Genomic DNA, 109,666 nt, shown 5'->3' with positions numbered 1-109,666 from the left:
AAAAAAAGACCTAAAACTGCACAGTAAATTCAAAATGGCCGACTTCCTGTTGGATTCAGGTTATGCCTTCAACAGGCTTTTATGTGAGTCTGGACATGATACATATTTTGTGATGGATTTTTATACTTATTATTATTTTTCTGATTCTGTGCACTGCCTCGTTTCTCTCATTGTTGGTGCTGACTGTCCTTTGGCTGAGCACACATTGTGATACTTTGCGTCTTGTGTGTTCATCAGCAGGCAAATGTGACCTCGACTCTCAGTTCTTACTGTGGAATCAGAATGTAACAAAATGGGATCGTGCGCAGTTATAACAATGGAAGGTCTGTCTCTAGTCAGATATGGCATGGACAGATGTTAGCAAATGTGTATCAGCTAAAGGTCAGGTGTTGGTCTCTGACGGAGAGCCGTTCAGCAAAAACTCAAGCTTTTGATAACAGTTTTATCATTAAATGAGTGGATCAGATTAATTCTCAAGGAGGAGCTTGTTAAAGTACAATGCCTAAAAGTTTCCAGGGTGTTAGGGGATTAGGGTTGGGGTAGAGGGTTAGGGTTTGGGTAACAAAATCGCTGACTTCCTGTTGTGTTTGGGCTATGGCTCCAATAGGCTTTTTTGTACATCTGGACATAATTCATGTGCCTGCCAATTTTTGTGCATGCAAGTGAGACATGCTGTGGGGGCTGCCATTTAAGTAGCATGGTTGAGCCATTTTGCCATTTTCACCAATTTTCATGGGTTTGCGAGCATGAAAATTGGCCTCTTAGCCCCTCAAAAATGTGATTCAGAATCCCTTGTATTTCAGTAGGGCCCAATAATGTAATAATGACAGGGACAGGGATCATTCTGCATGAGGAATACATTTGCTTTTGGTACTTACAGGAACAGCAGGATTTGTCCGAGCTGTTTGTATATGCACCAGACAGATAGTTGATTGCTGAGTCTCATTGCCAGATTGTTAGGGTTAGGGTTGGGTAAAGTGTCCTTAGCACAGCAAAATAAAGAGGAAACAAGGAAATACAGGCAGAAGGCTGCAGGGTCTCTCACACACTTCTGGGTTGTGAGTGATGATTGAAATGGATTATGTGTATGAGTCTATACATTGTTTTCGGGAAAATGTTTAAGTAGATTTTGCTGGCAATATCTGTTTTTTTTTTTTTGTTTTTACTAAGTTAATGTTTCAATGCACCTTTTACTGGTAGATGACTTTTAATTTGCACTTTCCAGCCCTTGTGCGCACATTTAAGTCCAACCAAGTCACATTGCTGTTAGGTTTCTCAGCCCAGTAGGATGGTTACAGTAAGTAGAAGTCAGGCAGGAAATGATGTTGGAACAGCTATTTAAAAATCTCTACAGATCCAAACAGTTTATTCAACAGCAGAATCGTGCATGTTTCTGTCCAGTGCTGGCCGTTTCCAGAGAGTGAACCCACCCACCTCTAACTCCACTGTACTGCACAATGTGCTGCATTTAACAAGAAGTGACAAGGAATTTTTAGGCCTCTGCTAAAACTGGGTCCTTCGGGTGACTGACTTCGAAACATGAAAAGTTTTCTAAACGGTGCCGAAGTTAACCTCTAACTTCCTGATGAGATGTCTGCCTAATGCTGGGAGCCCCTGTCCCAAAACATGAACACACAACCCCCACCCTCCTCTCTTTCACCCCTTTATGAAGCGCTGATTGAAGAGATAGGTCCCGCTGCAGAGGTAGAAACTCCTGCTGTACGTATTGGTAAAGAGATCATGAATAGAAACCAGAGTGCAGGTGAGGTTAAGGTGAACACACCCCTCTACTACAACTGATCTCTCAACGTGGACAATCGCAACCTCCTCACCTCAGCTTCTGTAAACAGTTTCTGGTTCTTCCAGTATGCTTTCACTCCACCTCCTACAACCCCTTTTCACGTTCGGCGCTTCTCCTAACAAAACAAACAGTGAGTTGGCTGCAAACGATTTTCCATCTCTCTCTCTCTCTCTCTCTCTCTCTCTCTTCCCTTAAAGTTCAGATCAGGTTCTTCCAGATGTGGTTACACGTTTCTGGCTTCTGCTCCAGAGCAGCCAGGAAGGAATAAACGAGGCTGAGTTTTGTTTGTACAGTAGAATAAGACAAATTTCTGGCTCAACGTCAAAATTAAAAATTCCAGACTTAAAGGCATAGTATGCAACACTTTCCCAACCGAAAAACCAATGTGTAGATTCATAAACATAATTATCTTTCAATTATCACTTACTAGAAGTGTGTGGTGGTGTCTGTGTCTGGCTCAGAAATGGAAATAGTTATCTCAAGAAATTCAGATGGCATCCTAAATAAACAGTCTGAGTATGATCTACAAAATGCTTGTGTAATTATTTAAGAAAATAGTCAAAACTGTCTAATTTTAGCTTCTAAAATGTGAATACTGACTGGTTTCTTCAACCCTGTATGACTGCACACTGAATATCTTTGGGTGGTGGGTGAAACAAAACATTTGAGGACCTCGCCTTTCACCATTTTCTCACAGTTTATGGACCAAACCACTAATTGATCAATTAATCAAGAAAATTATCAACAGTGTAATCGGCAATGAAAGTAATCAACCGAAAAAAGACAGTGGTCATGAAAAGTTCAGCTTTATTTTCAACTGTTGCAGCCTACTTACAGCTGATAAATCTTACAGATATTTGATATTTTGTGGCAATTAATGTAAATTTTATTATTTTTGAAATAGCTCCCTCCGTGATAGTTGCCTCATGCTTTGGCCTCTGCTTGTCTGCCAAGAAAAATGCAAATATTTAATTTTAAGTCATTTGAGTCATTTGTCTCTAGTCTAAGTCTCAAGCCATGAATACCAGGTCAAAGTGAAGTTGAGTCTTTAATCAGTTTTAGCCAAGCAGGTCTTAAATCCTCAAATTTGGGATTTAAGCCAGACTTAAGTCATGTGACTCAAGTACCCCACCTCTGGTCATTGGAGACCCTGTCCCTCTGCCTGTAATGTCTTATTTGACCATTATTCTGCTGTGCTTGAGGCGCTTTACCAACCCAAAACATTGGTATTTGATAACTTGAGAATGAGACTCAACAATCTGTTATTCCTCTGGCGCGTTTACGAACTGCTCAGACAAATCCTGCCGATTCGGTCTTTGATTTCAGCAATCAATCACCCACTGAAAATGCAGCCTGACATTTCTGGATTACTCTGCTGTCATTGTGGCTCGTGGATATGGGAGTGGCCGCGTGGATGGGGAGCGGTGCTCGGAAAATGACCTGTTTCTTGGAAGAAGTTGGCCCTGAAAAAGAAGATAAGAGTGACGGTGTGAATGACAGGGTATGAAGCAATAAAAGGTGATGGGGAGAAATCATTTAAAAGCCCTCTGTCCTGTCCTAGTTCAAGTCACTTTGAGAAAAAGTCAGATTTGTTCCAGATTTAGCTATAATCAACACCTGTTTGAAGATACTACAAGAACTTTTTAAGTAGTTATTAAAAAGTCTAAATTTAATACTGATGCTGTTATATGACCTACATAAGCAAACAAAACCATCAACAAGAAGACTGGCGTCTTAGTTATTCTTAATGCCTGCCTCTGTCAGATTGTCTGTGAAATCAGAAGAAATAAGTGTGTGTTTACATTTTCCCAGGCAAAGTTACAGTGAGTCATACATTAGCCAGCTAAAAGAAAGTGGGGGGATTTTTATTTGGATAATTTTATTTTTTACATTAAATTTAGTGGTTATGACAGGGGAGACACAAAATCAACACAGTATGAAAGTTCCTTATAGTAGCTTTAACCTTTTAGGTGAGTAACACAAATGGAAACAGATAGGGGAAACAACAAATGAATCCTGGAATAATGACAGATACAACACAGGAAAATGAGTCTGCGGGGAGAATCATGCTGGGATGTCTGTTTCTAAAACTCAACCGAGGCATGTGAAGTCAACCCCGCTGCAGATTCATAGCAGATATGACCCACATGTTTGTTCAGGTGTTGGGGCATGTGCCCCCAGATACTAGCAAATCACGTGTGGGAGAAGAGGATGTATGTGTGTGTTAGGGTCAGAGTAACCTGGACGAGTGAGGATAGTGCTGGAAAACTATGATGTAGGGTCAGTACAGTATTTCAAAACCTTTAAACTCGATCAGAATTATTCAGACATGACTGAAAATGTGTGAAAACTAGTTTCAAGCTCACAGAGATATCAGAATCTAAGAATAGTTAAATGGGTGGTTAAAAAGGTCAAAACTACTACAAGGAGTTCATAATTGGTTCATGAAACAGCCTCAGTTTATTACTGATGCCTCTATATGACCTACATATATTAACCAGACCATCAGTGAGAGGATTAACTTTTTCTTTATGGTTTTTCTTAATGTCTGCCACCGGACAGGAGTGTCTGTGAAATCAGCCTGTGTTTAATTTTTTTCCAGACAGAGTTACAGTGAGTAGTACATTAGCCACTTAAAAAGAAGCAGTAGATTTTTACTTAGATAATTTTATTTTTGACATCATATTTTGAAGTTAATATGGCAGAAATACTACCACTTCTGTCCACATCGGCCTCCAAAATCATCAATATATGAAATTTCATTGTAGTAGCTTTTGAAAGAAGTTGGTCTGAAAGTGTTATACAAAAATAAGGATAGACAAAAGTGAAAAATGACTGTGACTTGACAGAAAGAGTTATACCTGAAACACTATAGAGGAGGTGGATGTAAACAATCCCTCAGCCTGCAGCTTCCTGTTCTCAGGGGGGGCCATCTAGTGTACAGATGTGATTAGTGCAGTTAATAACCACTTGGAATATCTGAAAACTTTTTAATGCTTTTAAAAGCCTTTTTAAGACCTCAACAAAGAAAATGGAATACCATTTCCACAGCAGAATAAATAAATAAATAAATAAATAAATAAATAAATAAATAAATAAAACTAACATTAATTAGGACACTCTCCCAATATTGATATGTAGGGGAGACCAGGAGCAATCGTAACATTTTTTCTTCATAACTCACATATTACTTGAAATAAACATCTTTTGATATAAAAACATAGATATACGCATTAACTAATAATACAATTAATATATTTTAACTACAAAGGACAAAAATATAATCAATTTGATGCAATGAGCAAGAGACTCACCATTGCCCACAGTGATTGGGAGCAATTGTAACACTGATTTAAAAAAAATCATATTAACCAACTATATCTCAAATAAAAGCACATCTCAGACTAATCATATTACTGCTAAAGTATGATTATTATAAGTCCTATGTATCTCAAGTTAATTGAGTAATTTTGCCTTTGAGTTTCATTCATTTTCTTACAGAAGTCACAGAATAATGTGGTGTATTCACCAAAGTGTCCACTAGATGACAGTATAAGAACACACATGGAAAACCTAATGACTTTCAAGTAGACTAGAGAGAAAAAGAAAGTGTTCTGAAATACAGGCCATTGATTCTGATAATTGGTTAAAGATCCTTTCTGATTAATGGCAACATTTTAATGTTACTCATGAATATTTTTTTTTAATACAATGACATTGCAACTAATATGTTACAAAAAGTTGTTCAAGTTCTTCAACTGAATGTTCATTAGGAATCATTCTGTTTGTACAAAATTAATTTAGCAAAAGAGGCTAAATAAATATTTGCCGCTTTAAAAGCATGCAAGTATTATCAGCAATATATCTATATATAAGCATCAAAAGTAAAAGTATTCATAGAGCAGTAAAATTGTCTGTGTATTACTATATCATATGTTTTTGGATTATTATTACAGCTGCATTAATGTGTAAGTTGCATTTAATTTTTACATGCTCTTACATATGGAGTCAAAGAAGTGCCATAAAAAAAGAATAAAATTAAAAGAACAAGAGAATAAATGTGGAAATACAAAAACAAATTGAATGTAAAAGAATAACTATTGTATTTTCACTATTTTTCACATTTCCTGCTGTATATATTTATCTTAAAAATATACAAATCATTTTTCCATATTGCTCTATTTTGTCTGTGCATTTTATTTACTTCTCTGTGATTTATTTGTTACATTACTTTTCCATTAGTTCAAAATGTAATGAAACTGTGAAACTAATCTGAAAAGTAACTAGTAACTATATCTTAAACCTGCTATATAGGACACTGTGGAAATTCAGACTGCTGAAGGATCTGTGGAGACCCTGGTTTGGGTGCATTATAGACAGAGAAGAGTGAAGCCAGCAGATTAATTATGAGATGCCTTTATTGTACTTTTTGGAATCCAGTGACACCGACACGAGAAAATGGTCCTATCCCTCCCTCCCCCGTACATACACAACCTGAGAGGGAGGGGCTGCAGGGTGGGATGTACCGTGATCCCGCTTGTAGTCTTAAATTAAACACAGAGATAATAGTGAAGACACATCCAGGTGCATTTCCACAGACACGCACGACATGCATTCAAAAAGGGGACTCGGGGGGGGGGGAACGCAGTGACTCCTGGTTCACATGTATGTGTTGTCTCAAAGTAAAAGACGACAAAATTAATACCACTTAAAAAACAGTTAGCTGTCTTTATGGCCCACGATCAGTCTATAATTCAGGCTCTGTCAATTGTCCACTTACAGGAGAAAACAAAAAGGCAAAGAGACACACTACTATTCATACTGGGAAAATGGTTTAAATATGGAAGTGGATGGTTCATATCTTTCATATTTTAGTTTTTTTTTTAATTGATTTTTAATTTATGGTATACTTTAATGAGAATACAATTGTCTCACTAAAAATCAGCTCATCTAGGTAAAACTAGGCCTTTTCCACTGACTGTCTCCCTGCTGTATCTAAGTAAAATATATAAAGTCCAGTCGAGGGGCTCAGTGGGCCGTTGGTCCAATCACAGGTGGTTCACTTCAGTCCTCCTCGCTGCCACTGCCCGAACGTTCCTGAAACAAAGATTTATTTTAGTTTCTCACAGAGGGAGTATCCACAAACAACATTACACATTTAAATGTTCAATAATATCTAAGTAATAAATGAATTCTTAAGTGTTAAACAATCTTGAAGCTGCATTTGGTTTCTCAGGTCTGATCCTGTATACAGAAGGTGAAGAGGAAGCATAATTTTTAGGGGCATTTTTTGCTGTTTTAGTGGTATTTTACGTAATTTCATTCAGGCTTGTGCCTACCTTTTGAAATTAGAGATCCATTTTTTTCAGTATTATTATTACTGCCATTAGTGAGATTATATGAGGCTAAAACTAAACTAAACAGTAAAGTAGAGAAAAGTTCTGTGTCAGTTGATGGTGATGCACATCCAGAGTTTTCATCATCTGGAAAGTTTATGTAGTTTGTGTAATGCAACTTGTGTAACAGTGTTCTTTCAACCATTGGGGAATACTGCAGGATTGGGGCTTGTGGCAGTCACATGTACAGCTCATAGGTTGAAAGACAGCCCTCATTTGCATCATTTCATTTCCCATGATGTATGACTTTAAGTTCAGGTTTGCCATGTTATGTTTCAGAATGCAAATACCAAGTTTTATTAATATTTGTAATGTGTTTGTTCAGAACATGGTGGTTTACTTTGGTTTATATCGCCAATTGTCGTTTTTGTGCTGGTTTATTTTTACACCACAAGTACTGTGTGTAGTCCATTTTTTCCATCAAACTGTATATCCACTCCACAACTTGTCCCATATATAATATGCATATATATAGCATAGGCAAGTATGAAAAGCACTACACAACTCTCAATTTATGCTGCCTAACAGTGATAACATGTAGCATTGAGGAACCTAAACTGACACACACCACTTTGAGACATCATATCATATCATCATATGATCAGAACAAACTTCATAAGGTCTGACTCAGAGCTGTAGAAATGTAAAGCTGTAAAGCCACAAACCCTCAGTAATTTTTCTATTTGGCTCATGTGCTGTTGAAGTCAAATAGCCCTGGTCTATAATATATCTCAGCCTAGTGAACCTTTGTCTGACTAAACGTCAAGGACATGCAATATGACGAATGTTGATGCTTTAAGATGGCCTTTAAGCCTCTCAGTGGGATGCTGCTCTTGGGTGTGAACTTGTTATCTCACCTCCTCCTGTTCCTCCTCGCTGTCATCATCGCTCACCACAGGTTTAGCCCGGGCGCCGCGGCCCCTCCGTCGCTGTCCTTTTGCCCCACGCTCTCCTTTTTCTTTCCGGCTCAGCTTAATCTTCACCTTCACAGAGCGAGCTGACAGAAATCACAACATCGTGTTTATAGCACCTTCGGTGTCAGATCATGTGAAAGCTTTGGTGTCAAGTCTAAAATACTACACTCACATTCAGACTCTGAGCCTTCGTCTGCCTCCTCCTCTTCCTCCTCGCTTTCCTCTCCTTCACTCTCGTCCTCCTTCTCGATCTTCTGTCTCACGCTGGTGAAGACCGACTGCAGCACGATGGAGTCCTCATAGATCTGAAAGGTTTACAAAGAGAGCACGTTACCCTGCCGTACAGACATCATTAGAACAGCTCAGGAGCCATTATCCTTACTGACGATTTTCAGATTATTTTACTGTTTCAGGGTTCGTACAGCTTTTTAAGAGTACAATGAAGTACTTAAATGAAACATGCTCTTGGCTTATTTTGACTGAAAAGCTGAACTCACCAGAGACCCCTCCAGGTTGAAAGTCTGGGCGTTCTGACACAGCAGCATCACATCCTTTTCCAGGTCGTTCAGGCTGCGATACTTATGGCTCCGGATCCTCTCCTGATGGAAGGGTGACATGATGAAACACAAAGTAAATATTCAGATAAAAAAAACACAAAGAACCTGAAATTTCTTTTGTTAGTTCAACATGAAGGGTAGGCAGGTGTTACTTTTTATCCTCACCTTGATCTTTCTGAAGTCTACTGGTTTGCGGATGAGCTCATAATACTCGGGCAGCTCCTTGCGGGACGGCAGCTGGATGAAGACTTCACTCAGCTGTCGGCCATTGCTACTGAGACAAGGAAAGTGTATTCTTAGTATCCCCCCTGTGAGTCAATGCTCCATCTACCACTTAATAAATCAATATTGAACACACAGTGATCAACATGATCATAAAGCTCTATTATTAGCCATAGAAGTTCTCACCCATCCTTATATTTGATGACGGCATCAACAATCTTCTTCATCTTCTTGGTGAGGGAAAGAGGATTGGGCGAGAGCTTCTCAGCAGGTGGACGACCACGTTTCTTTGCCTTCTTCACCTCCTCGTCCTTCTCCCGCCCCCGGCCGCTGCTGGAGCTGGGTGTGGCCGGCCCGTCGTGGTCGCGGTCTCTCTTGCGCTTTCTGGTCGTCTTCTTGTGACGCACTTCCTCTTCGATGTCCTCTAGATTTCCCTCCTCTATGGCCTGTCGTGAGGAGAAATGGTCATTGAGCTTATTTCATATCGATTCGCCTTCGCCTTCTCAGATGCACTGTATTTTCTAACATCCCACCTTGAGCCACTGTTTCTCAGTCAGCGAGTCGCTGTAATCGACTTCCTTGCGTTGACGGGATCCTCTGCCAAACATCTTCTCCTCCTCCTCTTCGCAAGTTAGCCTCTCAACCTCAGCGTCGTCTTTCAGAATCCAGCTGGGCAAGTCATCCTCCTCCATCAGACGAGGTTTCCTCTTAGGGTTGCGGGCCTCCTCACGGCGTCTGTCGAGATCCATGCGCTGGAATAGAAGAAAAAAAGAATGCAGCAGGGAGTTCAGTGGAGTCAGATTAGAAATTGACAAAGCATCTAATAATTGATATGGATCTGGGACTTACCATGAACTGTTCAAACTCCTCTTCGCTTCTGGCAATCATCTGATTGACAGTCTCGTCATCAGGCACTTCGTCTTCCTCCTGCAGACAAATGAGACGAAGTGAGTGACAAGAGACTAATGACAGATTCATGTGGAGCCTCAGAGCTGAGTCTCTGAACTAATGACTCTCACTTGCACAAAAAAAGTAATTCAATGCATGTTACTGTTCACCTTGCGTAGGCATTGTACATATTTAGCTCGCAAAAATAGTGATACTTCAATACTTCTTTGATATCACGTTTAAAACAATACAATCTCTGTTAATTTGAGACTGACACTGTAAAAAAAAACCCCAACTCTTTAAAGGACCAGTGTGTAGGATTTAGTGACATCTAGTAATGAGCCTGCTGATTGCAAACACCTCGTCTTACCCTCTCCTTCAAAGTAAGTGGCCACAATCTTGTGACAGGCCGTATCTACAGCCAGTGTTGGTTTGTCTGTTCTGGGCTACTGTAGAAACATGGCAGTGCAACATGGTGGCCTCCATGTAAGAGGACCAGCGCCCTCTGCAGGTATAAATGGCTCATTGTATGGTAGTGAAAACACAACAATTCTCATTTCCAGTGATTATACATGAATGAAACATTCTTATGAATTCATAGTAGGGGAGAAGGAGGAGCTGCATGACTCGGATGGCTGGTCTGATGCGCTCTTTAGTGAGCAACTAAAACAGCTATTCATATAAAAACATCCAACTTATCCTCTGGCCATTCATTACAATCAAGTGGGAAATGGGAGCCCCTCTTTAAAAGCTGTTGTCCTTGAAGTCATACCTAACCACAAAAGAGGGAGAGACACACAGCTAAAAAACTCCTCCAATGCGAAACATTTTCGATCGTTACACTAAAGGCCACTAAGCCTCAAAGACAGAACAATGAGGTGGACTTTGTGCCGTTCCTCTAATATCCTTTGGCTTTCTAAATACTTGTATTATCCACAGCAGTTATACGCTACAGTGCAAATTTCAACATTCTCTTATTTTAACATTATGTGATTATGACTTAAAGTGTGTTTATGTATTTCCTGTCACTCAATTGAATTAATATTCTTCAATCTTGACAAGATTGGATGTGACTATTTACTAACGCCCTCTATGGGTAATGCACTACAAAGCCACCCACAGCTGGCATTTAATTCAAAGTGATCATGTGTTACATAGGTCTGTTTGCCTTGAGGAATAAATTTATAGTATAATTTCACCAGAAGATGGAGTGCCATTGTTTTTTTTTCCAATGGTAGTCTGCATAAGGTTATATCAAGCAAGACATCCTGAATTTTGTTGTCTTTTCATACTTATGAATTATTATATTCCATTTCTGCCATATTCTGACAATAAATTCTCATAAATCCTACATACTGGACCTTTAAGTGCTCATTCAAGACTTCAGTTCAGTCTTTATTGTCCTGCCAGAAGTTTAGCTTGCAACACAGCAAAACCAGGCAGACGTTTTCTGCAGCTGCAAAAAACTAAAAACAACTTGTTCTGTTGTGTATGCCAAAGACATTTCTTCTCTTTTGGTACAGTATCGAAAGAGGTACAGAGTATTGTTTTTCATACTAAAATCATATCAAAGTCAAAGTGGTGTTTTTTCTGGTATTGTGACATCTCTAGAAAATATCACTTTTAAGTCTGTATCACATGACTAAAGTTTAGCATATTCAGCTGCTTGATATATCACTAGAACTATGCTTTAAAAAGTGAAAAAGCAAAACAAGATGCAAGATTTTTGCAAGAAAAAAGTCAACAGCAGAAAGAGAAAAAAGAGGAATAAAAGGGGGGAAGTATTAACATTAAGTATGAAAGATAAAGTATCATATTAACCATCAAAGGTTTGTGCAGAAGCAGAGATACATAAAGGAGAAAAGGAGAGTCTGGATTGATGAAAGCTCACAAATCCTGAGAAAAGAGGGAGTAAGGAAAAGAGACAGAGGAGGAGAAAAAAGAGAGAATGAAGAGGTGGGGCAGCGCACAGGCGGATGTGGGTGGGTGGGCGATGTGGGAACAGGTTCAGATCACACCCACCCACGCCCCCCTAGTGCGGCAGCCTCCTCGAGCCCCGACCTCGTCCTGCTCCTCGTGCTCCAGAATGGCCTGTAAGAAGGCCCGACGTTCATAGCCTGAAGACTTCTGGTCGAACATTCCAGCCTGGATGACCTTCTGGTCCACGTTCAGTTTGTACTTGGCTGCCGCCAGGATCTTTTCCTCCACGCTGTTGACGGTGCAGAGGCGGAGTACGCGCACCTCGTTCTGCTGACCAATACGATGTGCTCTGTCCTGGGCCTGCAAGTCCTGTAGGAGAACACATATATGATCGGTTAAGGTGGAACGATAGTGTGTGGTGACTGTGGAAACAATGGCAACTTTGGCAATTTTCCTCAAGGTTTGCAGGCGTACATCAACAAATAATAATCAGTAACATAACACATATATAACAAGGCATTGGTAAACAGGTAGATAACAAACCAGAAAATAAAGTACATTTTCCCCTTTCTAGACAATAGATTAATTAATGATAAGATCTTTTAATTGACTAAATTCTTAATGGTGATTAATGATTAATTATTAACATCCCTATTATATCTACTGCAATAACTGATAACTGTGTTGATGCCAACATATATCTGCGTTTGAGTACCTGATGTGGGTTCCAGTCACTGTCAAAGATGATGACTGTGTCAGCAGACTGCAAGTTGAGGCCCAGACCTCCAGCCCTGGTGCTGAGCAGGAACACAAAGTACTCAGAGGCCGGGTCATTGAACGTCTTCAGCAGCATGCCACGGTCCTCTGCCTTTGTGGTTCCTAAGGTTGGGAGAAAGATTAACGTATTAAAAAAGTGAAACTCAGTTGTTCCTAATGATTACATGACATTACAAAAAGCTACTTGGTATACGTAAGAGAATAGGCAATACACATTCATTAACAAGCCAGCTCTGAGCATGCAAGAGTCGGGGTTACTGAACAGCTAATAGTCCAATTGTTGGTCAGAGGTGTCTCACCATCCAGACGCAGGTACTTGAAGTTTCGGTAGGCAAAGTAGTCCTCCATGATGGTCATGAGTGATGTCATTTGACAGAAGAGCAGCACTTTGTGGTTGGTGGCCCTCAGCTTGGGCAGGATACGATCCAGCAGCTCAAACTTCCCAGAGGAGCGGAACAGGTCAGGGCTGGACAGGCAGAAGGAGCGATATGAGGAAGAATGAGTCAGCGTGCAGCATACATACACGTCTACACAAGACACACGTGTGGTACAAACGCACACACAATTTCAAGCTTTACATACCCAGACACGATTCCACCAGAATAACCAAGATGCTCAGAGAAAGACTCCTGGAAATCAAACAAGCATTCAGTTGATCTGCATTCTACAAACTTTTATTCTTAAACATGTACTGATGGCCTGATCACAGAGGAGCCTCCGATTGTTACCTCAATGTGCTGGAACATGTAGGGATGGTTGCAAATCTTTCTCAGTTGCATGATAGTGTTCATCAGAGTCTTCGTACCACCTTTACCCTAAAACGGTAAAGCACACCTTTTATTTTCCAATAATACTGAAATAACATTTTGTACTACATTAAATAAGATTTCAATAAAATTTCAAAACATCACCCTAATCTCATTACCTTCTTGTCTTTTTCGGACCCATCTGTGAGCAAGACTCCCTTGGCCTGCATGTGTCTGTACAAAACCCTCTGTAGGGCTGACATGTCGCACTTTATCACATACTCCACCTGTAAACCAACAATAAGGGAGAAACTAAATTATAGCAACTATTGGACTGGATAAGTATCCACATTTGTGTAAAGGAATCAGTGGTCGTCACCATAGGTTGCAATTAGTTAGAGCACGAGCAGAGAAGATAAAATGGTTAATCTAAAAGAAATAGAAAAAAACTGTTGAAATATTTAGCTAAAAGTAATGAAAAACTTATGAAATAATTAGCTTATATTATTGATAAACAGTTCAAAGACTTAGCTAAAGGTAATGACAGTTTAAAAAAAACAACAGTTAAAATAGTTATCCTAATCAAGGGGACAAGGGGTTGGGGACAACTGATCTAGAGCATTAAAAAAAAATCAGGCAGGAATGACATCATGAAGAGACATTTTATCGCAATAAAAACAGATAGCAAGCAACTGAAGTAAATGTTTATGCAAGCTGACCTTCTCAGGCAGCTGGGCCTCGACTTCTTTCTTGAGTCGACGCAGCAAGAAAGGCCTGAGCACCTTGTGTAAACGTCGAATGATCAGGATGGTCTCTTCTTCATTCAGGTCAACCTTTAGGGAAAAAGAAGGGAGGATGAGAAGGGTACATCAGAGTACAAAATATTTTGTGTAACTTGTGTTATGTGGATTGTTTGGTATGTAAAAGTGCTTATTTCTAATTTTTATGATCTCACCTCCACAACCACATACAATAAACCCAACCACCAGACCGTAACTGACCTTTTCTCCGGTCATGGCGAAGGGGGCGTTGAACCACTGCTCGAACGTACTGCAGCTCTTGAAAATGGTGGGCAGGAGGAAGTTGAGCAGGGCCCAGAGCTCAGGCAGCTTGTTCTGCAGCGGAGTGCCAGTAAGCAGCAGACGTCGCGGTGCCAAGTAGTGCGTGTTCAAGACCTGGGTCAGCTTACAGTGATGGTTCTTCATTCGATGGCCCTCGTCCACAATCATGTACTTCCAACGAAGCTTTTGAAGGAAACACAGAAGTTAGGAAGAGGAACAAAAGACTGAGAAAGTGATGGATGAATAAATACGTTTTGTATGCACGCTTCCTTACCTTTGCCAGCACTTGTTTATCTTTAATGATGTACTCATACGTGGTGAGCAACACATTGAACTTGCCACTGCGCAAGATGGGAACGAATGCACGACGAGCAGCTGGGGACCCCTGAAAATGAATAGAACTGCTTTCATTTACGCTCAACAACAGAGTTGCATAAATTAGACAAATCCTTCAAATGTATATTGGACCTTGGGTTTTAAACTATTTTCATTGTGACAAAAACTGACTGAATATCTGTGGAGATGCCACTGACCTTGTAGGAGACTTTCACAACAGATGGCGCCCACTTATCAAACTCATACACCCAGTTTGATAGAGTTCTGAAAACACACAACACGACACATGAACATAAAAACACAACTTGTACAGTTATTGTTACAGATAAAGCTTTGGGGAACTGAGGAAGACGTGTTGGGACTTACGAGAGAGGTACAATGATGAGGAAGGGCCCGTTGAGGCGTTTGTACTCCATGAGGTAAGTGATTAGGGCGATGGTCTGGATCGTTTTTCCCAGACCCATCTCATCAGCCAGGATGCCATTCAAGTTGTTGTTGTAAAGCGACACCAGCCACTCCAAACCTTTGATCTGAGCAGAAACGGGTCAAAGTTTGCTTCAGTTTACTCAACTCATTGAATCATCTGGTCAGATTTCACTTGTAAAAACTCACAACACTCTGATTTCCCTCATAAATTATGTGATTCTACTCTTTACGGCACATTGCGGTTGCGTACCTGGTATTGCTTGAGCTGCCCATTGACCAGCAGTGTGGACTGTTTGTCCACTTTCTCAGTGACAGCGTGAGCCACAGCGTAGTAGGACTGCAGGCCTCGGTTGAAACTTGCATTACCGTACTCGTCATCCACATCCTGTTTGGCATGTCTGGTGGAAGAAGAGAGGCAGGATACAGTGAGACTTTTTCGAGCAGGAAAGAACAAAAAACGGAACATAGCGATGCCTTTAAAGTTTCCTTGTGTAACTTAAAGGGATAGTTTGGATTATTTGAAACACCCCCAGTTTGGAGAAGCAGCAGGACTACAGGAGTAGTTAAGGGGGTCAGTAGCAAAACCGAAACACAGGTCCACCTAGAAAGCTGACATCAGTTTAAGTGTTCCCTATATTTGTACCAACTATGGATAAGTACCTCCTACAACTCCACTTCAAACAATCAAAACTATCCCTTTAATCATGACCTCTAATTTTTAGAGTTATTATAGACTCTTATTGGCAATAAAGACTGTCAAAATCACAGTGATTCCATCTTACTCAATGATGTGCCGGACATCCACTTCAGACACGTCTTCACTGTCAGGATCAGGGATCTTCTTCTTCTCCTCTGATGGAGCTGCAGAGGGCTGAGGCTGCTCCTCTTCCTCCTCCTGACAAAAAAAAAGAAGAGGTCAGAAAACTGTTTGGAAGAATTTACAAGTGGCCATTTGCTTTGATGTAGAGATGACTGTGTTCCATACCTCCTCTTCCTCCTCTTCTTCTGAACCACTGTCTTCACTGTCTGAACGTGGCGCTACTTCATATCTGTAGAGGAGCAAAGTGTTTTGGACAAGATTAAAAACGCGTGCAACGTTTAAGCTTTACTCTGCTGTGATTATTTCCTTTGCCAAAGTTATTATCAGGCAGCCATTACACTGACCCTGGGTTCATTTCAAGCCAGGCCTCCAGCTGGCCAGCCTTAGGAGCCTCGACACCAGTCAGGATCTTTCCACTGTCCACATGGATGACCTTTACTGGCAGGTCACTCATTTGACTGGTCTCATCTAAAGGCTGGGAGAGGAGAGACAATGACAGAAACATTAATACTGTGAAGAGGCTGTTATATCAGATAAGTAACAAACAAACCACACATAAAGATCAATAATGACATCTTACTCAAGTACAAGTGATCCTGTCATAAACTCACCTCTCCATCAGGTCCCAGACCAGCAGCACCACCTTCCACAGGCTCAGGCTTCTGAAAATATACAAGAAAAATAAAAGGTACATATAAAAATGCAACTTAAAAGCAAAGAGACTCATCACAAATGCCCTTTCTAAACATTTACCTTCTTTTTCTTCTTCTTTTTCTTCTCTTTGAGAGCTTGCACAGCTTTGTGTGCTCGCACCAGCTCAGTGAGGTTGGCCACGTACTCATCCGTCTGCTGCAGCAGGTAAGCCAGGCGCTTGTCTTTCTTTTGGTCGATGAGTTTACGATAGCCTTCTTCATCTTCAGCCTGGGACAAGATTCACAGAGATTGTTAAATGCTTATGTGACCAATAAATATTATCAATAACCAACATGTCATCCATATGTTTCTGAAACTGTCCACCTCATACAAATACAGACTAATACTGTATTTAGGTTTCTCTTTAACAGCTTTGAGTCTCACCATAAGCCTCCGCATTCTCTCCTTTTCAATGCGCTCATTCTCCTTCTTCTGCTCGCGTTCAGTGTTGGCATGATAGGTGGCGACAGCTTTGGTGGCCTTCTGGATCTTCGCTGTGATGGAGCGGTGATACTCTTTGAAGTCCTTGGCGTGCTGCAGGATGCTGTTGAGGTATTCCTGTTGACAGAAGAACACAAAGACACCACTACTATTGAATACCTGAAATAATATTGATACAAATTCAGTTCTTTCTTTATTTTCTCCTATTTAATAGTACTGGTGCAATACATTTATTTCCAGATTTGATATTATCATGACACTTGGGTGCTGAATCAATATGTATTGTGATTGGATATAACAATTTAATGTCATTTTGTTCACATGTTGTTTTATGTTAAGCATTTAAAAAAAATGGATTTGCCTGTTAAGATAAAATGACCCCACTTGTGATGCTAATGACCGTGACTGTTAATGAAACCTCCCATAATGTATTAGCATTGAGTTAATGGACTAAGCATTAGTTAGTTATATATCTAAAAAATATCTTCCTGTTTTTTCTGCTGTCTTGAGACGATCTTCATTGTTTTTGGGACTAATCAATGAATGTCACAACAAAATTAAAATACTGCACAAAAAACTGGACACAGGTTTCATTAAATACAATAAGAAAAATTATACGAACAGCCAACTGAATCCCTTTACGCTGCTCTAAACCACTCTGCTTTACTTCCACCCACATATGACTTCACACAGCGTACCTGGTGTTTCTGACGACGTTTGCGCTCCTGTTCGATCTTCTGCTGTTTCTCAAGCTTCTCGGTGATACGGGCCTCACGTAGAGACTGACGTTTGCTGCGCTTGTAGGCCTTAGCGTTGAGGGCAGTTTCCAAAGCAGTGTCACGACGCATGCACACCACTACCTCCTGACGCAGCTGTGGGCACAGAACACAAGACATATTAAAACAATTTATCTAGAGACAGAATAAAAGAGCAGAGGTTAAATATGTACCACAACTGTTTTTCCTTTAAACATTTCTTGCCGATAACTTCATGGTTACCTGTCTCTGGAAGTTGAGCAGCCTCAGGGCCTTCAGCTCGATGGTGGCCTTGGTGCGCAGGTCACCGGCTAGAGAGCCAGGCAGGTTCTCAAGCTCCTGGATGCGATGAGCGATACGAGCTTGTAACCTGAAGAATATATATTTTAAAAAGTATGATTAATGAAGACCAAAGACTCAAACCATTATTGTTCTCCCCCTATATCACTAACAATGTTACAAACTCACAATAGTAAAAGAAATAAAAGCATTTTTAGATTTTTCTGCACTGCTGAATCATAGTGTCCTCATTTATAAACTATTTATAAACCAAAAATGAAGCACGCAGTATATTCATTCATCCTGCATTTACCAATTCACTACTTTGGTCCACTTCTCTTTGGTTTATATAGAAAACACAAACATAACAGAGGTGCAGCTATAGTTAGCTAAATCTAAACAACAGAACAGAGCAGTGTGTACAAGCAAACACTGATTCACTGTGTTTTTCCACATTAATCCCCAGCCTGTCAGACTCACCGGTACTCCCTCTCCTGGAGGATCTCCACTGGGTCCAGCCCGCGAGGTTTTTGGATGGGGGTTATACGGTTCTGCTTTTGGTGGAGCATCATGGGAGGAGGCTGGGCCGGCTGTCCTGGGGACTGTGTCTGAGGGGGCATTACTGGGGAAGCAGCAGGGGGCACAGATGGGGGAGCGGGAGAGGGTCTGCCAGTGGGTTGAGGTGGAATGAGCTTCTGCGGAGGGTTGGATGGGGCAGCAGCATTGACCATTGGTCCTGGAAGAGGAATCAGAAGAAATTAATTTTACTGTGTGCGCACAACAAACATACACAGTGTGAGATGAACCTCAACATTAATACCATTTACAACAAAATTCCTACTTATATTTAAGTTTTTTAAACATGCTTAAACATGCTACAAACAGACAATCGATTCTTTACCAGCAATAGTTTAGCTTGCTTTTCTTTTTTTTCTGATGTGTGCTGACCAGTTGAGACTATTTGTGCTTTCAGGTATCCATTTTATTTTACTGTTTCATGTTCACTTTCATGATAGGAGTTGTGTTTGAAAACCAGTGAAATGAAAACCAAACATTTCCTGATTTTGAAGCTTCATACTAAACAAAATAACAGGGAGCTTATAGGAAGTATAGGAAGTAAAATGCTTATCCATCGTTCAGCTGCTTTCCCAAAATGTGGTGAAAATTAGGGTTCATGTTTCCACCACTGCCAATTGGCACTGATAAATACCTGTGGCCTACTGAAGAGTAATTTGACCTGGGAATTAATGCTGTTTGTACTTTTTCCCATTGAAGACAAAAGCCAGATGTTAGTGGGTGTTAGTGGGTTTTTGTACAGTGCAAAAGGGGCCAAAGTTTACCTTCAGGCCATGATTTCGGGGGTCCGTTGGTAGGCTGGCCTTGCATACCTGGGGGAACTCCTGCAGGTCCAGGAGGAGCCATATTTGGACCTACCATGCCTAAAACAAGAAGAGCAATTTGATTCATCAGATAATCAGAAAATACTGGGACATCTAAAAATCAAATTCAGTTCAGCCACCAGGTGTCTCTGTTGAGCCATCACATTTCTTTGTTTAAAGCTTAAGTTAGAAATATATTTGGATATTATTTTTCTTCCATGCAATATTGCTAAAATTCACTAAACAGGACTCAACTCACCGTGTGGTCTGTTGTAGTTGGCCTGAGCTGGTCCCGGACCAGCCCCAGGCACACCACCAGGTCCTGTAGTCGGGGGCATGTTGGGCATCGGCTGCTGCTGCATTCCGGGCATGGGCCTCTTCCCCTGCACGGCCATCTGCAGGTGCTCAGGTAAGGGCTGACTGCGGGCCAGCATCTTGTAGGCCATAATCTGAGCCCTGAGCTGGTGCAGCTGGTTCTGGTTGAAAGGAGTGGGTCCACCTGCACCACCCGGTCCTCCTCCTGCACCACCAGGTCCGCCTGGACCCTGGGGACCCCCGCGGTTAGGTTGACCCATCCCCTGGCTAGGGTCCCCGCTGCCCTCCATAGGGCCAGCCCCAGGGCCAGAGGGACCTCCGGGCATCATAGGGCCAGATGGAGGGCCGTTGGCTGGGACGGGGCTAGGTGCGTGTTCTGAGCCTCCCAATGGAGAGGGGTAACCTGGGAAACACAAAACAGATGCATTATGGGTTTGCCCCACAACAGGGCTCCTACATCTTTTCTCAAGTGAATTTCAAGTACTGCAAGAATTTTCAAGGTGCATTTTCAAGCTTTTCCAGCATCTTACAGCTGTGGTAATTTATTTTATTATAGTTTTATTTAACTTTCTCATCTGACAAGAATAACACACAGGTCCTTAGCTGTACCAGAGTTAGCTGTAAGCTAATTTTCATCCCTGGATAGGAAACTGAGAATAACATCTCTGCTAAAAAAAAAAGAAAGAGAAAAAGAAAACTACATCTAAATATTAGTTCACTTCCTCAACACATTAAATCAGATAAATTATATTTTCAATGCTCATTCATGTTTTAGGATAGCATCCTACAGAAGGCTGACAAATTGAAGGAAACACAACATAGTATCTCACCTTTTTGTAAGCAGACTTCACATCCTATACAGAGTTTCTGCAGAATTTTTACAAGACCTTTTTTAACACCATCATCAAGCAATTTAAGACCTATTTTATGTCCACATGGGCATAAACACACATGCAGTTTGCATAGTGTATTAGTTCAAAGATGGTTTTGATCTGTAGTTGTTATATTGTGGTCAATATATTTTTTTCCAACTTTCATTTTTAAATTCAATTTTTAAATCCTATTTAAGAAACTAATGCCTAAAATTCAAGTTATTGGATTTTGAACTAACATCCTTTTTTCTGCAGAATTCTGCTGTTCTACCTGACTGAGCCAAGACAACATATTAAATTTGTTTATCCAAAAAGCAACCTATTCAGTCACAAAGAGATTTATTAAAGTAATGTAATTACAACTTCAAGCAGAGTCAATCCAAAATTCAAACCTTGAAAACACTGTTTAAGGGTTTTCAGCACCCGTACCTTACCATGAGTACGGGTTCATATTTTAACAGCTAAGCCAGATGTGGCCCTAATGACAAATAAAATACCGTCTATAAGCTAAGCAACATTTAGTTTTACAATCTTAATTTTAGGCCAAAAGTTGAAAATGGGGACTGAACAAGTCACTCTTTATATCACTGAAATATAGAACTGTCTCTGTAACACACACACACACTGCTGTTATGTCAATTTAGTGCTCCTGTGTGTGTGTGTGTCTATGCTCGTTTGCTTACTGACTGTGTGGTTTTGTAGCTGCAGCTGCCTTTGTTGCTGTCTCAAAGGGGAAGCCCCTCAACCCCGCCCCATACCGCTGTCCTGCCTACTGCTGTCTGCTCAGGCTGCCAAACCAGCAGCAACACAAGAAGAGAAACCGGCTGGATGGGTTCACACACACACGCACACGCGCACACAGTGTACTGTATGTCTGCCTGACACAATTATCTGTTCTTCTTTTGTGGAGCTTTTCAGAGGCAAAGAGGAAAACCTCAATTTTATTCTGTCTTCACCCACTGTATGTTGAGACTCAAATTATGAGGATTCAACCTTCAGAATTTATTGTTTGTTTACTCATGTTTATCTCTCTAGAAGTTGGCACGTAGGCTACATAAAACACAACACTGTGTTTTGTGTTACCTTGGGAATGTTGGTCCATTGGGCTTGGAGGCGGTCCCATCCCACTGTGTCCCCCTGGTCTCATGCCCATGCCCTTCATCTGGCTGTAGCGGGGGTCATCAGGCATTCCCTTCTCATGCATGGCTTCCATGGGCTGATAAAACAGAAAGAATAATGATACATGAGACTCATTTTGGCATGAGGTTGGAACTTTTAACACAATTATATCCAAAGTTAATGTATATATTGTTACAGTCTTAGTTTGTAAACTGTATGTAAGATGAAAAAATCTCTTTTTTTTAGAAGTGCCTGATTTGAAAAAAGTTAAGTGCCCCGGGGCCACATGCTTACATTTCTTATGTCTGACCTGTCAAGTTGGGAGTGTAAAATACTGCACCTTTTTACTTTTTTTCCCTCCACGTTATTAGTTTTCACAATTGGAGAGAAAGATTATGTTCAAAAGTACAGGAAAATACAAAGCACCCTTGTAATCCAAGATTAGAAATAGCTTGTAGTTTTAATACACACAATGTTGCTGTTTTCATTCAGGTTGATGCCCGTAAATTCTCTCTGCTTAAACAGCCTAAGTTCACATTTTTTACAGTTTAAAGTATCTCTGTACTTAATAGCAGATATAACCAATGAACTGGCTGGTTAGCCTAGTAATTAAATGTTGATTCTCTAATAAACAATGTAAACACCCCTGAACTTGTTAGCAGGTTATATAAATAAAATCACAATTATATACTTTGTCATTTTTATAAGTGCTCAAAGGGCCAAATTCAGCCTACGGACCATCAATTTAATAAAAGCTAATACCAAGATTAAGTCAATACCAGTTGCCATCTGTGAGTAGAGAATAGGGCAACACTACATAATCACAAAACATTAACTCAAAAGATGAAACTACAAAGCATTACTAAAATACTTGTGTATTTTTACCATAAGAGTTAAATATCTTTATGAAAGTAGAATAAACAAAGATATTAAAAATGGTTTAGTACTTTGTGCATCTGGTGCATGTTGTCCTGAGGATATCCTGAGGGTCCCTGTGGAGGGTGGGGGTGTCCAGATCCAGGTGGTCCCGGGCTTGGCCCCATCATGCTGTGGGCTGAGCCTGGAGAGGGGCCTGGGCTCGGACCCATCATGCCTCCTGGAGATGGCCCCGGGCCTGGGGAGGGTCCCGGCCGAGGTGTCCCTCCCATTGGGGGGTCTGGGGTGGACATCTCTCAGGGGAGACTGGGAATGTGTGGTGGCAGAAAGTACCCCTGCAGAGGGAGATAGCAACAGGAATTAAAACAGTGATCAGATTTTTTTTTTTTAATTATTTTTTGTTTTTTTAATTACACTGCAGATAAAATAAATTGACTGAAAAATGTGCTACTTCGATTCTAATGCACCACCTCTGTCTGTCTGTAGCCTGACTCTGCGCAGCATTATCTGATTGGTTAGGTATCAGAAGAAACTGCCTATCAACAGTGAGGGCTACTATGCAACAGATGAAGAGAAACCTCATGCACAAGCTGGAACTGCTTGTATAAGTGAGCAGAGCTGTGTGTCAAAGGTAAGTGTGTCAAAGATGTGACCAAGGTTGACATAAATATCACAATCTTTTGATATATTTCTATGATGACAGGCATGCCTAGTTTCCTAATTACACTGAAAATACCTGAAGTCACAGTGTACAGGATTTCACTCAATGGAGGCAAAAGCGACGGCTTTTAAAGATTGACTACAATAACATTTGATTAAACAGATTATGTCAAAGCATTCAATTTTAATTCAGAGGCAACATGATCCAGAAAAGCCAAAGTTTATTTGTAAAGTTTTTGATGAACTTTGCTAAACTCAACTGTGCTTTGTTTTTGTTGTAATGGTGATGTCAGAGCTGCGAAATATTAAATCATCTATCTTTGGTCACTACATCTTAGCCTTTCTAACCATCAGGCGTGCACAAACTACAGGTTACGTGAACTTCTTTTTAAAAAACAAAAAGTGAAATTAACAGTTGTCTCATCAGTATCGACCATGGGAAGAGGGTAATTACTGGTATCATGTCAACTGAAAAAAGATCCATATTGTGCATTCTTAATTTATAATTTTATTATTAATGGAATCTGCAAAGTAACTGGTAATTTATATCATCAAATAAATATAGCAGAGTGAAAAGTGCAATATTTGCCTCCAATGTAGTGGGATTAAAGTATAAAATAGCAGAAAATGGAAATAGTAGACCTGCAACTGAGGATTATTTTCATTATCAAAAAAATCTGTTGGTTTTTTCCATTAATCCATTAATTTTTTTAGGCTATAAAAAGGTGAAAATATAGATCAGCATTTCCCAAAGTCCAAGGTGACTCCCTCAAATATCTTGTTTCATCCACAATCCAAAGATATTCCATTTTACTGTCACAGAAGAGCAAAGAAATCAAAATGCTGTATCTGTCTTGGCTAGGTCTCCCTTGAAAAAAAAGACTCTTAATCCCAATGGGATTCTCCTGGTTAAATAAATAAAAAATAAATAAATACAGTGAAGGCTGCAAACTCAGGATGTAATCTGCTGAGACCTGGAGATGATCATGCAGAGCTAACCACAATATAACAAGCTCAATGCACTGCATTATGACATATGAAAAAGTATTTACTGTGTCTCTTTGAAACGACAGTTAGCATGTTAATCACAATCTTACATAAAGTGTGCAGTCAACAGTTGGTGGTGTACTGAGAGAGCAGCTCTCAAACTGATGCTGCTGTTCTTCTTTTTCCAAATGAATTGTTTGGTGCTTTACAGAGCACAAACCACAAACTAAATGACTCTGGTGTTATGTGAACTAAAACCAAACCCTATAAACCACAACAGATCAGAGGAAATTAAGTTTTTATGATTTTGTGGGAAGAAATGTCCTGAACCCTTGTGAGCTGAAATTGTGACAGATGGTCAGCTGCTGAATGGAACAAGATTATTCACAACACTGGTACCACATATGTGCCTCATAACCATGTGTAAGTGTGTCTGCAAAATACCAGCTTTATACACATAGTGGGTCGCAAAGAGGTCATTTAAACTGTCACTTCATGGGTCAAAAAACATGCAGACGAGGCTGTATTTAACAAAATACAACCTGCTGATACAATCACATGCGTCAGTTGATTAAGAGGACATTTATACAAAGTAAAAACTTTGAATTGGTCCACTTGATATAATGTTTACATTTACAAGGAAACAACGGTTTGTTAGCTATTATTAGCATTCCTAGCTTTGCTAGCGTTAGCCGGGCCTAGCCGGATTTAATAGTTAACGTTACATTGTGTCTGCTAGCGAACTCTAAACCCTGTTTTACATCATGTGACTCAGCATGAGTTTACTTGAATCCACTGGACAACTAGCTCAGCCATAAATGACACTAAACTAATGATAAATCTACAAAGAGCCTAAGCCTGCTAGCTTAAAGCCGCACACAACAACATAAGCTGGCTGCTGACGACTGCTACGTTAGCATGCTAGCGAGCTATTGGAGTTAGCCTAGCCGGCCATGCTCTCCCAGGCCAATTAGGCAGAAAAAATATCTTGTTTTCGAGCTGTTTGTCCAGATGCGGCGACATGTGAAAGGTAGGAGCATCCCTCATCGCCGGGGCTGATTGATCCATCGCGCCTCCCGTACCTTTGGCTCGGTGCTCCGCTCTGAGCACGTTTACAAAAACACTTTTCATTCATTGCACACTGTCGCGCCACAGCAGCGCTACTGTAATGTCGTCTTTTTCCTCAATAAAAAACACCTCACAAAAGCACATACATCCTCCCACGGAAGCGTAAAACACAGACCAAACTCTCCGGACATGATAACAGAATTATAGCGGACTTACACAAGTGGTGAAAGGTGATGTTTGAGTCCTCACCGGCAGCAGCGTCTCTTGGTTTTTCCTCCTCGCCAGAAACAAAGACCGACCTACCCAATTGGTTTTTTTCCTTTACACCCCCCCTCTCGGCAGATTGTATCGCAGGGACCGGCCTGCACGGCTCTGTAGCGCCCCCCTCCGCCGGCTCACGCGCTTTCCGCATGCCCAGGGAAGGCTGCGTTACAGTGGGGGGATGAAAGAACGAGAGGCCGGCGTGGGGGAGGGGATAGCTCAGCCAGTATTGTGGAGGAGAGACGGCGAGAAAGATCATACAGCTCTGGGTTTATTTCAGCGTGGAAATATTCCAACGTGTGCAAGAAATCAAACTTAACAAGGCCGAGTCGTATTTGGAGAGGTGGAGAGAAAACACTGTAGTTCTCTGTATCTCATTATTGCCTGTGGTTGTGCTTGAACCACATTGTTCAATACCAGGGCTGCAATTTAGAATTATTTTCATTATTGATCAATCTGATAAACACTTTACATATTTAAATATTGTCAGAATATGTTGTTATTATTAGAAAACGGCAGAAATGTAGTGAATAATGACCATAAAGTTCTTAAAATCCAAGATGACTTATTTAAAATCCTTGTTTTATTCAACAACGGGTCCATACCCCCGTTATGTTCAGTCTACATGTCCTTTAAAAATACTTAATAAAACAAAAATAGTCGGTGATTAATTTTCTGTCAATCAAATAATTGGTTAATTGACTACCAAACTGTTTTTATCAGTGGTTCTCAATTTTTTTCCTCAGCCAAGGCACCATTCTAAGATTGAAAATATACTATAATATGAATAGATTTAAAAATGAAAATGTTTAAAATTAAAATATTATTAATTGAATCATACAGCCTTTTGGAAATCATATAAGTTATTCATCTCAATGATAGAGTCGAATGCTTTTTTTGGTAATCTGCATAATCACTGACTATGTGTAGGTCTACAGTATGTGCACAATGCACAAAGACAAAGATCTTCACATATTTTGATCATCATTAGGTGTCTGAAAAAACATGAAACCTATTATTATTATTATTATTATTATTTTTTTTTGCATGACGTTCAGTTATTTACTGCTGCATGTTGTTGGCCCTTTGACATGTGAGTCTTTGGCTTAAGGACAGTGAGGTCAGAGCTCTATCACTGTCTTTAATCTGTCTACAGACTCCCATACAGAGGAGCTCAAGTGTGCTAGTAGGAAGGAAACCACCAGAAGACAAAGACTTTGGTCAGGTTGGACTGGTGAGAGAGGAGTCCTGATTGGCCACCCAGCTTTAGAGAAACGATATGGCAGTTCTAATGGTGACCTGGAAGGTTACCTTTCTGCTTATAGCTGCAGGCACTAATTAACTGCTGCATTCAAGGTAAACAAGATGTAACTTCCTTCTGTACACCCATTGGTTGTTATGCTCCAACACCCTTTTTTGTGACTGTATAGTATTTATAATACTGAGCAGTGTGTTATGTAAAATCAAGTTACAGCAGTCTGAAAGCTACACTATGTCAACAAGGCCAAAACATCCTTCTTTGTTGAATCCTTCACTTGTATATTACATTAATTTCTTTTCTTAAATTTTTAATTTTGCTTGAACATACAAGCACCGGTAATGGGCATGTTTACTTCTGACTTTTTCACAGCAAAAAATACCCAACATCATTACAATAAAAAAAAAATGCAATAAAGAAACCAAAACATAACAGCCATAGTTATAAGTGTCTGTTGTCTAAGAAGTGCATATACAAGTCCATTATCTTATAAATCTCTCTCTTAATTCCTAACAAGCGCTCTATGGTAGTATTCTTGCTTGTTATCAATACTATTTTGGTTAAATATCTATTATTATCGATGAGATAATCATTTATATTACCAAGGTGCATAACTTTAATATAATAATGTAACATAAAACTGTGTGGTTTGCCTCTCTATTCCTGAATAACCTCCAGTGTATTTGCTCTTTATTTTGTGTAATGAGATAGCATGTTAAGTTTTTCCACCCAAACTCCCTCCATGTCTCTGAACTTGTACTGGTGTTTTGTGCTTCACATATGTTGAGTAGTTCTTTTATTGTCAACATTAAACATTTAGTTCCCTCTCCTATTTAGCCTCAATGCACATAGTTGAAGAAGGTTTGCAGTATTTTAAATTTTTGTTAAATGCTGCTATGATGCCAATAATAGAACAACCAATGTGACACTTCACCTCACAATTCATCCTGAGGTAGACACGCATGTCTGTTCCGAATTTCACCGCATTTTCATAACAGTGAAAAGGATTAAAAATGCATTTGTTCATAAACTGTTTATTTGGATAAAAGACAACAAAAATGATACAGCTGATGAGAAAATATTTTCAGAAAACCTTGTGCTTTTCCAACAATATTTGACTTCTTCTCCAGTAAAGTCGGGTCCTTTCTGTGTTTCTCATGTGTGAGTCACATGTTCAGAAGAATCCAATTTTCTAATCCATTCAAAAGCAGCACATCCTGTCACATGACATCAAACAGTTAGAGACTTTGTGTATCTCATGGAAACGCTTGCCTTGACATTGTCACTGGGGAAAATTTATTTATTCTATTGAATAGATTAGAAAGAACACAATTTCATGGATAAATGCAAAAAATTGGGAAGATAGAAAACATCCTTCATCCTTTAAAGTCCTTCAGTTATATAACATTAAATGAAATGTTCTCCTTTTAAAACAATAAATAAAAATAAAAAATGAGCACAAAACAACAATAAAAATACCACAGCGTCAATGATTTTACCTTTTAGGAGTCTTTTGAGGTCATTGCTTGAGGATGTGGTTTGTCCTTGTGCTCAGTAGTTGCTACACAGTGTAAAAGTGTCATATTTATATGTGATCGTCATCACTGACCAGCGTACGCCCCTCAGGGCAGATTTGACGTTCTTCTGTTCATAATAGAACAAACTCATCCAAGCTGTTGCTGGTGTCGACTCTCCTCCGTTCATTCTTCCTCTGGATGTAGGTGATGTTGTTTGTGGGTGTATTGCTTCGCCCCTCCTCCTGACTTTTTCCTTCTACAAATATAAACATGGGGTACGTCTCTGCAGATGTGGAGACGGCCTTTGGAGAAAGAGACAGAACAACAGCTCTGAACTTTATGTCACTCTGTTAAATGATGTCAGGCTCTTTTTTGCATGCAATTCACAACCTGTAAGAGACATATTCATGCCATACTCTCCAAAAGCTACACTAGCAGCATATTATCAAGCCAAGAATAACCCAGCGTCATACCTCATTAACAACTGAACACAGTGATTCAAAGTCCTTTTGGTCTTTAGCATAGAATCCTATGGTACAGCTGGGGTCCATGCGAGAGAAAGACATTTTTCTGGGATATTTACAGTGAAACGACTGCAAGTGGTGCGGAGAGAGAACAAAAGAAGAAAAGTCTCATTAGATTCAGAGAAAACATCTCTAGAACATCTGATGTAGTTGTTATTGATTCAGCACTTATACTCGAGTCAGTTTATACGAGTGATTCCAAGCCAAATACTTGTACCCCAGCTGTGCTTCTGCAGTCATCAGTGGATACACGGAAAGATTATGGAATGCATGAGAACTAGTTAGCAGGTGAACAGAGCAGGGTCTAAATATTAACTAAAAATATTGGACAAACTGTTGAAATAATTAGCAACAAAACTGATAAATGGCTTTTAATAATGGAAACATGATTGAAATAGCTAAATGTAATGGATAAATGGTTGAAACAATAAGCTAAGGAAAAACTGAAATATTTAAAAATTGATAAACAGTCAAAACAGCTAGCTAGTAAGACAGAAATGGTTAAAAAATAGTTGAAACGACTAATTGAAATAGCTGAAAATAATGAATCAGGGGTCTCAAATTGAAACTGGCTTGGGGCAACTACAACCAGAGTTCGATGTTAATGTTTTTTTGTTTGTTTGTTTGTTTGTTTTTTTCAGGAATCTACTTGCCCAAAGTCATTTTACTTGCCTCTGTGCAAACTTTCTATTCATTGTTAGTGGGTATGAAATAAAAACAAAGATTGAAGTTAATTGCCATGATTAATCTAGAGCTGCAGCAAATGATCATTTTCACTATCAAATGACCTGCCCATTATTTTCCACATTAATCAATAATCAGTCATTTGGTCTAGAAAATATCAGAAGATAAACATCCATGTTGATGACTTTAAATGTCTTGTTTTGTCTGTTGAAAAAGATATTCAATTAACTACGATCATAAAACCTCCATATATCTGAGAGGCTGAAAACAGCAATTTCTGCCTTTTTTGCATGAAAAATTTGTCTAATCATCTCATTGATCATCAAAATATTATGAATGTTCAAAGTATCAATAGAAAGTTAAACAAACCAAAACACTGACAGTTCAACTATATGAAAAAATATTCTAATATCCACTTATATATGTAACAGTGTTAAGTAACATCCAGTTTAAACCCAGTTCAAATGAACACGTCATGAACAGGTGACATCTGACAGGACAAATGAAATTACAGATTTGGAACCACTGATTTACATGACTGAGCACAGCTGTCACACAAGGAAACACAATAGAAAGCGAAAAGGAGAAGAAGAAGAGTAATGGTACTTCCTCATACCGCCAAGGGAAAGTTCTTCTTAGTTGTATCCACTGTGGGCTGACAGTAGTGAGGATCCAAGTACAGCAGATGGTCATCTTTTGCACAGCAGGGACAGAGGGGGAAAAAAATAAGTGAAATGGCCGACATCAAACAGCCGAGCGCAATAATTATAATGTACACCGTGCTGCACATACCCTGGAAGCCAACGAAGAACAGAGAGTGCTTTGGTTTTCCCCCGATGATTCCAATGCAGCATTTTAATGTCAAGAGTTTCTGTGGAGAAGAATGATGAATGAGTTGTTGTTGTTCTTTGAACTTGCAAGACTTATTTCTTGCTTGCATTGGACTGGGGATTTCTGTTTGGAAACTGCACAGAAGCCCATGCACGGAGATGTTGGTTTACTAAACTGTATGACAATACTGCACGCAGGAAGAAAGAAACCTATAGTTTATAGTAAATTATAGTGTAGCTGTACTACTTCTTCTGTTAACTCCCTGTAATATCCACAAGTGCCCCACAGTGACCCCAGAGAGTACTCAGTTTACACAGGAGTGAATGCATAAAATACTGTTTGGATACTTTGACACAAGTGATGTAGGAGGGGTTGAGATCTTGTCCGCCAAGTCGCACAGGAACCAGGATGATGACAGACTTCCAGGACTGAGGCTGAGGCCGCTCACACAACTTCTTCACATCTTCTAAGTAGACTGAACACGCAGGAAGAAAGAGACACAGAAACACATACATATGTCCACATAGTTTAACAAGTCATCTTAGCGTTCATTTCTGTCACACCACTACGGAGTCCTAGAACCTCGGTCAACGTTCTCCTTTCCCTCTTTCCTGTACTTACATATGCTATATGCTAGTATCACCTTTGTTGAAAAGAAAACCAAATTCTGAAGATGTCGTTGGGGGACCTGTCAATGCCACATATATAGTTACATTACACATTATATTACATACTTAAGCTAGCTAATGTTAGCAAAATGCTAGCTAACTAGCTAGCTAACAATTGATGTTTGTTTGGCTTAAGAAAAAAGTATTATGTATCAATACAAAGCACCAAAATGAAAATACATAAACAAAACAGGTGATTGAAATCTACTTCTCTTTTCAATAATAGAGAATAAGGTCTAAATAAGCACTGAACGCACTGATGCATTTGTCTGTTTGGACAGCTGTGGAGAAACAGCTGCATTTGCTATACCATTCAGAGGATGAAAGAAATGACTCACTGGTGCAATCTTGTGCAACATACACGACTAGATTGGGAAGGTCCGTCGATGCTGCCACAGCTTTCCTGAAACAAAATGAGATTTACTGTAGGATCGTAGGATCATCAGTCATGATAATGGGATTCTGGTTCGTCATGAGTTTAGGTCTCACCGGAGGATATGTGCCACAATAGAAGGTCCGTACCAGTCCCCTGCCTTCTTCCCCGAGCTTTTACCCAACTCCACCAGCTTGTGTATCCCAAACGGGGCTGCCTGATGGTCTGCGAACCATGACACCAGCCTCCTGTGCGAAGCCTCCATGGGTCTGTGCACGCTGAAATCCAAGCTCAGTGTTCGTCCTCTTTTAATAGGCCCTTCCATTAGATTCTGTCCTCGCTCTGCACTGTCTGCGGTGCGAGTCACTAGCAGGTCCATGTCATCTCTGACCGCATGGTGGGTCACAGACCAAGTCCAACCTCAAAATGATGCAAAGATGAAGTAATGTGAATATTTCACAGTGTAACTTAAATAGACACCACATATCTATTTGATATGAGTTTATCATGTGACCTGGACAGACTGTTTTGTTTTCCCATTGTTCTTAACAGACAGAAAACTCTGCTATCACTCACTCATGTCAAGCAGTGGTGGGTAGAACAAAACGTACAGTAATCAAGTATAGCGTTTGATATTTTGGTTTCATATTAGCTTAAAATGAAGAAAGATTAAACTTCTATTGAAGTGATATAGTATTGACTTTAAACTGACAGTTGAAGAGGTTTAACTTTTAAAATAGCTGCCTTTTTGAGATGGATTGAGCAAAGTAATTGAGGACCTCAAAGACATTTTGGGAACAGACTGAACCAATGATACGCCTCTTCTTTCTTTCACACCAGTTGATAAATTGGCCAACAAGTTTTTCTCAACAAAGAAAAAAATAGTGCAAATCAACTGAGCCATCATAATCAGACTAACTAGGCCAACTAACCTTTTAGCTAGCCAGCAAACAAAAGAACTATTTGTTTGATTTTTTTTTTTACCCTTTTACAATGCAACATTTTGATAACTTCTGCAATGTTTTCTTAAGGAATAAAGTGGAGCATAAAGATAACCCCCCCGGCATCATGTGGTTATCCACTTGAAGATCACACAGCTCCTATGTCTGTGGACGTGTCCAGCTGCAGGTGACACTGCAGGGTGCCTGTGTGTGTCACAACATGTCACCTGGAGGCATCAGGTGGAGGAGCAGTCCTTGTGCCAGCAGCATCTGCCCAGTGCGCAGAACACAACCCCAGCCACTGTCGGTGGTCAGGGAGCCGCCTGCCAGCGGAGGGAAACCCCGTCTGTACGTCAACCACAGGAGAGATGTAAAGGATCGACGGAACTGCTCTCTCTCCACTGAAACAGTCACAGAGGATAAATTAAAAGTTTCCCCTGACAGAAGGAGATGATTACAGGAAACATGGGCCCACTGCTCGGCGCCTCACCTTGATCCTTGAGCTCATAGGAGTGTCCAAGCATGATCACTGGAGAGCTTTTGCTGAATTTGGACTTCTGTTTCAAAGAAAAGCCTGAAGCATAAAAGGGAGCACAGCATTTCATTTTCACAAAATAAAAGAGAACAATCAGGTCTGCTCTTATTACAGAGTAACAATGTAAAACAGTTGCTATGTCAAAGTGGTGAAACGGACCGTATTTGACACTGTTCCACGCTGAAACCAACTTGGATTTGAGTTTGCCTCTGTCCTCTGTCTCCTGCTCTTCCCTGCTCACTTCCAGGTGCTGAGGCCCGGCAGATTCAGAGGAGAGGAAGAGCCAATCATCCATCAGGTCATCTGCAGGGAACTGGGCCGCACAGCCAGCAGGGGAAGAGCTGCTGGGATTCATAACTGGAGCGGACCAAGACTGAGCGTTAAGAAATGCTCCTTACCTCCATAGCAGCCTACGAAGAAACATGAGACAATATTATACATTTGACACAAGACACTCATGCAGTGTTGAGCATGAACGTACTAATAGAGCAAAACAAATCAGTTTGTAATTAATGAACCTGAACGTGAGCGTTGTTCAAGCCTGGGAGAGATAACAGCACTCACTTTAACAGCTGATTGTGTGATCCCAGCAGAGAGAGAGACAGTGTGTGTGTAAATAAAGACAGAAATGTTGAGGTGATATAAAAACTGCCCTTGATCATGAACCCTGATATTTGTCTATAATTCTGTGGTGTTTCAGTGAAATGTTTGAACTTCACTGCAGGCTGGAGTCTCTTCACAGTGAGAAACAGATAAAAAAGAACTTACGTACTATAGAAATTATTTTGAGATATTACATCATTATTTTGAGATGATAAGTTAGTATTTTTTATTGCTTTATTTTTCACCAATGAGGACAAGACTGTAATATTAAATTTCATGCAAGAAGTCAGAGTGTTACCATTGCCCCCATGGTGGGGGCAATTGTTACTGTCATTGGGGGCAGTTGAAACACTGATAACCCACTGTAACTCAAAAAAAGCACACCTCAAATTAATCACATTATTGCTGTAGTATCTAATAATATTACTTAAGTTTTCTTCTTTTTTGTATGTGGTTCAAATTCTGCTATTATTCTAAGATTTTAATTATTTGAAGGGTTAAAAGTAAATTTACATTTACAAATAAAATAAAAACTGCACACCATTTAGTATAACATCATTATATAGACCCCAGTGTCCCTGGCAGGGGGAGGTTCTATTTCAAATTCAATACAAAAAAAGAAGAAAAAAAATAAATAAATGTGAATTAGCTTATTTTTGGGACTGTGAAATTGGTTCAAAATTAAGAAATGATGAATGTGAAGTAGTTAATTTTAACCTCTATGAACAGAACTGCCTTCATGTACTGCAACTCTTTTGTCTAGAAACAAACAAGCTCCGACTGTGGAGCCGATGGGTTAATGTTAACCACAGCAAAGTGAATAATTCTCCGTGACAGTAAGTAAAGGAGGAAACCATGTGACTGCACCCTGTGACTCAAAGAATTTCAGATATGTCAATTTAGCTGAAGCAGCAGAGGTGCTAGAAGCCTGTTTTCACCGCTGACTGTGTGATTCTCACCCACATTTGGCCTCCTTCCTCGAACATGTCACATTAGCAGATACAGGATGACTGCAACCTTTTCACTGACGTAAGGTTACAGGATGTCAAGGTTCATTTAAGGATCATATTACAACACAGGGTTGTATAATGAGATGCTCGTTAAGTTATAAGTTGCAAGATGTAACCTTGACAAAATATGTGCAATTACTTGGTATATAGGACATTAGGGCTGGACATTATATCAAACTTATGTTTATACTGTGACATGAGACTAGATATCGTCTTAGATTTTGGATATTGCTATACTGATATGGCATGAGTGGTGTCTTTTTTGGTTTTACAGGCTGCGTTGTGTGACAACGAGAAGCATCCATGGAAGTGACTCGTCTCAAACAAACAATGTCGGCTCCTAAAGAGGTTATACTCGATACTGTGATAGCATCATTTATATCAGAGCTGGAGAATATTTCTTCATTGAAAGAAGAGCAAAGAATGGAACTGAAGGCTTTACTCCATGGAAAAGATGCTTTCACTCTTCAGCATGAGTTTGATCTGACTGGTTGAAGATAGATGGTTCGTCCATCCAAGTGTTTTTTCGAAACAGTTTCTAAGGACGACTTCCGAGAAGGCTCTGTTTAACAAACCGACTGGCAGGTTAGTTCTGTCAGCTCCCACCTCACTTCCGACCAGGCATCTCATACCATTTAATACCTTCTTACACTTGTCAGTTACTTGCATTTCTTAAGCGTATCATGTGGTTTTTATATCCAAGCTTAATCTGAAGAGTTGCTCGTAACTAGGGCTGGTATTAAAAATTATGATATCAGTACCAATACTGGTATCCTTAAAGTGATGGCACTAAAAGCACAGTAGGTATTTAGTACAGATACTCAGCCCTTCTAGTACCTAAAGCTACCAGATACATGTAGTGGAGTAAAAAGTACAATATTTCTGTCTGAAATTTTGTGGATTAGAAGTATAAAGTAGCATAAAATGGAAATACACAAGTAAAATACATATACCTCATAACTGAGCTGAAGCACAGTTGTTGAATAAATGCAATTACCTTCCACCACTTGTAAATGAAGGCAATAATAATGAGTTTCATTTCTTTTCCATGTCATACATAACCCAGAATTCAAAAACTTGCATGAGAAATAATAGCAGAAATCTATAACTAACATATATATGCTAATTTAAGTACCTCTTTTGTAATTAAACATGTTTCTGTATTTTATGCCACACAACTTTTAAATGTCTAGTATTTATTTTCAGAACACTTGGCTCAAACAGGAGCAGCTGAAGCATAAGTTATATGTGTGAAATCTAAGAAAATATGAAAAGAAATCAAATTTGTTTGAAATGTTCATCAGTGTGACTGTGGAGTTGTTCTTTCGGCTTAATATCTTAAGCTTATTCAACATGTTTCCTCAAGTACGACTGAATTAATATCAAGTTGAGTATACTACGCTATGTATTAGGGCTCCAACTAATGATTACTGTCACAGTTGATTAATCTGTCAATTACTTTCTTGATTAATCAATTAATTAATCCTGTCAGAATCTTGTCAGTGTGCTCCATAGGTTTGGACCCATTTGTCTTTCCTGTAACGATTATTTTCATTATCAATCAATCTGTTGATCATTTTCTCCACAAATCTATTAGTTGTGTGGTCTATAAACTACCAGGAAATGTTGGTCAGTGTTTTTAAAGTCCAAAACGAAGTCCTCAAACGTCTCGGTTTGTCCACAACCCAAACATCTGCTGCATGTATTGCAGTGTTAATCATCTCTACATTTTCACCTACTTGTCAAACAGGCTGAAAATGATGACATGCAACTTTTTAAGAACATTAAGAACATTTTTAACTGCTGGTTAGACAATCTGAGACATAATGGTGATCAAAGCCCTTTTTAAAGTAAAAAAAAACAGAATAACAAATAACATGCCGCCCTGCACATTAATATATAAGCACATACTACATGTAGACTAGTAGCTATATGTACAAGCACTTGCTGAGTCACAATACAAAAATATATTCATTAGTAACGTCACGTCGCAATTACATGGCCAGTGACGTCATGCCAGCATATTAACTGTGCATTTTACGACCGCAGTATGATAACCTACACTACAAATAAAACCAAACTCCCGGTCTACAAACGCTTTGAGCAAATTCTCCGTTTCTTATTTCCAGCCACTAACTTCGGGTCATGATAATTTCGCAGCTCATCGACTCACAGCCAAACTCAACAAAGCCTGGCATTCATGTCTTACCTTCACCCGGGCGTCGTCATCGTGTATCCTTTAATGCGAGCATCACTGAGTGAATTTCACGGAACGAGCCCGTCTCTTTTCGTTGTTTTCTATGTCTCTAGTCCTCGAAAAAGCAGCAGCGTAATAAATTTACACTCACTTCCTGTTTATACTGGTTACGTATTGGCGGTGCTGTAATTGGTCAACAGAGGACCAATGGGAGTGCGCCTTTGATTATCCTCCTAAAAAGACCATCATGATAGGATAGGTTGTTTATTTCAACAAAGTCGGACAAAATGTGGGGTTTCTCTGCATTTTATTACATTTCTGCACTATAGGCTTTTTTGCATTGTTTTTTTTCACAACAGTGGCTTGTAAATATGTAGCAATGCAATGGACAACAACAGTCAGGAGATAGTTGTTGCTGTAAAAAAGTCAAACACTTGGACAAAGATGGACGTGACGGCAATATTACAGCTTCAGACTTACGGAGGGACAGCATCAAAACTGCACACACTGGGGTAGACACACAGATTTGGTAGATTCCTCTGTCTAAATGTAAAATTTATAAATGACTAATTTCAGTAGTAAAGCCGAAATCCACTAACTCGTGACATGTAAAAACACTTGAATAAATAAAAAATTTAAATAAATAGAACAAATAGAAAAATATTAAAATAAATACATAAGAAAAGTAAATAAAAAATATTTGACACAAAATAAAGTGCAATTTTCTCACGTCACACAAAAACACACAGCTGTTTAATGTCCAAACATTGGGTTTATGCCTGATGACCACTACATCCTAACGTATAAAATGAAGACTTTGAACTCAGACTGTATCTGATCTAAATGTGTTGATCGACAAAGGAATGACGCGTCCGAATAATGATGTTTGAAATGGAAAGATCGCCAAGCAAAATGCACACCTGTCTGTCTTTGAACCTCTGAACGCTGGGTGCCGTGATGTTGTCCACGAGGTGGCAGTCTAAGACAGGTGTGAGCCTGATGTCCCAAAACTATCGAGATCATTTCGATGTAATACACAAGAACAAACAAGACCTCACCACTAAGATGCTCTCAGTATATCTACTCCTGGCTTTGTGTATAGTCTACTACTGTATCACTGACAAGGGTGCTCAGTTTTATGGAACTGGGCACTGTTGGATTGCATATTATTATACATTTAAGTGTAAACAAACAAACAAACAAACAAAAAAATCACATTATCCTTAAATAAAAAGACTGGCACTTTCCCTCACAGGTAACATTACACAATATACCGTACATCTGCATAAATAGAAAAAAATGAGTGAAAGAGCATTTCTAGCCTACTCTCCTATAAGTGCTACTTTCATTATGGTTCTTTCTGTACTTTGTCTCCTTAGCACACTCCCAACACACTAGCATATTCACTCAATAGTCTAAAATATATCATTGCACATTTCACTACGATCAGTGGAGACAACATTTAAAACAAAATGTGTTTGCTCGGCTTATTGCAACCCTTTCCTCTGTCTTCTCTTCTTGTCTGGAGCACAATGTAAACTTAGTAACTGGGGACACCAAAAGAAAAAAACTGCTGTTATTAGCACATTGCATAGTGTCCCTGTGCAAGTTCATCTAATCGACCTCTTTCAATTCCTCTGAAATTCAGCCCTTAAACAGATCTGAACTGCAGGCATTTTGCTAACTCACTCCAGTTTCCAGTATGTTTGTTATATTCCACATTATATGATACAAACCTGAACTCTTTTAGCAACTGAATTTAAAAGTGATAGTTCGGATTATTTGAAGTGGGGTTGTAGTAGGTATGCATCCATTGTCAGTATATTACCTACAGTAGATAGCGGTCGACACACCCCAGGTGTGGAGAAATAGCAGGAGTGCTGGAATAGGAAGCTTAGCAATATCAGTTAAGGTGTACACTATATTTAGAATATTTTCCTTTATTTTCCTTTACCTTGCTCAGCTTCCTACACCAGTGCTACTGCTGCTTTTCCAAACTGGAGACATAGCTATGAATAAGTACCCCATGCAACCCCACTTCGAATAAAACGGATTATCCCTTTAAGGAAATACATTTTCCGTTGCTTTTTATAATTTCAACCGAACTAAACGATGGCACTGGAGCTGATCTGAAAACTGAGTAATGCCCATTTATGTCAGAATCCTGCATGTTTACACGTAGTTAAACAGTTTGCCTGTTGTGGTCAGTTGAAATGTTTTTCACAGTGTTCACCACCTTAAGGTCTGCTTTATATTTTTCATCTTTTTAAATATTCTCTCATTTACCATGTACAGTGTCAGACATGCATTAAGACATATGCATATTTTCTTCTATATACAACACATTGTGATGAACACAGTACATACACAGGCCTACATTATGATACCATGAGCACACATTTTCCAACATGGCTGATGCATCTTTATGTGTCTACATGTCACGTCATCTATTTGGTGTTAAGTCTTCAGGCATTCACGTCTCCCCTCCATTCACAGTCATGTTAATTCATGATATGTCAGTGTGATGCTACAGTAAAAGGCATTACATGGGAGAGTCTGATTCTTTCTCAACCCCTCTTATCACGAATGATGCTTGGAGCTGCGACTGTTTCCTTTGTCAGACTGGACTGTGCCAGCGCTCGCCGAGGTTGCTGTCTGCACCCCCCGACGGCTGCCCCCGGACGAAGCCTCTGGTTTTCCTGCTGCGCTTCCTCGTTTCTCCTCGCTCGACTTGGAGGAGGTGTCTTTCATCTTTGCCCCCTCTTGCGACCCCACTTTCATCGGCCCAAGCACTGTTTTGGCCACGCTCGTGAGCTGGGTGACAAAGCTGGCTTTGTCTCCCGGAGACATCGGGCGAGACTTGCTCAAGCAGGGTGAAGATGCGTTGGAGGAGGGCGACATGGGATTCTCTTCCAGGACCTCCAGGTGGGCCCTCTCCTCCTTGGCCCCGCGGTAACTGTTCGACACCTTCTCCACTTTGGATCTCCCGGCAGCTGGTGTGTGAGCTGCAGCGTGGCTTTGAGCCTGGGTGGGGACTGGGGGTGCAGGTCCTTTGACTTTGGGTGTCTCAGCTGCTTTGTCCCTGCCACCGACGCCTCCTTTCTCGCCTGTCTCGGTGCCTCTCCATGGCTTTGTTTGCTCTGCAGATGATACTTTCTGCATGTTACTTTTGTCGGTACCTGCAGTGGCTTTCACTTTCTCCTCAGGCTTCTCCTGAGCTTTAGGCACAGCTCCACTGCCTGCCTGTACACTCTCCTGTTTGCTGTCTTGTTGCTGGATGCTCTTTGACATGCTGGCTGTGGAGCTTTTCTCACTGACTTTACTCTTGGAGGCTGTTGCATCAAAGCTTGAGCTGCTTGCATGCTGAGATTTGTCCCCTGGTCCAGGCTTGGCCTCTGTAGAGGATGAAGCCGATGCTGAACTGGCCTTGGTCTCAACTGCAGTTCCGCTTACGTTCTTCTTCAGGACCTCAGTACTGGTTTTGCTCGTGTCAACGGCATCGGTCTTAGACTCAGCTTTAACAGATGTGCTCCCAGTTTGCAAGCTGGCGAGCTCAGACACTGTGGTTTGGGTATCCTTCTCTCTTGCTGTGACCAGTGTGTCACGGCTGAGCGGTGACTCCTGTCTTCCTAGCCTCCTGACAGGCTTCAGGCCACCGATTTCCCCTCCCATGGGAGGAGAGGGGGAGGAAGATGATGAAGGAGACGGGGGAACAGGGCCGTTTTCTCCTTCCATCTCCAGCAGACTTTGCAGACTGTGCTCACAGTGGAAGGATTCTCTCCTGTAGTCCCCGTGGGCCACTTCCAGGCTATGCTTACGTAACGACACCCCACCTGTCAGAGGAGAAGGCGATGATGATGATGATGAGGAAGAAGGCAGCATTGGCGCTCCTAGCTTTTCTGCCGACTGCACCCGCTGTAGCAGGGGGGACCTGGGTGGCTCTGCACTTTTGGGACGGGGGCGGGCGACAGGAGGCGAGGAGTGCAGCTTGGCAGGAAACATCTGTGTGGTGTTGGAGCTCCCGACCGTGTGGCCGGTGAGAGGTGGAGGAGAGGAGGTGGTGGGAGAGGGGGTGTGAGCCAGGGGGGACAGAGGGATGTTGCCGGCAGATTTGCAGCGTGCAGAACGGTACTGACGGTGAAGTTTGGGAGACAGGCCGTGCAGGGAGCTCGGCCTCATGTGGTGAGAGGCTGCTGGGGAGTTGGGAGTGCTGGACGCTGGGGAGCTGCTCTGAGAGGAGGTGCCTGATGAGAGGAGAGGAAATAAACTTTAGGTCAAAATACGTCAACTTTGTATTTCTGTTCTGCCAGGAATTCTGCCAGTGTCAGTGCACTCTGCAAAGCCAATGTTTAAGTTTTTTTTAATATCCTGAATTATTTACATCCGTGTTTATTTACTAGCAGTCTTCAGACTTAACTGCCTTTGTTGGTGCATTAGAATCCATCAGAATAGTGGAAAACCAACAGCAGAGATGTGAAGTGTACAGCTCACAGGCTCATGGGCTAACAAACAAACAAAATCAATCTAAGATATCAGAGCCTTTAATACATTCCCTGTCAAACCAGATAAGACAGACAGATGTGTTCTCGGCTTTCCATACTAACCCAGGTAAGGGGATTCAAGAGTGGAGCGGTAACTCTGGGTGGGTGAGCGGGCAGTGAGGCTGTGGGTGGGGGAGCCTGGGAGACTGTCTCCAGATGAAAGAGAGCGATTTAAAGAGGACAAGCTCCGACTGGTGTGGAGCAGGTTGGACTGCTTGGTTATTTTCCTGAACAGAGAGCTGCGCTTCTTACTGAAAAGACAAAACATTGTATAGTGAGCACAATAAAAACATGAAAGATTATGTAATTCTGTAATAAAATGCATTCATTTTGCAGTAACGCACTCTTGCCCCTCTTTGGCTCCAGTCCTCTTGCTGCGTCGTGCCATCTTGGATTTATAACTGGACTTGCGAGCTGGACCCACTTTTATAGAAGTATTCTCAAACGGAGTAGTTGTAACTGTCACCTTGTTTCCACTCTGCAGATTACATTAATGTATTTTTGTGAATCACACTATTTTATGAGATCATTTTAACTGAATCATCTTATAAAAACATGTCAAAATGTATAGAAATGAAGTAGGTAGTCCTCACCTTCAGGATGAGCTCCACCACCTCTGTATGCACCAGACCGTGGACCGACTCCCCGTTCACATGAGTGATGAGGTCACCGGCATTAAGTCCAGCATCATGCGCGGGACCTCCATCTTCCACATGCTGTGATTAAAATGAATGAAACAGGTTTAGGCATTTACACAGAGAGGCTTTTTATCTTCATGTCCAAACTCTAATGGGAGTCTATCGAACAAAAGCAAACATATAGATAACTCTGCTGCATTTGATACCGTGGATCGCACTGTGCTGATAGGTTAAAACATAGGTGAGGAAAGGTTGGTGAGCATGTTTCTGACATCTATAATAGGATTTCATACGTGGTCCACGTGGTAGTAGCAGTAATAGTAGTTGTGGTAGTTGACATTTTTCCTTCATTGGCTTGGCTTGCTAATTAAGAAGTCTGCATTCTGTTCACTCTGCTCTCTCACCCAGACCATGTGATGCACGCTGTACACATCACTGTCTCCCATGTAGACTCTAATGGCTCGCAGAGTGAAGCCATACTTCTTCCCAGAGCGATGGATGGTGATTGGAGAACGCAGGACGTTTACCATGGGAGAGTAATCTCTGCTGGGAGAAGAGTCACGGGAGGAGGGGTTGGACGAGAGGGAGCGAGGAGACATAGGGCTCGCCAGAGGGGAGGCACCATGTTGCTCCACTGAGGAGAGAAGGATGGAGATAAAGTTATATTAAAGGATTTATTCCTAAATATATTTTTACAGTTAATTTGCTGATGTCATGTAACCGATGTGTTTACCTGCAGGAATGATGACAGACAAAGCAGTGGCAGAGGCAGACTTGATAACTTTGGTTCCTGGTCGTGAGCTACGTTTCTCCCCTTCAGCGGAGAGCTGCTGGTGGCGAACCCTCCGCAGCACCAGGTCCGTGGTGGCTCCACGGGGCCCCTGTGTGTCTGGAAGCCCCAGAGCAGAAGCACTGCCTGGTAGAGGCGACGATGCATCTGCAGGTCTCAAATGCTTCTCTGTGACATCAAACCAATTTCAAACAAAAAGAGTAAATTCCTGAACATACTTCTCACCTCTGCATTGATTAATCATCATAAAAAATCATAATAAATAAGAACAAAATGAATAAAATGAAAAATGATCAAATTTGGAGTAGATTAAAATAAACAGTAAATGCATACTCTTGTTATAAATTGTGATCAAATACAGGTTTAGGGTCAAACGTGATAAAGTCCTGCTGCCTCATCTCTTCTTACCTCCGGCTGTGAGCCCGTTGCTTTCTTTAAGGAATGGTCTTAGATCACCTTGAGATGCGCTGGCCCCCATGGCTCCTTCCAGGGAAGCTCCCCTGGCCTTCACTGCAGGCTGCCTGGTCGGGACAGGCAGCTCAGAGTCGACTTCCAGAGGGAAGGCCAGGCGGTGTGTGTCCATGAGGGCAGAGAAGCGTCTTCGGGCCCCAGAGGGTGGGCTGGAGTCGCTCTCCGTGAAGGAGGACTCAGAGCAGGACAAGCGCTTCCTGAAACAGCAAGGCAGTCATACTTTGGTATGAAGTTATTCTAAATTGATCCATTCACCGGTGTTTATATTCATCAGACTGAAACTATCTTGCTAAATAGTGTGGAAGCCCTTTAAACATTATGATGGTAAGTCATAATTATGACATAAAAAGTGAAAATATGAAATATAAAGTCATAATTATGAGAAAGGACAGTTCACCCTGATATCAAAGATTAATATTTTTCCCCTTACCTGTAGTGCTATTTATCCATCTAGATTGTTTTGGTGTGAGTTGTCGAATTTTGGAGATATCGGCTGCAAAGATGTCTGCCTTCTCTCAGAAATAATGGAACTAGATGGAATTCAGCCGCTGGTGCTCAAAGAGCCAAAACATTCATCTGAAAAACTCAACAGCAATGTCACTTTCCAGAAATCATGACCCGGTTACTCAACATAATCCACAACTTGCTGTTACCAGTTTCATGTAGGAACTACTTCCTTTCTACTACAAAAAATATTTTTAAAAAAAGAGGTTTTGGTGGAAAGGAAGTAGTTCCTACATGCAACTGCTCATAACAAGGTCTGTGGATTATCTGAACCACATCGTAAAGAGATATTGCTGTAAAGTTTTTCAAATGATTTTTTTTTAACTTTGAGCTCTATTATATTGAAGAGAAGGCAGACATCTCTATTATTGATATTGCCAAAACTTTGCAACTCACATCAAAATTATCTAGATGGATAAATAGCACTTCAGGTAAGAGGAAAGATATGTATTTTTGATATGCACTGTCCAACAAACAAATCACACCTATTTGCACCTTAATCTGCAAGTTAACATTACAAAAGAGTTTCTGCACTACTTTTTGTACACTGCACTCACATCTCAGGTGATCCAGTCCTCCAGCTCTTGTCCCTGAGGGTGAGGCTACCCAGGCTTTCTCTCTTGGCCACTCGATCCTCCCTGGGGACCTTGTGCTCCCGTAGAGTCACGCCAGGGGGTTTATGCTCCAGCTGGGACAGATGCTCCATACTGCTGTACACCTGCAGGTCCACACAACAAGACAAGCAACATTTAGCATCAGTGCGTGTAATGATGACCATTTCATGATTCAGACATTCTCGATGTAGCTATAAAAAGAAGTCGGAGCCAGACAAGTTTTAAAGTGACCTTGCTGAAGCGAGGGGAGCAGGAGGAGAAGCGATGTATCTCCACAGGTTCATCGTCGTTAGTGTCGTCCTCATCGTAGGACTGCACATGATGGTAGCGCTCAGATCGGGCTGGTGAGGGAAGATAACAAGATATTGAGGCTATCCATAAACAGTGGCATTACCTTTCTCTCCGTGCTCGTTCCTACTGTCCTCACTTATTGTAACCTACTAACACACATTATTAGCTAATGACATTGGACCATATGAGACATAGGTAGCCACTGTGTAACAAGAGGTTAACCTACATGAAATTGCCTGAAATTGACAGAATTTTCAACTTGTTATACTCCATTGCCATATTCAATCTGACATTGCTTCTCCTTTTACTGATTTCTGTTGGGGAGGGGGATCAGTTTTTCTCTCACCAATCACTAGCCACCATCATTTCCACCTAAATCTATCTGAAACATCATTTTCAGACAACACTGATGCAATGCCATAAGGGCAGGCCAGGAATCATTTCATTTTATGCATTAAAGCAAAATAGAAGAAGGCAAACCTAACCTTCACAGAGAGAGAGTGGTTAAACATATGTAAAATACAATCCATCCATTCAAGTTCTAACCGATGAAGAGAATTTTAATGGAAGAACATTATCAGGTTCTTTATTACATCAAAGAAGAAAGTATTTACAGACTGTAGATCAAAATCTGGACACTGGACAACAACTCAATGGGACATCATTTTCATATATTTTGGAATTGTCCAGCAATCCATATTGGCTACATAGAGACAGAAATCAATTCAGTAATGGGTTTTGAGATGGATTATAGTATTGCCACTGTATATTAACCTAATATTCCAACTGATGATGATCAGGATCAGTACCTTTTTAAATTATTCCTTGGACCTAGCAAAAAAGCAATAACTAAGAAATGGCTGGACAAGAAACCACCAACAAACCACCGTTCAAGAACATTATTCAGCAGCCAAAACACAAAAGAGGTCATTAAATAAAAGTTTCCATGGTGTCAGGGTAACACTTGCGTCATCTTGATGGAGTGGGCAGACGCGAAGGTCTGGACCCAGGCAATACATGATAATCTGCAAACTCCTGCTAATGCTAAATGACACATTCAAGTCTAAAAATGCACATTGCACAATGACTGCCTATGGTGATGATTCAGAAGACCCTGAGCTGTTATGACGAATGAGATTTTCCTAAGCTCAAAGGGATCAGTGGTCTGTGCCTGCCTGGAATCCCCAACAGCGGACTTACTGTCAAAGTAACTGGTGTCTTCCTCAGACTCAAGGTGAGGGATGAACTCAGCCTTCTGTCTCAGCAGGCTGTTCCAGTTCACCTCTGTGAAGAATGAGTGCTGCTTCACTTCAAAAGCACCACCTAGAGAGCAGAGGAGGAAAGGGGGGGAGAGTAAGAGGGGGAGACGTTGACGGACAGGTAATATCTGCAGCCCTAAAGCAGGCAGAGGCACTTTGACCCAAACAGAAGTTGATTTATTTGGGTAACCTGAATCTGTGAGCCTCGAGGCGGGATGAGAGTGTTCTAGGTTAGTGATTCCCAACCAGGGGTGAATGCACCTCTGGGGGTACTTATGCAGTTGCTGGGGGGTATATGGAAAGATTGTGGAGTAGCTAAGCCAATTTAACAAAATAGAAATTATGATATAATTGAAAAACAAACACAGCCACAGTAACACTTTTTGAGAGTGCATGAAAACTGATCAGCAACAGAGCAAAGAGTCCCAACTAAATCAAAACCTAAATCTGTTGCGCTATGGACATTTTTGCCAATTTTGCAAATAAACAGCAGCTTTGACTCCTAGCATCTAATATTCATGAATGTAACTGTAATATTAAGTTATTTTTTAAATGTAGTTCAAAATAGTCAACTAATAAGCAGTTTGTTAAAATGCTGACTGATCCATTGTAAGATAAAAAGTTCCTATCTGTAGTGTCCACATGAATAATTGACAATTAATCAAAATGAAAACATCTGGGACATGGCGTTAATGAAGGGGTGAGTTCATTTGACTAGGCTGTGGGGGTATGTGTAAAAAGAAAACATGGAACCACTTGTCTAAGCCAAAATTAATACAACAGGGACCAGAAGAAAAATGAAGAATGACTGTGATGTAAAGCTGGGAACCACTGATTGAGGTGACTGACCTGTGCCCAGTCGAACCAGTGGATTTGTCTGCAGAAGAGAGGAGATCAGGTGCTGGGCGTCAACAGGGAGAGCCTCCTCTCCCTCTGGCCACACAATGTCATCTGCCAGATGCAGCAGAGATAGACATAGACATTTTGGTTCATCTATTAGCAGTGTATAGTGTGTATAATCTAAAAATACTCATCCAGCTCAGATCTTTGATCCCTCACCTGTGATGACCTGTCCGAACAGCTCCTCAGGAGTATCTCCAAAGAAAGGCACACAGCCAACCAGGAACTCATACAGGATGATGCCCATAGCCCACCAGTCCACTGGCTTCCCATAACCCTGACGAAGAATAACCTCCGGGGCAATGTACTCTGGAGTTCCACACACCTGAAGGAAAAAACAGCAACACTTCAGTCTTCATTTGTCGTTAGATTTTTATCACCCCAGTAACCGCTGACATTTATTGCAACATTTAATTGAACTTGACATCATTTTGCTTTAATGCCTCTGAAACAGATGCAGAGTTCAGATTATTCGTGACCAGCCAGTCATATCAGTTCATTTTCTACCCGTTTTAAAACTGCATGTACAGTATATCGTTACTAAGTGGGAGACAGTTGACCCTGAGAGGGAGGCAAATGTGTATGGAGCATGCGTATTTCTGCCTAGCTAAGCAGATCACTTCAGAGATGCCAAGACAAGATGAAAGCCACCGGTGAGGGTTTTCATGTGCAGATGGATATGGACTGAATGCTAACAGATTTCTGGCTGCCAAAATGCATACACAAAAAATAATGAGGTTCAGATTCAAAGCACGAGCGCTACTTGAAAGGCTTGAGAAAATAAACCTTACCTAAAAGAGAAATGATTATAATAACTGAGGAAATACTGGCCTATTGTTGTGCCAACTGTTAACGGTCTCATTTTTTTTTCATGCTTCAGAAATCCCTGGCACACAATGACATGGAATATCTTTGCATAGAAATTAAGACATCAAAGGACATTCAGATTTAAACTTTACTTGGATCACGCAGTAGTAAACAGTCTGCACTGCAATATGGCCAAAAGGACATAATTTACAGTTAACATGGCATATGTGTTTGTTGTAATAATTATAAATTATTACATTGGATTAAATTGGGCTTACACTCAGTAAGCATTTAGGAAATGAGGACACTAACTTTGAAGTTTTGAAAGTGAAATTCTTTTCAGGTCCGGGGTCTCTGTTGTTATGTCTTGTGCTTCATAATGCACCAAACATTTTCAATGGGAGACAGGTCTGGACTGTAGCAGGTCAGTCTAGTAGCCAAACCCTTTTACAATGAAGCCCCACTGTCGCAAAGCATGCAGAATGTGTCTTGGCATTGTCTTGTTAAAATAAACAGGGACGTCCCTGAAAAAGACGTCATCTGGATAGCATCATATGTTGCTCCAGAACCTGTCTGACAGTTACCCATGATGCTATGTACACTGCCATACCATTAGAGATGTTGGCTTCTGAACTTGCGCTGGTAAGAATTTGGACGGTTGTTTTCCTCTTTAGCCCAGAGGACCCAACATCCATAACTTCCAAAAACAATCTGAAATGTGGATTCGTCAGGCCACAGCATTTTCTTTCTACTTTTCGTCAGTCCATCCTTTATACCATGATGTTGACTTTCACTGCAGTGCTGCCTGAGGGGTCACGGGCATTCAATGTCGATTTCTTCGCCTTGCCCCTTACGTGCAGAGATTTCTTCAGATTCTCTGAGTCCTTTAACGATATTATGGATTGTAGACGGGGAAATCCATAAACTCATTGCAGTTGTGTGTTGAGACACGTTGTTCTCAGACCACTGGACTATTCACCCACACAGTTATTCACAAAGTGGTGAACCTCATCCCATTCATGCTTGTGAATATCTGAGCCTTTCAAGGATACCCCAATCATGATGCTATCACGTCACTAATTAACCTGTTTACCTGTGGAATGTTCCAAACTTTCCCACTTTTCTTTTGTTGTAAACGAAAAGTTTATCAGTTTGAACGTTAAATATCTTGTCTTTATACTGTATTTGATTGAATACAAGTAAAAAAAAAAAAAATTCTACTCTCATCTGAATGTTGTCTTTCATACCTGTTTATCCAAGAACTCCCGAGTATCCTTCTCTATGTGTCCCTCATACAAGTTGGTGGTCAGACTCATCAGACCCATCTTAGAAAGGCCAAAGTCTGTGAGCTTGATGTGGCCCATTGAGGTAATCAGGAGGCTGAGAATGTAAACAGAACAGAGTTTATATTCCTTTGTAATAGCAGTGTAATAGCATGTACTGCATTGTATTATTGAAAGCTAACTCTGTCTTACTTGTCAGGCTTGAGGTCACGATGCACGATGCCATAGTTGTGTAAGTACTCTAGCGCCAAAACAGTCTCTGCAAAGTACATGCGCGCCATCTCCACAGGAAGAGCGCCGATGTTCTTCAGCAGAGTGGCACAGTCTCCACCTGGCAGTATAATTCATGATTTGATTACGCCTGCTGTTGACATTAGTAATTACCATGAACGTCTCCTGGTACCTCTTGTCCAAGACCATTTTAGTTTCCACTTAAGTCAATGAGCAACACACACGCACACACACTAGAACGCAATTACGCAATCAAACATGATGACTGTGCTTTGAGTCATTCTGCATAGTACGATCAGGGATATTCACTTTCACTGGGCATCCAGAGTACATTCATGCATCTGACCAGTAAGACTTTAAATACATTTATGATCTGCTGGTACATTATGAACCGTCCAGACCCCTTGGTCTACTTCCTGTACCTTGAATTCAAAAGGAAACATGGAGAGTCAGCTTTTGTTTTTATCTACCACACATCTGGAACAAACTCCCACAAAAAACTGCAGATCTACTCCATCTGTTAGTTCTTTAAAATCAAGACTGAGGATTTTTTCTGTGTGCCTCTGCCTTTCATTAAACCAAATCTCTAAACTAAAACTGTTTTTTCCTGTTTTATCCTATTTATTTATTATTTAGGTTCCTTTTACTTTGTCTTGATGTTTTTTATGTTTTATGTAAAGCACTTTAAATGCCCTTGTTGTTGAAATGTGCAATACAAATAACCCTGCCTTGCCTTTAATAAGACAGCAGTGATGTTAGATTTATAGCCATGCTAGTGTTGTGGCTCTAAGAATGGCACTTTTGATCTGCTGCACCACCACTCTACAAGAATTGGATTAATTGTGATTTAATTTGGCACAGACAGTCCTGTTCCCCTTCAGGATGAATTGTAATAACTTAGGTGATCCCTTAACTTGTTCTCTAGCAACATCATCAGGTTGAGATTTCTATTTGTTCAATTAAATTAAGGTGACCTCCAGTCTGGCAGCCAATATATTACAAAAATATCTGATGTTATTATCTAAACAGTAATAATACTAATAAAACAGGGGGACAATTCTGGTTTCATGTATTTTTGTACTGTAATGAACTATGGTGCAGGCTGACTGATAAAACTGGGCTGAAGCTACAGTAAACTATGAAACACTGATTTGAGGTATTGTGAAGAATTTTGACCACAGAAAGTGTAACTTTCATGGTAGAAAGGTCATTTTGGGATCAAACTGAAGCAAATGTAAAAAGGAGTTTGGGGGCCCCTGAGACCAAATGGTCTTTTAATGCACAGTTAGAAATGGGGACATTTCTGAGGACAGCTTCAGCTGGGGACAGGCAATCAAAAACATGGACTGTCCCCTGAAATCAACGACATCTGATCACCTTAAGTTAAACTGCTGCCAACAGCATCATGTCTGCCTTCAAATTTATTGTTTTATTCCCCAGAACTTTCTCGAGCTGTTTCACCACCACCCACAAATTATTAGAATTTTTTTTTCAGTTGTGAGTGACTCCTCCATTTGTTTTGTTCTTTGCACTGTGGGAGGACAGTGTCCATCGACAGCACACTAAAAAAAACAATGTTAGTACCAACACTGTCTGCAGTATTTGTCATTTTTCCAGTGCAAATAAATTACATACTCAAAGCCTGTTTAGTTTTTTGGTATGTTGAGTGGATTTTGCATACAACATTAGTCTTATTGACTTGAACTCACTCAAAATCAAGGCTAAATGCACAAAGGTTGAGAAGTTAATATCTTGACAAGGAGTGTATCTTTACATAGAATAACTGGAGGTGTAGACGTGGGCAGAGTTTCTACCCAATAAACATATTTTTTTTCTCAACAGTTGGTACACCTCCTCCACTGCAGCCTACATGCACCTACGCACACACACACACACACACACACACACACACACACACACACACACACACACACACACACACACACACACACACACACACACACACACACACACACACACATATTCTTACCTTCTACATACTCCATGACCATGCAGAGGTGCCGACGGGTTTCAAAGGAGCAGAACATGGAGACGACAAATGGATTCTCTGCAAAGGTGAGGATGTCTCTCTCCACAAAGGCCTGCTGGATTTGGTTCCTCAAGATCAGGTTTTGCTTATTAATCTTCTTCATGGCAAACCGCTGGCGAGTCTCCAGATGACGCACCAGGTACACAGCACTGGTACAAACACAGACACACACACATATGGACACATTCATTTTTTGCTTTATGGCCTCTGTGTTGCTTCTAAAAATGCCCGTGCCGGACTTACAGATGTAAAAAATGAATCACTTCCATGTCAACACATCCTCATCAGGACGTCCTGATTCTCTACTCACCCGTACGCTCCATTACTGATCAGCTTGATGGTCTGGAAGTCAGCTTCTCCTGGTGGTTTCATTGCTCTGATTTTACCCTGTGGACGAAAGATCACCAAAATGTGAAACTGTCAGACCAATATGATCAAAATATCTGGTTCTCCACATTAAAGGAGAAATCTGTAATATCTATACAGTAATAAATCATAAAATGATCAAGATATGTCATCAGATATTAAGTAAACATGTTATGTTGAAATACTTGTTACTCTGACAGCAACACGAGCCACGTTTCAGGCCAGAATGACTGTTTCCAAATGGTCACCAAATGACCCCATTAACAGATTGTTCAGTTTAATTGTTATAAACATCTATTCCTTCTATGAGATTTTTGATGATTTCTTACAACTTATAAACAGACACTAACTCATTCAGATCAAGATGTTGGCTTAAGTGCTTAAACTTAGCATGTTTCCCTAATCTCTGATGACATTACAGTCATTTTAAGGTTTAGTACAGTAAATATATTACAGATTTCTATTTTAAAATCGTCTCCTAACAAGTGTCAAGAAAATCAGTCCTTTTGCTGCTGTAACTTTAGTGATGAACATTCAAGGACTCTACCGCCCCCATTTCATCTATTTTTTTTAGTTTTTTGTCTATGTAGCGTAACTTTGGCAGCTGGAGGCGTGCCTAATGCTCAAGGCACGGCCCTGAGATTGAAGGGGGCAGGTATCCTGTTTTTTTGCACTTCAGCATAAATTACCTAAATTAGATAGATAAAAGGATGTGTGCCAAGTCATTAGCAGATGAAACAGACATTCTCAGTGAGAGCAACAAGAACGCTGGCAGAGACCTTAAAGGGACAGTTCACCCAACATCAAAAACACATATTTTTCTGCCTACCTGAAGTGCTATTCATCCATCTAGATATTGTTTTGGTGTGAGTTGCAGAGTTTTGGAGATATCAGCTGTAGAGATGCATGCCTTCTCTTGAATGTAAGGGAACTTGATGTCACTTGGCTTGTGATGCGCCACAAAAATACATTTGATAAATCATGACCTGGTTACTCAAGATAATCCACAGACCTGAGCAATTTTATGTTGGAACTACTTCCTTTCTACTGAACCATATCACTGAGTGAAAGCAAGCATCCTCGATAGCGAGACCAAAACTATCTAGATAAATAAATAGCACAACAGTTATTAGGAAAAATACGTATTTTTGATTTTGAAGTGAATTGTCCCTTCAAATGTCAGAATAAGTAAGAAAAGTGTGGATAAAATGGGGATGGACTGAGCGTTGGAGAAATGAGCAGACTGAGGATGATCTCAGATCTCACCTCTGTCGAGTCATCAGTTTCAGGTGTCAGCGGCCCCTCGCTGTCGTAACTGTCGAGGTTTACCATCTCTGTGATGACACAAACATGTCGGTGTAAATCGGCTCATTTATTTCCTTGCAAGCTAAATCTGCATGTTGTACAGCGTCTCTCTCACCTTCAATAGGGTCTCTGGTCAGTCCCAGTTGGCTGATGATGTAACGAGGAATGTCTGTTTTCATCAGGTGGCCCTCCTTGGCGTGGTCCTCTGCTGCCTCCAGCAGATGGTAGAACTCTTCGGGATTAAACTCCTAAAAAAGCACAGCACTGAGACTTCAACATGACGTCATCAGGTGGAACGATTTGGAGCTGGTCCATTAAATTACATGGAATTAATGATATTAGATCAGACTCTGTGGGATGATAGGATTTTGGTTTGAGAAATTGCTTCCAGGTGAGTGGATCTGAATGTGAATCAGAAAATGTTTCCCTATCTAAGTAAAGCCATAGTGGCTGCATGATTCAGTGCCTCTGGAGCAGCTCCAGGATTTGTCTCTGGACGACACCATCATCGCAGTCTGTGCTGTTCAGCCTGAGGAGAGACTTGGCAAATTCTGAATTCTCCTTTAGGGCCGATGTCTCATTGAAAGATAAGCTTTACAAGGTTCATGTTCTGTTTAAACATACACCATTCATTCACGTCAGCACAAATCGTTAGGTCAGAGCTCAGTGTCAGCAACAGACCAGCAGCAAGTAGCAGAAATACAGCAACCTCCTCAGGACACCTTGAGTGGGGCCAGGACAAGAGTCATGTGGTTATATTTGTGCCATAATTCTGAGCCTGTGACAGGACATTTTGGTTATGTCCTGTAGGGAATTTATTATAACACAACCAATAATTTCACCTCAGCAAAAACTAAACATGTGTGCAACTGTTTTGCATACCTGCTTCCAAGACACAGTTAAATAAAACTCTAATCCTGTGTCCCTGAGTGCAAAGAGCAATATGTAACAATTGCAAGTCCAAAAATAAGGACTGCAGCTGGACTGGAGTTGGAGTTGCAGTCTATAGTTGAAGCTCATAGAAGGAGGACCCCATGGCTGTAGTGTTGTTGTCAAAGAAGTGAGTATTTCAACTTAACATGTCTCCTTAATTTCTGCTGACATATCATAGTCATTTTCATGGCAAAACTTTTCTTCCTGTAAAACATTTCATATGAGCTCAAAAGTTGTAGTACATTTTAAATCACTGCAGTTGCAGAGGTCTAACATATTCCTTGTAATATTCGTTAAGCTCAACTTAGCACACTTTCAAGTGATCCAATCAAACCTGATGGATCAGATTTAAATCCCAACTATATCATGCCCACATATTCAGTTTCACTCGAAAATAAGTCACAGTGTAGAAAACAAAGACGCTCTAACTTCCATTTCACAGTGACACTAAATCTGCTTACACACTTGCTGACAGAGTGTGACACTGTGCTGCAGTTTCAGCCAGCTGGAGAGTTGGAGAAGGAAATATCTGATTGTTCTTCTTGTTGTCTTGTCTCAAGTCCACTGGCTAGTAGTGAAAAAAGTAAAAATGGTATTTTTTTCTCTACAAAATCTAATTTATATGCTTGCCAGAAAATCTTTCTGCACTCAGAAAGTCGATATTTTTGCTAAGAAATGAGGCACAACAGTTCCTGAGCCCATATCCCCCATCAAACTTTAAACTGAACATGTTGCAATGCAGAGGACGGTTTCCGGTGACTAATGACGCCACAAACATGTAACGGATCACAAACACCACAGTCCAAATTCAGTGATACGCAGAAAATGAGGGTGGAATTACATCGATGAATCAATTCTCCATGTCTCAGGTGTCACTTATAATCAAAAAGCACGTCAGTGTGGCGTGACTCATTGAGAGTGACACAAGACTTATGAAACACATGAAAATGACCAGCTAGAGAACATAAACACACACAGATGCATCCTCCAACTTGAAATGACACCATGGTCACGGTCTGTCTGAGTCAGGCTGGAAGGCGGCCCAGCAGCAGGGGGCCGCTGCCTGGTATTAGTCGTACTGTGGCAGGGCAAATTTTAATCTAAATGCAAATGTCGTCGCCATCCAGACAGACTGGACCTTTACTTCAGTGTTTGCTTGTCTTTTTTTTTCTTCCCCTGCGGTGTAATACATCCAAGTGCTTAAATGCTTATAATGGGCTAACAAATGAGTATCTGTGCTCATGTTTATTTAAGGAAAATCAATTTGTCTTAAGGCTCGAGAGGGACATGAACTGAAATGTTCTGCGATGAAGGGTGGTGAACATTGCAGTATGATTTTGACAATGACGGGTAAATACGGAAAAGTGTGTTTGTGCTGTCAAAAGTTAACTGTATTTCATTACAGGAAAAAAGACGGAATCAGGTTTCAGATACATTTAATAAAAATGGGGATTATTTTACATTATTTTGTCTCAAAGTCAGAAAAGAGGACCAACATCACAGTACAGTGCAAGCTCTGCCTTCCAGCTGTGAGAATGCTGTCATCATCCAAGAACTCAACATCTGAATTAAATTTACTGGTAAGACCAATCACTTACATTAGCTACACAGACCAACACCTAGAGACCTGCATCAGGTACCCGCTACTACAGTAATATCAAGCCTAATCAGCTGGCAGGCTTTTATTATGAAAGCCTACAGCACAATCTTTGACCCCGCATCCTGCCAAACGGGACATCACATGACTGTAGACTAGCTGCTGGCTACAATTAATGACTTATAAGCAAAATAGCCAGTGGAGGAGGAAACCAAATTGTGGATAATTCATTGTGAAAGGCCCAGTTGGATGGATCTCAAAAACTGAGAATAACGCTGTCAGCCGCTTTACTGCTCGTAAATAGCTGCAGGCTAGGCTCGTCGTCACTGTAGGAACACATCTACAGCTGCAGGAGCACATCTGCTGTGCCACGTGAGAGGACAAAGGAGTGACAAGTGAGTGGCTGTTTATGTGTGCTTAATCACAGGTGCGCGTCGAGTCGTGGGGTTAAGGGGCAGGTGTGGATTTGATGACTGTGGGTCTGGTTCTCGGCTTTGCAGGTGCCGGTGTGCAAAACTGAACTGGATTTGGGGCATGTGGGTAAAACACAAGCCCCAGACCTGAATACATTTATGGCAGTGTACTTTTAGTTTCAGTGTGTATGACATGAGAAATCCACACTTTACCACACAGCCTATTTAAATGTACATAAGATAACAACTATTAATCTAAACATGCATTTATGCATAATAATGTAAGATGGACAAATAATTAATAAACCAAACAATGAAAATAAAACATTATTTTAGGCTGAACGATTTCACCATATTGGTTAAAGGTAAAGTCAATCAAGTTACATTACTTTAATATTGTGATACTTGGATTAGGTCACTGGCCACATTTTTTAACACGTATTGGAGTATGTTTGGTGTAATCTTACCAGACACTCCAGAAGCCTGGCAGGTCGGGAGATGATGATGAGAAGCTTCTTTGCCAACTCTGTGACGAAGGCTACTTCAGAGCTCTCTGAACGCTCAAAGGCCTGACGGAGAGAGACACGCAAACAGACAGACAGACAGATAGACAGGGGGAAGGTTAATATTAACATTTATAAAAGCCATCTGACACAGTAAAATCCCCAATACAGCACTATTAAACAGACACAGCACTGCAGACAGTTGAAAGGGAGACAAAAAGACAAAGAGACAAAGGCAGAACAAGTGTTCAAAAAGCTGTGAGAATATCTGATCATGACAAACACAGCAGATACAATCAAATCAAAACCAGGCAACCTGGAGTAATCACAGCGATCTAATTAAGCCGCCAAAATGAGGTTGGTGATGAGATTCCCTGATACCTGTTATCTTCTCTGGCAAGTCTCGTGCGCAATTAGCCTCCGTTTAGCGCAGTCATTTCAATCACGTCTCTCACCTAAGGCATCCAGTATTTGAATGAAATTAGAAGACTTGAGCTGAATCTATCCGGCAGTAACCTTCCACAGCGTCCCAATCATTGAGAGGAAAGATGTGTTTGTTTCTGTGTCTTGTTATGTCTCATTTCATAGATGATGCTTTATGAACACTCTACAATAAATTATAAGCAAAGTAGCTGACAAATAGTTGCCTATTTAAAGTTTAAAAGTTGCCATCAGTATTATTTTGAATCCTAAAGTAAAAGTTGCATTATGCTACTGCATGTTCTCTTACTGAGGTATCCAATTATTCATGAGTTTTGCTGACATTATATCTTTAACTCACATCATGAAGCAGTTTCTCCAGGTTCTCCTGCAGCTCAAAGAAGTAGACAGAAGTGATGAGGCCCTCACGGGCTTTGGCCAGGCAGTCTCTGGACAGCTCAGCTATCTGGTGGTGAATGAAGCTGAGGACTCCGTCGGCCAGCGGAAGAACGTTTTCTGGAGAGAAAGCCTGGATGAACTCGGCCAGCCTCCCCTCCATCTGCGCTGTGGCCTTATGGAGAACAAAAGGTGGGAAGCGTGAGAGAACGGGAGCGATAAAAGAGTGAGAATGAAGAGTGGAAAAGGAAAATTAAGTTTAGAAGAAGACCGATTTTCTTTAGAAGAGCCAGAGGTATGTGACAGAAAGTTCAGAAAGCAATTTCCTTTGTGGCTCCGACAGTGTGGCTGCGCTGTTACGCTGGATTCAATATAATGTCATTTTTTTTCATTTGACTTGTGTGAGAACAAGCCCAAAGAGCTTTTACCTCAGATGAACTCCAAACTATAATGCCCAATTTCCTAAGGCTCGATTTTTATCACTGTGGAAGCTTTCAGCCCATTTCCTTTTGATACCAACCACAGTCCACCAAGAGAGTGAGACGGGAAAAGGGGGCAAATGAGGCTTTTGTTTAACTGCTCTTAGCCGTGGCAGCATTTATAAGTGCAGTGAATAAACTTAATATTCACTCTGACAGAGTGAACTTATCACGACTCGGCAGCGTCACATAATCTTGTTTACTATGGTTTAGCAGCCTCCACGGCTCCTTTTTTGTTTCAGTGTTTGGTTGTTTGATATGAAATATCTCTCTGAACATGTTCAATCATAAATTATATCCCTTTTTTATTTCTCTGATATTTGAGTTTGGGCTGATAGGATTAAATAGTTATGTGGCTTGAAAGACCGGCTGCATGCTCTGTTGGCTTAAGGACTGGCTCGGTTATGTGTATTTTTATGGAATATGATGCCTTGTATGTGCGTGTCTCACCTTTGGAAAGCGCTCTTTGTACACATGGTTCATCATGACTATCTCATTATCATAGCAGGAGGAGGAACGTCCAGGGCTGCAGGGATAAAACAGAAGAACATGGGAATACAGTCAATCCAAAATGAATTCACTTAGATATGATTCAGCTAGCTAAGATATGATTAGCACTTAAAGTGATCCAATAAAAAGAGAAAGTTAGCGCTTTATGTATAGACCCCTTTTCTGTTGGTAAACATAAGTGGAGGCTGAAAAATTCCCCAAACATGCACACTAGCTAGTAGGAATGTGATGATACATCGATCTGGATCAATTTATCCATTCAGTGTTTAACGATCCAATATGATCAATACAAAGGCAAAATACATATATTGTCATCTTTAAGATACATCTTTATTTTGAAATTCCCATGTCACAAATGCCTGGAAGAGTTCAGTCATAAAACTGCTGAACCATAATTTAGCTGCTTTTTATGAGTTGAAATAAATTTAACTGAATGTGTTAAATGGACTTATGATGTCATCTGATACAGTATTTCTCAATCCTGGTCCTCAGGGCCCACTGCCCTGCATGTTCCAGATGTTTCCCTGCTCCCACACATCTGATTCACTTGATCAGATCGGCATCAGGCCTCTGCAGAAGCCTGATAAATAAACTGTTCATTTCAATCAGGTGCATTGGAGCAGGGAAAAACATAAACCACTGACGGGACATCCACGTAAAAGTCATGAAATTTTCATTAAGGTAACAGACATGTTTATATATTATTTAAAATAAGCCTTTATAACTTTTGCTTAGCAGATAATTCTAATAGTAATGCATGGTATAATAGTAGCACAAGTAGAAAAAAAATGCAATAAAGGCAGCTAAATGTTCATTATAATGCAATATCTAATTTTCCATTCGCCAACATAAGATAGTGGTTTTATCAATGAATTCAACTTTGTATTAGTAAGAGCAATGTGTTATTAAAAAACTTAAAAAGTTACATAGTGTCAGTTTAATGGTGAGTTTGTCTTGATACATCTGCAGCATTGATTTTCTCTATTTATTTGATCATTCTAGATACTAATCAGAATTTAAGCATAGTTCAGACATGTTAGCTTTAAAACAGAAAAAATCGAGAGGTTATATAAAAGGACTAACAAGATCAAGCAGGGGTAACCCTTGTAAATCTGCTTTAAAAGCGTCCTTTTAAAAAGAGGATAGTACTTTTGGGCAGCTGAAGCCGCCGTTTAATCTCATGGGTGCTACTGCTGCTGACCTGAGACTGCGGGAGCGTGGGCGCATGTGGGGTGAGCAGCGGCCCCCGTCATCATCTGTGATGCTCTCGGTGCTGCCAAAGTGCTTGGATAAGAAGTGGAGCTCGTCCATGGTGGGCTGGAAGGGCAGCTGGTGCAACCGTTCCTGAGAGGAGCTGGAGGACTGCAGCGAGAGAAGAGGAGGAAGAGGAAGAGGAGGGGAGGCAAGAGCAAAGGGTGGAGGAGGAAGAGGAAGCGGACGAGGGTGGGGGGAGGATTAGGATTAAGTTGGCAAATGAGGAAGGGAAACAAGAATAATAGAGTGGGTGAAGTTGGATGGATCAAAAAGAAAAAGTGGCAGAAAATGTATGTCAACAAACTAAACTGAAGATGTCCACCAACTGTAACCCTTATTCATCTGAGTCTACCTGTTGGCTAATGAGTAAAGTAACTAATACATCAATTATTACAGTATTTGCAAAGTTATCATTCCTCATAAAATCACTCATAACAAACTGAAAATTCACCAAATTAACCCAGTGACAATTTTCCTTTTCTTACATCACGCTGTGGGTGGGAAGGTCAAATGCTTAAAAAAAAAAAAAAAGATAATGTTGTACTGCTGTGTTTCAGGTTGTAAGTTGTATAAACACAAAGAACCTGACAAACTTATCATGTTTCTGCTTCCTGGCATATCAGCAACTGGAAAGACAATGGATAGTGACAATGGACATGCTTGGAGACTGAATTTTTCCTTGTCCGTTTCATGTACGTCAACTGGCTACAGTCTACTGGCTGTATTGAGATTTTGTATTGAGAGTTTTTGTAGTTGGCGCTCACTTGTCCATTCAGCCACAGTAGTTAGCATACGCTTAGTGGTTCACATGAATGTCATTTTGCAGTCAAATATTCAACGTATCAGTGAGTTATAAACAGGTACATTTGTTGGGTCTTGTGGTTTCATTTTTGTTTATTTGCACCCAGGTGAGAATAGGCACACGTCAGCTACAAATTTTCTGTTGTGGCAGGTAAATGGGTTAAGCACCGGACACTGGGATTTGAGTCCCATATAAGAAATCTGAAGCTGGTGTTAACTAAACTGCTTTTTTACAGTTTGGTTAAGTTCAGGAAAAGATCACTGTCTATTTCTGCCGTGTGTGTGTGCAAATAACATTGCTGATTACGGACACCCGGGTGCTTGTCACACCCAGGCCACATTGGCTATTCCACCCCAGGTGCAAAAAGCTCCTGCCTTTAATAAACTGTCACCGAGTCTTTAATGAGATGTTGTGGCTTCATGTTGGGTTATGTTCCAGGCTAGCTGTTTCTCCGTGTTTCCACTCTTTGTGCTAAGCTAACTGGTTGCTGGCAGTCACCTCATGTTTACTGGACATAATGTTTACCGTATTTCCCAAAATGCAAAACTATTCCTACAAGAAAACAATCTATCAGCATTGATAGAGTCTTCACCATTCATGAACTCACAGTATCATTCAGTGATAGAAAATGTTTTAGATAATTACTTTGAATGCAGCAGTGAACTGTGGAGCAGACAGTTTTCTGTTCAGAGAGAGAGAGGAGCTGAACGCAGCACTGGGCACCACAGCTCAGACTGATTTATAAATGTCAGATAATTGATTTCAGTGAAATATCTTTTTGTTTCTAATGATAGTATATAGCTAAACTTAGCCTGAGATAAAATTACAGTGGAACAGAATCTGCTCTATTTCATGCCAACCTCTCCTCTACACGCCACATTTCTCATGTCCCTCTCATCCCACCGGCCTGGCACTCGTCATCACTTTCCCTTCCTGTCCTCCTCTTTCCAGCCATCTAACCCTCCATCCACAGCCAGATGGAAAGTAAGAACCAGGCCTCTGACGCTGCTGTTACACAACATACAGAAAGACCCGCAGTAAAGAAATAGAAGTGACAACATGGAGACGTCTGAAGTTTAAATATATGTTGTTTGTGTGTGTGTGTTTTTGTGTGTGTGTTTTAAGTGACAGTGGAGTCAAATTAATTGTTGGCATGCTGTGAATCTGTCAATGAAAAATCAGGCTCTATAGGTTAAATACCTGCCAATTACAATCATTTATGTCATTTATTCCAAATATTTTATGTGGGTCATACCCCTGCCGTCAGATGAGATCAAGCAGCATCATCAACACCACTGTCATGTTCCAAATATGTTCTTATAAATGGACTGAAAACCGGATCTTATTTAACACTGATGAGTAGGCTATATTAAATGGATATTTTTACAACAACTTTTTCATACAACTTTATATTCAAGGCTTGCAACTGTTTATCAGTTACTTTAAGCTAACCATTTCAACAGTTTATCCATTACCTTTAGCTAATTATTTTTATCCATTGTTTTTAACAAACGATTTCAACTGTTTATCCATTAGTCTTAGCTGATTATTTCACCTGATCATCAGTTACTTTTAGCAAAAATTTTCAACCGTTTAGCTGACTATTTCAACTGTTATTCAATTATTTTTTTTTACTAATTTAAACAGGGTATCAATTGCTTTAAGCCAACAATTTCAATGGTTAACTATTTCAACTGTTCATACATTACTTCTAGCTGACAATATCAACTGTCTTTCTATATGCTGATTATTTGAGCCGTTGAGTTTAGTCGTTGGTTGAGCTATGTGCCCCCAAAAAATAGCAGAAGTACCCCTGGGGTACAAGTAGCCCTGGCTGAGAAACACTGATGTATGTGATGGGAAGGGGATGAATTTATTTACCGTTGAGCTGGGAGTGTTAGTGCCATATCCAGAAGAGGGCAAAGAAGCTAAAGACCATCGTCGTCCATCCGCTCTGCAGGGAACACAAATGTCACTTGAATGCCCAAAGTCATGCATACATTTGATCATAAAATCCAGAACACATTCGCTCATATTGTGTTAATGGTCATTGATATTCCACAGCCTGAAGAAAAACAGTTAAACTGAAACACCTAATAGTGCTATTACAATAAATTTGACTGTATGGCAAACCCTGACAAGCTATTTTCACAAACTACATGGACATATCTCAATTTCAGCAGCACTAAAAACAGGTCATTCAGCAGACCAATGACTTATTACACATCTAGTTTGTCCCAGGGGGCTTCTTCAGAGAGGAGAGCACAGAAGACTCATTCATTGTGTGTCTGTATGCCTCGATCGCACTAGTGACAGGCAGGCAGACGGATTTGATAAATGAGGACAAAGGATTTACCGGAGCACCAGGCTCCCTGAGCCATCTGACTGAGGAGAGACAGAGGTATAAAACAGCCTAATTGGCCTTTTTCACATACATCTCTGCCTATAGAACACGAGAGTCTTGTCATTGTTGCCGCATCCTACAAGCCTGTCCATTGTTTTATACCAGAAAAGTCACAAGAGCATCAGTGAACTACAGACCAACTCATAAGGAAATACTTAAGTAGCTGAGGGCAGAGTTTTTTTCCTTACAGCATCCTATGGAAATCCATATGGGGGTTTTCTGAGACTCATTTTTTCCTAAGGCTCCCTGAGATGAGCCCAAGTGGTTTTATGTAACGTGGCTTTGTGCACGAGGGAACTCTCATGTTGAAACAGGTAAGGGTCTTTCACAAATCCGACAAAGTTCAAATAACACTGTTGTCTGAAATATCATTGTATGCTATAACATTAATATTTTGTTTAATTGGAATTAAGGGGGCCTCGCTCAAATAACGAAACAGCCCCAGACCACAAGGTTATGGGTATATTGGTAATTATTAAGTAACCTGATGTAGAAAAAAGTAAGAACAAACAGATGCACACAGTCTCTGTGAATGTAATGGCTTGGCCCTGTCACACTTGAGTCAGCCTGTTACACTGCGAGAACCTGCGAGTGCTGCGGGAGACTCCCTGCTCCCCAGGATGTGCGAGACCTCGCACAACAACAGATCCACACCTAGTCCGCTCTCTGATTCTCGCTTGTTCTCTCCCCTCCCCTCCCTTTGTCTCATGCTGACTTGACTCCTGTCTGTCTGTCCCCTCGTCTGTCTCACTTTCTGTCCCTCTCACATGTCTGGCACAAAAAAGAAGCGACAATAAACGTGTAATCACAGTATATGTAGAGATGTAAAGCAGTGACCTTCTGGAGGAGGCAAACGAGAAGTGTGCAGGGTTGCTGGGAGAGAAGTTTCGTGGGCTGTCCAGAGGGCTGCTTCCTGCTGGAACACAAAGACATGCACAGATGGTGAGACTCAGGAGAGGGAGACACAAAGGTGGGGAAAGAAGATGTGATCAAATGACCACACGAGTACAAGGCACACTTTAAACCGTCTAACTATGGTTTCCTCCTCTTCCATGTGAAGTGTAGCCCTAAAGCTGACTTGATTGTCTGATTATGTGGTTCAAAATGACAATGTGGCTATTCATAATCATTGTTCGGGGTCTGGGGGGATAAAATGGTTTGAAATTGATTCAGATATTTTTTCCAAAACATAAAGGCCTATCATTGATTTTTAGACTGATGAATGCTTTGTAGCTTTTTATTTATCCAGCCCTGTTCTGTGGACAGTAATGTGGATGTTTTGATTAATGGACTGCGAGGTTTGGATGGGGGCTTTTTCATACGTAAATAAATCAGGCCAGCTAATTTAAGGGAGCAAACCAAGCCAAGAGTATGTGCAATATACACAACCCCTTTGCATCCACAGTCTTGGGGCTCAAGGAGTATGTGGCACCCAACATCAGAGCGCAAAGGTCCTGGTAATTTCCAAAACCAGGCCAAATGAATACTTTAAACCAACAAACGAGAAGCGGCTTCTTAAAGGTCAACACAGATGTAAATCTGTCTGCATGGAGCTGTTTTTTATCTAGCAACATTCAGTTAAAGCTACTACAAAGAGTTTTTAACTGGTCATGAAAATGTCTTTATTATTAATGCCTCTGCATGAACAACATAAGCAAACAAGACTATTAGAAAGAAGATTGGCTACCAGGTCAGGTTCAGAGTGAGTAATATCTTAGACAGTTAAAAGGAAGAAGGAGGAGATTGTTATTTAGAAAATCTTTTCTTTAAACGTCATATTTTGTAGTTATGGCGGAGAAAACACTACCGCTTTTGGCCACAGGGGCCTCCAGAATCAACAGAATATGAAAGTTCCTTTTAGCAGCTTTAACTAATGATACCACTCTCCTGTCTGTACGCTAAATATGATGCTACACCAGCAGCTGATTAGCTTAGCTTACCACAAATAAAATGGGGAAACAGTTGGATAAAAACTGAAGTGCAAAAGTGACAATTTAGCATTTTACAGAGACTGTGCTGTACTATTTCTTGGCCAGCTGCTGACTGTAGCTTAACTGTTAGTGTACAGACATAAGAGTATCATATCTGAATTTCAGCAAAAAAGTGAGCAGCTAATTCCCCAAAAGTCCTCCAATCTTCACATCACATGTCATAAGAACAAACAACAGTAATGTAGCAGAAGGTAGTGTTTTTGGCAAGTTATATGAGAACAATTTGTGGAAAAGTCTCGACTCGGTCAGTCCTCCCTACTGACACTTTGTCACACTTCTCCCCAGAAAACAGCACCCATCTCTGGCAGTAGGAGCCACAGAGACTCCAATCCAATATGTTGCATTCTAAGTGAATAATAAAGTTAGTCCCTCTGCCACCAACAAATAAACAAGACAAGGTCACAGCTGAGGTGTAATGTGCAACTATACATACCAAGGTGTCCAGGGAGGGGAAGAGGGGAGTGTGGGCGAGGCAGCGTGGGAGACGTGGTGGTCAGGATCAGACTTTTCCTGTTGCTTGTACGACAACTACAGAGAGAAAAGAGAGAGATACACGTGAACATAAGAGGATTACTTATTTTTGCAATTACAGCGTCGACAGTTGCGTACTGTGTCTCTGTTGTTGCTATGGATGAACGTGTGCATACTGTGGCTACATGTATAGGTGCAGAAGCGGCAGACACGTGCAGATGCGTGGATCACTGCAGGAGCACAACAGCGATAAGGAGAATTCAATTTCCTCAGTCATCCATCCCTGTCTGCCTCCTTTCAGCCAAGATAAGAAATGAGGAGGGAGAGAGAGTGGAACAAGATGAGACAGTGGCTAAGTTAGAGAGAATAGTATCAACAAGAAGGGGAGAAAATAATGGATGGAGATTGTGAAAATGTTCCCAGAAAAGAAATATGGCATCCACTTTTCCTCTTGAGGCCTCAGTTCATTATGTTTTGGGTGCTTAAAAGCAGTCATTAGCACACTAAGTCACCTTAAATCTGCCTATGGACTCCACACACATTCCTATACCACATAATATTGTTGTATCTAAATCACACACCATCAGGTAGTAAACTGAGCAAGCTTTTGTATTTAAAGGAGCAATATGTAACAATTGCACATCCCAAAATTACTCCTGCAGTCCAAATAGTGAGTTGGAGCGAGTTGTTTCTCTCCAACCTCTCCTCCCCAGACTTGAGAAAGCTCAGGCAGGTTCACTGCAAGAGTGCAAGACGAGCACAACATCGTAATTTGACAATAAAAAGTGCTGATGAATCCTATACTGTAAGCTGATCAGCTGTTAATAACTGTCTGTCAATGTAAAGTTAAGCCCGTTATCCTGAAAACAAAAGCACTGCTCTGAAAATACACATGCTGGAGTTGCAGTTCAGGGACTTATTATCTGCTAGACTCCATTAACATAATGCTTTGGTTTCCAAGGTAGTGAGGGGAATAAATAAATGCAAATTTAAAAAAAAAACAACTGGGAACAAAGACAAGAGAACAAACAAAATGCAAACAGCGTCTCATCTTCACTGTCAGATGAAGTGAATGGTTGGTTCCCCCTCTCTCTACTTTCAGCCCCCATCACATGGGTTCACATGTGAGCGGGATGCGCCTCCTCTGTGCACACAAACACACACACACACACACACACACACACACACACACACACACACACACACACACACACACAATCACACGTTCATTGACACTTGCAGCGTAGAGACGTGAGCTGACTGAGATGGGATCAACACAGCAAGCTGAGGATGCAAAGAGGCAAAGACACTGTGAGACAGGTGCAGAGGGAGACTGTTTTATAGAAATACCTCCAACACTACAGCGTGTTCTACTTCACATCTGGATGTGAATAATTTATTCACTGATTGATTTCCTGTCTGATCCCACAAGGAATGTTGCTCATGCTGGTTTAAGTCTGAACTGAAAAAACATTACAAACTGAGGACACTGCAGCTTCACTTGTACAAATCTCTCTTCGTCAATCCCACGCTGTTCCCTTGGATGTGGATGGACTCACACTGTTTGTGGCTATGTGTTAACACCTGCCATCATTACTTGCTGGAGCCATGTTGACAAGCTGTCAACCAGGAGATCTCAGATATCATACATTTTCATTCCTGCATTGCAGGGGGTGTAGCACAAAGCATCTGTGTAAATGTCACAAATATGTGACCTTCCAGTGACCTTCACTTTGTTAATTTAAAGCTACAACAAGGAGTTTTTAACTGGCAACAAAACCATCTCAACTTAATTCTGACACCTCTACACGACCTGCAAACGAGACCGTCGGCAAGAATATATTCTAGTTATTCTTAATGCCTGCCACAGGCAAAATTAGGTTGTGGGTGTAGTGGGAAGAGGCCCACATGGAAATAAAGTTGGTTTGAAGTGTTGGTCAAAGCAAATTAAAAAGCTATTGATAAAAATCTGAAAAGCTCTCTTGGTCATTCTGCACTTTTAAGACAGCCCCTAACTTCAGTTTATCAGTTCCCCTCTGCTGTCAAGTGCTGGTGCAAGATCATAAAAAAAATCGGATCATGAATAACACCAGAAAAATAACATGAGTGCAACATCAGTGAAGCTTTATCCTGCACTCAGCAAACAAATCTGGTGAAAACTGATGAAGGTTATTGAGGTTGAAGCTCCCTGCATATCTGAATAATGAAAGTAATACCATCTGCTACTCAGTGGTTTTAGGCTTTAGCCGATTTGTTTACACAAATCACACTGTACAGACAACATCACCTGGATTACTATTTATACTGAACCAAGAGAGATTTTTTCCTTTTTTGCGATCCTTCCATCACTGGGTGTGTTTGCGTTAAGAACACATAATCGGTTCATATACAAATCATGTATGTACGTTGTTAACAGCCCCACTGCATTGTCTTTTAGCTGAGCAGAGAAAATAAAAAGAGCTCCTATCCCATCAAGAGACATATCACAACTGATTGGCAGTTGGATTATTACCAGCGGCCAATCAGGCCTGGCCTTTTCAGCCGCTCTCCTGCCCATCTGATACACCACTGATAATGCTTGTGACTGTGCAATTTAATTTAACTTCATATTACCACCTAGAATATCACAATAAGGTCACAAAATTGAGCCAATGCATCTGTCTGTTTTCATGATTCTAACCACACACAGGTTCTCCTGATCGATCAGATCCATAGCTACCTTTATGGATATTGATCACATATGCCAATAGGTTGGATTTAACAAGCAGGTCCAATAAACTGCTATTGTGCCATTTCACACGTTCTCAACTGGATCAATTATAACTCATTGTTCTATAACCTTAAAGCTTTCGCTCTGGTGCTACAGTAATCTCACACCCTGCACTACAGCCCTACACTTGAACCTAGAACCCTACATAAAGGGTTATACCTAGAATCATCCGTGAAAGGTTTCACCCAGAACACCCTAAAGACCCTTTTCCACCAAATTAGCTCTGGTTCTTGAACCATTTCCGTTCAAGATCCTTCGAATCTTGGTGCTGTCTAATGAACCTGCTCATGTTTCCACCAGTTCTAGTGGAACCATTGTAATATCGGCTGCTGATCAACAGAGGGTGTTGCACAATGCACAGCAACGGGTAGAATATGACACACACACACTCTGGTTCCTGAGGAAAACCTGCCATTGTTTGGTTCCAGCTGGGAACCAACTTTACGGGTTCTAATTTGGCTTAATTTTGGTTGAAATGCTCAGAATGGTTCAAATGTAGGAGCAGGAACCGAAATGGGGTCAGTTCCATGTTGGCGGAAAAGGCCTATGTGAAAGGTTCTGCAAAGAACCCTTCTATAGTGGAATGGTTCTAACCCTCTCTGGTGGTTCTGTCCAGAACTTTTTCCATCTTCTAGGGGTGTTAACAAGAACCCACTTAGCATGTTCTACCCTTTAATATTCCAAGGGTTTTATCTAAAACCCAACGTGGGGGTTCCACTGAGACCCTTTTTACATTACAAGGGTTTTTATCTACAACCCACTCAGGGGGTTCTATTGAGGCACAAAGAACCCTTGACAAAGGAGTTCTTCAAGGATTTCAGCAATCTCTGAAGAACTCTTCTTCCAGAAAGGTTCTTCATATGAAAAGGGTTCTTAATAAATGGAAATAATGGTTGCGCACATCCACAAAAATTAATGCTACACATACATGAATGCGACCCTCAATGCAAATGCATGGATAAAAAGTATATCTCCAGTCTTAACCTTACAAAGAACCCTTGATGAACCCATTCTTCAAAAAAGGGTTCTCCAGAAGTAAGTGGCTCTGAGCAGAACCTCAGCCCTCCAGGAAGAACCATTTCAGAACTCTTATTTCTAAGAGTGCAGTTATGCCAGTCATCTCAGTGAGTGCATGTGCACATACTGTACGTGTGTGTTCAACAAAGGTCACTGACTTTCATTGCTTCAGTAATTGTGTCTTCAGAGTAAAGAGAAAGACTGAGAGAGAGAAACTAATCTGAGCAGCAGGACTATTCTTGGTTAATGGATTCTCTTTGCTGCAGGAAATCAATGGATGCTGGCTATAAACACACCAAAACACACTGTGTTCGGCCATGACTTTGCCCTCTACAGCTTGTGAATAAAACTCTGTCGGTATTCGGTGCTATTTGTAAAACATGTAGACACATATCTGCCGTGTATTTACTTTACACGTCCAGCAAGTACAACATGCAGCTGCTGATGAAAAAGTCCAAATTTGAGAGCGATGCCTGGGGCCTGTTTCTTGCTCGATGGTCATTCAAGATCAAGAGAGTGGCGGGAGGGGAGGGAGAGATGCACTCCACTGCACTCAGTAAATCTGGATTCTACTGGCTGTTGCCGAGGGCTGGAGAGAGGGATGGAGGTGTGGAGGAAGAGGAGGGAGATGTGCAGAGAGATAGAGGAGCGCAGGCTGCTACGATCATGACAGGAAAGCAAAGTGAGGCAAAGCAAATGTTCAAGGAAACGTGGCAACTGCAAATTCACCAGAACCAAACTTGGAAAAAAAATTAGAAAAACAAGAATTACACTCTTAAAAAAGTTAAGTGCCAAATAGAACCATACAAGCTTCTTCATCTTGTCCCAATAGGAGAACCCTTAGCACCCTAAAGGTGCTATCAAGAACCCGCCTAGGGGGTTCTAACAGGAATATTTTAATATTCCAAGGGTTCTACCAGCCAAGACGGTTCTACTGAGAACCTTTTGATATTCCAAGGGTTTTTATCAAGAAAACACTCATGGGGTCCTACTGAACCCACCCAGGAGGTTCTACTGAGAACATTTTTGTATTCCAAGGGTTTTATCTAGAACCCACCCCGGAGGTCCTATACTGAGAACATTTTTAGATTCAAAGGTTTTATCTAGAACCCACCTGGGAGGTTCTCCCAAGAATCCTTTTATATTATGGTACAAAGAACCCTTCCAGCAATCCTTGAAGAACTTCTTCCAAAAAAGGTTCTTAGTGGAACCCTTAGTCTAACAAAGCACCCTTGATGAACCCTTACTTCAAAATAGTGTTCTTCAGAAGCAAATGTGGGTAGAACCTCAGCGCTTCAGGAGGAACCCTTCTGGAACCCTTATTTCTGAGAGCGTAGAGATGCAGGTTGAACGCGCTCTCAGTGGTGCTCATCACCCACACAGGCGCAAGGTAAACATGACCCAGTTTTTTTCACAATTTACACACACACACACACACACACACACACACACACACACACACACACACATAAGTATATTCAAGCTGCACACACGACAGAATGCACAAACAAAGCACTCGGGGGAATGTTGTTGAATATTGTTCACTGTAAGCTTGAGCAGATGACAGAGAGGAGACAAAGCCAGACAAACAGGAGCCTTCATCCTCTGCATGTTCATACTCCTCCCTCTACTTAACAGCAGGGGGACCATTAATATTGATCGAACCGAACCGCCCATTCATATGAAACCACGCGAATGTATGTGAGACACAAAGTCAAACAGAAGATCTGAGGAATGGAGGAGGAGGAAGAGGAGGGACCAGAGCAAAAAAACGAGACAGATAAGACAGAGAAAGTAAGACTGAAAGCAAGAGCACTTCAAAGAGAAGAAGAGGAGGGAGGCGGAGGCAGTGGGGGAGGAAAGAACTGCTGATGAGGAGTTGGGGAAGACTGGTGTGTTTACCTCTGCAACATTCGGACAGCAGTGAACGGATGAGACTTGGCCGGAGAAGAGATAACAGTGGTGAATAACTCACTGATGTGTTGGTGGAGAAGATGAAAGGGACGTTTCGGGGAAGGAGGAGAAACTGATGCAAAAACAAAAACTATCAAATATTATGTCATCTCAGTTTTTTGTTAAAAACCTACACTCATTTTTCTTTTATTGTAAACACGTCGGAAAGTTTTAGGACAACATGAAAAGACTGGAGCAAAAAGCAGAGGAAATTTAGTTAGCGTCTACAACCCTGGAGGGAACAGGAGAGGAGGGAGCCGTGGTCACATGATGGCTTGTTGCTATGCAGCATGCGGCAAGGAGGCTCCTGATAACACCGACCGGGGACCACAGCGAAGGAGAAATATTGCTCAATAGAGATGTCATTCAAGTTCACTGTCGGAGGCAAAGGGAGGGAGATGATTTTATAATAGTGACACAATGTGAAATGTCAAAGGGATCACCTGGCATCAGGTAAAGGGAACTAGCAGTAGGGTAAAAGAACGCATCAGGCCACTGGTAGCGTGACATTAAATAAATCAGATGTCACAGGTTTCATCCAAGCAACAATAATCTATACTATCCATCCCTAAAATGACTAAAACAAAAAAACAACCACAGTATGAGACTAAACCGATCAATAGGGTTTTGTTTTTTTTAAGTGGAAGTGTCTGCAGTAGAGAAGGAGGAGGAAGTGAACCATGAACTCAACACAAAAACAATAACCATCAAGTAAAGAAAGAAACAGGAGAGCCAACATGGTGTACAAACAAACAACTGAACCAAATGACAGGTTCTGACAAAAGAGCACAGTCAGTATGAGGGCACTGAGAGGGAAACAAAACAACGTATGAGCTTACAGTTGTGCTGTAGGTAGTTTTAAGATGTGCACAAGCTGAGCAGATATTACAACATCTGGGAGAGGATCTCATGATATACATATATAATATATGCAGTGGCGGACAGAGTACTGAAAAGCAGTACTCAAGTACAAATAATTATTAGTATTTAGTATTAGTTAGTTAGTTTTTAACCATTGATGTTTAATGCATTATCAATAGCAGACATTCAATCAAAGAGGCTGAAAATGTTAACAGTCGAACAATCATTAATAACTTATATGATACAAAACATGTTTTTTTCCCTTTGCTTTCTTATTCTTTCTTTTTCATTTTCATTTTTTCTATTTTGTTTTTGTTTGCTTTTCTCTCATTGTAAGTTTCAGTTTCCTTATTCAACAAATGGCTCCAGCAGACAGAACAAAGTCGAATGAGGTGCAATTACTGCCATTTCTAGACTATAGGTTAAAATTTCATGGGTACCATTTTGAGTGGTTAAATTCTCAGCGCCGATTAATTGATTACTCATTAATCATTAACATCCTTACTCCAAACCTCTAGGTTTTCATCTGTTCGTTCTGGTTTTCATTGGCTGACTTGTGATCAGATCACCTTATTGGCTACTACGGTCCAGATGAAAGTTTTGGATATAAATTCAACTTGTACTTATGATTTTGAAAGTAACTAAGTAGATTACATGGTGAAATGAATACTTCTATAAAAGTAAAAGTACAGACTTCTACTAACTAATAGTACAAGTAACTACTTAATCACAGTAACTTTAGTATTTGTAATTAATTACTTCCACCCCTGAATATATGTAGGAAAAGGAGTAAAAGGAAAGGTTTCATGTTTATATAGGCTATATTTATAACAGTAGCACTTTTACAGGCCCCTAATGGTAAGAAGGTGCTAGTTAGAAAGTAACTTATTTGAAATTTCTTTGAACATACCCCCAAATTACCCTAACATTAAAGAGTATTGCCTTAGAAAAGTACCACCCTCCAAAGTTTCTAATCCAAAATTTGAAAGTCCTGTCGTGCCTAGTAAACATTCGTACTGACAATTACATAAAACAGAGAAACTCCCCACAACCCAGGGCATGCTTGGTATTTTTATTCACGATTAATTTAATGTTTAATGGATTAAGCAATTAATCAAAAAAAGTTGCAGCAGCTCCACGTCACATTAAATTAAGTTAACAGAGTGGTGTATTTACGGGGAACAGATGTATTGATTCCTACCGGCCTGTCCAAGTGTCTTTAAGTAAATAAATCTAACAACATTGTCCGGCAGGTCACATGAGCAGCAGTAAAAGGCAAGGACAGAAGCTTAAAATGGTCATGGTGAGGGCCTGAGGCACAGCACTGTCCTCACTCAGCTCTATCACATCTGCACTCAGCTGCAACAAGCATTGTGTTAAATGTCAAAATCATCGCCTGGACTAATGCGCAATGGCCAGGAGAAAAATCTAACACGCACTTTCTTTCACCTCTTTCCTTCCCAGGTTCCTCAGCTCTTTGGGCTCCCAAACATCCCTGACAGCACTTCAAAGCCACTCAGCTGGGATCAAACACCCTATTTTCTTGTTTCTTTTTTCTGTAATAGGCTCAAATCTTCTGACTCGGTCTAGGGATCTACACAGCAGCTGACAGTAGCAATATCTATCAAGCACAGGTAAATTTAGTGCTGTTGAGAAGCCTGTGTCTCCTCAAAAGTGTTTTCCTGTAAGAGACGCCCTGACAGGGAGAGTGGAGGAGAAGGAGGATCAAAGAGAATAAGAGTCCCATTACTCTAAGAGGAGAGGGGAAAGACAGGGCGTTTTACTGAACTCAGGAGCTAATGGGAGATGTAGCACCTACTGTATAAGCCTGTGTATTGAGCCCCGCGCTCCTCTGGGGGAAAGCTGCAGCACTTAGAAGGAGAGGCTCTACGGACTGACTCAGGTGTCCTGGCCTCCCACTGACCTCATTTTGTTTGCCGTAATTGGTTAAGTGAAGTGAAATGGCTGATTTAGTAGAGGAGGAGCGTTTGTGAGCAGAGGACGTGGTTACGCCTGTGTGTGTGCGTGTTGGTGTGTTGTGTGCGTGAGAGCTGTGTGACAAAGCTGCTTATCATTATGTCTGTGTGTGTGCTGTGTGCCCCACAGTACACCTGAGCCAATGCACCTGAGGGAAACACAACAAATATTTCATCTCTCCAATTATTACATCCACAGTATATACAAGTCACTCCCCTCTTCTATCTTGCATCCAGCCAACTGGCAGTTTGCAAATTCCCGCTCCCCTCAGTCACTGTTTGCTACATCTGTCAAGATTTCCATTTTCATGCAACACATAACGCATTTTACAATGATAATGATGTCAGATCACCATCCAAATTCTTTGTAAATTAGGGATTGTGTCTAAAAGGGAACCCTAGATTGGCGCAACTCTCGCAAGATTATAACTAGGGCTGCACAATTTGGTGAAAAAGTCATTTTTTGTCACTTTTCACAAGCAGAAAAATACAGAAAAAATGAATGAAACAAAGGAAGAGGAAACAGACCAAACATAAAGAAAAACAGAGAGGAAGGCAGTCAAATCTAGTCTGCGTTACTTGCATGCTCACGTAACCTTAGTGAGCTGGTCCCTAATGGAAGAGCAGACACAGATATCACCCCAGGGCCCTGCACTCTATCTCAGTCCTCCTTTCACCTCTTGCACAACCATCCTCTTTTTCCACCTCCTCCACTTTCATTATCTTAATCACTCGTTCCCTTGTTATTTTCTCTTTCCTAGATGTGACTAGAGGTAAATGTTTGAAACTATCTTGAACTTAATGTAAACACAGCAGTCATTTTAGGTATTTAGCTCACTCTCACTCATCCGGCATGATTCTTATAAAAAGTGAGTTTGAGCCCCCCTGTAGAACTGTAGCGAAGACTTTACTTTGCATTATTTCCATCTGTCTGCCTGTCTGTCTGGGCGCAGGTGTGCCATAGCGAGAATCTCCGCTGTAATAGAAGCTGGTTTAATCCCTGATCAGCAGGGAAGAATGAAGTCACCCTGAGAGACTCAGCATGACATGCATTACTGCCGCCGCCAGAGAGGAAACCCCCGGTGCTTGAATGTCAACTTAAATTTTCAGGCGGTTGACATCAGAGTGATTAAAATGATCAATTATAAGCACAATGGAAAGCATTGCTCATATTTTTATTTAATAAACTTGATAATGCAGCATTATATGTGTATATACAATTGATCCCTGCAGGAAAATTCTCTTTTTAGTTGCAGTTGCACATGAAAACTTTAGCTGGGTGAAAATGTCCCCTCGAATAAATAATCCCCGCGATCATCAACCTTCTGAAAAACGTCTCTCACCATCAGTGATTCAGAAATCTAGCTAAAACTCGTGGGTCTGTCTGACTCATCTTCATGTACTCATCGATTGATCACATCAGACAGTGAATCAGTCTACCTGCTGATCTGAAAGGTGAGTCACTGATGCACCTTTCCTGTTACTGAAAAACCAAATCTCAATCTCAATGTTCTGACTAACCTTGTTTTTTTTTTCAAACATCCATATGATGCACACCTTATTTCCTGAACATATTTACAAATAATTCAGCTTATTCTGTTGATAATGTTTAATTGTATTTAAAACTGACTGACTGTAAACTGGATCAAACGCCATGAGATGGATGTTGTCCTTCTCGACAAGAAATTTCACAGTATGTGAAATCCAAGTGGAATCTTGTTATATGACTGTTCAAATCCCTTTTACACTGAGCAGAAACACCCATTAACATCTGACTTTTGTCTTCAGTGGGAAAGTGTGTGATCAGCAGTCACTCCTGGGTCAAATGACTCTGCAGTAGTCACTGGTATTTATCAGCTCCAGCTCCAGTTGGCAGTGATGTGAACATGACAGCCGGGTCGACAGACTACTTTCCAAACTTTTTTGAGAAGGCTTGCTGCCTCTTTGGCTCCTTTGAGTGTTTGCATCTGCTTGACGGCATGTTACTGATGAAGTGCTTGTCTTGAGATGAGTGTCTGAACAGTGGATAAACATTGCATTTTTCAATAAATTCATCACAATTAAATTCCCCTATTATTTATCTAAAAGCTTTTATTATGAAGCAGCAAAATCAGTTGATGTTGGGTTTTCATTAGCAACTTAACACAACTCCTATACAGCTGAAAGTGAACATGAAACAGTCAAATAAGGCAGAAACCTGAAAGTACAAACAGCAACAATATTTCTCATAATCAAACACGTCAAAATCACAGTTGTTGTCACTAGTAATCACCAATGCATTGCATCCTTTACTGGGACTTCATAAACTTTTTAAACCTGCACACGAGCTGTCAGACATTTAGGCTTTAAATTATGTTGCACCGAACTTGAAACTAGCTCAGACCTGCTTCAGCACGGATTAAATTTAAACCTCTCTTTAAACCTCAGTTTAGTTTTTACTCTAAACCCAGATTAAATTCAGTTCTCTTCCACCAAAACTTTAGAGTCCAATTTAAAATGTGATCTGTTATTAACTTTAAACTAAGACTTGACAAGGTTTAACTTTGACTAAGCCTTTGAGAGGAATTGAGCAAAATAATCAAGTTCACTGCAGTTGATAATTTGGCCAGTAAGTTTTTTCTAACACGGAGAAGAAATCTGCACTTCATGAGCCATCATGAGTAGGCAGATTTTTTTAGCTAGTTAGCAAACAATATAACATTTGCAACACTCCCTTATACTTACTATGTCCCAACAAATTTATCTGTTAATTAACTTATTTTTATTTAGGTAAGCAAGCATCTTCATATCATAGGATAGTTTTGCAAAATCTGATTAGCACTTATCTTAGATTAAATTCATCTTTGTTTCAGCTATAGTGTTACAGCAACATCATTCTGTTACCTACTAAAAATCACTAATACAACACGCACAGTCAGCAGAACATAGCAGACATCTAAAACCAAGTTAGACACACACGTAAGCAGTGACCTTACACACTCGTCACACTGTCAATACAAGCCTCTTTGTAATGTATACTGCAGTCAGACGCCGTAGACTGACACAGAGAAAGAGCAGCGCAGCAGAGAGACTAAAGGAAGGGAAAGAATCAGATGCAGAGAGAGAGAGAGAGGAGGAAAGCGAGCGCTACCACACCTCACATCAAAGAAGCCAAATCACCACTGCTCCGTCTCTTGTTGTACCTTTTAGTGCGTCGGAACATGTTGTCGGTTGTGTATCTAGGCGTAGCTCTGAGCAACAGGAGCAGCAGCAGCAGCAGCAACAGCTGAGCGGTGAGGGCGATCAGTCAGAAAGCAGCAGGTCTCTGGGAAAATGTCAACGCAATGCAACACATACTGGAGCTCCCACAACCTTTAGACGAGTGCTGCTGTCTGGGCAAGTGTGGCCAAGACCCAAAGGAGAGACAGAGGGAGGGCGGGAGGGAGGGAGATAGGGTGGGTCTGCCTTTTAGAGAGGAACAACAAAAGGCAGCAGGGGATTGTGGGTCATTTTCTCTAGGCTAAGGTGCCATGGAACAGAGTTTTGTAACTTATTTGTGGTTTTGCTCTCAATGTTTGTGTGCTGAGAGAACCAGATGGGGAGTTGAAAGCTTTCACTTCAGGCTATGAACACCATGAATGAATGAAGCAGAGAGTGAAGGGAGGTTAATTCACCCCAGAAGAGAGCGAGGAAATGACCAAGGGACAAGGTTATGTGGACAGTTACATAACGGAGAAACAGATGTTGAATGGAATGAGACATTTTTTAAAAAGAGCATAATTGATGTATGCCACGCACAAACACTGAACAGCTAGTAAATATAATAAAGGGGGAAACCTGTCAACTTTCAGCTGCTCCATATTCCTTAACAAAACATTTTCCTGGCTAACTAAACTGTTAACAAACCATTACATTTCGCTTGCTAGCTAGAAAGTTTTAAAAAATATATATTATATGTTTTGCTGGCTAGCTAAAAACTTAAAATGTTAAATTGTTTGCTTGCATGGTTGTCAGTGTGACAAAACCAGCCCAACAGTTAATGAAACTGGCACCATGGACCTGGCAACCCTGTTTGCTAACTAGCTAAAAAGTTTTTAAAAAGTTAGATTATTGGCTAGATGCCTAAACAGTAAAAAAAAAACAACAATAAATCATTTTATTGTTTGTTCGCTAGCTAAAACGTTAATAAAAAAGCTACATTGTTTACTAGCAAGCTAAAAAGTTGACAGTACATTACACTGTACTGCCAGTTAACTACAAAATAAAAGCAAAAACAAACATGTTATTTTAATATTGTTTGCTAACTAACTGAAAGGTAAAACAAAAGTTATATTGTTTGCTAGCTAAGCAGTAAAAAAACAACAATAAAAAATTGCTAGCTGGCTAACTGATGACAGTGTATGCCACACACACACACACACACACACACACACTGAATGGCTGTGTTTACCCATGAATGGATGCAGCAGGCAGATTGAATGTGAAGCCAAATCCACCGAGCTCATCTATAATGGATGGTGGTGCTGATAGTGTCCTACAGAGGGAGATGGGTTGTGATGAGAAGGAGACACACTGAATCCAAACGGCAGATGTCTCGAGAGAGAGAGGGGCATGATGGTAAAAATGGGGAGTATTGGAGGAAATTGAAGGACAACAGTGAGATGGATAGGAGAACAAGCCCGTGCACAAACGAGAGTTTGTCCGCAGCTTCATTTCATGTTTGATTACCCGTGATGACTCGGGACAAGGGGGCAGCGGACAGAAGATGGATAGGGCAGGGAAATGAGAATGGGGACGAGAGGAGAGGGTGGAGACAGAGGTAGTGGGCTGTGACCACACACACAATCATAAACCCAGACACACACACACAGACACACACACAGTTTTACTGCTACTCAGTGGAGCAAAGAGGTTATAATAAAACACCTTAAGAGCCTATTAAGACACTATTGCTCTCATTTAATACTCTCGTCATAATAATCTGTACATCATGCAGTGATGGAGGAAGTATTAAGATGTTTTACTTAAAAGGGACCTATTCTGCTTTCTGATATACTTATAATGTTAATATTAAACGTGGCTAAAGTTTCAAACAATGAAGCAAACACAAGTAAAAGTAAGAGCAAAAGGCTCTGGCATCAGAAGGCTCTGAATACTAGGTTTCCTAAGTTTTTTTTCTCTTCTTTTGCAAGGGGCTGACGTCGACTTGCCACAGACATCTTTATAGATGCTTTTAGAGCTGACATCATGATTATGTCATGGTGTTAGCAGGAGACAAAACAAAGGAAAAACTGGAGGCAAATAATGACTATCCCAGTGTAGTAGGCCACATGACCAAGCTTAAATGTCATCCTGCTGTGTTGTTGGTAACAGAATCTAAGGAGTAATAGCTCAGAATTGAAGTTTTATTGCTGCCACTGCCAGTTAAAAAAAAACAAAGATGACTATGGTTAAACACAGTATGGTCTAATCAGTGTGGTGGTCATGACAGCTGAGAGATGATAATAAATAAACAGTTAAGTCTGGAGGAGATCATGCATCTGTGTGTGTGTGTGTGTGTGTGTGTGTGTGTGTGTGTGTGTGTGTGTGTGTGTGTGTGTGTGTGATCAATCAACTTGCAGCTTGTCTGCAGCTAATCTCACAAACTACTGGGCAGATCTGCCTTATTTTTGTGCATATTCATGACTTCATGCTGAAGGACTTCTGTGATTCATAATTTTTTTAAAAAATGAAAAAACTCTGCTGGCAACAGCTGTGGCCAGAGGCATTATGTTCTCTTGTCAATACAATATCTCAAGAAAGCCTTGATGAGATTTCTTCAGACTTGACACAAATGACCAATTAGACTCAATAATGAGCTGATTTTCATGGTCAAAGGTCACTGCAACATCACACCCATCCAATTCTTTTGACCATGATATCTCAGGAACACTTGCGGGGGAATTATTTCTATTTTGGTAGAAACGTCTCAAGGATGAACTGATTAGATTTTGCTCGTCAAATACCACTGTGACATCACACATTTTTTTTTGGCCACAGCGAAGGAATTCATACGATGAACAATTCTGATAAAATATCATAAATTGTTTAATAGGATAATTGCAGTGTTGGAGAATAACTAGTTACATGTAATTGGTGTAATTGTCTAAATGTAAATGTTATCCATTACAGTTACTAACAAAAATAAGTAACTAAATTACAGTTACTAATAAAAATGGTGCTGATTACAAAGGATTACATCCAAATATTGTTTCCAGGTTGCATGGCGGAGTGCGGTATGTTTTACAGAATGTGTGTGTGATTTACTGTCTTACTGTATTGTTTGTTTTTTACTGCATTTCAGTCACTCTGTGTCTGGTTTTGTAGTTTATTTTCTATACTTCCCATGTGCTTGCCAAAGAAACAAAAAATTCAAATTAATTATTAATTCATTAAAGTTATAAAAAGTATCTATTTGATTACTTGGTGCTGGCTGAAACTGCTTGTTAATATACTGATAACAACAAGACACAAAGTGTATAAGAGGGAGACAGAAAATAGAAGGAAAAAAAGGCGATTTAGAGAAGAGGTGGCGAGAAGCTGTAAAATCGAGGGTGGAAATGAGAACGGAATAGAAACAGATTACTGTAACAGCCGAGCAACAGGAAGAGAAAGGGGGAGATAAAGAGCCAGTGACTGAGTGACTGGAAAAGACAGAATGGCTTTCAGCACCATGGACAGCATCAGAGCTCCCGGCTGGCCTTAATCAGACTCCGACAGACTACCAGCACCCCTCCAGCCGACCTCCTCCTCCTTCACACAAAGAATACACGCTCGCCACAAGCACCACTTAAGCATCTTCAGAACCTGCAAATCACGCTCTGCAGCTTTCTCTGGGTGTGATTGTTTTTGTTCATGGAGGGACTCGGTCTGTCCCCAGAGAGCAGGGAAAAGACAGAGGGAGGGAGGGAGGAAGAAGATAACACTCACCTGCTGTTTTTGCGAGGCAGGGGCAAATCCTTCTGGAAGAAAGACAAAGAAAAGGAAAACAAAGAGAGATCAGGTACAGGAAAAAAATCAAATGCACGCTGTCAGATAAAGAAAAAACAGTTGCAGACCTGACAAAAATCTTAGAGAGCAACAGGAGACATTGTAATCGTTTTCACGGGCTGGGTAGAACTCCTCATGACTAGTAAGTTGGCTTTTATGTGTAAATTATGTGGAGTTTCCCTTTATAGTCACCATAATCCTAATGAGAGCATCCTCCTTTTAAAATCTGATGTTTTTCCTTGAAACCAAATGTTTGGATTTGACAAAAAAAAAGCCCCAAATGCTCTGCCAGGTAGAGAGAAAAACAAAAGAAAAAGCTTACTTAATGCAGGACAAATATTCTGTAAAAGTCTGTTGTGCTTTTAATGGTTGGGAGGTTTACCTCTGATTGATTTTAAGTTATGTAACCTTTAAAAGTACTGTTTGTTTCCAAGAAGTGAAAAGTGTATTTTAATTTGGATTATTATTGTTAAATATCTGTATCATATGGCATGAAGAGATCCACAGATGATTATGCTGAGCCCAGATTAACCCAGACTCTGTTTGCAGTGGGCGATGAATTCCTATGACAAAATGTCACATGGCCCCGGGTTTGTTGTCTGCTAATTTGATTAAACAGAAATTAATTTCAGATCCACCTTGAGACTCTTATCACATGAGTTGTGCTGAAAGCATTTTTTTTTCAAACAAAGGTGTAAATAAGATACCACAAATCAGTTGATTGTATTCTAAACCCCAACCTCAACCAGAGTCTACTGACAGTGAAGCCAAAATATCCCGGCTATGAGCTCAGCCATTTTGCACTGGCAACATCATTTGGAGTCTGCACAGTCATGATCAGCATTGGAGCCACACTTTCGAGTTCCCACCCACCTAGCTGGCTGACTCAACTGCTAGCAGAGCTCAGCTGTCAATCATGATGTGAAATGTCCCTTTTTTTTAGAGCATCAAATAATTATTTAAAATCTAACTGATGAGATAAATGAACACTTCAGCATGGTAAAACAAAAAAAAAAACTAAAATGACAGAAATCACCTTCAGGAAATGTCTTATCTATTAACACTGAGAAGCAGGATTTATGACCTATACTGCAACCAGCCACCAGGGGGCAATCAAGATGCTTTGGTTTCACTTTCTCCCTCATGTTGTCCATTTCTATATGCAGTCAGTGGGTCTGACCAACCAGTAGCTTAGCAACCATAACAAGGCAACAACAGGTTCTGGATGCTATCAGTGTTTATGCTAACATTAGCATCTCTGTCCTGCTCTTTACTGGAGTTTAACTCGACAAAGTTGTTATAAGAGACAGCATTATGTGTGCCAAACACATCAGTTACTTCAGTTACTTCTGGTGTACTTCAGAAAAAAAAACGTATATTAAAAGTGTAGACTATCAAGCTGTGAAGATACGTAAATAGAAAGACATCACATTCAGATATTGCATAAGTGATGTCATGACTTTCTCCCTCCAAAAGCAAACGTTAGCCACTGAAGCTGCAATACCTGTGCATTGCCATACTATGGTGTAGTCACACCATTGACGTACAAATGGCCACATGACTGCTCCCCAGAATTGGAGCCAGAATTTCTCGATTGCCCCCTGGTGGTGGGCTGTAGTATAGGTCCTAAACCATACCTTCCCCACTGTTGATAGATAGGACATTGGCCAAACTAAAACATCAAAGTGCACGTCAAAAATTGTTCTTTTTTTGGTAGTTCTTATCATGTTCATGTTTGTTCAAGTTTTCATTTTTCCAATCAGTTTGGTTATGTGATGCTATAAAAATGGGATTTCACGTCATGATTGACAGCTGAGCTCTGCTCAAGACTGAGTCAGCCAGCTGGGTGGGCGGGAGCTCGAAAGCACAGCTCCAACACTGCGCAAACTCTGGCTCTCTGACATCAAATGATGTCACCAGCACAAGATGGCAGCTCTCCTATCCGCAATATTTTGGCTTCAGTTTTGTACAGTGGGAGGAGGTGTCACTGCAGCGTTTTATCTATGTTAATGAGCCACATAACATCTTGGCTGATAAAAGGAGCAGGACTTGCTGGATAAAACAATTCAAGTAAGATACAGTGATGTTGGTGTTGATGACATATATTGTGTGAGACAAGATATGTAGTTCACTGAGCACACAAGACTAAACTAACCTACCACAAATCTACAACAAACTGGGACTTTCTTGTCTTGTATTTTTTTTCATGGACAAATATCACATGAACTCGCTCGTTACCACTGATATTTTTTCCAAAGTAAGATCCCGTTGGGTGCACTGGAAGGGGATAGATTTTGCCTCTCTATTATAAATAACTATGTATTAGCATCTATGTTTGTTTTCAAACCAGTCAGTCTATTAATTTCTGCCACAGCTCTGAGCCAAGCCCACACCCCCCTCCTCTCTCCTTCCATCCTCCCATCTCCTGAGTCCAGATGGACGGAGTACATTGGGCTGAAGCTGCGGCAGACACTCACTGCACCGACTGAAAACACTGCAAGCAGAGCCAGATCCCATGCCAGCACAGCCTGGCTCTTCACAAAACCCTCCACACTGAGCTAGAGGAGTGGAGGGGGGGAGTGGGGTGAGGGCAGAGGGTGTAAACAAGGGTGGAGCAGAGAGGGAGAGAAGAGGAGATGATGTTTTCATGCCCACAGCCTTGAGCCTGAGCATTCTTGCCTTCAGCTCCACGTGTGTCTGTGTGTAAATGAGTGTCTCAGGCGTGAGCTATCACAGTGTACACTCTAAGAAACAAAGGTGCTAACTAGAACCTTATACGGTTCTTTGGCTTGTCCTCATACAAGAGCCATTTTGTTCCTGCACCCTTTAAAATAAGGATTTCAAAAGATTTCTTTTTAAAGGGCTGAGAATCTACTCAGAACCATCTGCTTCTGAAGAACTCTTTATTAAATAGGGGGTTTGTCAGGGGTTCTTTGTAAGAGTAAGGGTTTCATTAAGAACCCTTTTCATCCAGAGAACCATTTTTGGAAGAAACAATTCTAGAAGGATTGTTGACAGCATGGGTGTTAAAAGATGTTTTCTCAGTTTGAACTGTGGTAACTGTAACACAGATTATTAAAATCTGTTTCATCTGTAGAATCTGACTGTATAATTTACAGAGATACTACCTGAAAGCCTTTCAGAGTGTTTTACCTACAACCCAACATAAAGGGTTATTACTAGAACCATCTGTGAAAGGTTCCACTGAAAACTTCCTTTGAGAGGAAAGGTAAAGGTTCCACCAAGAACCCTCTCTGGGGCTTCTAATCATAACTATTTCCACCTACTAAGGGTGCTAACAAGAATCCACTTAGGGGGATCTATCAAGAACCCTTTTATATTCCAAGCGGTTCATGTAGAACCCATCCAGGGGAAAATACAGAGAACCCTTTATATTCCAAAGGTTTCACCTATAACCCTCTTGTCCTTTAAGGGTTCTACATTCTGAAGAGACATATTACAAACACTAATAAAAGCTAATTTTTGTATTTTGGAACACGGAACGACAAACTTAGCAAATGACTCAGTCAAGCAGAGCAGGCATGATGGGAAATGTAGGCTGTCCATATACATCTACATTTAATAACACCACCTGAAACATGGGTGAAAATATGAATATCTACGCCTTCAACAATCCGTGAAGAACTTTTTCTTCCATGAACGATTCTTAATGGAATCCTTAGTCTTACACTGACCCTCGACAAACACTGTCTCCAGAAGAAAGTGGTTCTGGGTGGAACCTCGGCCCTTCAGGAAGAACCCGTTTGGAAGCCTTATTTATTAGAGTGTATAGTAGCAGATGCAATTAATGCATTAACCGCTTCACGCCTCCTGTCACACACAGGGTAATTTTGTTAAGGTGCTGTTAGCGTTGCATCGACCACATCCCAACCGCAGTCAGTGCAATTATTAGGTTAACCTTCAGATAAAGATTGTGTGTGTGAGTGTGCTGCTACTGATCTCCTGTGAAGCATAAAATGTGTACTATACTGTGGCTCCATGAAAGCTCTGTATTACAAGGACAAAGCTCCAACAAAGCAGAGTGTTTTTATGTTGTCAGTCACCGTGCGTAAGTCCCTGTCTCAGATAACAATTACCTCCAGAGGAGAAAGTGGAGTAGTGAGGCACCACAATACGGCAAACAGAGTGGAAAACACTCACCCGGTAAGAATAATAGCAAATAATAATCGCCTCTTCTGCTCAGGATCATAAGCCAATCAGAGGCTACAAAGCTATTTGACTCCATGTCTCCAGGGTTTAAGTGTTAACAGAGACAAATCCCTCTTTACAAGGACAACTGAATATTCAACCTATTGATCCCTCTTCACTTTGTCCTTCATTGATCAGGCTAATTGACCCTGAGCCGTCAGAGCTGAGGAGACGATGGCTTACAAGAGCAAGAGGCATCAAGAAAGACTTCTCAATGACAAGGAGGATTAACTATACAATTGAGACATGATGCAACCACATAAAACCTTCATGTCACATGAAATAAAAACTATATTTGTTTTCATGCGTACATTTCAGACTAAAGTGTAGGTGGGGGCAGCATCAGGGCCGTAGACAAGATGTTGAGCTCATCAGTCCAACACACAGAAAAACTGTTTAAATTGTTACCGTTTGAGTAATTATTATTGTTTAATTTTGCATTGTACTAGTCAATCATATCTTTAGTAAATAAAATTCACCATGATGAAGTTCTGAAGTTCTAAATGTTATTTCAAAATCTGCTATACACTATCAGGATTAAACTCTGTGTATAAATAAATAGTAAATTCTTAGTTTTTAAAGCTAAAATATGTAAGATTTCCACATTAAAATGTCTAAAAACACCAGACATATGTTTATATTTTGTTGAGTTGTGTACTTACATTACTTCAACTGTTTCCAGCAACGTTCAAACTCAGAGAGATACATAATTAATTCAAGGTAATGGTGCGTTTACTGCTAGCCACTAGTTTCTATAACTTCGGGGAAAACATGGGAGATGTTACAGAGTGAGGAAGAAAGTCAGGAAACGTCACTAAATGTAATGCAAATAAAACTTTAATATTGCCTCATTTATGAACATGATTTCTACCTGAGTCATGTCAGATGGGTTTCCATCAGCTATTGTGGTGGTTTAAAAGTGAAGACAACGCATGTCCACACTAAGTTCAAAAAAACTACCACTACTACTGCCAAAATACATTGAAAATATATATTTAATAGAAGAAAAATAATTTAATAGAGAAAACAAGCACTGTAGTGCTGGGCCAGTCAATAAATGTAGATAATATGATTCGCAATATTAGAAGAAATCATAATTTTTAGATCATCATTCTCATTTTCATTGAAAAACATATTAAAGGTCTGATTTTTAATCATTAGTTGAAGTCTTAAGTCTGTAGAATCTGATGTGTGTCTCTGCAGCACCACAATAATTTTACAAACAAAAACTGGATATTGCATCTCCTGCGATTTGAAACTTGCAGTAGACCATATTTGATTTCAGTAAAATTTCAATGACTTGTTGAGCCCTAACTGCCACCTTTTGTGATTTGTAATGCCATCTGTGTCTTTGGCTAGTAAATTAGCATGCTAACATTAATATTAAACTCAACACACCACCGTGCCTAACTATACCCTCACATAGCAGGCAGAATGGGTAACTATACCCCCAGGTTGCTAAAATAATAATAATAATATAATAATAATAAACAGACAGACCCTGACCTCAGTGTCAGTGGTTGCTATGGCTCTGGGCAGAGTACACATTAACATAAAATCACTATTTACTGGTAGTCATGCTTTTTGTTTGTCCTCAGGAAGTGATCGGCTGTTCGCTAACTGCCGAAAGTGTTGCAATAATATATAAAACACACAACTGTTTTGCATAAATAGTCCAGTTGGAACTAAATACAGAAAGAAAATCTCAATGCATTGAACCCATTAGAGCAATGGAGCAGATTTATATACCTCTTTTGCATCTGAATCCAGACCTGTGAACATCTGCTCAGTGTCTGTCTAATGTCCCTCTGAGGGACTCTTTAATGTTCAGGCATGTCTAGACAATAAAAAGAACCAGTTGGCACATTAAACAAAGTGCAGCCGTCTACTGGTGCCTGCAATAATAAACAGGCACCATGAATATGAGGCCTCCACCCTCCTCCTCTCGCATGACGTCTTCCCCAGGTTCGAGGTTGCACACGGGAAACTAAACAAGTCGCTGCAAACGCAGAATTATAACTGGCAGTCTAAACTGTGCAGTGAATTTACAGGACTGCAGATTACATCCCTGTGCTGCGGTAGCTCAATTATTAAATCCTCAAGTGACATGGCCTTTATTAACCCAGTAAAAATTCCATTAAAGCAGGCCTCTGTCACCCTCACATACATATTATAATTCTTACGAATCAGTGTCACATGGTATCTGCCTTAATTTCCTCTCATAATCCTCAATTCCACTTTAATTTGTAAAAAGGTCAGAAAGAGGCAACTCATTTCCTATTTCCAGTCTAGACTTTGTCCACGGTCATTGTGCCAGGAGACTAGCTCTAGTTAAATGTGCCTTTGTGACTCACAGTCTCAGCATTTCCACAAAGTAAAGAATAAGCAGACAGTATATCATTAGGGAAATGTTACCCTCGCTCCACATCCAGCTCCTTCCTACAACATATTCTGAAGCCTGAACTCTCTGTGACTTAATTCTCCTGTGGTATAATTAGTGTGTCAGAACACCATGCTTATTGCTCGCTGCACGGCTGCATCTGCTACGTCACAGCATGTGCAAAGACTTAAAAAAAAAAAAAAGAAAAAAGAAAACGTTATCTGAAGCTGATGTGTAGCTGTTTTTGGAGCTAAATGCTCCCTGAGTCCTGCTAATGAAGTCTGGCGTTGGTGAAGGGAGACTGACAACAGATGGGAGGCTCTGTCACAAACATGACATGCCCGGCGATCACAGATTAGAAAGCAACACAATTCCACACTATATTTGCTCCGTCCTCTGACAGGAAACGGCTGCTCTTTTTTATCCAGGTTTAGCTTCGTCCTCTGGGGGAGTGAGCTGAGGTTTAAGCTTATAAATGATTGTCTGATCCCCTTTAGTCCCGAGCTATCGCCCTGACAGGAGTGTGCAGGAGTATGAGTTTATGTGTTTGTGTAAAATGAATGTTCAAATGCTCCCGCTGGAGGAGGACTGTGCCACTGTCTTAATGTTGATGGTTTATGTCTGCGTATTTTATGACTTTCAGTGCTTACAGATACGGATTAATGTTGAGCTTTTTAGACTGAGTTGCACCAACAAAGATTAATTTAATGTAAGATTAGTGCTAATCAGAGTTTAGCAAAACAAGGTTACAATTAGCAAATCCAACTTTAAAATTAAGCAGAGTTCTGTTGCACAATTAAACACTAATCTCCATTTAGTAAATCCAAGTTAACTGATGTAAACACAAATTAAAATAGAGTTTAATCAGTATGGAGATGCATGCTTACCCAAAATTAAATACATAAATAAATAAATAAACAAATGAATAAACAAACAAATGAATAACCAACCAACTAAATAAATAAATAAATACATTGTAAACATTAGTTAGCATTCTCATGATAGCTCAGAAAAGGAGCTAAAATTTCTTCTTCTTTGATGGCAGAATTATCAACTGGAGCGAAAGAGAGACACATCACAAAATTTAACTGGGTCGAGTCTGTCCCTGAACTTTCTTTGAGGAACTTGATTTTTTTTTTTTTTTCAATCTGTCGAAAAAAGGCAGCCATTTTAAAAGTTAAACCTTCTCAAGTCTAAGCTCAAAATTAATACTGCGTCATATTTTAAATTGGAATTTAAAGTTTTGGTGCAAGAGAATAAAATTTGATCTAGGTTTAGAGTAAAAACTACACTGAGGTTTAAAGAGAGGTTGAAATTTTGTTCTTAGTCATGTTTTAAACAATATAAAATGCTCTGCAAGAAGTAATAAATTGTTTCAGATATGTAATTGCAAATTAAGTTGAGAAACCTTGTTAAAATGTCTTACATACAGCTCAAGGATTCATGACTATGAACCCTTAAGCTGCACCCGACTTCTCCTCTGTTTTGCTTGCTAATCACTGTGACTGGCTACATCTGGCCTCTCCTGTAGCCTGTGCATTGCCACTAATGATATGCATAGCACCCACCCTCTCGATTAACAGGATTGGTTCCCTAAGTTTATGACATCACATCCCAGACTGACTGAATCTGTTTTTTGAGACTGCTCTTGCTCACTGCAGTTTCAATGCAAAAAATGCTCAGACATGATGTTTACTGCTTATTTCACTCCTGATATGTCTTGTAACACATAAACAACACCACATGGACTTGTTAACATAAAAAAGTGACTTTCAGTTTAATGCAACATAAATTAAACTTAAATAATGATATAATCAGGTTTTAAAATTAATCCTTGTTGGTGCAACCCAGCCTTAGAATCTAACATGCATGTGGCCTCTTTCTGTCTGTTAACTTAACAACAAATAATCTTGTTTATCACTCAGCTCATACATGTGCACATGTGCGTGTGTGCAGATTCCAGGGGCCTGTTTGAGTCACTGTCATTCTCGATGAATCATTTTTAAATTGACTCAACCTTAGGCACATATAGACATGAAAAGGATCTTGAATTGAAAGTTATTTTCATAAACCTTTTCTACATAATCTAAATGCAAAACTGTCTCTTGTTTTTCTTGTTTGCTTGAGCCAGTGGTCAAGTTTTAGTTAAAAATGATGATATTATGATTTGTCGGGCTATTCTTCAGCATTCGGCTGGGTGAGGTCAGCTAGTTTGCTAACCAGTGAGTCAGTCCACCTTCACTGCGTCCATCTATCCATCCATTCAAACAGCCAGGGGGTAAACATTTCAATGCAGGCAGTAAACCATAACTGTGAATTCTGTCTCCTGGTGCACACATAACTATAAAAGGTCCTTTGCTGTTGTGTCCTTCAAGTCATCTTGCCTGCACTAAAGGGAATAGCCCCTGTAATAATGAAATGACATTAGCTGAGCTGCACGCCTATAAAGCATATTGCTGCGCTGTCAGTATGAGTCCAGTGTCACGGAGTCCAATCATTTTGTGGACACACTGCAAAGGAGAAATGGTGGGGAGTAGGCCCGGAACCACACAACAGGGATCAATCAAGGAGTGTCCTGCTGCCAAGAGACAATGAGCAGGCCAGTCATCATCTATAGCAGTGACAGACTAACCGGTCTGGGTTTGACAGATGGAAAAGGCAGAGGGGCTGATGGGTGGGGATGAGGCAGGAGTGTCATGCATACAAGATGGTCTGGTGCTCTTTATTTTCGTGCCATCATTTATTTTATTTCTAATGTGTGAACATCACGTCTGTCATAAGAATGACTGGTGAGGAAAACTACTAGACTTAAAGGACCAGTCTGTATAATTTAATGATATCTAACAGTGAGCTTACAGATTGGAAGCACCTTGTTTAATAGCATATAGGAGAAGCTACAGTGATTGCAAAACTCCCACACCCTCTGTAGATATGAACAGTTCATTCTAAGGTAAGGAAAATGTAAAAATTCATATTTATTGGTGGTTATGCACTAATAAAAACATACTTACAAATGTTATATTCTTATTCTGTCATATTATGCCAATAAAGTCCTGTATATCACCCATGCCCACCGCCACATATGACACCATATAATATCTATTTAAAGAATAATTTGAAACTGTAGATGACAGTTGTCAGGACATGAAACCATTATTCTGTCTGTCTGTGATCTTTACAAATCACAACTTGATAGTTTAACAATGGTATAGACAACTGTGCTAAAATATATGTATATTTGAATCTAAAATCAAATCTGATCAAATAATGACCTTAAAGTAAAAGTCAAATCGAACCATGACACTTTGAATGTGTATGTGCCTGCCACCAATCACATGTGATGACAGACAGAGACCATACCATCAGGGTAAAAGCAGGTGGGGGAGGGGAGCAATACGCATGATTCGGTGTCACCAAACCTAGTCCACATGCACGAAATTAAATTATATCGGTGGAATGTCAAAGCTTGAATCAGATACAAATTTTTCCCCATCATTATTCTACTGAATATTTCACAGATAACCCTAATAACCTCCCTATAAAAAAGAGAATGATAAGCCATGTTTTTGGAAAGCTCATGAAAGGAATGTAGCCATAACATTAGAGCTGCAATGATAAATCAATTAATTAATTATTTATCAACTGATGAATTCATCACCAACTATACTGACAATTTTTGAGTCATTTTTTTAAGAAACAGTGTCCAAATTCTCTGATTCCAGCCTCTCAAATGTGAATATTTTCTGGTTTCTTTACTTCTCTATGACAGTAAACTGAATGTCTTTGGGTCAGGGACTAAAAAAGACATTTGAGGACATCATCTTGTGCTTCAGGAAACACTGATCAACATTTTTTCACCTTTCTCCAACACTATCTGGCCCAAACATTTAATCAATTAATGAAGAAAATAATCAACAGATAATGAAATAACTGTTAGCTGCTGGACTACATAACCTCCACTTCCCTTCAAAGAGCCAAAATTCCCATCACTGGCAAAGAGAGGCACAAAAATGTTCTTTTCATGTTTGTCATGTTGAAGCAATGCATCATGGGTGTGACCTCTGACCTCGACTGCAGGGGAGCAGGGTGTGTCACCATATGGCGCTGAGAGAATGATTGTGTGTGTGTGTGTGTCAGAGAGAGAGAAAGTGACGGTTGGGATGATGAGACCCAGGGGAGTGACGAGGCAGCTGAATAGGACACACAGACCCAATCACACGTCAGCACACACACACTGACAACACATGGGCTTAAAACTCAATGCAGATAAAGAAAATGTATAAATCCCTTAAACTATAAGTCTGCACATACAAACACACACACACACGCACACACACACACACACGCACAGACGTGAAATCATTCAGCTGGCCTGCCTATAGCTTATATCTATAAAATGCCAGTGACTTTGTGAGTCTGACTGTATGATGATTAATTCCCGTGTGGCTCTTGTCGTATATCACAGCAGCAGAGCGGTGAGCTGAGCGGCGAGCTGAGCGGTGGGGATGATGAGACGTGAAACCATCAGCTCACCTCACTTCTAATCCTTCCTTGATTCCTCTACACCCTCTTCCCTCTTCCTCTATCTCCCCTCACAGTAATAGGGGTCAATTTGCAGCTCAGAGGTGCAATTCAGAGCACTCGCTGACAAATCTGCTGTTTTTTTTTTTTTTTGTTTGTTTTTTTTTTAGCAATACAACCACCATATTAAAGACGAACTGAATTAAAGTAAATGCACACACTTGCATGCACACATGCCCGCAGGAGGAGGCTGCTCTCCGCCCGTCCTGCAGGCTGCTCATCTCTGCTCAGTTCACTTGACTGAATCACACAAAGATGGAGGGGGGTGTATGACCCGTGGTTAAGCAGGCTGCTTCATAATGGATGAACACAGTCATTTGAACACGTCATATCAGCATGCATGAGTGACGATTCATTACCAACGTTTTGTCAAAGAGACTCTGTACCCTACATAAGCTGCACTAAATACAATGATCCTAAAATGAGCTTTACAGTGATGATAGGTGAGCATCACAAATACAAGTCTGAATATCATATGTTCTTACGGCTTTGCTTTTATAGTTTTGTATTGCTGTTGTTTTTATTGTGTGTGGGATTTTATTTTTTTTATTGTGTTGTTTTATGTTTTTTTTGGCTACATTTGATTGTATAGCACTTTGGTCAACTGTTGTTTTTTCAGTGTGTTCTATAAATGACTTTGGATTGGATTGGACCTCACATTTTTTTATTTCAAAAATATGGGGTCACCTTTAGGACAGGGCAATATATCAATACTATATCGATATTATGATGTGAGACTAAATATTGCCTTAGATTTTGAACATTCTTATATTGTGATATGGCATAAGTGCTTTTTCTATTAAAAAATATATATCAAAAATCATTGTATTAATAAGCATCAACATCCATATTGCACAGCCCAACTAATTTATAGTGCTTTATTTTGTATCTTTTATATAGGGCTTCTCTAATTTGACGATTTTCCACTTTTCCCAGTCGCGAACCATAGTAAACTGAACATCTTTGGATCTGGGCTGTTGGTAGAACAAAGAAAAAGTCATTTGATGATGTCACTTTGACCATTTTTCAATATTTTCTGATGTTTACTGGCCAGAGAGCTAATTTAATATTAGAGACAATAATTAGTAGAATTGATAAGGAAAATAATCGGTAAAAGTACAATATGTCAAATTTGCCGCTATAGGTCTCCCTAACATTAAAATAAGAACAGAGGACGTAGTTAAATGACATTGTGAAGTAGCATGGAATCATGGGAGTTGTTGTCATCGCCGTTAAACAACCACCATTGCAGATGAAAATCTATCAGACACGACTCAGGCAGAAATCATGTTTATGGACGAGGTAATGTTTTAAGTTCTATTCACACTATGGTTTGTCACATTTGCCAAATTCCTTCCTCACTCTCCAACATATCCGACGAATCCTGCGTTTTCACAGAAGTTACAGCAACTAGCAACTAGCTAATAAAAGCGGGAAGCAGGAAAACGTACCATTACCTTGAATAAGTTATGGATTTCTCTGTGTTTTTGAACAATGTTGGAAACATTTGGGATCATGTAAGTACACAAATCAATAAAGTATATAACATGTCTAGTGTTTTAGACATTTGAATGTGGAAATGTTACATATTACAGCTTTAACTTCAATATATGGTGGGACAGTGAAGGGGCTAGGCAATATATCGATATTAGATAGATATTGTGGTACAAGAAGAGATTTGATTTTGGATATCATGATATTATGATAGAAGTGTTGCCTTTTCCTAGTTTTAATGGCTGCATTACAGTGAAGTCATGTAATTTAAGCTGAACCCACCAGACTGTTCTAGCTGTCTCTATTATTTGCCTTTACCCACTTACATTACTGATGATTATTCATCAAAAATCTCACTGTATTAAAATTCTGTGAAAGAACTAATGGTCATCCCTACAATAAATATCAATATTGAGGTATTTGGTCAAAATTTGATTTTGTCTATATTGTCCAGGCTTAGTATATATTGTGTCAAAACAATAATTAATATTGCTGGATATACATATATAGGTGTAGGCAGCTGGTTCCCTTAATGTTAAGTGACAGTATAAGAGCTAATAAATAACATGATGTAATCTAGAGCCTGACTGAATTATTGGCTGACCGATATTAGGCCTGATATTTACCCTATCACAGCTATATTGGCATTGGCATACAATAATTCAAGTTGAATATGTTATAAAAATACTGGTGAAAGTTTACTATTTCAGTGCCCTGGTGTCATTTTGGACAATAAAGTTAATTGTTCAACTGTAAAATATCCTGTTTCTGTTACATATTGTTGTCACAACCACATTTGAGGGATCATTGCAAAAAAATGTGTCTTTATATTCTGTATTTTATATTTGGTGTAAAGAATATCAGACAATAAATCAATATTGGATTTCCTTTTTATACTCCCCAATATTGGCACCGGCCCCAAAATTTCAGTATCATCTCTAATTTAATCCACACTGTAAGATGAAATCAATATAGAGTCTCTATAGAAATAGTCATACACCCTGAGGCCTGTAGGTACACTGACAGACTGGTACTTAAAGGATTCTTATTGTAATACTGAAGCCAATTCAAACTGAACAGCACAGGAATGTGTCAGTAGGAATGCACAAATAAGCCTTGGTGTAATGAGATGGTGTCTGACTGTGTGGCCTGGAGCTGGACACAGTGGGAGAGATGTTTTAGTAGAGTCACACACACACACACAGATCCCAGGATGGTGATGATGTCCAGCCAAACCAGCTCACCTGCAGCCTCCGGCGCCGTATTATCCCCGAGTCATCCATGGCGTAATGACGAGCGGTGGGGCTCCTGGCGGGGATTTCCCCTCACTAAAACAATCTGTTCACCCCTCACTAATCTGTGTTTGAACCCAGCAGGGCTGCAGCATCCACCGGCGCTCCAGCTCACACCCCAACTGCACGGCAGCAACAACAGAAGCAGCGGCAGCAGTGTCCAAGCGCACACGGAGCCAAAAAGACGCACAGTCTGGTGTCACGTCGAAGAAGCCCAGGAAAACACACAAATGTCAAGCAGTCCCATTCTGTCTGGTTAAAACTGTCTCTTAAGAAGCAGACTCCTTTTTCTGACCTGTCTCTCAGTGTTGCCAGTCATACTGCGGGCTGCGCTCCTTCCCTCGGAGCATCCTTGACATTTTGCCAGAGGTTTGTGCGCTTTGATGCTGTCCAGCCGAGCGACTGGAGGCCCGGACAATCACTGCAAACACAACGTACATGCAGGATGATCCGAGCCGACACTGAGCCCAAGTTCCCCTGTTGTGCCCCAACAATCTCCCCAAGAAACGCGAGCTCCTTCCCACATTTGGTCACAAAAGGACAACGTGTTCAGAGCGCAGCGCAGGCGAAAACAACCAGGCGATTATTTCACACACTACTGCACCGTAGTTGAGCAGCGCAGCTCCGAGACGCGCTTCATCCTTGAGCTCCTGGGTCGGTCTGACATTGGCGGTGATTCGCGGCGGAGCGGAGGAGCCTGTCTGGTTCCGTAAACATCACCGCGTCCGCGCCTCTTCAGAAACACGGAAAGTTGCAACTCTTTATCCGTTTCATTCACCCGTCCGTCGCTCGTCAACCTTCACTTCCTATGGAGCTGGTGACTGGACGGGGCGACAGCAGCAACGCGATATTTGTAACCCCTTCCTTCCTGGGATTCCCTCTCGCCCCTCCTCCTCCTACACGCACAGCACAGGCTCTCCTCAGATGAATGGAGGAGCATTCAACCAGCCAACACGGGTTCAGGAGCTACACCACACACTGCACGGTTTTCAATTCAGGGCTGATTATTAGGTCTCACATTATTTTACAGTACACTAATGAGCGGTACTTTGTATTAAATTAGACAAAAACTAGAAATAATGTTATATATTGGAGAGTATTTGGTCCTTTATTAGACCCTGGAAAGTAATCAGGTTCACATTTAGAACATCCAACCATGGATGTGTAAATGTGTGTGGAGGCTGTTTGAAGCCACGTTCAGAACCACAGACAGCAACACAGGATTTACAGTAAATGCAATAAACTGTGTGGGAAAAGTTTCTTTCATGGAGTCAGCAAACACTGGTTCTACATGCAGCCTTTTCGTGACCACCGAAGCTTCCTGAGGTGCTCTGCAAGGGTCTGCAAGCTCTCTTCTAGATGCTATGAAATCCTCATTCTATTCAAATGAAGAGAGAATGATTCTTATTTTTAGATGAATATACACTAATGAAAATATTATATTCAATTTATGTCATATTCTGCTTACAAATACCTATACATCTTACACACCAGACCTTTAAAGTGTGCAGTACAAGGCGGATGAGGGGGGATGTTGTACCCTGTACCAAAAAGCATCCCCTTTATTAATCTGCCATTGTCCCTTTCCATACCATAACCCTGACCCTAAGATAAAACTCAGTGAACTTTAGGTGCTTGTCGGCAGATTTTGTTACCTTTGGACCGAGTCAATTTAGCTGTTTACAGCTGTTTTAAGTCTTTAGCCTACACTAAGCTAAGCCAACCATCTGTTGGCTTTACTTACATATTTAGCATATAGTCTAATCTAGTCTATGTCAACATGAACAGAATGTCTACGTTTTTCAGTCTACAGTAACACATATCTAAAACAAAGACATCAGATAGATAGATAGATAGATAGATAGATAGATAGATAGATAGATAGATAGATAGATAGATAGATAGATAAACCTGAGGCCAGAAACAAACAAAGAAAAGACTCAGTTTTGGGTCTTTGCTGGGTCACACTGGGCAACATGATGTTTCCACCCATGACATTATTTCTGTGATTGACAGGCGGGTGGCCCTTTGGCAAAGTCATTGCATAATGCCTTGCTGGGGATTAGGGCTTTCACACAGTTTTTATGTAACATATGGTCTGAGCTGCCCACACAGCCATGACCTCATCAGAGCCAGACGCAGCGAGAGATCTGCAACAGAGGGTCCAAACTCAGCCCACGCCGACCTATCCGAAAGGAAATGGGCAAGAAGGCCACAGGGACTCTGCTGGTCTGTGTTCAAATGACTGACTAAGATTTGTTTTGCTTTTCTGTAAAGAAAAAAAAGGCTGTCTGCAAAGAATTCATAACCTGACTGACAAGTGCGCTGGCCTTCTGACTTCATTTTCATCTAAACTTTACCTCAACATGTAAAGCAACTGCTCATGTCTTCTAGGCATGGCTCTAAGGACGGCAATGCACGTCTGTCGGTCTGTCTGTCACTTTGCTTCAGACTGAAATAACATTTTGTTCAGACATTCATGGTCTCCAGAGGATGAAGCTTATTTCATTTGCTGATCCTGACTTTTCCTCTAGTACAGGGGTCTCAAACTCAAACTGTCTGATGGTGTCATCTCATAAGACGGCCACTTCAACCTTCAAGTACTGCAAGAAAGCACAATATTTCTGAAAATGTTCATCGTGCACACAACAGTTTCTATACATGTTTACATACATTAGTATGTGTTTCTATTTCAGTTGTGTTCAATTGAAGGGTAGTTTAAACTAGTATTGGCAAAACTGCTGCCAGCTGGCTCAAAGCTTTTACTTGTCCTGTATATATCTCAAATTTGGTGTGGAAATTTATGTTAGGCAAAATTGTGATAACTTTGGGTGATCCCTGAGCACCTTCCTCTGGCGCCATTGTCTGGCCAACATTTTAATTTGTCCATTACTCTGGTTTATGACAGCAGCCGTTAGCAGCTGAAAGGGATGCACCAGACTTTTTAAGTGGGTTCAGCGTAAAGCCATGTGTGGCTGTATGAGAAGCACAGGGCTTTTAATGAAGTATAAGGAGGGACAAAGTTTGCATGTGGAGGAGGTGGAGATGGGGTTAAAGGATGGCTGATAAAAAAAAAAAAGCAGCGAGACCCCAGGAGACCAGGGTTTATGTCCCATATGAAAACATAATATTATTAAAAGTTGTGAGGTACATAAAGTTTTGTGCTTCACATGACTTTCATCATGTGATTTTCATGCTGTGAGTCAAATCAGTGACTTCACATGATATACATAATGTAACATACTAATTGTAACCCCAATAATTTTATCTTAAACCTGCCAAAGTAGTTTTTTTTTTTTTAAGATTATTTTTTGGGCTTTTTGCCTTTATTCAGATAGGACAGCTGAAGACATGACAGGAAATGGGGAGAGAGATAGGGGATGACATGCAGCAAATGTGCTACAGGTGGGAAGCAAACCGGCAGCTGCTGCAGAGGACTGATAGCCTCAACACATGGTGCGCACACCCTACCAACTGAGCTATAGGGGCGCCCGCCAAAGTAGTTTTTGTGCCTAAATATACCTACGCAGCAAAAATTTCAGCTGCTAAAGGGCAGATTGTGCATCAGTATTAGACACAATGACAAAACGTTGGTATATGATAAGTTGGGATGAGAACAGGTTGAAACATCACCATGTTAGTGTTATCATTGTTAGCATGCCGATATTAGCATTTAGCTCAAAGCACAGAGCTGCTAGCACGGGTATAGAAAGTTTATTTGGTTCAAAGCCGAGAAACAAGTAAAGATAAACAAAATGCTTGCACACAGACCTCAAACTGCAACTAGTATAGATAAAATCGCAAAAAAATAAACCGAGCAAATGGTAACAGCAGCAGACTGGCAGAATCAAGCAGACACACATCATGGTGATACAAATTTGCCAATCTTATATTTAGGCTTACATACTTTTCATTCTTTGTGGATAAGTAGATTGATAATGCAATAGTTAGTTAGATAGTTAGATAGATAGATAGATAGATAGATAGATAGATAGATAGATAGATAGATAGATAGATAGATAGATAGATGAGAAAACAAACACAACTAGATATCACAACAGTGAAATCATAAAACGTTTCCCCTGCTGTGGCAGAATGTGTTCAGAGATGCACAAATCTAGTCAGAAAAGAGCCTCAGTAAGCAGGCTGTTATTTGTTAGATTAAATGGAGCTGTCAGGGCCGTCTGGCTGGCAGTCAGGGAGCCAGATCGTCTAAGTGCTGATGGCTTTGCTTTGTTCTGTGGTCTGTATGCTGTGTAAACTCTGACAAACAGACAAAACTCTCGCAGCACTGTCAACTCCCTCTCATGCACACAAAAGCCTCGTTGCCTCTCTGCTCCTCTCAGCTTTGTCAAAGTCATGAGCGTTGCTTGTGCCGCAGTGGAGCCAGTGGAGCCACGTAGCAGCCAGGAGAGGCTATTGATTTCTGCTCCGGGACCGGCTAAACTGAGCTTACTCTAAAAAGCCAAGCGCAGGTGGAAGCCTGGCCGGGGAGACTCACTTCATTGACTTTCATAATGTCGTCGTTATGGTCGCTGTAGAATGAGCTGCTGGTGCTCAGCGGCTGCTGAACACAGGAGTGATGCTGCTTTCATATCCTCTTACATAATGATTTTGTAATCCCTTTGAGTTTGGAGACTAACAGCTGCTCAGTTTTGTTTGCAATAAGAGTTGATTGTCATCGCTGCAAAACTCAAGTACAAACCATCCTAATTAGCTCAATATTTTTATATTAACAACAGATCACATGACTACTTGTGTGTGAAAGGGGTCGCTCCTGGTTCCTCTAAGCTCTACAGGGCGTTATAGCGTCTTTTAGCTCATTGCTTTGGTTCAAACATTTAATAATAACACACCTGGAAAGTTGTAAGGAGTCTGAACAAAAACAGATAATTATTAGTTTATCATTTTATTATAGTATTCCTGTCAAATAAATTATTTACATTTGTTAGCACATTTTTATTTAATTGTACTCATATTTGATTTTGGAATAAATTAGCTTTTAATTTTCTACTCACTAATTCAAGTATGTTTGACCTGTGGGTGTGGTCACAACTGTGCTCTGTTGCATCAGAAACCACACCCAGCAGTGGCGTCTTGAGCTCCTAGAGTACATCAATGAAGCAATGTCAACGAAAAACAGAAGTTCAGGGGGTGTTAAATGATGCTTTAAAATGTGGTGCTACGCCAGCGTTGTGTTTATGGCTTGTTCCCGCTGCTCCAAGTGGAAAGAAAGCGTTGCAAGTTTAATGCCTTTGAGCTTTATGAAGTTATGGAGTGGGAAATGTCCACTGTCCTCCCAAAATATTACACTTTCTCCTGCTTATTTTAAAGTGCAACATGCCTCTTAAATGTGAGGATTAGAGCTCAAACACACATCAACATCCATTTCTGATTCATGACCTGTTACACAACTGAAAAACACACACGCTCATTGTCCCACTTGCCTAAAAACAGAAGATTGGACACGAGTCTCCATGTTTCAAGCTGCTGTCCTCCGAAAACCTCAACTGTCTCAGTGCCATTTGAGGGATTATTTGGTCTGTAGGATGTGAAACTCTTCTAAAATCCATCAGTGGCACTAAAAGTTCATCACTGCCAAGCTGAAAACAACTGCAATTGATTCTGGTAAAGTCGACAGGGTGGAGATACAAGATTTTCAATCAGAATATGATTGAAAGTCTATTTGATTTTTAGATTTTATTTTGCATGGTTATGATATTTTTTCTAGTGCTATGACCTTGAGGAGGAAATAACACACATGGTGTTGGTATATGTTCCACCACACACACACACACACACACACACACACACACACACACACACACACACAAACAGAAATGTGAGCAGATGGGAAGCAGTGATGCTTTCCGGGTCACAGCCTCCTCCCTCATCAAGCCGCAGCATCAACTGTAACAACACAACTGTACAGCTGCCAATCCTCAGAGCACTGAGCATCAGCACAGAACAGGAAACTAACTACAATTGTTTCAAGCACTTACAGTATAACTGTGTACAAGTTAACACATAAAACAGGCTCATTTCTTCAGTGGGTGGCATTATTTCTGGATCAGTGTACAAAAGAAAAAAGGATTTGATTTTCTTTGTCAATAACATCATTATCATCAAGATTTTCCTCCTCCATCGGATCTCACTTTACTCATCACGAGTAGTACCACTCATCCAGTGAAAAAAGTTTAAAAGAAGTTTCAAAAATCACTGTCACTCTGCAGTGGACTGCAGTGGTACAAAGCAGGGGACCTGCAATTGGCCACTGCCAGTGCCGTCTGGCCAGCTGCAAGGTTGTCAGCTGGCAGCCAACCTTCAGAGATGTTTCACCTCTTTGATCCCAGAACATCTCAATGAGGTGGGGCAGCGGTAGGAACATCTCCCTACTGCAGCTGACCAAAGATACCTTTTCCGACCATGTGTCTTTTCTCCTACGCCAAAGCCAGAAATTCCCTTGCTGCACCTCCTTAGCCACTTCTCTGACTTTCTCCCTCCAGCCTTCATCCAGTGATTCCGAGGGCCTTCAGGAAATTATTTTGATTTTACGGTGAAGCTTTGCAACTGACCTCCACCGGGTAGGCTGTTGCCTTTCACCCTGTTTCTGTACCTCCTGCAGACAACTCACTGTACTTCTCCTTCTTTTTCAGTTCAGCCATGATCACTCTCCTAGCAGGAGTGGATCACAGGGCAATGTCCGGCAAGTTCACATGTGGGATCTTCCACATGTCTGCCCATGTTATGTCCCTGTGGGTGACTGCCTCCAAGTTTGTTCACTGGCCTTAATGCTGTTGACTCACAGCAGTGATCTTGTACATCTTGTTCTCCATTGTGGTCACCTCAGATACCAGTAACTCTTTTCTGTCTTTCTTTCTGGCCTTGGACCACATCTTGGAATAACAACAACAGCCCAGGAGGCGCCCAGGACAGCAGAATCGAGAACAAGAAAGGAGGAGAGAAAATGGGGGGGGGTGATCCTTTGAAATGCATGTAGGCCAAAAGCTTTTCTCCTGAGTAGCACATCTCATTCAGCAGCTCGCAGTCTGATTTATAAACTCAACTATTTCAATTTGGACAAAAAATAAGAGCGGCGAAAGTGAGTGGGAAGTTCTCAGTCCATTAAAAGAAGTGCTGTTGGTGTTACTTTGAGCTTCATCCAATGAAAGTGCTGTTTCTGAGGAGTTTTCATATTAGCAGCAGAATTAAAACCTTTGCTTCCTGCCTTCGCGTGAGTCCAATGTCGTCCCTGAATTTGGTCCGTAATTCTTCCAGAAATCTTTTAATTATCAGCTCCTCAGTGCAGACTCTCCTTGTTGTTTGTCTACCAGATCACCAGTAAAATTAAAGAATCCATCTGGGAGCTGATCCGGAGCCTGCTGGATGCCTGGTCAGGATGGGTGGTCGTGTTGCTCATTGGCCATGATAGATGCCTCGCTTGTTTAGGTGTTTAGTTGTATTTTACAAAGTCTACCCTGTGAATGCTTCCCCCCGAAAAAATTTAATTTTATAAAATGATTAATGTGTGTATAAGAAAGGTTCTTTTGATTTTATCTTTGTGTTTGAAGAAATTCCCTCAAGGCATTTGTGAGATATTTCATTCACAAGAATGGGATGACCTGAAAACATAATGTCTCTGGCCATAACAACATAAAGACATAAAAGTATTTCTTTCTTTCTTTTTTCAAGAATTGTGAATTGTGAAGTGTGCACTCTTCCTGCCTTACGCCTGGCGGGGAAAATAAGTGAGATATTACTTTTTACAATAGGAAAAACAAAAACAAAACAAAAAACATCATTGATATCAGAAAAAAATGTACTTGTAGAGTATTTCTACAGATCTTAAAACATGTCTGGAGATCTTTACACTCAGCAATTCACTTCTTTTTTATTAGACACAATCCTCTGCACAGTCAGTAAACAAACATAGTCAAAGGTAATGAAAAGCACCATCACCAACAGTCAAGATGTCTAACACAGACTCTGAAAGGCAAGGTTAGTGTCTAATATCAAGATACCAGATGTGACCCTCAAACACTATGAAGCAAGTTCAACATCAGTTGATTTTCCTTTTCAAGCCTCTGTCAGTTCACTCAGGCTCTATAGTACAGTTCAGAAAAAGAAAATGTCCAAAGGCTCATTAAAGCTTCTGTTTCCATTATTTTACAGCGTCAACAACTGAGTCACCCAGTCCACACCAAACACAAAGCACAAACACTTTTTTTTCCTAAACGTTCTGGGTGCGTCACGAGCTTGCACATGCGTGTGTGGACCGGGTGCACATGTAAACACACACATACTCACACAATGCATATGTTGAGAGAGACCTCTAGAGGATGATCACAACCAAGAAAAGGACACAGTGGGAGTGAACTGGGTGCCTGCTGTTTTGCAAGGAGTTAGGATTGTTACCACTTAAAGTGTGTGTGTGTGTGTGTGTGTGTGTCACTATTTTTGATGGATCAGGTGAAATTATTATAAGCTTCTTTTGGCTTTTTGTACCACCCATCTGTCTTTGGCTGCTGTTGTTTGGTTTCCAGTTGTCTGACAACATTACTGTGAAGCTCTATGATTTCCTGAAGGTACCGTCTCCTCTCACTTCCAATAAATCACCAGTATGACTCCTTGTGGTGGGAGATGGTAATGCAACAGAGACACTGAATGCTGTACAGTATGTACGTAGACTAAAAAGGAAAGTTAAATTAAAATATGTAGTAATGATTTATTTTATGCTCAAATGAGACAACTAATCATCCATCTAGCAGAAAAAAAGCCTGTCTCTTATTTTTTTTTTTTTTTTGAAGTGCACAAAGAATTACAGTTATTTAGAGATATTTTTCCTTGGGAAATTATTGTCATTTAAGTCATGATGCAAAGAGGATGTTGGAGCCATGGCAGGCTCCAGGATATTTCCTCTCCTGGTTCAGTATGTGGGATGCTAAGGAAATAGTCAGTTCTCATGACCTCAGAGTTACTTTATCAGGAGTTCTTGTTTTTTGTTTTTTTTGTTTTTTTTTTTTACTAAAAGCAGATATAGCACACAACTCATTCAATATAAATGTTGTTTTCCAGTGGATTTGGACAGAGAATATTCAACCAAATAGCTATAAGCCTAGTGCAATTGAACACAAGGCAATGACAGTGCTCTGCAGCCACGATTATAACACAATACATCTAAAATTCAACAGCAACAAGAAATGCATTTATCCCATATGCATGATCAGACAACTCTGCATTGATAATAGAGATCAATACTTAAGCCACATAGAGTCTGCATTACAAACATGCATCTTGGCTGGTTAATCTCACTTCCAAAATTCACTCAAACCACCAAAACACTTCATACGTGTCTCAAAATATGTTCATTGGACCAAAAAACTGTCAACACTACTCACTTACAAAGCGTACATTGTCACACATACCACACTGACCTAAAAAATACTAACAACAGGGAGCATTACATAAATGCTAAACTTTTATCTTTGAAGTTAAAATGATTTTTGAACTTAATCAGTATTTCATTGTCGAATATGAAAACACCTTTTCACTTCACTGACTTAACAAAATTATATGTAACAGGAATAAATTGCAGCAATTAGCTTCAATATCCTTTATTTTTCTATATATTTGTATATTGTAGTAATTTACTTGTGAAAAATAAAATGTTGAAACAAATTAACAAAGTCTTGAAATTCTAGGGATGCTATAATGAAGTAATGACAATACATTAATTGATATGTATTGCAATTAATGTATGCAATGCAATGTGTTTCTCTCCTTTGTCCTCCACATTTTCTTTCTCTCTCTGACACTCTTCTTCAACCTGCCTTCCTTGATTCATGTTTACAAACAAAATCATCCAAAATCCATCCCATTTTGCTTGATTTTATTGTAAATATTTTGTCATTGTAATATTTATATATATTTCAACATGATAACTGCAGAAACACTCGACATTTGACAACATTCTGTTTTGAATGAGTTTATAACAGTTTTGAAAACACTGTGTTAGCATTTGAAATATGTGCAGCAAATATACAGTTTTTTGCAGGTGCTGGAGTATGAATGAGAAAAGACTTTATATATTTTGGAAAATGTGGTCATTGATTGCATTTTGTATGAAAGCAGTGAAGAACAGTTTTGACAGTGTGACTGCGGTTATGACAGATGCATGTTTGCAATCGAACAATATTAACTGGAACTACTAACATTTGAGATGTGGTTATAGCACCCCTTAGCTCCAGTGCGGCGCTGTGCTTAGTCGGAGCAATGTTTTGGTCTATTTTAACACTCATTCAAAAGTACATGCGACATCAGATCAATTAGAGTGATGACTGGACGCGCCAGTTAATCTGTGAGACGATCACAAGGGCCAGAATAAGGCCAGCATTAAACAGACACACACTACTAGTATCTAATTAAAGTCAAGGTGTCAGACGTTGTGGCAAATAGTCTTAAGTTGTTATTCCTGTCCAGAGAGGAGTAAAGAGAAAAGGAAAAAAAAAATAATATATATATATATATATATTTCTCTTGTCTGTCATCTGCCTTTCGTTCTTTAATATAATAGAAATGGATCAAAATGTTCCTGTCTCATTCTTTTCTTCATTTCTTCTGTATCACTCCATCCATTCTTCCAGTCTTTGAACCCCAATATTTAATTACACACCACCATGGACTGACGTCACCAATTAGAAGGCTAGACAGTGGCAGCAGGCATTGTGGGTAATCCTGGTGGCCACTGTGTCTCAACTTGAATCAGGAGGCGCCTCTCCTGCTGGCAGCCCAAAGGGCCTGGCCCAGCAGGACATCCCTAAACCCTCCTGAGCACTGCATCACACGCTGCTGCTCCTGACGAATGGGCGCCATAAGAGGATTGCTTCATTCACTCTGGCCAAAACACACAAATGATCTAATGCAGATCAACAGACACACACACATGCCGCAGTCACAGACCAAAGCACACAAGGTCACCACATCCAGACATGTAACAGAATCAAAATCAGAATCTCTCTAATCGCCAAATGTACGAAGTACAGCACAAATTTGACTTGGTGATACAACGCACTGGAATGAGAAAAGATAAAAAGTCTAAAGAGACTAACTTAAAAAGTTGAAAAGTTAAATAAAAGAATTATGAACAAACATGATTGTTGTACAAAACTAAGAATACTATACAAATTAAGAATAAAAGGTATGAATAAGATAAGAATAGTAATAATAATAAGTATAGAACAAGTTAAATGTAAATACATTTTATAATTTATATAAAAGCTATACATTACAGAGTCTGTGCACTAGGTGTTTGCCTCCATGTGTTGTGGAGGACTGGAACATTTACTTCTCTTTTGTCCTTATTGATTTAGAGAATTCTTAGACATACAGTTATTGATACTGTGATAGGTAAAGTTGCATATCGTCTGCATAATTATAACATATTGTTATTGTGAATAATATGTCCAAGTGAACACGGTAGAGATAAAATAAAACAGGAACAGGAATTAAACCCCATGGAAACCCATATAAAGTTGTTTAAACATGAAAGCATACAAGTTTTTAGCTGGTTGTGAATTATTATTATCAATTTAATACTGATGTCTCAATATGACCATCAGAGAGAAGATTGGTTTTTACAGTTGTTCTTAATGCCACGGGGTCAGATTCTCCTTGAAATCAGGTCAAATGAGACTAGAAGATCCTGTGTTTACATTTCATTACGATTAATATGTTATCCAATTAAAAAGAAGCAGCCGCTTTTGTCCATGGATGCCTCCAAAATCAACAAAATATGAAAGTTCCTTGTAGCCACTCTTCGAACCGACTCCCAAAAGAGACAACATGTTTGTTTTCTGTAAATATGATTAGTCCCAGCCAACTGAGGTCAGTCCAACAGTATTCAGATTTTGTTATCCACTGCTGCACTGCAAGTCCAGAAGCCTTGTCTGCATCTAAGCTTATCTGAAGATCACTTAAACATTTAAAAGAGCTGCCTCAGTATTATGACTCTGACTGACAGCAAACTGGAAGATGTCATAAAGGCCATTCGTAACTAGATAAGCTAATGGAAAGCTATTTTTCCCCCAAGGATATTACAATTGAGAGATTTTATTTTAGACGAATAGACTGCACAGCCGTCCTTTGCAGACTGATTTCTAAGTGTTTTTAAAGTGGGTCTTCTTGGTTTATGGCAATGTAAACAACACTGACCCTGAGAGGGAGCTTGCGCTCTTTCCTTCATACAGTATCAGTTGATCTGCGGAGGAACAGAAAGATAAACCAGCTAGAGAAGAGAGGAGACAGAAGAAATGACAGGAACTTTGTTATATTATTCATTATTACTTAGCTAAAGCAACAGGAAGACGAAACAGTCAACAAAGAGACAGAGAGAAGAACAAAGGCAGATGTTATCAGAGCAAAGTGCTTTTAGAGAGCGAGTTGATGGATTGATTAAAGTCAAGGCCTGTTTTCGTATATGTGTGGGTGTGTTTTAGTGTTCGGATTAATGGTAATTGGCGGTAGCTTCAAAAGAGCATTGGCAAAGAGCAAATCAGTGTTTTCAGTCCCTCAGACAGTTGATGCAGAGACCTACCTACACACACGCATACACACACACACACACATACACACAGCTAAGCCTATTACAATGACGCAGAGTCCTACAAGAGTACACAACATCCAAAAAGTAGCACACAAATGCAGCTTTGTGCTCAGACTGATGCAACCATCACTGACCTCTTGCACGTGGACAAAAAGTCTCATGTGGTTAGTTAAATTTGGATCTTTAAAAATGGTCACACAATATTTTACATCATACTAATAAGATGAAACAAGCTGTACTTTGTACCTTGCATTAAATTAGACAAAAAACTAGAAATGTTCTCATTAGACCCTTTATTGGATCCATATTAGACTTTATTGGAAGGTAATTAGAGACATAACTGTACTGTAAACTACGGTGAAATCACTAGAGATAGAGGGATGTTTTGTTTACAGGTGACTGGACAGACTTATTGTAATACTGTAGACACTAAAGTTTATGTTACGCACTTTTCCACTTTTTTGTTACACAATTTTCCGGGTGGATGTGGCATTAAAGATCTTTATTTATTCTCTTTTCTTTCTTGTGCAAAACAGTACACTTTAGTTTATAGTAAGTTCTGTTGTAATGTGTCCCTGCTACAGACAGACACACCTGAGAAGAGGAGTGTTGTAGGGAGCGTGAAAGCGAGGTTTGCCTATTGATCTGCTCCCACTAAGGTGTCATTTCAGAAGCAGAGTTATGGGACGAACGCAGCTGTTTGTCGGGACATTCTTCTGCCATCCATCTACAGCCGCAGGGCTTGTGCTTGTAATACAAACATGAATCTGTCTGGGTGTCTGTTGTGTGATAGATCTTCCCAAAGGTGCACCCACACAGCATTAAGAGTTGTCTTTTATGTGTGTCTCTTTACCCCCCTCCTTAAGGACAAACGTCAGTCTGATCATGACTCAGAGATTCTTCCTCCATATGTAGCATTTCATTTTTCCAGCTAGTGATTTCCTCCTTATGTGAGCAGAGGAAATGAGATTCGATAAACAACAGGCTCCATCTCAGAAAGCAATAATCTGGGTATAAGAGAGATGATGAGGAAGACAACAATGTACGACATAACTGTTGTTAAGTCGATTTTCTCTGAGGGACTGATTTTCACCCATATATGTTTTACATATAGATACTAGTGAAATAACCCCAGTTAATAGTAAAGTAACTGTCTCATCCAGTAAAAACTGATGGAAAAAATATTATTACTATTATTATTGTTGTTATTGCAAACATATGCATTTCTTTATTTTTTTTTCCTTTTTGCATTAACTCCAAATCATCACGTGACACAGCAGTTTGTAAATTGTGAGCCTCTATGAAATGGTTATCATGCTCAGTAAAGGCATTTGCAGTTGTCTATGAACAAAAATAAATAAAATATGTCACATAAAGATGATACATTATAATGTTTTTTTTTTTAATTAACTAAAAGCCATAAAATTACTATTCAGAACTATTTGGGACTGTTTTCTGATTGAAAACATGGAAAAAATGATAATTTAAACAGATACAGGTCCACAGTGAAATAATAAAATGTTTGATCAGATTAACAACAATTTATAATCACAAACTGCCTCTCAATCATGTTATACATCTTTCTTGTCCAAACCGTTTTTGATTTCTGCTTTTCAAGAACCCACAACGCTGTAAAATGCTCCCTTTAAAGGTCCAGTGTGTGAGATTTGCAGGGATTTATTGTTAGACTAAGGGTTCCATTAAGAACCTGCTTCATTCAAAAAAACATTTTTAGAAGAAAGAGTTTGTTGACATCCTTGAGGAATTCTATCATCAAGGGGTTTTTTTGTACCCTAATACAAAAGGGTTCTTGATAAGAACCCCCTGTGTGTGTTGCAACATAAAAAGGAATTCTCCATAGAACCCCTTTGATGTGTTCTAGATAAAACTCTTGGAATATAAAAAGGTTCTCTGTAGAACCCCCCTCAGTGGGATCTAGATAAAACTCTTGGAATATTAAAAGGTTCCCTGTAGAAACTCCTTGATGGGTTCTAGATACAGCCCTTGGAATATAAAAAAGGTTCTTGGTAGAGCCCCCTGGGTGAGTTCTTGTTGACACCCTTAGAAGGTGTAAAGGTTCTGGATAGAACCCCCTGAGAGGGTTCTGGGTGGAACCATTACACTACTCAAGGACTCAAGTTAGAAATCTCTGAAAGGGTTCCAAGTGGAAAGTTCCAGTAGGAACAAAACAGGGTTCTCCTATGGGGACAAGCCAAAGGAGTCATATGGGGTTCTAGTTATCACCTGTATTTGTCAGGGTGTGGTTTCTGTCCAGATAATCTGTATGCAGTTTTTGCTCGGCTTGGTGCTGACCTTGGTCCTGAAATACGAGGGAGGTCAGACAGAACTTCTGTTCGTTCTATTATTGAGCACCATCTGTACAGTTTGCTCTGCAGCCCGGAGACCTTGTTCATTCTGTCAGTCTCCCAACAGGTTGTTGACGTACGCTGGCACCCAGCTGAGTCTGAGGATTTGACGTGTGCAAACAAGGCCGACTAGATAAAGAAGCATGTGTGGAGAAGGTAACCAGGTGTGCTGAGCCTCGGTGAGAAACACAACATCCATCCCTCCTGACAGACAGCAGCACCGGT

The 109,666-nt window shown here is 40.4% G+C and overlaps 3 protein-coding genes and 1 long non-coding RNA gene across 4 annotated transcripts; all 4 read right to left on the bottom strand.

Moving 5' to 3' along the window:
- Positions 1-6,201: 6,201 nt before the first annotated feature.
- smarca4a (SWI/SNF related BAF chromatin remodeling complex subunit ATPase 4a) lies at positions 6,202-25,680 on the bottom strand. Its single transcript, XM_084745178.1, has 34 exons — positions 25,525-25,680; positions 22,665-22,928; positions 21,682-21,814; positions 19,671-20,129; positions 19,373-19,471; positions 18,513-18,768; positions 17,997-18,123; positions 17,697-17,870; positions 16,942-17,115; positions 16,618-16,785; positions 16,476-16,526; positions 16,209-16,339; positions 16,030-16,093; positions 15,827-15,939; positions 15,295-15,442; positions 14,985-15,148; positions 14,816-14,882; positions 14,557-14,667; positions 14,223-14,465; positions 13,941-14,054; positions 13,401-13,508; positions 13,204-13,290; positions 13,058-13,104; positions 12,775-12,941; positions 12,414-12,577; positions 11,801-12,067; positions 9,740-9,817; positions 9,424-9,642; positions 9,077-9,336; positions 8,834-8,942; positions 8,609-8,710; positions 8,284-8,416; positions 8,055-8,194; positions 6,202-6,898 (listed from the first exon to the last, which is right to left on the bottom strand). Exons 2-34 carry the CDS (start codon positions 22,884-22,886, stop codon positions 6,866-6,868), a joined length of 4,932 nt encoding a protein of 1,643 aa, XP_084601304.1. The 5' UTR covers positions 22,887-22,928; positions 25,525-25,680; the 3' UTR covers positions 6,202-6,865.
- Positions 25,681-27,841: 2,161 nt separating this feature from the next.
- Positions 27,842-28,445, bottom strand: LOC146309730 (uncharacterized). Its single transcript, XR_014772382.1, has 2 exons — positions 28,327-28,445; positions 27,842-28,044 (listed from the first exon to the last, which is right to left on the bottom strand). It is a non-coding gene; the product is annotated as an uncharacterized LOC146309730 (long non-coding RNA).
- A 25-nt stretch (positions 28,446-28,470) lies between these two features.
- Positions 28,471-36,881, bottom strand: LOC146309729 (cysteine protease atg4da-like). Its single transcript, XM_084743334.1, has 11 exons — positions 36,723-36,881; positions 33,060-33,310; positions 32,856-32,939; positions 32,593-32,766; positions 31,541-31,844; positions 31,390-31,454; positions 30,731-30,858; positions 30,345-30,423; positions 30,169-30,245; positions 28,818-28,937; positions 28,471-28,646 (listed from the first exon to the last, which is right to left on the bottom strand). Exons 2-11 carry the CDS (start codon positions 33,253-33,255, stop codon positions 28,476-28,478), a joined length of 1,398 nt encoding a protein of 465 aa, XP_084599460.1. The 5' UTR covers positions 33,256-33,310; positions 36,723-36,881; the 3' UTR covers positions 28,471-28,475.
- Positions 36,882-38,737: 1,856 nt separating this feature from the next.
- Positions 38,738-67,646, bottom strand: LOC146309728 (microtubule-associated serine/threonine-protein kinase 1-like). Its single transcript, XM_084744192.1, has 26 exons — positions 67,621-67,646; positions 64,896-64,990; positions 63,309-63,387; positions 61,949-62,021; positions 59,213-59,373; positions 57,952-58,027; positions 56,988-57,197; positions 56,171-56,272; positions 52,876-53,008; positions 52,722-52,789; positions 51,400-51,476; positions 51,030-51,238; positions 49,001-49,139; positions 48,773-48,905; positions 46,878-47,043; positions 46,668-46,769; positions 45,760-45,882; positions 44,500-44,609; positions 44,212-44,372; positions 43,088-43,347; positions 42,623-42,847; positions 42,294-42,523; positions 41,845-41,967; positions 41,596-41,729; positions 41,315-41,502; positions 38,738-40,954 (listed from the first exon to the last, which is right to left on the bottom strand). Exons 1-26 carry the CDS (start codon positions 67,644-67,646, stop codon positions 39,291-39,293), a joined length of 5,067 nt encoding a protein of 1,688 aa, XP_084600318.1. The 3' UTR covers positions 38,738-39,290.
- Positions 67,647-109,666: the final 42,020 nt, after the last annotated feature.

This window comes from Lutjanus erythropterus, chromosome 19 (genome assembly GCF_056507025.1).
Source record: "Lutjanus erythropterus isolate fLutEry1 chromosome 19, fLutEry1.hap2, whole genome shotgun sequence".
In the NCBI taxonomy this organism is placed as follows: domain Eukaryota; kingdom Metazoa; phylum Chordata; class Actinopteri; order Lutjaniformes; family Lutjanidae; genus Lutjanus; species Lutjanus erythropterus.
This window is presented reverse-complemented; position numbering and strand designations above follow the sequence as displayed.

What these genes read in the sequence shown, in the direction of transcription:
- smarca4a (XM_084745178.1), bottom strand. Translation starts at nt 22,886, where the DNA reads ATGTCCACCCCAGACCCCCCAATGGGAGGGACACCTCGGCCGGGACCC. An exon ending in CTCATCATTGTACCTCTCTC is followed by an intron (nt 14,883 to 14,984) that starts GTAAGTCCCAAC and finishes GTGTGTTTTCAG; the next exon opens with AACTCTATCAAACTGGGTGT. An exon ending in CAAGTACCTGCGTCTGGATG is followed by an intron (nt 12,578 to 12,774) that starts GTGAGACACCTC and finishes TCCCAACCTTAG; the next exon opens with GAACCACAAAGGCAGAGGAC.
- LOC146309729 (XM_084743334.1), bottom strand. Translation starts at nt 33,255, where the DNA reads ATGAATCCCAGCAGCTCTTCCCCTGCTGGCTGTGCGGCCCAGTTCCCT. An exon ending in GTTCTTCGTTGGCTTCCAGG is followed by an intron (nt 30,246 to 30,344) that starts GTATGTGCAGCA and finishes GCTGTGCAAAAG; the next exon opens with ATGACCATCTGCTGTACTTG. An exon ending in TGTGTTCAGTTGTTAATGAG is followed by an intron (nt 28,647 to 28,817) that starts GTATGACGCTGG and finishes CTTTCTCCAAAG; the next exon opens with GCCGTCTCCACATCTGCAGA.
- LOC146309728 (XM_084744192.1), bottom strand. Translation starts at nt 67,646, where the DNA reads ATGGATCTGATCGATCAGGAGAACCT. An exon ending in ACTGGTTCGACTGGGCACAG is followed by an intron (nt 45,883 to 46,667) that starts GTCAGTCACCTC and finishes TCTGCTCTCTAG; the next exon opens with GTGGTGCTTTTGAAGTGAAG. An exon ending in TGGTGGAGCTCATCCTGAAG is followed by an intron (nt 41,730 to 41,844) that starts GTGAGGACTACC and finishes TGTAATCTGCAG; the next exon opens with AGTGGAAACAAGGTGACAGT.